This window comes from Musa acuminata, chromosome BXJ3-5 (assembly GCF_036884655.1).
Source record: "Musa acuminata AAA Group cultivar baxijiao chromosome BXJ3-5, Cavendish_Baxijiao_AAA, whole genome shotgun sequence".
NCBI lineage: Eukaryota > Viridiplantae > Streptophyta > Magnoliopsida > Zingiberales > Musaceae > Musa > Musa acuminata.
In genome coordinates, this window is record NC_088353.1 from 1727440 (window position 1) to 1869681 (window position 142242).

At 37.6% G+C, this 142242-nt stretch overlaps 12 protein-coding genes, 1 long non-coding RNA gene, 2 other non-coding genes and 2 pseudogenes across 26 annotated transcripts; 7 read left to right on the plus strand and 10 right to left on the minus strand.

Moving 5' to 3' along the window:
• Window positions 1-5891: 5891 nt before the first annotated feature.
• TRNAI-AAU (transfer RNA isoleucine (anticodon AAU)) lies at window positions 5892-5965 on the plus strand. Its single transcript has one exon. It is a non-coding gene; the product is annotated as a tRNA-Ile (tRNA).
• A 2497-nt stretch (window positions 5966-8462) lies between these two features.
• LOC135638549 (calcium-dependent protein kinase 10-like) lies at window positions 8463-19098 on the plus strand (annotated as a pseudogene).
• Window positions 11581-11654, plus strand: TRNAI-AAU (transfer RNA isoleucine (anticodon AAU)). The gene has a single exon. It is a non-coding gene; the product is annotated as a tRNA-Ile (tRNA).
• Window positions 19099-20882: 1784 nt separating the features above from the next.
• On the minus strand, window positions 20883-23233 carry LOC135638943 (fasciclin-like arabinogalactan protein 16). The gene is made up of 2 exons (XM_065152551.1): window positions 21696-23233; window positions 20883-21221 (listed from the first exon to the last, which is right to left on the minus strand). Exons 1-2 carry the CDS (start codon window positions 23083-23085, stop codon window positions 21148-21150), a joined length of 1464 nt encoding a protein of 487 aa, XP_065008623.1. The 5' UTR covers window positions 23086-23233; the 3' UTR covers window positions 20883-21147.
• A 3681-nt stretch (window positions 23234-26914) lies between these two features.
• Window positions 26915-29277, minus strand: LOC103983518 (uncharacterized). The gene is made up of 2 exons (XM_065152706.1): window positions 28869-29277; window positions 26915-27668 (listed from the first exon to the last, which is right to left on the minus strand). Exons 1-2 carry the CDS (start codon window positions 29235-29237, stop codon window positions 27198-27200), a joined length of 840 nt encoding a protein of 279 aa, XP_065008778.1. The 5' UTR covers window positions 29238-29277; the 3' UTR covers window positions 26915-27197.
• A 1730-nt stretch (window positions 29278-31007) lies between these two features.
• Window positions 31008-35805, minus strand: LOC103983517 (probable E3 ubiquitin-protein ligase BAH1-like 1). Of its 4 annotated transcripts, none has more exons than XM_065151613.1 (7): window positions 35709-35805; window positions 35031-35296; window positions 34136-34380; window positions 33781-34029; window positions 33024-33161; window positions 31385-31443; window positions 31008-31312 (listed from the first exon to the last, which is right to left on the minus strand). In XM_065151613.1, the coding sequence occupies exons 2-7, from the start codon at window positions 35239-35241 to the stop codon at window positions 31207-31209; spliced, it is 1008 nt and encodes a 335-aa protein (XP_065007685.1). In that variant the 5' UTR covers window positions 35242-35296; window positions 35709-35805; the 3' UTR covers window positions 31008-31206. The 4 variants fall into 4 exon arrangements, with proteins under 4 accessions (XP_065007685.1, XP_018681460.2, XP_018681456.2 ...); XM_018825915.2 differs by lacking the exon at window positions 35709-35805 and adding an exon at window positions 35566-35702 and having other exon boundaries at window positions 31385-31439; XM_018825911.2 differs by lacking the exon at window positions 35709-35805 and adding an exon at window positions 35566-35702.
• A 1172-nt stretch (window positions 35806-36977) lies between these two features.
• On the plus strand, window positions 36978-47635 carry LOC135637870 (probable glutamate carboxypeptidase VP8). 2 transcript variants are annotated; one of them, XM_065150721.1, is made up of 10 exons: window positions 36979-38116; window positions 39279-39521; window positions 40095-40247; window positions 40630-40698; window positions 40797-40887; window positions 41192-41275; window positions 42556-42644; window positions 44678-44797; window positions 45439-45573; window positions 47203-47635. In XM_065150721.1, exons 1-10 carry the CDS (start codon window positions 37130-37132, stop codon window positions 47383-47385), a joined length of 2154 nt encoding a protein of 717 aa, XP_065006793.1. In that variant the 5' UTR covers window positions 36979-37129; the 3' UTR covers window positions 47386-47635. The 2 variants fall into 2 exon arrangements, with proteins under 2 accessions (XP_065006794.1, XP_065006793.1); XM_065150722.1 differs by lacking the exon at window positions 41192-41275 and having other exon boundaries at window positions 36978-38116; window positions 47203-47626.
• A 370-nt stretch (window positions 47636-48005) lies between these two features.
• Window positions 48006-54346, plus strand: LOC135637816 (uncharacterized). The gene is made up of 9 exons (XM_065150628.1): window positions 48006-48161; window positions 48236-48436; window positions 48512-48659; window positions 52029-52099; window positions 52378-52426; window positions 52521-52591; window positions 52751-52857; window positions 53498-53603; window positions 54183-54346. Exons 1-9 carry the CDS (start codon window positions 48050-48052, stop codon window positions 54287-54289), a joined length of 972 nt encoding a protein of 323 aa, XP_065006700.1. The 5' UTR covers window positions 48006-48049; the 3' UTR covers window positions 54290-54346.
• A 512-nt stretch (window positions 54347-54858) lies between these two features.
• LOC135638563 (ubiquitin C-terminal hydrolase 13-like) lies at window positions 54859-72984 on the minus strand. Of its 2 annotated transcripts, none has more exons than XM_065151726.1 (32): window positions 72782-72984; window positions 72442-72505; window positions 72108-72255; window positions 71829-71986; window positions 70312-70577; window positions 70021-70239; window positions 69828-69936; window positions 69623-69738; window positions 68223-68321; window positions 66940-67049; window positions 65471-65545; window positions 65104-65182; window positions 64865-65011; window positions 64707-64787; window positions 64503-64622; window positions 63247-63369; window positions 61927-62004; window positions 61667-61755; window positions 61316-61424; window positions 60511-60579; window positions 60321-60431; window positions 58940-58995; window positions 58665-58842; window positions 58462-58563; window positions 58319-58390; window positions 58055-58120; window positions 57550-57615; window positions 57258-57344; window positions 56596-56712; window positions 55882-55956; window positions 55714-55800; window positions 54859-55525 (listed from the first exon to the last, which is right to left on the minus strand). In XM_065151726.1, the coding sequence occupies exons 1-32, from the start codon at window positions 72809-72811 to the stop codon at window positions 55484-55486; spliced, it is 3348 nt and encodes a 1115-aa protein (XP_065007798.1). In that variant the 5' UTR covers window positions 72812-72984; the 3' UTR covers window positions 54859-55483. The 2 variants fall into 2 exon arrangements, with proteins under 2 accessions (XP_065007798.1, XP_065007799.1); XM_065151727.1 differs by having other exon boundaries at window positions 55338-55525; window positions 72442-72502; window positions 72782-72957.
• Window positions 72985-74205: 1221 nt separating this feature from the next.
• Window positions 74206-75048, minus strand: LOC135638164 (mavicyanin-like). Its single transcript, XM_065151143.1, has 2 exons — window positions 74832-75048; window positions 74206-74674 (listed from the first exon to the last, which is right to left on the minus strand). The coding sequence occupies exons 1-2, from the start codon at window positions 75001-75003 to the stop codon at window positions 74343-74345; spliced, it is 504 nt and encodes a 167-aa protein (XP_065007215.1). The 5' UTR covers window positions 75004-75048; the 3' UTR covers window positions 74206-74342.
• A 1590-nt stretch (window positions 75049-76638) lies between these two features.
• On the minus strand, window positions 76639-77551 carry LOC135639122 (uclacyanin-3-like). The gene is made up of 2 exons (XM_065152898.1): window positions 77377-77551; window positions 76639-77270 (listed from the first exon to the last, which is right to left on the minus strand). Exons 1-2 carry the CDS (start codon window positions 77549-77551, stop codon window positions 76639-76641), a joined length of 807 nt encoding a protein of 268 aa, XP_065008970.1.
• Window positions 77552-81495: 3944 nt separating this feature from the next.
• On the minus strand, window positions 81496-88335 carry LOC135638615 (5-methyltetrahydropteroyltriglutamate--homocysteine methyltransferase 1-like). Its single transcript, XM_065151817.1, has 14 exons — window positions 88179-88335; window positions 86408-86761; window positions 86230-86317; window positions 85455-85582; window positions 85172-85363; window positions 84887-85089; window positions 84645-84808; window positions 84075-84155; window positions 83831-83997; window positions 83638-83743; window positions 83139-83389; window positions 82968-83040; window positions 82231-82359; window positions 81496-82121 (listed from the first exon to the last, which is right to left on the minus strand). Exons 2-14 carry the CDS (start codon window positions 86755-86757, stop codon window positions 81753-81755), a joined length of 2301 nt encoding a protein of 766 aa, XP_065007889.1. The 5' UTR covers window positions 86758-86761; window positions 88179-88335; the 3' UTR covers window positions 81496-81752.
• Window positions 88336-91500: 3165 nt separating this feature from the next.
• LOC103983509 (uncharacterized) lies at window positions 91501-101047 on the minus strand (annotated as a pseudogene).
• Window positions 100863-106769, plus strand: LOC103983508 (probable inactive leucine-rich repeat receptor-like protein kinase At3g03770). Its single transcript, XM_009400719.3, has 9 exons — window positions 100863-101358; window positions 101462-102864; window positions 103142-103275; window positions 103790-104030; window positions 104140-104342; window positions 104419-104465; window positions 105207-105318; window positions 105493-105790; window positions 106456-106769. The coding sequence occupies exons 2-8, from the start codon at window positions 101529-101531 to the stop codon at window positions 105769-105771; spliced, it is 2352 nt and encodes a 783-aa protein (XP_009398994.2). The 5' UTR covers window positions 100863-101358; window positions 101462-101528; the 3' UTR covers window positions 105772-105790; window positions 106456-106769.
• Window positions 106770-111289: 4520 nt separating this feature from the next.
• On the minus strand, window positions 111290-112478 carry LOC135638190 (uncharacterized). The gene is made up of 3 exons (XR_010496552.1): window positions 112407-112478; window positions 112257-112331; window positions 111290-111500 (listed from the first exon to the last, which is right to left on the minus strand). It is a non-coding gene; the product is annotated as an uncharacterized LOC135638190 (long non-coding RNA).
• A 4508-nt stretch (window positions 112479-116986) lies between these two features.
• On the plus strand, window positions 116987-117547 carry LOC135639124 (uncharacterized). The gene has a single exon (XM_065152899.1). The coding sequence runs from the start codon at window positions 116987-116989 to the stop codon at window positions 117545-117547; it is 561 nt and encodes a 186-aa protein (XP_065008971.1).
• Window positions 117548-119089: 1542 nt separating this feature from the next.
• Window positions 119090-131629, minus strand: LOC103983730 (replication factor C subunit 5). 7 transcript variants are annotated; one of them, XM_065151203.1, is made up of 12 exons: window positions 131344-131629; window positions 131123-131233; window positions 130977-131009; window positions 130496-130664; window positions 128702-128883; window positions 126592-126728; window positions 126326-126424; window positions 124270-124339; window positions 124120-124194; window positions 121602-121647; window positions 119772-119872; window positions 119090-119673 (listed from the first exon to the last, which is right to left on the minus strand). In XM_065151203.1, the coding sequence occupies exons 2-11, from the start codon at window positions 131162-131164 to the stop codon at window positions 119826-119828; spliced, it is 900 nt and encodes a 299-aa protein (XP_065007275.1). In that variant the 5' UTR covers window positions 131165-131233; window positions 131344-131629; the 3' UTR covers window positions 119090-119673; window positions 119772-119825. The 7 variants fall into 7 exon arrangements, with proteins under 7 accessions (XP_065007275.1, XP_065007274.1, XP_065007273.1 ...); XM_065151202.1 differs by having other exon boundaries at window positions 119090-119683; XM_065151201.1 differs by having other exon boundaries at window positions 119772-119884.
• Window positions 131630-142242: the final 10613 nt, after the last annotated feature.

Genomic DNA, 142242 nt, shown 5'->3' on the forward strand with positions numbered 1-142242 from the left:
TATCATAAAGTTAAAGAAGAGGCAATGTGGCAACTCCTTGTTAGATATTGATCTCTCATGAGCAAGTTGTCATTCAGAAACAGGTTATCAGGAGGAGGTGAATAAAAGATCTGAATCCTTATCAGGTTCAATGAGCTGAAGCAAACCATGAAAACCACCTGATTTTGAAATGAAATCAACAAGTCCTCTCAATTGGACCTTTTATCAGGATTTTTACTGTCAGATCATTATTTGCAGTTCTCCTCGTTGCTCAAAATTATGCATTTGGTCTGCAGTTTTATGTCTGCTACATGTACTTTTTTGGGAGAGATAAAATTATTGTATGCACTTGACATCAGATTTTTTTTTTCTTATAATCATGAGAGAAAAGAGAAATCTTTGTTCCATAAAAACATTTATTTAATATGACAATATCAGTTGATTTGATGCTGTTTGAATTTGGAAGACTATAAGTCGGTGTTTGCTGTGCAACAAAGTATATTTAATCAACTCAATGTATTTAGAAAAGTACCAACCCCACTAACTCATCCCGCCACCTAAGCAAAAGTATGGAAGCTCTCACTAACTCCCTATAGCCGACTAACAGGAGATCGGCCCATGATCCCTGCCTACTTCGACTTCCCAAAGAGACTATGCAAGAATTACTCATCGCTGACACCACGACTGAAGAAAAGGCCACTCCCTCGTATTAATGGTCGGTGACATAGTTCGCCTCCCCCACAACCCTCTTTCAAATTATTGAAAGAGAGACCACTCCCTATCTGACTCAAAGCAGCAAAAAAATCGAACAGGAAATGCCATCCCAATGACCCAATGTTGACGCTGACTTTGGGATGACGTGATAGCAAGCCAATAAGTCACCTCCAATAATAGCACCTAACGAGCAGGGTACGAGGGACGGTTATCAATCCCTATCCTCGCCGCCAGGAGCCTAGGTATAAAAACTAGGTCCCATGCCAAACAGGGGCAAACGAGTGAACACCACACTCTCCTAAATATAACTAACTCACTTCTTTCTCATGCCTCTAACTTAATTGTCGGAGAGGTCATGTCGGGACCTCCCCTTGGCGTTGACGTATCGTGCAGGATCACTTGCGCATATGAGGAGGCGTTGCGAGATGACTCCCCTGTAGGAAAAGTAGTCAGTCTTCCCATATCAGTTCGCTCACTCCACGGACAGGAAGCTCTCTATGCTCATGCCTCAGGCTAGCTCTCCATAGTAATTCTCTGTCATACGCCAACTCTCCACAATAGTTCTCTCCGTTAACTCTCCGGGAAGGACCCGCACTTTCGACGTTGAACCAAGCCAAACCGACTCATCAATCAATCAACGGTCTCAGTGTAATAATGACCGGTAACAAAACTTCCAATTAGTTTTGCTGTGGAACATTGAGCTTGGCAACAATAATATAGCACAAATCTACTGCTTGTCTAACTTCATTCATTCTACAAATAACAACACTTAAAACTTGTTTTGTGATGCAACATTGATCTCAGAAATCAGCAGTAGTAGCTCAACTTGGCTGAGATATATCATTATAGAACATTTTCTTTGCCTAATTTCCCTAATTCAAGTTAAACAAGGAGAAACATAATCCATACAACAACAAAAGGAAAGGCAATTGTCCAGAGAACCAAACAACAAGATTGTGTGTGTGTGTCTGATGCTTTGTGTGAAATGTCTGAGTTGACCAAGGTCTTGATGGCATAGGTTTGGCCAGTGATCTCAGCCCCCCACAGATGTGAAACAACACACCAACAATTGGCAAAGGATCTGTGAGCCACTCCAAGGCCAAGATCAAGAGGACCAGAGAAAGGTCTCCCAATTGCAGATATCACTACTTAGTCTTATCTCCTGATTTAGTCACTTATTTTGAGTGGGGTGGCAGTTTCCTATTGTTAGTGACAATGATGTGCCAAGTTATCAAAAAAGAAACCTTTTGACTATTTTTCTTGGTCCAAATCTTCAGCAACATGATGAGATATCCATGAATCATCAAAGCACAAACTATACTTTCCATGCTACCTAGTTGTGAGGACAACTCAACTAGAGAATGCTAGAACAACTGTCAAAATCTTTAGCACTATGATGTGATCATCCAGTAAGTCAACTGGCATCCAACTTTTTTTATGAGTAATAAAACAGTAAACATTGTGTTAGAATAGGAACAGATAAGATCATCTAATTGCACTTTCAATAATGCAGAGTCTCCAGAGCATCCATAATCACAACTTCAATTGATATTTGAGAATATTTATATATACAATTTTAATCCGAAAGCAAAGAGACTATTTCTGTGACTCGATCGATTAGTTCACAAAAAAGTAATCTTATTATGGTGTCAAGGTCGATCTCATCACCTGTAATGCTTAAACTCTATTTTTCGAGTTCTTTAATTTCTTTACTTTTGCAGGGATATATTGAAGAAGATGATAAATACAAAAAATTAGATTTAAGATAAATGAAATTTCTGTTTTCCAAGAACCAAAGGACAGAACAAAGGTGAAGGACAGCCACTAAAACAGAGGGCAAGTGGGCAGTCCAAAGATACAAACAGAGAGGCAATGAGAGACCCACTTGAAGCAGCCTCAAGGCAGAAGCAAGTGGTGAGGGCAGCAGCCATGACCCCCACAAGAGAACACAACCCTTGGCCCACAAGATTCAGAATGTGAAGAACATGGAAAGGAGCAACAAGGGAATTGAAGTTGGACAAATTGAGATGCCTTCCTCCATGGGAGACACACAGAACAGTGTTAGCCTTGGACTGGGGTCCCAAGTTGCCAGTAGTTCTATATCTCTGTCCTCATGTCTGAATTCATTAATAAGATAAAGCCAGCTATCAAATGCATGGCTTTGACCTATCAAAAGAACTTGACTGTTCATAAACTTGGTAAGTGGATGAGTCATCATTTGTAATAAATGCATAGTTGCTACAGCCTTTTATAAAAGCTTCATCATCAAGCATGAATTTTTAATGAAGAAGCATTTCTTGCATCTAAAACAGGAGATTGGAAAAACTTTGAATTAGATAGTCAATTCAGCATGCACTTAGTAGAGCTTGTTCTGTGCCAATCATGAGCTTTTAGAAGTGAAGTGCAACATTTTAGATCCAATTTACACTCAAGATGAAACCAAGTGAGTATGAACAAGTAAAAAATCTGCTGCTCTTGATTTCCATCCAAACTATTAGCCAAACACCTAAAAGAATAATCCTTTCTCCAGTTTAACCTTCTTTAGGCTTAATATATAATTATAATCAAAAGAATGTTCCATCTCCACTCCTTTATGCTCTTTTCTTATTAAGGAATATCATATTAATAAGGACAATTTGGTTGCGGAACAAGTCATCCATTCTTATTCTGTTCATCAGTTCAAGAAAAGAAGTCTCTTGCGTTGCAGGTTGATTCCTGGTAATCCCTGGCCTGCATTTATTGGATGTGGATATCACCTTCTCATAGGAACAGCACCTGCATTTGTGAGCAATCGAACAACGCCATAGCACAATCCATAAAGAGATGATCACCACTACTTTCGGTGGACTTGTGGCCATGTTGTCATCTAAAGCTTGGAGCAGAGCTGAGAGCCTGTCAGTCGGGGTGAGGAGGACAAGCAGACCTAATGGGAGCAATGATGGCTCCAGTTGGATTACCTCCTCTGAGTGAGAGACATGATGACAGAGGCAGAAGGTTCGAGGAACACCTCCACAACACACACAGTTCCTCCTCTTTGACTCCGTAAAGTCCAAAGGGCAAGTGAGTTGTGACACTCGCGTGGCTGCAGCATCCAAGTGACACTGGTGAGGGATGTGGCTTAATTGGATTCAGTAACGTGCCCACGACTGGATCCGTTAAATATCGGATCCAGAGAGGGGCCGCAGTCCACACACCCGCAACATGTGCGCTCGACATCCGACCCGTTATCACAAACGTTGGATTCGGATCCGCACTCGCATCTTACGGTTCTCAGTCGATTTCGGCTCGGATCCGAGTACATAAGCCACGTTTCACTTGGTGGCGACGAGCAGAAAGACGAGGCGGGAACGGGAGCGGGAGCGAGAGCGGGAAAGGGAACGAGCTCTGCTTTCCTTCGCTGCTTCTGCGATCTAGCAAAACCCTACTCCCAGATCGGCGCAAAGAACCCTAGGGGATCGTGTCGGGGTCCGGGAGGTAACGTTTCTCTTCTTTCATGCTCTGTTTTCTTTAGCACTATAGTCTGTACAATTTAGATTTGGGGCTGCCCGTTTCTTGCGCCAGACGCTTTACTTTCGTTCGTGGTGCCGCTCAGTTTGCCTGTTTCTTGTTCTGATATTGTTGCCTAGGGATTCTGCTTTCGATATCTGTGCTGATGTTTCATTGTTGAATTTCTATTAAATTTTCCTGTCTTGTTATATCTGATGTTTCGATCGAATCAGAAATATATGACATGCAAGAGATTTGGATGTATAACCACGAGTTAATCAAGTTCTGGTGTATCAAGTATCGCTGATTAATCTGCAAGTCGAGACTAAATTTATACATTTCTCGGCATAAGATGTGGCACTTCATTTATATGATTGTGGTGTGGTAAGTTCAGTGACATTAATGAAGATAATTGATTTTAGACATGGAGAATAGCCGTCATTTAACTGATATCAAGTTGAGTGGTCTCGATCACATCATAGGCTTTGCTGGAGGAAAGTGACGAAGAAAGAATTTTTATTTTTACTTACAAAAGTTCTTGAGAAAAGGTCTTTGAATTTTTTTTTTTCTTTGAATACTTTGCGTGTGATACTTCGTCCACATAATTTGCCATATTAGTCGAACATGGCTACATGAGTTTAATGTGATCTACCTAATTTTTATTGATTTTTCTCAACTGCCACATTGACAAAGTGATCTACAAAAGACCACTGTTCTTATATAACTTGAAACTTAGCTGTGAAATCAAATGAATACTTAAAGTACAATGTCATTCTTGGAAGCTTGAATGCACGTCATACAAACTGTCTGCAGTGGTGTCATCAGGTCTTGATAATGTAAGGGAAATTAGCAACTTTTTGAACAAGTAGAGTGTGCTTTTGCAATGCCTTGTTTGCATTCTGTGTTTTTTACAATGCTTGTTTGTGTAAAGTTTCATTGTCGTGTACTATGTTGCATCAATTAATCTAAGGTTAGGTATGTAAATCTGATATACTTGTAAAATGGGGCATGCTTTTACCCATGACATGTCTCCTTGATGGTTGAATTCTGCTCTCTCTTACAGCAAGCACATCATTTCTAGGCACTAGACCTCAACGTTGTATATGATGTTATAGTTAAAAAATAGTTGAATTGTATACAGTTAAGAACCAATTACTGGACCAGATTATTAGTAAACAAAAACAATCTTATTAGGTCACCCGATAAATTAAAATTTTGAGTTCTGTAGGCTTTCTGTCCTCGCTGCAAGGTTGTGCAGTTTCTACGCCAGCCTATTGACACTTGAAGCTGGCAAGTTTACATAATTGATCAGGTAATGATGGCAGTTGGGGTTTTAAGTTCACCAGCAAACAGTTTTCAACTTACCTGTTAAGGCAGAAGCCTGAATAGTTGCTTGCTACATTATGTGTTTCTGTGATTCTTAAATCACCAGGCAGCCATGTGTTTGCCTATCTGACTCTGATATCCTTAGTTTTAGCTTTAGAAAGCTTTTTTGGATAGCTTCCCTCCCTCTTTCCCTTCCCCTATGCATAATGAGACTTGCTAAAATTAGGAACCAAATCTGAGATTATCCTTGCTGTAGAAAGACTGCAGTAGCAGCAGTTTAACGTGCATAGTGCATTTTGGAGATTTATTTATCTGTGACCCATGGAATCTGTCAGTTTGATGGTTTCTTGCTTCTAATGTTTTTTTAGAGCAAAACAATCACAGTTGGCCTATTAGCTCAGTTGGTTAGAGCGTCGTGCTAATAACGCGAAGGTCGCAGGTTCGAGACCTGCATGGGCCAAAGTTACAATTTTTAGAAATTTAATTTAATTTTTTGCATCAAAACAGGTTCCGAGGAGGTGAATAAAAGATCCGTATCCTTATTTTGAAGTGGAATTAACAAGTCCTCATACTTTTAGCTAGATTTTTATCGTCATATCATTATTTGCAATTCTCCTCGTTAGTTAAAATTATGTTTTTGGCCAGCAGTTTTATCTGTGCTATATGTACTTCTTTTGAGGGAGACATAATTCTTGTATGCACTTGATATCATATTTTTCCTTTTGACCATGAGAAAACAGAGAAATCTTAGCTCCTTCATGATAAAAATATTTATTTAACTAAAAAAAATTAGCTGATTTGATGCTATTTGAATCTGGAAGACTATAATCATAACATATGATCAATGGGCATCTGTTAGGCAGCAAAGTATATTTAATCAATTCAAAGTATTCTACAAGAAGGAGCACCTCCAATTAGATTTGCTGTGGAACATTGAGCTTAGCAACATTAATATAGTGCAAATCTACTGCATTATCTTTGTCTAACTTCGATCATTCTCTTCCAACTTGTTCTGTTATGTAACATTGAGCTCAGAAATCTGTAATTGTAGCTCAACTTTGATAAGATATAACAGTGTAGATCTTTTTTTTTTTTCCTAATTTCACTACATGTATTTGTTTCACATAATGAATCCAGGTTAAACAAGGAGAAACATAGTTTATACACAACAATAGAAAAGGCAATTGTCCAGAGAACCAAACAGAACAAGATTGTATGTGTGTGCCTAATGGTTTGTCTGAAATCTCTGACTTGTCCATGGTCTTAATGGCATAGGTATGGTCAGTGATCTCAGCACCCCATAGATGTGACACAATACACCAGCAAATGACAATGGATCTGTGAGCCACTCCGAGGCCAAGATCAAGAGGAATAAGGGAATTGAAGTTCTACAAATTGAGATGCTTTCTTCCATGGGACACACAGAACAGTGTGAGCCTTGGCTTAGGGTTCCAAGTTGCCAGTAGTTCTATATCTCTGTCCTCATGGCTGAATTCTTTAATAGGATAAAGCCAACTATCAAATGCATGGCTTTGACCTGCCTGTTGCAACAATTATGCAAAAGAACTTGACTGTTCATAATTGGATGTCATCATTTTTAATTAATGCAAAGTTACTACGGCCTTTTATAAAAATTTTTACGGAAGCTTCAACATCAAGCATGAATTTTTAATGGAGTTCTACGAAGTATTTCCTGCATCTAAATACTTTGAATTAGATGGTCTATTCAGCATGCACTTTGAGCTTGTTTTGTGCCAGTCATGAGCTTTTAGAAGTGGAACATTTCAGACCCAATTTACACTCAAGATGGAACAAAGTGTGTATGAACATGCAAAAATGTGTTGTTCTTGATTTCCATCCAAACTGTTAGCCAAACACCTAAAAGAATAATCCTTTCTCCAGTTTGTTAAAAGAAACAAAAATTAAAGATCCATATCCTTAACATGTCCAAATAGGATAACCTTCTTTAGACTTAATATATGATTCTAATCAAAAGAATATCTACATTTGTGATCAACCGAACAATGCCATGGCACAATCCATAAAGAGATGACCGCCACTACTTCCGGTGGACTTGTGGCCGTGCGGTCATCTAAAGCCTGGAGAAGAGCTGCGTGCCTCTTAGTTGGGCTGAGGACGACAAGGAGACCTAATTGGGAGAAATGATGGCTCCATTTGTATACCTCCACTGAGTGAGAGCCATCATGACAGAGAGGGCGAAGATAGATTTTAGGTCGACACACACAGTTCCTCCTTTTGACTCAGTAAAGTCCCAAGGGCAGGTGAGTTGTGACACTTGACAGGGCTGCAGCTTCCAACTGATACTGGTGAGGGATGTGGCTTAATTGTCTGGTTTCTGCTCCCAACTTGGTACTGTGTATTTGGATTGCTTGCTTTGACATTGTAGAACATAGGCCTAGCAGCCATATTATAAATTCATTGATAAGCAAGCGTCTTGATCGAATGATCAGAAATCCTAAATGAAATCTCTAAAACCATAAATCCTTAAGAAAAGACCCAACATATTCATAAGCTTTAATGGTGAAGGGATGAAGCAAATGAAGAATGAAAACTCACAAGTCATAGATGTTATTTTAGTTGATGAAAGTTAAGCTATAATACTAATATTAAGCACTTACATTAGAAACTAGGGATCTAAAACTAAATAGGCTCAAGACTGAAAAGCTTAGGTTTTGTTTAGACAATTTAAACTGAATATAATAAACAGAGTTCTATGTTGTAATTTTCCGACGTTGGATCAGTAAAGTGCCCATTACTGGATCCCTTAAATATCGGGTCGAAGAGGGGCCACGATCCGTACACCCGCAACGCGTACGCTCGACATCCGACCCGTTATCACAGTCGTTGGATTCGGATCCTCCGGTGCTCAATCGAATTCGTCTCGGGTCCCCGGGTACATAAACCACGTATCACTTGGTGGATGCCGCTCGAGGCAAGCAGAACACGCCGCGGGAGCGGGAGCGGGAGCGGGAAGGAGCTCTCCTTTTCCCTTCGCTACTTCGGCGATCTAATAAAACCCTAAACCTAGATCGGCGATAAGAACCCTAGGGGATTGTGTGGGGATTCGGAAGGTAACACGCGTCTCTTCTTTCATTCTCTCTTTTCTTTAGCTCTATTGTCTGTACAATTTAGATTGGGGGTTGCTCTGTTGTCTTTTCTTTAGCTCTATTCTGCTTATGATATCTATGCTAATGTTTCATTCTTGAATTTCTATTATATTTTCCTGTCTTGTTATAGCTGATGTTTCGATTGAGTCAGAAATATGTGACATGCAAGAGATTCGGATGTAGTCCCATGAGTTAATCAATTTCTGGTGTATCGAGTATTGCTGGTTAATCTCTAAGTCGAGATTAAATTGCGTCATTTCTCGGCATAAGATCTGGCACTTCATTTATATGATTGTGGCATGGTCAGTTCAGTGACATTGATGACGATAATTGATTTTAGACATAGAAAATCAACGTCGTTCGACTGATATCAAGTTGAGTGGTCTCAATCACATCATAGGCTTTGCTGGAGGAATGTGAAGAAGAAAGAATGGGAGAGGAAGATGATTCATTGAGAAGAAAACAAAAAAAATTGAATATGGAACTAGAAGCAATAAGAATTTGCTTATAGTTGACTAACTCGAATAAAATAATTAGTAGATTTATTCCATCCAACCCAAAATGGAAATTGGCTAGGTTATGAACTGATAATCATGGAATTGACTTGATCATCAGATTTTAAGTTCATTCCACACCGGATCAAACTGGTATAGGGTTATGTACATTCTTATTAAATCCATTTTCTGGTTACTGGTTAGCCTGGAGATCTAATGGTCCATGACAGCCAGTGGGGATGATTGTAGGCACATACACAACTCTGTAGATGGGATAACCAGAATATCTCAACAATTTAAGTAATATTTTTGCACTGTAAGTTATCAGTTCTCCCTCCTTATGTTATCTTCCTCTCTTTTTTACCTTTTCCACCATTCTCATTCTTTATATTCTTGTATTAAACAAAAGATTATGACATGGTTTTCTGCTGTTATTGGAAGTAATGTGGTGGATGAATTATGGAAATTAATTGAAAGAGAGATATGGATTGAGAATACTAAAACGAAAAGACAGTATTTATACTCAAAGGAATGAGTTTTTATAGCACCGATGGAATACATCACTTTTACCTTCTTTTATCATTTTAATATGCTCTGTATTCTTTTACTTTCTCTTCCTTTTATCTACTTCCACTCTTTGCTTGTGCTTACACTTAACACACTGAGAGACCTATATTTATATTCCCAGGTTTAATACTTCATCAACCATGGGTATGATAAGCATAGTGATATCGGACTAAGGTATCCCATTTGTTTCATTGGTGCTTATGGGCCTTCATGTTCAAACACGAGGGACTCTTTACTCCAAGTTTTGTTGTCTAGATGCATATGTATAATGAAAAGTTTTTATCTCCTAGACAGTATTTTTAAACAAGTTACTCTAAGATCAGATATTAATCTTCCATCAGCCTCTAATGGAAGATCTGAGCTGTCTGTGATACCTCATAAATAATGAAAACCACACCTAATTCATTTTATTTGTGCTTGCATGATTCACAAATAAAGGTAATTTGATGCTTTATCTTATCTTTGTCTTGTTATACAAAACCAAAGTGATCCACCATTGCATTATGTTTCGTGTGATATCTTGTTCCAGTTGATGGATTTAGTTAGGTTTGCTTTACCCATGTATAACTTACAAAGCTTCTTGAGAAAGGTCTTTGAATTTTTATTTTTATTTCAATGCATTGAATTTGATGCTTTGTCCACATAATTTGCCATATTAGCCGAACATGGCTACATGAGTTTAATGTATTGATTTTTTCTCAACTGCCACATTTACAAAGTGATCTACAAAAGACAACTGTTCTTATATAACTTGAAACTTAGCTGTGAAATCTAATGAATACTTAAATTACAATGTTATTCTTGGAAGCTTGAATGCACATGATACAAACTGTCTACAGTGGTGTCATCATGTCTTGAAAATACGAGGGTAATTAGCAACTTTATGAACAAGTGGAGTGTGCTTTTACAATGCCTTGTTTGCATGGACTAGTCCAAGAGTCCTGAATCAGTGTGGCTGTGCCACATTCTGTTTTTATTTACAATGCTTGTTTGCATAAAGTTTCATTGTCGTGTACTATGTGGCATCAATTAAAATCAAAGGTTTGGTATGTAAATCTGATATACTATAAGGGGGTATGTGTTTTACCCATGACATCTCTCCTTGATGGTTGAATTCTTCTTTCTCTCTTAGATGAAGCACATCATTTCTGTGCTCTGGACCTCAACATTGTACATGATGTTATAGTTAAAAACAGTTAATTGTATATAGGTAAGAGCCAATTACTGGACCAGATTATCAGCAAACAAAAACAATCCTATTAGGTCAGCCGATAAATCAAAATTTTGTGTTCCGTAGGCTTTCTGTTCTCACTGCAAGGTTGTGCAAGTTATGTACAGTTTCTATGCCAGCCTATGACACTTGAAGTTGTGTTAGTTTGCATAACTGATCAGGTAATGATGGTAGTTGGGGATTTGAGTCCACCAGCAAACAGTTTTCAACTCACCTGTTAATGCAGGAGCCTGAATAGGTGATGTTGTTGCTTGCTACATTATGTGTTTCTGTGATTCTTAAATCACCAGGCAACCATATGTGTGCCTATCTGACTCTGATATCCTTAGTTGTAGCTTTAGAAAGCTTTTTGCTTAGCTTCCCTCCCTCTTTCCCTTCCTCTATCCATAATAAGATTTGCTAAAATTATCAACCAAATCTGAGACTATCCTTGCTAGAAAGACTGCAGTAGCAGCAGTTTAACATGCATGGTGCATTTTGGAGATTTGTTTCTCTTTGACTTATGTCTTCCCATAATCACCCATGCAATGAGTTATTTAGTCGTGACATTGTGTTTTCTTTAAGTTTTTTTCAGTGGCCTCCATGTTAATAAATGAAAGGGAAAGTTCATGGTGTCTTGCTTCTAATGAGTTTTGAGATCAAAATAATTATAATTGGCCTATTAGCTCAGTTGATTAGAGTGTCGTGCTAATAACGCGAAGGTCGCAGGTTCGAGACCTGCATGGGCCATAAATATTATTTTTAAATTAAAATTTGATTGTTAGATTTATTCAATAAAAAATGTGAGGTGATGAATTTTTGTCAAGCTACATCTATCAAGGTCTTATGAGAGATTAATGGAATATCTTGAACATATTTAGACATGAATTATGTAGGTTTAGTGGTCATAGTTGTTATTTTGATTAATGAAAGTTATATTTTAAGCTAAATAGAATTAAGAATGAATATAAGGTATAGTTATGATGGAATAATAAGTTTGTTATTCAATGAAAAGCAGAGATTTTAGAAGATAATGCAACTTTTCATGGAGATGGATTATGGTGACTTAATGGCCATGTTAAAAAAATATTAAACTTAAAATATATAATTAATGTTTTTTCATCAAAGACTTTTTTCTCCAAAGCCTAGGGTTAATTATATCAAATATAAGGTGTAGTCAAGTTATTTTTTTTGTGTGTACCATTTATATTTATGTGAAAATGAGAGATTAATGAAGGCATCATGTGAGAATGAGAGACTAATGATGACATTATGAAATATGTATTATGTTGACTTAAGGCTCATAAATATTATTTTGATTAAATGAAAAATAGTTAAGACTAATTCTACGTCGGATTTGTTGGGACGAGCATCAAATAATTTTTGCTGTAGATATTATTTTGATTAGTGAAAGTTAAGAATTTAAGCTAAATACATTTAAGATCAAATGTAAGTTACACATAAGATGGATCGGTGAGTTCCTTATTCAATGAAAACAAGAAATTACTGAAGACATATAGCAAATTTTTTTTGGGAGATGTATTATGGTGACTTAATCACATGGGTATTATCTTGATTAATGAAGGTTTAGTTATGAATACTTCTAAACTGGATTTATGGGGACAAGCATTAGAAACTTACTATTTAGATAAACTAAGATCAAGATCAAAAGCATAAAATACAATTTTAAAGATTCTAAGAGAAGAATTAAGGTATAGATAAGATCAATAAAAAGTTAGAACCATGCGTATCTATTAGTACCTTCGTATGTTCTTTATGTTGTTTTGAATAAAGAAGCCTCCTTCCAGGCAAAAGATCAGCTGCAGTTTCAAGGATAAGGCTTTGCCATTCCATTTTCAATTTGGTTCTGCTGTTTCAACAAATTTTCGTACACATCAAGTATCGTCTTTGTCTTCTCAATATTTGGCATATTTACCATCTTAAAAAAATTTATAGTGGTTCTAATGGCAGTATTATAAATAGTTGTGGTATTTAACATTTATTTGTGTTCTTCTTTTGTAGAGTTCTCATGTCCAAATAATACTAAGTAGAATACAATCGAGAGTATATTGTCACGGACTTAACTGAAATTGCTCAAGTCATGAGGCATCCTTGCAGCAAAGTCATAGACTTAGTTGGAGTTGTCTAAGTCGTGAAGCACCATTGTGCCAACTTCTCGGACTCAATATCATGAGCTTAGTTGAAATTGCCTAAGTCGTGAGGCATCATTGCGATAAAGTCACGGAATTAGCTAAAGTTGCCTAAGTCGTGAAGCACTCATGCGCCAATTTCTCAGACTTAGTTAGGATTACCTAAGTCATGAAGCGCTCTTGCGATATGCGTCCGTAAAGGGTTAGCCTATTTGCAACCTCACTTAGGTCCCGTAGGACCTGTAAAAAGAGCAAATTGATTAGTTTGAAAGCGAGTGGTGGATAAGTCTCGACGTCTCGCGAAGAGAGTAGCTTTACAAGCAATTCAGCAAACACTTTGTGTACAAGAGAGAAAAAAGAGAAAGGAGAAAACAAATACTTTAGAAGACAAAACGAACAGTTGCAAGTCCATAAATGATTGCTCATCGGGTGTTGGGCGTTGATCGGTTTACACAAGTTCGCACGTTAAGTTGACGGGAATTTGCCATTGTGCCTGACATTCGATGAGCAGTCATTTGTGGACTTGCGACTGTTTGTTTTGCCTTGTAAAGTCTTTGTTTTCTCCTTCCTCTCTTTTCTTTCTTGCACACAAAATATTTGCTGAATTGCTTGTAAAGTTGTCCTCTTTGCAAGACGATAGGACTTGTTCGTCGCTTGCTTTCGAACTAATCAAATTGCTCTTTTTACAGGTCCTACGGGACCCGAGTGAGGTTGCAAATAGGCTGACCTTTTACGGACGCATATCGCAAGAGCACTTCATGACTTAAGCAATCTCAGCTAAGTCTGAAAAGTTAGCGCAAGGGTGCTTCACGACTTAGGCAACTTCAGCGAAGTCCCTGACTTTGCCGCAATGGTGCCTCACGATTTAGGCAATTTCAGTTAAGTTCGTGATAATATGATAAAAGTTTTTGGTGGAAATTGCTTATTTATTCTTGCAAGAAGTAGAGCCTTAAGCTTTGGAGTATCAACTTGGTGACAATGCCTATAAACTCCACACTACTACTGCTACTACCATTAACCAATGGCTTGGCCTCGATTTGCAAGAGCATTTTATTAGGCACATTGAATGAATCATGTCATTGGTGTTGAGGCAGAAAGTAACGTGTATCCGTTGAGCTCGCAACCAATAAAATTGATGTTAAAGAAGGATAAGTTGGATGGCCATGCTAGTGTAGCTTGTCTATGGTTAGTGATGGCTCGTTCTCAAATAATTCAACATAGCCGGGCGTTAGGAGAGGTATGCTGTTATGCCTTGTATTATCTCTCTCTCATGGCTTTTCTTTTGTTAGGTTTGAAGTTAATTTCATGGACCCCTCAAATCACTGATATGTGGGATTCAATTAAATTTTGTCTCCATGCTCTCTCTCTCTCTCTCTCTCTCTCTCTCTCTCTCTCTCTCTCTCTTTGTGTTTGTGTGTGTGCTTGTTTTGTTAGGTTTGGAGTTAATTTCATAGACCCCTCAAATCACTGACTAGGACTTGTGTGATTTAATTAGTCCTAGCCTGCACAAGTCCATTGATTCTTCCCAATCTGAATTTTTATTTATTCTTATCACACATACGAAACATTAAAAAATACATTGGTATTTTACAGAGATTCAGTCCTTATTTTATAAGGTTTTTTTCATCCAAAAGATTTTCCAAATATAAGTTCCTTGTTGGATAAATAAGCTTGCAGGTTTAAAATAAACAACTTATTTCCTTATTAGAATTCCAGATTTGACTTCCTCAAGAGACGTTCTATAAGGATCGATGGCATATATGGATAATGTTGCATCTGAGTGTTGATGGATTATTTTCCTTATCAATGAAGATACAGTTGGTTCAATCATGGTTTACTACTTACTCTTCTATATGCTTCTTAACTTGTAGGTATAAGTAGTCTCTGCGATACAAAAGCAGCTTTCAATCAACTAGTCATGTTGGGAATTGTATCTAGTAAATCCTAGTCTTAGTCTAACCGGTGTTGTTCTTTGATTAGTAGCTCTTTGATCATCATGTAACATGTCATTTGCTAATGCCATCTTGTAGAACTCTTTTTTTTTCTTTTTTTGTTTGGTCAAATGGCATCATTGAAATAGCAAGGATTTGTATGATAAAAGATGAAAAAAGACATAAGATAATAATCCCACTTATAGATTGTTCATACAAAAGAGAGGGTTCTAAATTGAGCTTGTTTTACTTGCCACATCAAAAAGATCAAATTAACTATAGTAGTAAACCCTATGATATTTTCGTCTGCAAAGTCAACGACGCGAGGAGAAACGGAATTAAATATTTTACTTTTACAAGTATAAAGATCCCAATATAATTTTTAGAAGTATAAGGGATTAGGATGCTAACGATAACTAATTATAGGGGACAATATGTAATTAGCCCTCTAATTCCACTCTATCCTCCCATAATTCAAAAATTAAGGAGGTAATTAATTAGTTAATTATATGGATTAATTATGTTATTGCAGAGAGGCTTAACTATCCCCGAACGTGGTTTCGAATGGTTTTGGAAGAGGAGAGTAGCGACTCTGGTTGACATTGTTATGCCCTCCTCCTCTCGCTTCCTTCTGCCGCATCACATTGTGCTTCCGTCATTCAATGGGGGTCATGCATTGTGATCTCAAGCCTGAAATTTTTCTTTTTGTCAACCAAATGAAGGATGCTCCTCTTAAGACTATTGACTTTGGATTGTCAATTTTCTTCTGACCAGGTACTCTTCTTCTTTGAGACTTGGTGCTGTTAAATTTAGATAGGAAGAACAAGGTGCATCCATTTTTGTGTATATTCTTGCTCTTGAAGCATCTGGTAGTTTGTTTGGCGACTCACTCGAGAGAACATTTTAATCCAAAGAGCACTAACTCCAGAGAACAAGTATTGTGTTGCATATGATCTGAAAGCAACTTTCAGCATCATAACTGAACTCTTTCATTTTGTAGGAAACATTTCTATGATGGTGATCCAGTAGAATTGCTGCAACTTCATCATTCTATCTCATGGCGGATAGTTCCACTGATTGATTGCTGGAGCCTTTATTTCAGCTTGATGCACACAGTTTTACAGTATCTTTGTATGTCTACACAGTTGGTTCTCTTGGATTGTGTGAAATGCTTACATATGGCTTGTCTCAGAGAAAGTATGATATAGATTCATTTAAGAAAATCACATTCTTGGTCTGCTATAGTTTCATAGCTGCATCAGTTGTGTACTAATTTTTTAAAAATGAATTTTTTTCTGGTTTATTAATCAGCACATTCTCTTTATCAGGAGAAATATTCACTGATGTGGTTGGTAGTCCTTACTATGTCACACCAGAAGTCCTGAAAAAATGATATGGTCCAGAGGCAGATGTCTGGAGTGCTGGAATGATCATTTATATTCTTCTTAGTGGCGTCCCTTCATTTTGGGCTGTTGAGAAATTTGTCCTTCGCTTGTATCTGCTTAGAGTTTGCTTAGACAGTTCATTGATATGCATCACCAGATTTATTTTTATGTTTGTACATATAAACTGATTTAGTGCTTCATAGGTTACTATTTATCTATGATCTTCTCAACTAACATGTGCTGTAATTTACATCACACCCAGAAACCGAGCAAGGTATATTTGAAGAGGTTTTACACGGCAAACTTGACTTTCAGTCAGATCCATGGCCCAGCATCTCGGATAGTGCCAAAGATCTTGTAAGAAAAATACTTGTTAGGGAGCCCAAGAAGCGGTTGACTTCTCCTGATGTTTTGTGTAAGTTATACTTTAATCTAGATGTCTTCGCTGTTGTAAGAAACTACTTGAAATCATGACTTTTATCAGTGTGATTGATTTTTTATTGCATAATCATACTTCAAGATAACATTGGATCATGAGAACACATTCATAAGACAAAATTTTAGATGTAACTTAGATAGTCAAATTATCTCAACATCACTATCCCATTACATGCAGAAGTCAGAAGCTCTCTCGGATTTGTCAGGTAATTTGCCTATCATGAATTTCATGGCTTCTGAGGGAATTATGATGGTAGAGTTCTATGGTGAACTGAGCTTTCTCAAGTTACTGTTGGCTTCCTCCCAGGTCATCCTTGGGTTCAGATTGATGGAGTGGCTCCTGACAAGCCTCTGGATTCTGCAGTTCTATATCGCCCGAAACAAGTTCTGCAATGAACAAACTAAAAAATATGGCTATCAGAGTAAATTTCAGAAGTCGAATAATTTTGGAAATAAGGTGGGTTATGCTACTGCTTTGGATGCTATGCCATGAATGATTCTGGAAAGTTCAACCAAACAAAGCTGTGAACTAGATTTTTTTTCTTTTTTTTATCAGTGTTGGCTGTGACTGTTACGCTCATGTTTACAATCATTGCAAAGAAAGTTGATGTTGCAATATTGTTTTCTTACTCATGTTTTTCATCTATTCAAGTTTATTTTTACTTCCTATAATTTTCAAAGACTAATAATTTGGGGTTAACCCACAAGTTAGCTCTGTGGTAATCATGCTCTTATGGAAATTTGACAACCCATATTGGTGATCTTGAGATCTGCAACCTTCTCTTATAGGAGACAATGACCACTCATAACTCATGCAGGCTTATTTGTTCAGGGGTTTTATAGTTAGAAGGAATCCAGATTGTAGAACCTTTAATGCAATTTCCTCTTTAATTTTATTTTTGTGTAGTTACTATACCATTGACCCTTGTAGCATGTCTTTTCATTTTCCTTTTTTGTTGTGGGTCTACTCATTTTCTTGTTTTCTGCCTTCAATTTGTAGATCTTTCTGGTTTTTTGTTTCTTTCCATTGGAATGACATGGATGTTTTATGGTCTACACAGTATTGTATACCTTGTAACCTCCTATTCCTTTTATTTTCTCCAAATATTATTTTATAGGTTATCGCTGAACACCTTTCTGAGGATGAAATTGCTGACCTTAAGGAGATGTTTAAGATGATAGATGCAGACAACAGTGGGCAGATAACATTTGGAGAACTCAAGGTTGGATTGGAAAGGGTTGGTGCTACTCTCAAGGAGTCAGAAATTTTATGCACTTATGCAGGCAGTAGGTATTCAAACAACATCTGAGAGCTGGATAATGTGTATCTAACAATTGAAATGTCTTATAGTAGTATGCCCCCATAAAAAAATTTAATATCATCTTTGAATAATACAACCACCTTTCTGTTATGTGATGTTTAAAAATTCATCCACCAAACTATAAAACATTGGTTAGACGGTCACTTCCTTTTCTCAAGAAAATTAATAGTTTCTCTTTCAAATTTTGGTGAAAGAATCCATTATCTTAATGTTTTTTTTTTAATCTCTTTTCTTGTTCCTCTCTTTGCTGCAAAATGGCAAAATTTTAGGCAGGTGTTGATAACAGCGGGACCATTGATTATGGCGAGTTTATTGCTGCCACTTTACATCTGAACAAGATAAAGAGGGAGGATCATTTATTTGCAGCCTTCTCATACCTTGACAAAGATGGGAGTGGTTACATAACTCAAGATGAATTGCAACAGGCTTGTGAAGAGTTTGGTGTCAAAGATGTGAAGCTGGAGGATATGATCAGAGAAGTAGATCAAGATAATGAAGTATTTATATTTTTTACATCATACTTCCAAAGCTATATTAGGAGATGCAATCTGCTCATCTTTTCAATCTTTTTTATTTTTTGGCAGGATGGACGCATAGATTAGAATGATTTTATCGCTATGATGCATAAAGGAAACACTGGATTCAGCAAGAAATGAATGCAAACTAATTTCAGTATTGGTTTTAGGGAGGTTTTGAAGCTCGGTTAAGGAGGTTAGTTCCGAGGTTCAAATTCTTTTTTTTTTGTAATTATTACTTGTAGAGTTGTCTTAGGACCTGATAATTGGGAACTGAGTCTCTATTCTATGTTGTATTCTATTCATAAGCCTGCAGTAGTTTTGAAACCCATTACAAGTTTTAGAGAGCTTTGGTGCCCTTAAAATTGCAAAAATATGAACAAATTCACCTGATGTACAGATTTGTTTTTGAGATTTGATTCAATAACTACATGTTGAAGCATGGTTGTTTTTTGTGCTGAACAGAATATGTTCTTATCATATGTTTCTCAGGATAATTCCTTGTTTGCTTTTGTTGATTGTCTCATCTTTGTTATCATGGAGTTTGAGTTTAAATCAAACTGACTGATAAAATTTAAGCTTATTAGGCTGTGGATCAAATCTGATATATATATATATATATATATATATATATATATATATATATATATATATATATATATATATATATATCGTTATTTCAATTCTTACAAAACTCGTACAAATATATGTTGTAACCAATGTCTGCCATACCAATCCATACCGTCCGGTACGGGTGGTACACCCAAAAAAAGCTCGTATCGGACGATACGGGTAATATCGGGCGGTAACGGTCGAAATTTCGACTGTTACCACTCGGTACCATTCGGTAGTGGTCGATTTCGATCGTTACTGTCCGGTACCACTCGATAACGGTCGAAATCGACCGTTACCACACTGTAGCAGTGCTACAGTGCTCCAACGGTCAATTTGACCGTTGGAGCCATTTCTCCTCCTATTTAAACTAATCTTCTCTCCCCTATTTCATTATACTCTCTTAAACTCTCTCTCAAATATATGACTCAGGAGCTACCTCTAACAAATATGATTTATGACGATCAATCTACGATCAGCACCACATTGATGCATCAATGGCATACGGTGTATCAATACACTATGTCATGGGATCAATTTCATGATTAGGTCCACAAACATATCATATTGATATGTATCGGATCGAGGCCCGTCGTTCGTTTTGGTGGTAGAATTAACAATCAAGTATATCTAGATATATGATTATTTAATTCATTTGAATTTTAGAGTTTATATTGTAACAAAATAGTCTAACAATTCAACTGATTTTTATGTAGATATTTCAATCTATAACGAGCTGAAATACGAACCTCGAACAAGACTACCTCAAAGCTCGAAAAAGATATGTTATGTTATTTTTACCTAATTTACATTGATTTTGCTAAACTTATACTATTACTATATTTATTTGTAACTTGAAAACTCTATCCTAACTTTTTTTTATCTTTCAGGTATTTTCGGAAAGATAAATCGGTGAAATCAGGTGTACGGCTTGATACGCCGTGCCGTACGACTTGGTACGTCGTGCCGTATCGTACCGTACCGAGCCAGCATCGAAACGTCGGTACGGTACGACGAACCTTGGTTGTAACATAATTTTTAATTGAAAAAAGCATTTATCTTTTATTGGTTCCGCATAATCGAAGTCAAAAAAACATATGGATCAAATCTCCACAAACATATATTAATCAAAACCATTACATCTCATGTGAGATTAATCGGAGGACTGCTGGTTTGACTTCACCTCACCTACATAGAAAACAATTAAAATGCTGTCTGCAGAAGTGATCCAATTAGAAACATTGATTTTAGAGTACAGCAAGACAACAGCCACGCTCAAAAGAGCCAAATTTATAGTCCATGATGTGCCTATGTTAATAATAGCTATGATCAAAACCAATAGATACATAATACAGTAAACTCCTCTTCCACAAGTTCTCTTTCTTTGCTAACCTTCCATTTAGGTTTCTATCTCAAAAGCAATCAATCAAAGATAGTAGGAAGAAAGATGCATACAAATATATCAGTGTCATGGAAATAGGATAGAAGCTAATGCTGTAAGCCATGATCCACACAATAACCACTCATCCTTGAACAATATACATTATATATATATATATATATATATATATATATATATATATAGAGAGAGAGAGAGAGAGAGAGAGAGAGAGAGCACAGAAAAGTCTTCGAAGACATTATTGCAAATTGACTTTGTATCCAAACAAATTATGGATGATACTGACAACAACAACAACATACAACAAAAGAAAAGAAAAGGTTTCCTATACATGTTCTTACACTAGTATCAACATTACACCAACTCAATTCATCCCCTCCCCTCCTACCATCATCATCATTATTCTTACCCAGAGAAAAAGGAGGGCAGGTGGTAACATTTGGTTTCTTATCTTGTCTTTGTCTGATTTCCCTTTCTCTCTCTCAGTCTCTCTATTGGCAGGTGGCAAAGCGATTGCGTTGACCCAACACCCCAAGCAAACTGCACCCAACTTCTAACAATTTCCCTGCATACAATCAACACAGAATCATGTCAATGGTAATAGCACACCAAGGTATATGAATAATCAATTGTTCCTACCAACACAGTTAGGCCATGTTGTCATTTTCTTTAGAGACGTTAAGAGGTCAACTTCAAACACAAATTTGATCCCAAAAGAATAAAGAGAAAACATTTTATGGTCACAAATCCACCCATTCGCATTAAAATAAATATAGCATGCATATATGTATTAACATCAATCAATAAAGAAGAAGAGAAGATATGTAAGAAACATGAAGTTGTCCACCATCACGGAGGCGTGAACTCCACCGACAGTGCCTAACTCTAATTACCACATTATATATATTTATATATATGAAGAATAATTAAGCTTCTAATCAACAGTAATAGTAGTAGTAATAGTAATAATAACAGTAATGACACAAGAAAAAGTTGATGTTTTGGAGAACAAAAAGAATAAAAGAGGAATAATTGTTACCTCTCCTGAGCTTGGCTTTGAGCTTGGCCTTCCCCTTGACCTGGGCGATCTCGGCCTTGCGGGCGGCGGGAGAGAGGGGTGAGGCCGGCGGCACCTCCTCGTCTGGAGGGAAGAGCACGGCGTCTATACCCTGGACGGAGATGCGGCCATCGGTGTAGATGTCGGGGTCGAATAGGTAGGCGGAGCCCTCGGCGGCGCCGAACTTGACGGAGCCGTCAGCCTCACGCGCCATCACCTTGTGTGGCACCCGCAGCGTGTCATAGCGCACCTTCCCGAACCGCCGCACCGCGTTGTACATGCTCTCCTCCGTCTGGTATTCCGGGATCAGGTGGTAGTACATGATGGCCTCCGGCGCCCCCGGCTCGCTCAGCTGGTCCGCCGTCAGTCGCGCCATGGCGTCGTCGTTAGGCGCCAGGACGGTCAGCACGTAGCCCTCGGACACTAGCCGCCCCATTTCCGTTGCCATGGACGTCAGGTTCACCAGTATGTCCGCAAACTCGTTGTAGCCGCCGTAGAGGAGCAGGGTCTGGATGAAGTCCTTCACCTGGCTCTCCCCGTCGAACCAGTGCTTGCCGTGGCCCGGGCCGGGGGCGGGGGCGGGCGCCAGGGACGGGCCGGGAGCCATGGCGTCGTAGATCGGGAGCACGGGAGGGGCGCCGGGCGGGACGGGCGGCGCCGGCTTCTTGAGGCGGTGGGTGCGGGGATCCACCTCCGGCGCGCCGGTGGGGAGCACGGCGGAGATGGCCGCGAGGCTTCGCCGGCGGTTGAAGTCCTCCTGCACGCATCGAGGCACGAGCAGGCGCTCGATGCCGTGGATCACACCGTCCGGACGCACCACCGCGTCCGGGTACAACACAGCCGCGTGGCCGACCTTCTTCTCACCTCCGGCGGTCGATCCATTGGAGGAGGAGGAGAGGTGGAGGTGGTCGCCGGCGAGTGTAGGGTGGCGAGACTGGGGCCACGCATCAGAAGGGATCCGGGCCGGGACGACGTGGTAGAGAAGGAGCGTCTGGAGTGAGCGCAGGTTGCGGGGCTCGAGGAGGAAGCGCTTGAACTCGGGGTCGAGGTCGCGCTCCAGCGCCTCGTTACGGGGGGCAAAGATGGTGAGGTTGTGCCGGCCAACGGCGGCCTCCAGGGAGGGGAGCAGCAGGGCCTTCTCCACCAGCTCCGCCAGCTCCGTGTAGTGCGAGTCGAGGAGGGCGACGAGCACCGAGTTGGAGTTGATCTGCCCGCCGGAGGACGCGGTGGCCAATGTGGCCACAGAGGCGTCGGATTCTATCAATGCCTTGGAGGATGGCGACGACGACGAGGCAGAGACGACGCCGGCGGCAAGGAGGAGGAGGAGGAGGAGGAGTACCGCAGTAGCGCCGCCGAGGGAGGGACGATCCATGGCGACGCCGGTAAGGGAGGAAACCGCGGCGAGTCTCTTCGTATGGCCTTCCGTCCTCCTTTGCTTCCTGTGTTTGGTGGAGAAAGGAGAGAAGAGAGGAGGGGGGAGGGATGAAGGGGGCTTCTGAGGGAGTGGGGGAGAAGGAGAGCACCGAAGGCAAAGTAGACGCCCTACGACAGGCTGGTGATGGCGGGACCCGCCGGGTTGGGTGAGTTCCCGTGATCTTTAACCCAACCGCGGTAACTCTAGCGCTTACGAAAAGTCACTAATACCCTCACAACGATGGCCCTTTTCCGGTACGTACGATGGACTAAGTGGTAAATTGGTCCCACGCTGCGCAGGTGCAGTAGACGTCCTTTTACAGGAAGATGAGCTGTCGGCGTTGCTTCTGACCTCAACGACGTCGTAACTCCACCGGCTCGCTTCCTTTGTTTGGTTGTTAAGTTATGCGATTTGTGTCATTAGAGTAGCATTCTTTCACTTTAATTACACATATATATAATGTACTAATGACTAATTATCAACATTAATTTGTCTGCGTTGGGTTTAAACATCTAATTCAGATCGTTTATTCTCAACTAATGTCTGCTAATTTTTCTTGTTTTAAGTGGGAAGAGCAGCTTACAAATAGTGCCGTAAATAAAAATGCGTATGAACACGAGGGCTGGTGGGACGGCGACGTATGGCCTGCCGAGATGGCTGGTCGCAGTCGGATGCCTACGACAGGGTGCGTGGGGTCTACCCGGGAAGCACCAGGTGGGCTTCGTGGGTGGGTGTAAGTAGTCGGTCAGCTTTCTTTTCTCCTTCACCCTTAATTCTCATTCTCATTAAATGCGTCACCAGTCTCTGCTACCCGTCTCGTGATTCGATGTGAAAGAGGGACCCACATGTCTCTGGCATCGTTTCTCCAATAAAGGACAGGTGAACGAGGAGGGTATTCGTTCTGTGGTTTGTTAGGTAACGACGGAGGCGAAACGGGGGTGTGTCGGTGTCGGTGGCTCTCCGCGCTGAGCTTAGTATTAAATAGGAGGAAGACAAGATATAAAGAGAGGGGAGATATGGCATGTCTTATTACATACACCACTGTTGGGGGTTCCACCTGTTTGCTACCTTTTGGACGTGGGTTGCAGTCTTGGTCTTGCGAGTAATTATCGATTGGAATCATGGAATGATGATTCCTCGGGTTTATGATTGATGAGAATGCGATCGCTCTGGAACACCATCGCACTAAAAACTTGATTCATTGTAGAAATGCTCATCCAATTTTGTCATAGAACAACATCTTCACAGTGGAAGCACATTCACGTACCATGTATCATCAATAGTCCAGCAAACTATCAATGATGGACCGCATGTTTCCACTAGGATGCTGTGGCCGATGGCCGACGGCCGGTGGGAGTTATTGTGGTCTTTAAGATTAGTGCTGTGAACGCTGTGTGCTTTTATTGTGATGTGATCTTTGTGGTTCTAATTAGGTGCCCATTTCTCTGTGCCCGATTCAGCCTCCTCGGTAACGCACCTGCCTCTCGACAGCCGTGGGACGAAAGGGGCCCCACCTTCAGTACAATCTTTGCAGTAGAAAGAAACGGTGGTCGCTCTTGTCGGTGGCTCCGGCTTCGAATGATGCGGTAAGGCCAGCGACAACGTTCTATATATATATGTATATATATACTTTATGTACTTGTATAAATTAATTATTAGTAAAAACTCTAGTCAAGATTAATATACTTTCAAACATTAAAGTTTTTTTGATAGTTCATATTTTTTATATATTTTATTTAACTCACACAAATTAGATTTTCTGTTGATGTTAACAAAAAATATACTAAAAATTTTCAAACGAGTATTCATAAAGCATAAGATAACGATCATTGAAACGCGTGATAATAGAGAGTGCGTGATGGGAGAGCATCGAAGGTGACAAAGTGGATAGTATAAGGATCGCACGGGTTGTAAGAAAGAAAAAAAAAAGATAATATGGGCATTAATAGGACTACAAATATATAAAATATTTTTTTATTTTTTTTTAAGATTCATGAATAGTAAAAAAAAGAGCTCTAAATAGCCAGCTTCTTTTATTTTCTTTTTTTCTCATAAAAATTTTCTTATTTTCTAAAAGATAAAATTACCTATAGCCTTCACCTCACCACTTCGCTTATTGTCTGTCCATTATTATCTTCATGCTCTCATTCAATACTATCATGACACCCTCATCTATCATTTTTGGTGCACCCTCATCCATTGTTATCATCATACGTTTATCTGTCGTCTTCACCCTCACTCTCATTTTGCCCATGGCCTCGCCTCAGTCTCGTTTGTCTATCATCATACCATCTTTGAGGAGGGTGTTCTGGGTCATCTCTTATGTCTCTTTTATTCCATGTCTCTCATGCTAAACGGGCATCCCCTTATGCTTCCATCCCTCGCCACTACTCAATCAAAAGAGTAGAGCATCTCGGGAAGGAAGCACAAGCAATGTCTGACATGATAGGCCATGCAATAGAAGAAGGAAGCAATATCATAATCGGTGCCTTCTCCTTTGTTAAGGTTGTCGACAAGAACGATAGAGCAAAGGTAGGACATAGTGATAGATGAGAGAGAGTGTGTGTAATTGACCGATGAGGGTGATGGGGCAGAGATAACCACGTGGAGGTGATGGACGATGGGTGACGACATTGAATGGTGATGAGGGATGGAGGCAAACATGATAGGATGGAGGTAACGACCAATGAGATGAACATCATCTTTTAGAAAATATAGATTTCTAAATGGGAATAAAAGAAAAAGGAATAGGGGTTGTAGGGTTTAGGGTTTGCCCATATGGACAAGAGTCTAAGGCAAGTGATTATATGTTATTCCCTTCCCCTCCCTTATCGCCCACATGGACTAAAGGCCAAGGGGAGACCATCGGAGGTGGTTAAAGACTACCTCAACGTAGAAATATTTCATGAAATATTTTATCAATTTATAATCAAATATAAAAGCTCATCTCAAATATATCTTTTTTGACCACTCACATCTATACTCATACATCTCGGGTTATTAACTTGGGTATTAGAGACACTAAAAATCTTTTTCAAACCTTAGTCCATTGAGAGCTTGATGTTTCTACTTCGATAACACCTCGAATAATTTCATGTATACAATTTCAGACTATGTCAAACTGACCAAGATATCAATGACTTCTGTCTCATCAAATATAAAAGCTCGTCTCAAATATGTCTTTTTTTGACCACTCACAGTACTCGTACATCTCAAATATGTCTTTTTTAACTTCTCTCCCAACGTTAGTCTTCACGCAAGTGACACATGAAATTGACGTTTCCATCTTGATGACACCTCGAATAATTCCATGTATACGATTTCAAACTATATCAAGCTGACCAAGATATCAATGATTTCTCTCTCGTCAGAAGTAGTTTAGAAAAAAAAATTAAAGTTTTCTTTTTTTAAGGAATTTGCATTAGGCGTTTACGTGTGATATCCATCACCGCCGATATTTTGGATTTCGATCGGCCAACAATTATGCGACGATTTTGCCTCCGGTTCTCGCGGGACCCACGTTGTTCCCAAAACTTCCAATCTTTTCCGCGCTTCTCCCTTCCCCCGCTTTCTCAAAACCTCACCGCCTCTCTCCCTCTCGATCTCTGTTGCGGGTTTCGTCACATCGTCGGCTGGATCTTTACCTCAGGTATTGGCCATGCGATTTCCCTGTTTTCTTTTTCTTGTCATCAATAGTTTAGACTTTAGAGACTCATCATCTGTCTCTTTGATGCCGATCCAATAATTAGGGTTCTTAGGTTTCTTCAAAGTGATTTGATATTAGATGTACATAAATTTCTTTCTTCGTTATCATGATCTTTTCTCGTCAACTCACAGTAACATTACATGATTTGCCATGCTCAAGATTTCCTCGAACGTCCTGTCTGCAATGGAACACTAAAGAGTCTCTGGTTTGCACCGTAGACAACCATAAATTCCAACCTTTTGTAGGATCGAATCACAAGATGAAGCTCGCATTCAAGATGAAGCCACCAGTACGCTAGTTCGAATTCAACACTGCATCTCATTGAATTTGATCGAGCGAGCCCGAGAACCGCAACGATGCCTCACTAGTAAATGTAGGGAATCAATGCCTTGACTTCTTTAGGGAAATCCTGGAATTTGGAGAGGTACCATCTCCTGGTGGCGTAACTCCTACCCATCAAGTAGAACACTGTGCCCGTCGTGAAGGAGAAGGCATACACCGTTTGGGAGATGAGCGAAACTCCGATGAAACCAATTATCTCGAAAAGATAATGCGGGCAGATCACCAGTCGGAAAAGACCTCCCTTTGGGATTTTGTATCGTTTGTCACCCTTCTCCCTGAGTTTTGATAGGAGGTAGTGGTGGTAGAAGTTGCCTACGATTCCTACCAGGAAAAGGACCACCCCGGCATATTTCAGATCCACCGCTGGTTCCGGCACGCCCTGGGTAAGGTATTGAGCGTAGATCATGCACACCGTGTTCAGAAAGTAACTCAAGGAGATCGGAATAGTTGAGTCGAGCATCATATTCCCGCTGTATTGGTGAATGAACAAAACCTGGAGAAAGAGAAGCAGATAGAACACAATCGATTAATTTTCCGTATCCAAGAGACTGGTATTATTAGTGAAGCATGGCATAGCTCTTTGTAAGGAAGTGAAAAGATACTAATACGAGATGTAAGATTCAGATATATGAGGCCAAAGCAATCAAGCTAAATCATCTCAGAAATCTCACTCTAGAATTAAGTTTGACTTATACCGATAAGCAAGTATTAGGCTTGACACTGTGATTTAGCTATTGCATTTATTTTTCTGATCGCTGGTCATATGTATAGAACTAACTTCGGAAACGTCCATGAATGATAAATCATAAATCGAACTGCCGAATTGGGTGCTATCATAGTATCAGCTAAGTTCACGGGCCGGAGATAAGCGGACTCGAACCGCTGACATTCGCCACATCTAAATTTCACCCTTTTAGATATTTTTTCAGACCCATTGTCGATACTAAGTAGCAGTCACAAATTTGTATTCATTTTTCATGATATTATGGTCTAACAATATGCTAAACCTGCTATAGAAAGCTCATCATCGTGACTGATTATTCACTAAGTTTATCTTATCATCATCGTGACTGACTTGAGTGTCAAAGGGATCAGGTCAAGTCAGGAGACTCATTTGGACTCGATCTTCATGCAGATTGACCTACGGAGCCCAATAAGTTATTTCATACTTTGCGCTTTATCACCAAGTCGCAAAGGAGCGAATTTTACGATTGTTCTTCTTAAGATTTATTTAATTGGATAATCGTTGGTCCTTAGGAAAGGACTTGTTTTAACGTCCTGTGTCTCATGAGCAAGTTAATTTAGACTTTGACTTGTAAAAAAAACAAAATTGTATGATGCAAGTTCAATTGAAGAATAGGTGTTACATAAATATTTATAATTAATGTCATCCTAAGATTTAATTGGGTGACAAGGTCAATTACATTAATGGCTTGTGCACTTTCCTATGCCTTTCTTCTTCGTATCCTCAAATTTAATGCACACGAAGATTGATTTTGATTAACACAATTATCTCCTAACGAAGAAAAGAAATAGAAATATATTCGAAATGGTAATACAACTTGAGATCCAATCCTCTTATGATGATATGTCGCGCTGATTACTGTGTAGCGATTCAAAGCTTCGATCTTCTAATCTGCCTATGATTTACGTAAGATCTGAAACAATCGATGAGGGACGAGATGGTGCAGACCTCGAAGTCTCTCTTGAAGAAATGGAGCAGCAAGGCTAGGCCGAGCAGCAGGCTCCTCTCGCCGGCCAGCACGCCGAAGGAGGCGGCCGCCGACGCGAGCGCGGGCGTGTAGAGGAGCAGCATCCCCGCGCGGCTGGAGATGCAGGCCCGCCGGGCGTCGTCGGATGGCCGGCCGGTGTTCCAGAACTTGGAGTACTGGAGGTGCCTGCCCCGGACCTCGGAGAGGCCGGAGTAGGCGAGGGAGGCGCAGCTGATCACGGACATGGCCGCGACGAACGCCGACGGTGGCGGCGGGTAGAAGATGCTCAACCAGCTCGACATCTTCGAGCGATCGAGCGAGAGGATAAAGATGAGGCTGTCCAAGTACATACGTATACTGAACCATACAGGGGAATGAAATGACGTCAGTTTTGGCAGGCTAACTCACCCGGGGATCCAATCTCACCTCAACGGTAACCGAGGCGGAAAGGCCCACGTATCTATCTCCCGTGCCCTGTGGCTGAGAAGTGGGGAACCGATCGTTGAGTATCAACCCTCGATGACGAATCTATCTCCCTTCCTTTTTATTGGCGAGCGTTGATTTCTGACAATGAATCGGAAGCATTAATCCCTAATAAAAAAATACATCTCTCCCTTTCGACGTTGGTAATTATTATTATTATTTTTCAGGTATACGTCAAATGATACTCGTACGATCATCCTCCGCTAATAAGGAAAGAAATCAATTGATTATATGGAAATGAGCTTTTGAAGGATCACATATTAAGGGAGAAGCCATTAATCTTTTACCATTAATTGTCCAAGTATAAAAAGACTACCTCTAAACATGAAAAGGGAAAAGGAAAAAATTCTTATTACTATTGGTTTTTTCATCGGAGGGGTTTGAGTCGAGAACTCTCTCGATCTCAACCTCTTGTGCAAGAACCTTAGTGAAGCAAAGACGCTTCTCGGTTTGAGAACTCTCTTGATGTCGACCTCTTATGCAGGAACCTCAGTGAAGCAAAGATGTTTCTCGGTTCGACTCTAGAATCCTGTAATAATTATGTTTTAGCATCTTTCTATAGCGAGAGATCCTTTCGTTTGATTTAAAGGGAAAGGGTAAGAGAGGAAGGATCTATTCGATAGTAGCAATTACAATTCAAGTCTTATATTTCAAGTGAGTTCTAGGAACGAGGATCCGATTTGACACACGTGGAATGAAAGACCATGTTTTTGAATTTTTTAAAAGCATCGAAAGAATTGGATTCTGTTGTTCAAGGAAATCTAACTACCTCAACCTAGTGCAAAATCCACCTCGAGCAAATAAATAGCACTTCGGAATCGTGTCAACCGGTTCTCCTAATCAATATATGAGAGTATCATATCGATTTCTAGGATGAGCTTGTGCTTTTAGGATTAGGATGAGACCAAGTCATGTCAAACTCTCTAATCAACAATATCATGATTGTTATGTGAAATCCTATGGGCCTTCATGATCAAAATGGAACAATCTATGAAAGATATGCTAAAAAAACCTTATGAGATAGATATACTGATTAAAGCTTTGATATCTTTGGCAATACATATGAAATATGTATTGAGTACCTAATAAATATTTTAAATATTGATAATCGTATGTTATCTCATAATAGCATTCAGTATGTGTGATATTATTCAAAATCATAAGATTATCAATATAATTTTATAAAAAATCAAAATGATTTATATGCTATATACAATAAACTTTTTATTTATTTTTAAAAATTAATCTATATTTATTTGTATGATTATATTTATTTATTTATTATATATTTGAGCTATACAAATTTTTTAAGATTATATTTATTATTTTATTTATTTTAAAATATTTATTTGTAAATACATATTAAAAATATTAAAAGAAAAAAATTACTATATAATATTCAATAAAAATTTAAAATATAATTTTACATATAATTTTCATCTATTGCTTATCGAGCACTCAAAGTATTACATATTTACTTAAATTATTTTTCTAAATATATATTAAAAATATAATATAATTTTAAATGCAGCTTAAACGCATCCAAAAAGTTTAAAGTTTCTGTTGTTGGATCCAAACTAACACTAGCATATATTTGGTCGACAATTATTTGCCTCTACGAGGCTCAACAGCACAAATTGCATACAGAAACAAATAAAAGCCTTACCAGTATGGTTTAAACATCTAATCCAAATCACACCCAACTTAATTGTTTAAAAGGCCCCACGTTCTTCTGACCACCCATATGGTTGAAGCAGCATCAACAAAAATGACAGTCTAATCCCAATCAATGGATGGCGCATATCTCCATCCGAACCAACCGTAGAACTCCACAAATCAAATACCTATCGCAGTGATAGTCTGTGATTCCCAGTACTCCTTCGCTTGTTTCACCATCTCCGCACGCTCGCGGCGCATCCTCTCCTTCCAGTACTCCTTGCGTCTACAAGGTTAGTCAAAACAAATTAGAAATGAGTTATTTTTGGTGCCGGTGTTCCGCGAAAGTGATGAGTACCTGTTCTTCAGTAGGAGGTCCAGTTCAGCCATGTGCACCGCATCCTTGTACACGCCTACCTGCATTGATCGTGTAAGTATCGGAAACAATAAGCTTAATTGCTAATGATGTTTTGATTTCCACAACAGAAATGTCATGCCCAGTTACTGCAAAAATGTACAGAAAATGACGGAGATCCACACTACTTCTTAGTCATAGCAAACTCAAATGGATGAATTGCCAAACTCACAAGTTTCTACAAGAAACTCCATGACAACCTAAAGGCATCAGGTTCTACATTCGCGACATAAATGGATGATTGGACAAATGTTGTATCCAAAATGCTCTAGACCTCATCACTAATATTTTTAAAATGAATAAACTTGTCCCCTAATGGATCCTCCTAGCTTATTGCAAAGAAAATTGAACAGAAGAAGACAACTGGAGAAAAATATGACATCCATTCTACCTAATTCTAAATCGAAGTCATTAAAAAGGTTTGAGTTCTCTGAGACTAGAATATAGGTGGATTTTAGAACCAACATTAAGCATCATCACGACTCTAATTGTCACGGTCTGAGCCTGATGGGCTAATTGGTCTATCAATTTTTTTTAGTCTAAACCACTGATCAAAATGCTTAAAAACTAAATTTAATAATAATACAATAATCAGACCCTTATAAGTCAATCTTAATCTTATCCACTTCCAATGTGGGACTAATCGGGGTGTTACAATAACCCTCACCCAAGGGCTTAATTTCCTCGTCAAGACCCAACATAACCTAGATCAAACCCTAGTATGATGCATATGAGTCATAACCCAGTGGTAGCTTCACGCCATGATGAGTTTCTTGACTTCATCCACGAGTAGCTATTTCCTATTTAGCCTCTTACCATGTCCCAATACTAGGTCAGCTCTGATATCATTTGTCACGACCCGAGCCTGATGGGCGAATTGGCCTATCAAAGTCGGTGAATTCAAATCACTAACCAAAATGCTTATGTTGAAATTGATAATTGTACACCCATAAGACCTTTATAAATCAATCTTAGTTTTATCCACTCCCAATATGAGACTAATCGGGGTGTTACACTAATGATAATAACAAGAATAAATGTATTCTACACTTAGTAGCCATGCACTAACCAAAGAAGATATTCTAATTACTTTAATACTGTGTTATATTTCCCTTTTAATCAGATGTTAACATAGCAATTTGTGTAAGCAACAACACTCATTTTTTTGCACAACATTAGACAGCTTCAGGAAAATATTTTCTGCTAGAATGTCATGTAGCATCCATTTATTTCATATAATTTATTAATGTTCCTATCAAGTAGATCTATAAAAAATGAAAACAGACCTTTTACGTGATATGGTTAACAAACAAATGAATTTTCTTCCAATCTCAGCGATTATACAGATATAGATTTCCACAACTTTATTAAATTTAAACCACCAAAAAGAATGTAAAGCAGTGCAAAACAAATATAGTCTGAATGAGCAAATTGAAACTATATTCAAATGAATTAATTCTTGAACTTCAGAGGTTCTCATGCACAATGAGAAAAGCATAATAACCACAAACATATTATAATTAAGAACAAACGCAAACTGTAACAACCAACTGAAAAACGAAATGTAAAATAGTTCACATACTGATCTACAAACAGGGCATTTGACTCCTTGAGGTGCTTCCTTGAGGCCTTGGAAGAGTAGCACAGAAGCAGCTGAACAAGCACAGCTTTTACAGAAAAGATGGCCACAACCTAAAGCATACGGATTGAAGACTGTATCCTGAGAAAACCAGAGAATATATTAGGACAAGTTTAGCCATGAAGGACCGATAATTCAAATTTATGATAAATTAAAAATGAATCAATAATCATAGTGCAACCTTTTAGTCATAAGATATGTTTTCAATAAATTTATCGAGGTCATAGAAGGAGATCAAAGAATAAAATAAAAAGTAATTGGTGAATCCAAAGTCAGAAACAGGGCAAAAAAAAAAAAAAGAAACCAATTAATGTATTGCAAGAGAACAAGGTAACCGTATTTGCAATGAACTACGAAAGACACATTCCACATGTTTAACAGAAATCCAGATCAAAAACTCTGGTTCAAATTGATACATAAAAGACAGTGCAACCTTTGTCATATAGATTTGCACTTCTCGTTTTGTTCAGAGTTAGCATTAACTTGCAAATTAAGATTTACACCTAACAAATTGTATAAAAGAACATCACAGACTCCAATCAATCTTTCTTCACAAGAAGGAAGAAAAATATACAAGAAACACTGGAAAGATGACTAAGTCAGGATCTCCATGCTGTGTTGAAAAGTTGATGATGTCATACTCTCCATATGGAAAAGAAACTTATCAACATTTCCCGAATACGTGAAAGAAAAGTCTTACCAAGCAAATAGCACAGACCAGGCTGTATTCATACTTCATCGAATCTGAAAGAGTCATGGTCATTACAGGCTGCATATCACTTAGATCACAAGAAAATTTGTGGAAAAACTCGCCAGGTTCTCCAAAGTCAGAGCCACTGAAATTTAGATAAAAGGCACCCAGCTCTATCAGCCATGGTGACTGCAAAAGCTCTATATGTTCGGCTCGCATTTTAGTCTTAAATTTTCTACCGTCGGCAGAGCCATGAATCTGAAGGACACAATACATATGTTGTAAAATACAAGAAACTCACTTGCATTATAGTTGAAACACTGAAGCTACAAACCAAGCCAAGTGGTTTCTGAAAGCAACTTACTTTGTCATATTTCTTAAGTATTTTGTTTATGGCAATAGCATTCATTGTGACATAATCAAGTAACATTCTTCCTTCTTGTATCATAACTTGTTGATCATCCATAAAACAGTGCCGCAAACGCCACATGTACCTATACAATCCAGAAGAAACATGAAGATTAAGGAGGCGCCTCACTCTCGAGCTAAAGCAACCTGCTATATCTGAAGCCTCTTTTGTGAGTTCAGTAAAGAACATCTGATCACACACTGCAGAAGAAGAAACAATTCAGAATTAGTATATGTCAGAATGATCATTTAATTGACTTCTGATAAAACAATCATATAATATTTGTGCCTGCACCTTATAGATGTAGGGAATTTTCATATCGACACCAATTCTAATATAAGCACTAAGTTTTAGCATCTGTCATTACAAAGAACACACAATAATTTTTTTTAATACCAAGAAGAATTTGACAACTAGCAGGGTTGCCTCATGAATAGAACTTCTACAGCAAAGAAATCATCCTTTAAATACATTACCGAGGTTCATCACCGGATCAACCATAAATGTTACCAACAGCATGTGAGAAAAGAAACTCACATGTTGTTCATCACAACAGAGAAAAGAAACAAGACATTGAAGCTCATTTCGACGATTAGACTCCCAATCAAAATTATTAAGAGTAATTCTTTGCAGAAAAAGATTTGTCCTACTCACTCTGCAATCTAAGAAATATGAAATGTGCAACTCAGCATAAGTGTATTCCAATGCTTAAAACATTCATTTCACTTTTAGTATTTACGTGCAGAGTTTCCCTGAGTTTTACCGCAATTAGCAATTTATATAGCGACCAAGATCCAAGACAAGTTACGTGAGGTACCAAACAACAACTAAGTGGGGAAACGAAGCATACATGCACAAGAATTGCATCGGCAGAACTCCGACATCTCTTTACCCTCCTCGCGCCGGTCATTTCCGCCGTCATCACTCTCGCTCAAAGCCCGGCAAACCCGGCAGCTCTTCAAGAACTTCTTGAGACGCTTATACTCGACATGCGAGCACTTGTTCAGAAACGCCTCTTGTTCTCCGTGGAGGTATTCCGTGAATGTTTGCCCAAACTTCATCTCGGATTTGAAGTGGGATAAGCGGGTGCATAAGAAACCCAGCCGGAATATAGCCCTGATCAATACGAACGAGGTCATTGCGCATTCCAAGAGACGATCAAGAAACGCCACGAGAAATCCATCGAGATTAATGGCAGAAAGAAAACGGAGGCGGAAAAGGTTGACAGAACAAGAATCACGAAACGTAAACAAAATCGGCGAAAATAACAATCGAGGTCGAATCTTTCTTGCACCGCTGCTGCTACATCGGTTGATTCCTCGTCCAGCGAATCCCAGAATCAAAGCTTGGTAGCCTCAAACGAGGAGCACGATGCCGGAACTCACCCTCTCGATCCGGAGAGCAAAGAGAAGTCCGTACCCTGGTGGTCACAGGATCGTCTCCTGAGCGTATCTTTTTATTACCACCAGGAAGAAGAACGGAGGGGCGAAAAGGAGAAGAACAAATCGAGCGAACAATCCGGTACGACCTGCGGGTCACAGATAAGATTGAGGAGGCTGGCGATCTTCGGAGCTCGACGAGGCATCAACGACCCCGAAACTTTCCCGGGGTTACGTGTTGATATCTTCCGTTCTACTTGAGCGGCGCCCTCTGCGTTCGATCTCGGAATCCGAAACAACTCCTACCCGCGGCATAATTGGACAAGTCATCCGGACCCACATAGTTAACCCAGTGAGAAGCCGGTGGGTACACGCCCCAGGCGGGGAACACAAAACGTCCCCTCGTGCTGGACAGCGTAGAGACCCTGCGTCGAGGGTACATGCAAATGACCGTTCCGACGAGGCGTGTCACCCTTACCTTTCTTGTGGTTGGATTCTAAAAGTGGGACCCAGATTTACATCCAATAAAAACGAAGGTACGGCGAGATAGCTTGTATATAATATTACCATTGGCGAGTAGGAAATCCCAAGTCAACGGTAATCCCCAATGGAATGGAAGCTGCTGGTCACGAAGAACTATAAATCAAATTAAGCAAAGTGGAAGGAACAAGATTCATTCTTATCTCACTTGATGGTCATGATGGCACTTCCACTATCTTTTTTAAAGAGTCACCTTGACGGCAATGATTTCAAGATAATACAGTGGTGGATCGACATATGTTCACTACGCGGCAAAAGTTATTATGCCTTTCTATTTTCTGAACATATTCTTGACATTTGTAAGTAATAACGAGAAATATCACATTCATAAAATTCTAAATACAGTTCTAATCGAATTTCGATTCGCTAATCATGTAGCATTTATTTATTGTTACTGAGGTTTTAAATTTCTTTTATGAATTATCTGTCCTTGAGTGTTAAATGAAATTTCTTATCATATATGTTTGATAATCATATAGTATCATCCGTATCGATCGATATATATATTTTATTATTATCAGATAAATAAAATCAGAATAAAGTTTTAAATTTTTTTTATGAATTATAAAAAGTTATTATTATTTTTAATATAGTAAACATATTTCTTGGTGTAAGGAGTCTCCCTCTTCTCCATATCTTATGGATGGGACGGACTGATGTGAAGTTGACTGGGCTTTGCACTATCAAATGAGGGATAACCGCAACTATTATTTATATATATATATATATATTTATAATTTCTGTCTCTATTATTTATTGCGTCCGAAAGGTGCGAAGTGAGCAACTTACGGCACGACTTAAGCAGCAACCAGGGAACTCGTCCTGGGAAAAAGCACCGTCGCCAGACCACCACAAGCCGCAGGCGTATTATTCCTATTCCTACCACCTGGCAAAGGGAACATGTTCCCGTACACCTCCCTTCGTCGCTCCCTCGTCGCTCCCTCTCCGACTCCCCACCAACTATGCTCACTGAATATAAAGATACTTAAAGCGACACCCAACTGCCTCCGCCTCCCGTCTCTTCCCCGAAATGCCTCCGCCGCTCCCCCCCAAACCCCTCCAGCCCAACCGCGCCTCCCTCTCTTTCCTTTTCCTCTTCCTTCTCTCCCTCGTCGTGTACGTCTCCCTTTCCCCGTCACGGAAAACCCCCTCCCCTTCCTCTTCTTCTTCTTCTTCTCGCAATGCCCCCGCCGATTCGTTTAGCGCCCCCCACCGCCTCTTCCTCTCGCTCCACCCCGGCGCCAATGCCACCATCGCCGCCCACCTCCGCGCCCTCACCCTCCGCCCTCACCTCGCCGGCACCCCCGCCGCTGCCCGGACCGCCTCCTACGTCATCTCCCACCTCCGCGCCGCCGGCCTCCGGGTAGCCTTGGCCGACTACTACCCGCTCCTCTCATACCCCGCCTCCGCTTCCCTCGCCCTCCTCCGACCCGACGGAGCCCTCGTGAAGCCTCTTCCCCTCGCCGAGCCCGCCGACCTCGAGGCTGCCGCCGTCCCGCCGTACCACGCCTACTCCCCCTCTGGCTCCGCCGTGGCCCCCCCGGTCTACGTCAATTACGGCCGGGAGGACGACTACAGCGCGCTCGACCGGCTCGGCGTGGACGTCAGGGGCTGCGTCGCGGTCGTGCGGCGCGGCGGAGGGTACCGGGGGGCGGTGGTTGCGAGGGCCGCGGCTAGGGGCGTGGCGGCGGTGCTGATGTTTAAGGCGGCCGACCACGGTGGAGTGGAGAGGGGGACCGTGTTGCTCGGTGGGGTTGGTGATCCGTTGACACCCGGGTGGGCGGCCCCCAACACGGCGGCCGCGGACGGAGGCGGCGAGAGGCTCGCCGCCGATGACGAGGAGGTGAGGCGGAGGTTCCCCAAGATTCCGTCTCTGCCAGTGGCCGAGGTGGTGGCGATGGAGATTTTGAGGACGCTCGGTGGGCCTCCGATGCCGCGCGGGTGGGGAGAAGGGTTGCCTTCGGCGGCGAAGAGCGGGGTTGGACCGGGTCCCACGTTGGTCAACTTCACCTATCAGGTAATCTCACCAGTTGGTGGCCTCGATCTGCTGCCGTTTGGACGGCTGCAGACGGTGTGTCCTTTTTCTATATGAATTGCAGCCGTCAGTTCCGTTTGGAGTAAGTATGTTCCTTGGCTGAATTCTTGAACTGACCATGTCCTTTTTATACCCATGAATCGCTTTTAGTCTTTGGCTGATGTATGTGGTCCAATGCCATGAGGAACTTAATGGCTAATGGTTCCTAAAAGGTGTTGGTTGTAGTAATTCTGTAGTGCATCAGGTCCACGATCGAAAAAAACTGACTCTGTATTGAGTACTAGGCTTGTCGCTGTCACAAATACATGAATCGGTATGATGTTGCCATCATCTCACTTCTTTGTTTCATTGCAGCTGATCGTTTGATCCCTTTTGTTGTGGTCCTGAAAACCTTTGATAAAGATGTCCAAATGAAGCACTGATAAGATCAGCATCTGAATTTTCTTCTTTTCAGTTGACGTGCTAGTTTTTGGATAGAACATGTGTATCATGACAAAAAATCTGTCGGTTGTTTGGCACGATAAATTTATGTGTACAGCACTAATAGCAGAAAACTTCAAATCATTTGATGTATTGGAACTTTGGCTTACTTGAGCACTTAAATATCCTAACCATTATGACATGCTACAATCCAAAGGGATGCTTTCAAACAATCAAATGTCTTGTTTGATGTATCTTCACGTGTAAGTTTTATGATCATGTTTTTGCTGGTTGTAGGATCAGCCTAAGCACGCAAGCGCTCATATGCATGACTCTGTTAATCGTTTTTGTCGTCTATAACATATTATTGGCACTACATTCTTATGGGTCTGTCATACTTTAAACCACTTGCCTGATGGGATTTCTCTACAACTTGACTTGCACGTGCCATGTGCCTCAAAAATTTGCAACAACTCCACATTCTTCCATGATTTCTTGTTTGTAGTAATGTTCTCTTCAGAAGTTCATTTTCTCCGATCTGGATGGTTTTCCATCCTGGATATTTTATATAAGCATACCTTACATTAGGTTAAGGTTTTCTTTGTTACGGGATTCCCATCCTGTTTTTTCCTATGCATTCAAGTATGAAAGTGATCCTTTGTTCTCATTTGTATTCAATTTGGACTAGCTTTTAATTTCTTTTCCATTTATGACCTTCTTTAAGGAAGATAGAAAGTTGGCAAAGATTCAAAATGTTTTCGGCATAATAAGGGGAAGCGAGGAGCCAGATCGTTACATTATCCTTGGCAACCATCGAGATGCATGGACATTTGGTGCTGTGGACCCCAACAGTGGAACAGCTGCGCTTCTTGATGTTGCCCGCCGTTATGGGAGTTTGTTGCGCTCGGGCTGGAGGCCTCGAAGGACAATAATCCTATGTAGCTGGGATGCAGAGGAGTTTGGCATGGTGAGTTAATCATTGGACTTTGGATCCGTTGGGCTTTCTTACTTGTCACTAAAATTTCTAATTATATTTGAATAGAGAAAGGGCATGTTTTATGCTTTGTTAATATTTCTCAGCTTAAATGATGGATCAATCTAAATGATACTATTTCAGTGAAAAAAGCTTGTCGCTACCTTGTGATATTCTCTTATTGCGTGGTTGAATGCTTTATATTTGACAATTATTTAGCCATATCTTCCCACAATGAGATCTGAACGCCACTTATCCCATCTTATATGCAGTTACATGATAGATCATGCGTATGGAGCTCAAATATTTTTGTAGGTATATGCTCAAAAAGATGCAGTGACTGCTACTACACATACGTGCATATTGTGTTTCTTAAGCATGCAACCCTATATACAACTGAAAGCATTCGTCCGTTATGTACTGAACATCTCTTCGTGCATGCATATTGTTGAGATGTTTGAGTTGGTTTGAGGCACTAGATCAAATTTGTTATCTAAAAGGATTTAGTTGTAGTACTTCGCATTTATTTAAAAGTTTTTCATCTAAATCAGAGGACTTACTTTTCAGATTGGATCTACTGAATGGGTTGAGCAGAACCTTGGAAGGTTGTCATCAAAAGCCGTGGTATACTTGAATGTTGATTGTGCAGTTCAAGGTGATGGCTTTTTTGCTAGTGCAACCCCCCAGTTGGACAAGCTTATAGTTGAAGTTACAAAGCAGGTGACAATAGGCAATACTACTGCAAATTAGTTATGTTCTTCTCTCCTATGATACTTGAAGAAGTTTTCTTTTAATCAAGCAATTTTTTCCTGCTTACTTTTATACAAATAGAAAAAAAAAACTGTTTAGTTTTAGATAAATCAGTTCATAGCAATCTTTTTCTACCAAGCTAGTAATTCATTTCTTCAATTGGTTAGTGTGACCAGTAAAATTCTTTGCAGAAAACCACTGCTTTGTTAATGAGAATCTTTTCTCCATTAGAAAGAGCAGGATCAGTTACTAACAGTGATTGCTGATTGCTGCTGGACAATTTATCTACCATTCATGTAAGATTTCTCTATGTCTACTGTTGATACACGATCTTGTCATCTTGATGTTTCAGATCCAGGACCCGGATTTTGAAGCGAGGACAGTTTATGAATCTTGGATAGTAAACAATGGGGGTATCAGTGTAAGGTGTTTATATGTAGTACCGCTGTTATTTAATCTTCTATCAGTGATTCAGCTTTACGGGAATTTGAGCATGCCGGTTATGGTTTTTTACTGCAGAAGATTGAAAGACTGTCTAGAGCTGATTCAGATTTTTCTGCATTTTTGCACCTTGCTGGAGTTCCTTCTGTAGATTTCTACTATGGAGATGGTATGTTTCTTTTGTCTTCTACTATGGAGATGGTATGCATCTAATAGATTTCTACTGTTAGATGGAGTGTCAGCTGTTTCAATGTTTTGCCTTCTGAGATTGACATCAACTTTTCTCCGTCACTTGTTGTTGATTGAGGGTGTATCATACCTATTCCAAGAGGACCTACACTGTTCAAAATGCATAAACTTGTTTGTGATATATGATAGTTGTCTTCACTTCAATCACCTCATGTGGAAAGATAACATACATTCCTAGTCTTTGTTTGTGCCATCAGATGGGTAATTTTATATTCTGCTTTCAGTATTCCCCGGCTACCATACTGTTTTTGACTCCTACAAATGGATGGTCGAACATGGAGATCCATCATTTCATCGTCATGTGGCTAGTAAGTGTTTCCATTTTCCTAGATGCATTTGATATAAAATACTTTCCTGCATGCGGAGTTTAGTAGTGAGCTAGGAACCAGTGATTTCAATAGGCGCTCGGGCGCTCGCCTAGGCGCTCAGGCGAGGCGAGGCCCGAGCGCCTCGCTTCACTTCCAGGCGGCACACTTCAAAGAGACGCCGCTTGGGCGCTCGCTCGAGCCCAGGCGCCGGGTGCTTCGGGCAAGTGCCTGGGTTAAACTAGGCGACCGAACCAACGTTTTAGGTTTGGTTCGATCTCCGATGCTTTAGTTGGTTCAATCGAACCAACTAAAGTACTGATATCAGCTGCCGCTGCCCAACCCTAACCCTGCTCGCGTTCACGCTACCGCTGCTCGTTGCCGCTGTCGCCGCTCCCGCTGCCGCCGTTGTCGTCGCTCACCGCTCCCGCTGTCGTTGTCGCCGCTCTCGCTGTCACTGCTCACTTTTACCGCTGTCGCTACACCCTCGGTCTTCCCTTGCACTTCTCTTTCAAAAGTATACTGTTAACAGTATACTAGTAACAGTAATATATTTGTATTTATTAGATTAATAATATATTATTTTGATTTTAATACTGTTAAATAATTATATTTATTAATTATATTATATATTTTAATATTTTAGCGCCTCGTTTCGCTCGGGCAAGTGCCTAGCACCTCGGGCGTTTTTGAACCTTGACGCCTTTTGGCGCCTAGCACTTTTTAAATCACTGCTAGGAACCTAATTTCAGAATATCTAGCTTTTAGTTTATATGGGATAACAAGAATATTATAATCTGGAGGATCAATAGTTTGGAGTTTTTCTACCTTCATATTTCAGTAGCCTTGTCACTTGGGAATGAATAACATATCATCTGAGAATGAGATTGAAGAGAAACCTCCGAGATGGATCGCAAACATTATCTCTGGCACTTGCATGTGAAACTTAATGTTGCAAATACAGATTGTTATAGCCACATGACAAATTCTATGATTAGTTCTAATTAATTTACAACATTTTGGATTTCACTATGTTTTCCATGGCCTAATGCTATCTGGCTTCTATTCTTTCATGACTATAAGAATTAGCTGATACCTCATTTGGTCTGAAAAACACAATATCATAGGCCTGATTTTATATAGCTTCAATTATTTACTACAGGTCTATCCTTGACTACTTCATTTACTTTGAATAGAAGTTAGAATTATGTTTTCAGCTGATTCATTGCTAGTTTTATGCACAACTATTTGAGTTTTCTGAGTTTGTCGTACATGCTCCTCAGTTGCAGAAATTTGGGGACTCTTAGGTCTTCGCCTAGCAGATGATCTGGTCCTACCCTTTGACTATCCTTCTTACTCTGCTCAGTTACATGTAAGTACTTGTTTTCTGAGGTCTGAATGTTTTCTTTGCATATTGAAAATTTTAAAAATTACATTTGAATTTAGATAGGTTCAAAATTCTTTATTTCAAATTTTCATAACAATTATTTGCAGCTGAATATTATAGACAAATAATGCTTAAAGTCTGGTTAAATGTCTCTGTTTATGTTTGTCTTTTGTTGCACCGGTGGAAGAACCAGGTATGTAAATACATCCAGACATATTGTTCATGTCCTTCTTACCAAGACAGCAATATTTGTCTAAAGCAAGGAGCGAGCTTTCATTTCTGTTTCTTTGTTTGTTTCAGTACTACAATGACTAAAGAAGCTTTTCTACTACCACTAGAAGTTCTGTTTTATTGTTTGTTTAGAATCAAGGGTAAATTTATTGGTAGCCTTATTTGAGGTAGAAAAAAATACGGATGTTTAAATGTCATCATTTTTTGTACTCCTAAGTAGATTCTCCATCTTGTCAGGTTCACTTTGATAAAGAATCTACTAAGGAGAATTAGTGCAATTCATCCAACTAGATGAACTAGAACGACTAATCTAAAATAAAACCAATATTATTGCCATTCTCAAAGGACTACTCCCATGCTTTGAATTGTTCACTGAAATAGACTTTTATTGGAAGTATGACACTAAATCAGATATAGGTATAGTAAGATCACAACTCATGTGAAGAGAAAAATAGTTGATTTTGTTGCAGTCCACCATGTGCCTTCATTTTGTTGCTTATGTGTTTGACTTCAAACCAAAGTGCCGGTTGCTTTTGATCAAAAGGCTATCATTCGCCATTATTCTTCATAAGGAATATGTGCTGAGGAATAAGGGCAGGTTCAGGGAATAATACACACTTCTTTTCTTTCTTCTGGGTAGGAGGACAGGTCTAATAGGATTTGAAGTAGGTTTAAGCCAGGAAAGTTGCTTCTCATGACTGTGATGATTTTTTTGGACTTCGGGTAATTGAACTTATAAGAATAGTAAGCATTCACAATTGCTACTACCTTTTAGTTCCGCGAAACAACTGCTCTAAATAAAGGCTGTGCCCTTTTCTATTGGAAGTGAGAGGAAGTTTGAGTTGGCTCATATAGGCTATATGAGTCTACTAGCATTAGCTTGAGGCTAACTATGAGCTAGTGATTCAACTGTCAAGTTAATGTGTTAGTTTTTCGTTGGTCAACTTGTGATAACTGATATTATATCAAATGACTCTATTGCCATGAACTTGAACTTAGTGTTTTGGTTCTGTGATTCAGTTTGTTAAATTATCTGTTAGTTTTTCCGTTGAGTTGGGTTTTGACAATCATTCTAAGATTGACCCTATATTGAACATGATGCGATGGTCCACCTGTGAATGAGGCTAGAGGTACATCATATACTAGGATTGATTCTGATCTGTGAGTTGGGTTTTGACGAGGATGTTAAGTCTTAAACGGGGAAACTCATGATGCCCCAGGTAAATTACATACTGGAAGTGGAAATTGACTTACAAGGATTGATGAGTCTATCATTATTACTTTTGGCTTAAACATTTTGAGCCACATTATTGCTTAAATTGTAAGTTCACGTATTGGATTGGGATTTGGAAAAAATGGTCTTTCTACCTACAAAGCTAAGCCTGCATATTACTAACCCAACCTAGATTTGTGAACTATGCCCACCGGCTGCCTTTTTTGTCTTGACCTTTTTTTCATTTACTTTATCAAGCTCCTTCACCTTTTTGGGTAATTAATATTAATTTCTAACTCTTCCTTTCTCCATATAGGGAAATTTATACATATTAACTTTTATCTGTAGTACTTGGCTACTTGCCTTATATAAGTTGTTCTTATATACATTAAATGAACATAAACCATAACATTCATAGAAGATTGATAAATGTGAATAGATTTATGATAGCTGAGTACTTCAATGCTGTCAAGCATAAATTAGAAAAAGCAGTTTTTCAAGATAAGGAAGTTTTTTTCTGCTTTTCTGGACCTGTTGCATAACAGAGAGATTTGACTTTAGTCTTATCTTGTAGGAGCATGCAACTGCATTGAGTGCCTTGCTGGATGGTGGGGGATCTGTGCAAGTACAACCCATAAATTCATCTATTGACGAGCTCACTGTTGCGATTAGAGAAGCTGTAGAAGAAAGCAAGGTCAGGCTTGAAACTGGCCCAAACCTTGCAGCAAGTTTCATTATTATTCTTTTAGATTTTTGTTTATAAAAAGTGGATTTGTGCTGAGACATATGAGCAATAGCAGAATATATACTGAGATATGCTTTTTTTTTTTTTTTTTATAAAGAAACGAATAAGCATTATTGTTTGATTCCAGCTCCTGAAGAGCCTCCCCACTGCTAAGTAGCTTATGCTAGTTATTTGAGAAAATCCATCCAACTAGGGAACTTTAACAGGATGGTTACTCTTTCCAGCAACACCATGTACCTTGCTTGTTATGTAATGTTGTGTCATCCATGATGATGTTGCCTCTCTAGTTTCATAGCTTACCTATAGTAGTTGTTGACAGGTTGCATGAATCTAGCTGCACGTTTGCTCCCTTGTTATTTGTCTTATCTGTGTCTGAAGGAAAGAAATATCTCGTTGGTTTACCCCTTTTGTTGTAGTTCTTTGTTAAGATTTCTGTAGCCATTTCCTATGATGTGTTTGTGTTCTTTTCTTGCTAAAGTAACTTTTGTATAAACGAAGGCTGGTTCGTAATACTATCAGTAGATAACTAGAATTCTTGTAGAAGCTTTAAGATTGTTGATCTACTCTTTGTGCAATTGAATAAATGACAGAAACTGCAAGAGGTAGACACCACAGAGGATTTTGCTGCTTTAAGGAGACGTGCTTTCAATGATCGCCTAATGCTTGCTGAAAGAGGCTTCCTGGAAGCAGAGGGCCTCAAAGGAAGACCGTGCTTTAGGCATCTGGTAAGCCTAATATGAACCATGCAAGTGCTAGAATATGCCAGTAGTGGGTTCTATTTCTAGATTCTGCAACTAATGCTTTAAATCTTGGAAACATGAGTTGCTCAGATATCTAAAGATCCTAGTGAATTGATTATGTCAATGTACTAACTACTAACACATTGGTCAATGCAACTTAACGATCAGTAGTAATTAGCAGCTAAAATATATTATGATTAGAATTTAAAAGAGAGTAAATAATTAGGTACTTCACTGGATAAGAATAACACAAACATAACTGCCACTGCTTTGTGTACAAATAAATTAAGGCAAAAATGTAGTTAAAACTTGTAAATCAAGACAAGTTGCATAAATTGTGTTTACCTTATATTTGTGAACTAGCAAACTGTCATTGGAAAGAAGGAAGAACATTGAACAAATGTGTTTAACGTTCTTGTTTCATGAGGTGTGTGATAGGTGAACTAGGTGAACCATAAATTTATGTGCTCATAGTTGATTGTAAACTTTGTTGATGTGAATTAGAATGGAGGCCTTTGATCAGACAATTGTAAAATTTGAATGTATAAGATGTAGAAAATTGCAGGATATCTTCTGATGAATGCCAATTTGGATCAATCATCCATGTGAAATATGCCCATTTTGGTCAAGAATCCATGCAGAATGTCTATATGTTTTTCAGAGCAGGTCTTAGATAACTCAAATTCCACCTCGAAATTTCTTTTTGGTTTGTTAGTCTCCATGTTTTTGACCATGACATTTTATTTTCATTTATGGTGCTAGTCAAGTCTTTGGTCACTTCTGATAAATCAGTAGCAACTTGCTAGTTGTTTGTAGTGATCTTGTTGTTTGCTACCCTATTATAATAGACGAACATAGCTATTAGCCTTTGAACCTTGGGGCAATAGTCAATTATATCCTTCTGACTTGTCATCTGACTTTCTAAAGTTCCATTACATTTCACTCAAATAATATCATTAGAAAGGTTATCTGATGTGCTCCCTATAGAGAATGGTTCAAAATTAAATTTTAGGGGAAACCAGACTGAGTTGCCAATCAGTATATGAGCATGTTGAGCATCCTTTCCCATGAAATTTATACCAAGTTGCCAAGTCACTTCTTATTGTATAGTCAGATTAGCTTTCTGTCCAGGTTTATGGGCAGAATCTAATAGTAAGACTTGATCGAAATATTAATCTTGTCCAAGGAATTAAATTGGCCAAAATTGAAGTTTAGGGATCCACTAATTTTGTCCCGAAGTTCAAAGACGTGTGATTTTACTCGAGTTTCACAAATTGCCAAATGTCTTGAAAACATACTTGAGGATTCTTTACCATGGATGCTATTTAAATCTATATAAATAAGAATATATCTGAGAATAAAAATATCATCATTCTATAGTGCATATGGATTATATTGCTTTCAGAATCTACTTCATGGATTTCATTGTTTTTATGAAGTGCAATACATCGACCTGATCACCAAGTATGCAAACCAAGTATGCTTGTTAGGAAGTAGATGATATCATTTATTATCAGGTTTCTGCTCCGTTGATTCACAAAAATTTCAGGACTAGCCTATTGATTGTAATTTATGGATTTAGGAACTTATTAACTTGATAAGTGTGGTGGGCAGTTATACTCGCCGCCTGAGGATACGGAGAGCAAGCTCTCGTTCTTTCCGGGAATAGCTGATGCTATTTCTCAAGCCAGAAAACATGCGGGAGAAGAAGAGCAATTGGGAATTCAACATGAAATCTGGAGAGTTGCCAGAGCTATTCAAAGGGCTGCTGCTGCTCTTCGAGGAGAACTCATCTGAGTGCAAAGTCAGTGATACATGTGGCAGTAGTTTTAAGCTTCCTCTAGTTGAACTAAAAATGCCGTCAAAATGTATATTTATATTGGGTGACAATATCGGGTGATGCAATATCTGTTTCTGCTTTTATGGAAATTAATTTCCAGTCAATACTTCGACAGCCCGTGTCAAGAACAGAATTCTTGTGAATTATTTTTGTGCTTGTCTCAACTTTCAAATAAAAAAGAGGTGGCAAGAATCGAATCCTTTTTTTATTGCCTACTGCATTATTTATTCGCATGAATGCTAGAAGTAATTCCCCAAATTCTATTTGTCATTCTCTGTCAACTTTTTGCTATTGATCTCTTATTTAGTTTTATTATAAAAATTATTTTTATGGATTATGTATAAAACTACTATTATAAAATTAGTTTTGTGAGAAACCGTTGTCATATCTCCAATTAAAGTTTGTGAAACGGCTGTGTTGTGTGTTTTTGTTTTCGTTGTTACTGTGTCGGGTTGCTGCCGAAAACACGATGCCATCAACAGAGGCTAAAAGATGTTCTGGACACGTGGAAGCCGCTCGCGGAAGTATTTGAAACCGAGAATTGGCGCTCCTCCCCATTACTTTCCCCTTCCCGAGCGCGAGCGCGAGCGACCGCTCGAAGAAGGAAACGAAGGTCAGCAAATGGAGACCGCCATCTCCGCCTTCTGCCAAGCCCTCGCCGCCTTCTGCCACCACGTCGACACCGCCTCCAAATCCCTCTCCGACTCCATCCAAAGGCGACCGATTCCCCTCGGTGACGAACTCTTCCCACTTCTCTCTTGGATTTGCTCCCAAGAAACCCTATTCTGATCGCTACTCCTCCTCCAGATTCGGCGGCCTCCGCTTTCTTACAGTCCCTCGACCGCCGGATCTCCTGCGCCGGCGCCGACCTCGAACTCCTCGAGTCCATGGCCTTCGGGACCGTCTCCTTCGAGGAGCTCCTAGGCCACTGCAACGAGGTCTTCAAGAACCATCAGAGTTGCATCGCGGATCTCGAAGATCGGATGCAGAGCTTCGGCTACGTCCCCGGTGAGGCACCCCCCCTGGAGAAACCCTAATCTCCCTGTTGTCTTGATTTGTCTAGCGATTTGTATTCTTGCGCAGGGGTGGAGTTGGACGATGAGGTTGATGAGGAGATTGGGGACGATCCAAAATTCGCGAGTCCGGTCAATGGTCATCTTAAACTTCCTGTCGATTTTGGTTCGGTTTCTGTTGCCCGGTCAAGCAGGAAGAGGCTAGAGGAGGATTCTTTGTATCCTTTCCCCACGTTTGTTATTTGTGACCTATGTTAATTGTTTTGGTTCCATGTTCGTTTTTATCAAGATTCTTGAATTCTATCTGCTTTATGGCACCGTCGAATCTTGATCTGTTTGGTAATTGAGAAGTAAACCAGAGGGAACTGATCTAATATTTCTTTAAGATTATATAAACAAATGTGCTGGTAAAACTTTACCAGGACAATCTAGGTGTCATTTACCAGCTTGGTAAGATTTGATTATGTGAAGACATAAAAGCAATTTAGTAAACTATAAATAAAATGTCATGAAAAGATTTAGAATATCTACCTATTAAAGATAAATTATGATAAAAAAGCAAAGGACGTTTGCAGTCAGTAGCGTTGGAAATTTGTGTTAAACTTCCTAGTTATATCTGGATATCGCTTTACAACTAGAATCAATGTAATTGGATGCATGTTTTGGGCTACCATGCATTGATCTAAAATAAATTTTTTTTCTGTGTTTTAAGTTCATTGATATGGAGGTCAGAAGGTTTGCAAGCAGCTGCAAATGGAAAAAAATATTAGAGCTAATCTCAGAAAAAAAAATGATGGCAGCTGCTGCATATTATTTATGGTTGGAGAGAAACTATAGAATACTTATGGCTTTGTGCATTGACCCTTACAGAGCCCCACATAGGTGGGAGCGTTGTGCACTAATTGACTTATGGCTTCCTAGCAACAAAGTGTGTATTATTCAGTCTCAATATTTTAATCTTTGATTTGTGTAGTTCTCGATGCTACTAGACTACATGTTTCGTTGAAGAAGGTTATTTTCAGTTGCCACCGGTGGCTTGCAGTTTTTAAGAGATTTATGAGGAAGTATTGAGTAGAATCTGTAGTCTTTGGTGTTGTAGTTTATTTGGCTATGGAAATGATTAATGCAGGGGAATGCAATCTCAGCCAGAGAAGGTTTTGCTGTTAAGTTGATGAATAAAATATGTTGTTGGCATGGAACAATAGATTTAGGTTACTGAAGATACGTTGGTTGCAATAGCTCTGTCGTCAAGGGCGTAGAGTTGGGTTTGCAGTTTAGTTTAGAATGTTAGTTTCCTGAGAGTGTTATTTATATACCTACAGTCAAGAGAGATGCTTTTAATTAATTGGGATGATAATTTAATTTACCTTCCATAGAAAAAAAACGCATAATTATCTGTTTGCATTCTTATACAAGGATAGGTTTGATGGAACATCCATTGAAAATTTTGATTTTATTATTTAATGTCAATTGACATATCAATTTAATCTTTCTCTCCATATTTAAATGCATGAAAGTTTATTTTATTGTTAAAATGAATCATATAGATTACTGATGATCCTTACCTGCAAAATAGGGTTGCATGTGCTTACTTCCCTACCCAAATAATTGAGTGAGGTACTAATATCCTTACCTGCGAAATAGGGTCTATAGTGAGTAATCACTTAGTAAGTATAAGTTTTTGTAGCTTTATTCAGGTGAGCATGCATCATGTCATGTATACAACATTTCAAAATCATTGGCATAAGACATTTAATGATATACCTTATATCCTATGACTTATTTAGAAAGCATAACTTTACAACATGTAATATGCAAAATAAAGCATTAAAATTCTACGTCGAAATAATTCGAAATGCTTATATGCACATGTAGGAAGCATAATAAATTCAAGGACTTTTATGCCTCGTATCATAACATATACGTGGACTCCTACATCGCACTTTATCATGATATATATGTACACTCACACATCACATATCATAATATATACGTGCACTCACATACCGCATGTCAAAGAAAACATGTGTACTCTAACATTGCATGACATTATATATATATGCATATAATATATTTTCATCACAAGTCATATATTTTTATGTTTACAAAATATATAAATTCACATTTAGCTTATGTCTAGCTTATATGATAATCATATCATTAAAAATATTTTTTTTCAAAATATATTATGAATACAATAATTTATACGACCATTATTTTGTAGTGAATTAAACTTATATTTACCTGATTGAACTCAAAAATGAAGATGCCAATGAAAGACCACATTCTAAACTTATAAACCTTATATCTTAATGCATATAGGTGGTATTCACTCAATTCTATATCTTACACAACTCTAAGAGAACTTTTTAAAATATGTTAATAGGACATAGCCTAATCATATCCTTAAGGGGGTCAATTTAGCTCGAATAAAACTCTTTTGAAAATAGGAGATTCTAAGTATCTCATATTAGGACAATTACAACTCTATACATCGATCTCAAATTAAGGTCATACCAGAGACCTTAGAACTATAAGAGAATTATACAAAACACATCCAAAAATCAATATTAATTTGAAATCTAGGTTACTTAAAAGCAACTGAAAAGATTAGCCTATAATTTGTAAACTAAAACCCCAAAAACAGTAAGTGAAGAATTGAGTTTTTCTTACCTCAATCTTCCTCAGAGTTGGGGTTTTCTAGTCTCCATGAGAAAAGCTAAGAAAATGATTAAAGAATGAGAAAAATGATTGTGGGATATCATATTAGTAAAAATGGATGAGGCCAAAATAAGGTAGAGATGTTTAAGAGGTTACCTTGAGGTCTAGGATTCAATCTCATAATGCCTCATTTAAAGTTTTTCTTTTCTTTTCTTTTTTTACTAATACAATTCTAATGTTGCAACAACTTTAATTTAGTTGAATTTGGTTTGACAAAGATGATATTTTTTGTCTAAGCTTATTTTTCAATCTCACTTATGTATCTCAACATTTAATATAACATTCATTTTTTATTTGTATTTCTATTTAATTTTTCATTACTCTATCCATGCCTAAGTAGCTTATGATCCTCAACATACATAATGTTTAAAACTCAAACTTCCTTCCGTTAATCATGGTCAAACTTATCCAAGCCTTAAAATTCAACTGTCACTTCTAATCACTATATGCATATTTATCACCAGAACTTAACCTCATATTCAGGTCTGTTGGCATACTTTTGCTTGTTACGTTATGTTTAACGTAAACAACAATGCTTATGCATGCTTAGCTAACATTTTGTAGAACACTGAGAATGATATTTTTAGAAGGCACATACTTCAATCTTAAAAGCTAAAAACATGAGCATATCATTTATCATAATTATGAATCATAGACATCATAAATCATATCACTAAGTGAGAGTAACATATACATATTATATGTGTTTCTATTGACATGCTAGTTATAGTTTAAAGTGTGTGAAACTTGGGCACTATATAAATTGTTCAATTTCATGAATGTATTTGAAATATTCTCTTTTTGTATATGATGAGTCTTTTCTCCTATAAGCGTGGCATTGTCTTGTTTTTCTTGACATTTATAAGATTTGAGGATTCAATCTCCTTACAAAACCTCGGTCTTTCAGATGCTTGCTTAGCCACTTTAGCCTCAGAAGGTTAGAAGATATTTCTGTCATTGGTATTGGGAAATATGCAATAAATTTCAGATTAGCATTACTCTCCATTGCCTACATATCTTAATGATAAGATGCATAGAATCCAATGTTCTATGTGGTAAGCTGTTTGAAAATCTTAATTTTTTAACTTTGTTTTATATGGTTGAAAGAAGGGATTCCTGGTGGTTTTACTTTTGAATATAGTGTTATATGTAACTTCAGTTTTTTTGTCCATGCACTTCACTATAAGAAGCTACATCTGCATTCGATTTTAACAGGTGATGGTTGTCTTTCTATCACTGAAAATTTTTCAGGAGGAACAATGAGGTTAAGTTGAAAACAATTTTTAAGTTATCAAGTTATTTATCTATTTTTGTTTTTGATTTGGTTCTTCTCCTTGACTGTTGATGATTTGGTGCAGTTCTTATGATGGAATAATGTCTGGAAAGGTAATTGCAGCTGGATTTCAAGAACCTGATTTAAATGCTTCAGGTACCAGATTAAAATTTTCTTTCCCAATTATTATTTAATTGTTTTATATAATAGCATCAAATGAAAAAAGTAGCATCAAAAGTTTTGTATTTGCTTTATATTAGCTCTTCATTTATACTTACATTATTACTCTTATCCTATGCTTTGCTATTTTAACAGATGCATTCAGTGATGAATCTTCAGTAGCTAGAAATGCTGGCAAAAAGGTAACGAAGGATGACTATGATGGCCTTCCTGCCTTTATGAAAAGTCTGGTATCATGGGAGGTACGGGTTCTATTTTGCATCTGCAATGAGATCATGGAAATTTCTTACTAATGGATAAACCTTTCCTGAAATAATCAGAAACAATTGTTATAAACTGTGGTAGTTACTGCATTTGACGCACTTCTTGGATACTCCGGCAACAAAACAAGGTTTTACATAATTAATAACTGCAATGACTGTTGGTTTTGGGGTCGAAGGTTATTGAGAGAGAGATAACGTTCCAAGAAGGAAGGGGAGTGAAAACTAGGGCTTGAATTGTTTCCTTTTTGAGATTCTTGTTTTCTCTTATTGTTTGGTTGGAAATGATGGTATCTCAGAAAATGAAACTGGTGTGTAATGAATAAGAACATTAAGTGAAACTATCTTCTTCGGTGGGACTAACAGTATTGGGCAAGCCTGCTCAAAACCTCCACTTAAATATTGGAAATCTTTCTCTACATTCAGTATCCTCACCATGGATACAAAATAGACTTTTTATGATGAGCCAAGTTTTTACCATCTTTTCAGTGCAAAACAGATGGGTAGTAATGGAACTGTAATTTTAATTTTTTGCAATATGCATGTCCAATTTACTTCATCCAATTCTGCAGTATGAGGTTGAAGACAAATCCTATTTTCTCTTGCCATTGTCAATTTGTAGGAGTTACAGGAAGCTATTGTCAAGATAAACTCTTTCCTCTCCGGAAGGGACAGGAAGAAGCAAAGTCATGCATTCAACCAAGACGATCTAGAAATAATGGGGCTTGGTAGGTATCAAGGTTTTGTTCTTCTGTTCCTCGTTTCTCTGTTTTCCCATCTCTTAAATCGATTGTGGGAGCCCTGCATATGCATTTAGGCATTTGACTGCATCATGGTTTTTGTACTCCATTACACTGCTTTGCTGGTTTCTCATGCGCACGGTTATAGATTTCTTGACCTCATTGTGAGATTAGAAGCCATGGCTGTTAGTTGGTACAAGCTAAAATCTGCGGAGGAAGGGAGGGAAAAACCACATATGACGAAAAGATTGAATTAAATGTAATAACAGAAAGAACTCCCCTAGCGAGCTGTTTCGTTTTCTATTAGGCTAAGTCATTTTTTTATTTTTCTTATTTCTCGAGAGTCAATGAGTCACAACAAGAGAAGTTAGAAGTTTTGTGGTGGTAAAACTAAATCTTGAGGGGGGGGGGGGATTGGAATGTATTTGATTTCTGGTCTGGTAGTTGCCTTTCTTTTTCTTTTAATCAAACTCATCGAATGAGATATTGTTCCTTTAGGCCAAACTCTTCATCCGAAGGAAATTGGGGTTGGTGTTGGTCTGAACTGATGACTTGGTTGTGGTGCAGGGCGGAAAGGACGATCATACTTGTTGCTACTCCTTAGGATGAATCAGCTAGTTGCGGAGACAATTGAGGGATCCATATATTATAGAGTGCCTGCTGGCTGCTGCTAGTAGGTTTGTTATACATGTTGTTAATGTCGATGAGGGACAAAATTTGTCGAAGCATTACTTCCGTTGTTTGCTGAAGTTTTCGCTTGCAGTGGATTACGTCTTGCTCTTTGTTTGGGTTCCACGTGAGCTGTGGACAATTGATTTGGTCTCATTGGGGAACGAGAAGTGCGGCCCGGCCCAGTCCAGCCCTCTATGCTGTTCGCCCGGATCATCGGTCTGCAGGCTTGCGATCAACGTGACGATTTTTCGATTTATTTATTTTATTTATAAAAATAATTTTAACATTTTAATTGATGATGATAGATAATGAGGCAGTTGTCGAGTGATATTATTTTGCATTTACATAGACTTTGATATAGATTTTAAATGACTCTTTTATCACTTAACTAATGTGTTAGTATAGATATAAGGATAATTAACTTGAAAAGTTTATATATATATATATATATATCGTGTTCGCTTGTCGATTTTAGAGATTCTTCTACCAATCGGTCACGAACAATAGGCTCAGCGTACGTAGACAATAAAGGTAAGCAGTACATACACAGAAGCAACTTTGGGGTCGAGCCTTAAGGAAGCAAGCACAAGGCAATGTGTAACCCAATAGAACATACATGAAGAGGAGTCTCCAGCACAAGTCAATTCTTTTACAGGGTCTTAGTAGAGAGTCATCGAGGAAACCCAGGGTACACCAAATAATCCCATTTTACAACCCCACATTCTTTCAAAGACCAAGATGATGAATAAGAAAACTATGGAAATATAACAAGGATGGGGACGAAGAACCCCAAAGGAAGTCAAAGACACCAGCTATACCCTATATGTGCCTCCCCCTCCGATCCAAAATCTTTATGTACTAAAATTACACTGGATCCAAGGGCAGGAAACCCTAACTGACATGGGCTTGACCAGAAAAAAGAAAAAGAAAAAAAGCCACAAGGAAAATTTTATAACGAGGCTGAGACAGATGTTAAAAAGAAAGAACTCATGATCAAGCATTCTCCCGAGTCCTCCCCAGCTAACACTGACACACATTACACCACAACAAATTTTGGTGGCGAATCTCCCAAAAGTCCCCACCTCACTAATGCTGCAATCTTATTGTTCAAAATTCTACACTTTGGTTCTCTCCTATCCATGTGGACCTGAGGTGACAGCATTGGATGATGCCATGGGAGGAGATCCGGCCACTTTTCAATTGTAGATTTTCACGGGCTTCTCAAACGTGTGACGGTTCTGCAGGAAACAAACAACTGTGTTTAAAACAAATGACCATGCGGAGGCAGGTATAATTTGCGACAATGTGTTGGAACATCTACAAGTGGCTGAAGGGATTGATTGATGGCAAAGACACTATCCTCCAAGCTGAATAGCTGGATCCACCCACAATCCCAACAGGTCCTGCGGACTAATAGCCATTTTACCTGATTAGCAGTGTAAGCCCTTTTTGGAGCAGTGTCAGAGTGCTCTAACCCAAGGTACTGCTCCCAGGCTCCATAAATATCTCTTCTCTGCAACAAATGAATCAAGTCAAGAAAGTGACGCTGGAAAGTTGGAAAAGAAAAAGAAAAGAGGCACCTAAATAAACCCACCTGAAATCTGTTAGATACTATATCTGAATCCTGGAGGTATTCAGGGCGTCCAAGTGATATGAAAGCAAGTTTCCACTGATTGAACATAAGCAATTGTATCAGATTTCATGATAAATTGGTGGCAAAATGCAAATGAGCAAATTATGCAAGCAATCATTGCAAACGAAGTAATTTTGGAGGGTCTATCTCTCAGTATTATCATACTGCTGTATGGCACATATTCATCATCTGAGGGACAATGGCACCACTTACTTGACCTGAATACAGGTTTTCAAAGCTCAGAATATTAACAATCATGTAGCAAATGATGCCGCAACAATTTGATTAGTCTGACAAAAGCTCAGCAAATGACTTATCCCTAATATGATACCACAACAATTTGAATAATCTGATGCCAAAACAATTTGGACTCCCATTGTGGCGAAGAACTGGAAATCAACAGTGTTCCATCTTCACCGAACGGGCATATACAACAAGCATTGTGACAATATATTTTCTAGAAGATTGCAAGAATACATACTACACAGTTCAGAATGAGGCCAATTCATTGATAATAGTTAATACTCCTTAACAAAGATAAAAGATGGTAATAGAGTAAAAACAGATATACAATGCTGAGCTTATTTCATGAAACAGGAAATGGAAGTGGCAGAATACAGACAGAGACAAAATATGATATGAATGAGCACTTGATCAAAATAAAGGAAGAAATACCTTTGAGAATTCCTCATCTGGAACTTGCAGTTTCTTTTGAATGCGTATTTTGACATCAGCTAAAGTCTCACCTTCTCGAATAACCAAGAAGAAAGGTTCACCAAAATTCTGAACTTGCTGCAAAAAAACATAAAATAATGACATGGAATTCGCAGGAAAACTGTTGTTCAGCTGAAACTGGCTTAAATTGCTGATTGCTTACACCCAGATAACAGGAAAGAAAAATGAATCGTAAAAATATATGTCAAATAACAAGCATGGCTAAGCAAATGGAAAATTACTGTATCTGGATGGAAAAAACTAATGCCAAAGATGACATTTTTAAAAAATGATGTAGGTGTAATAGGACACCAGCAACACAAAAGTAAAGCAAGAAAATGACAAACTGTAGTCAAGAAAATGACACGAAGGCATAAGATATGTAACCGCACGTGCCCTAGCACATGACAAGCATGGACAGTCGTGATGCAACGTTGCATTGGCTTGGCACAAGGGTCTAGTTATAGGTCATATTTTCAAGAAAATAATTATGATAAATACAATAAAAAAAATTTGTTGACCGGAACACAAAGCACACCACCTAACATTATTACAAAAGATACCATTTTTTTCAATTTTGTGAAGTAGCAAAATGTCTTGATTCAAGCCCAAGAAATATTTACCATTTGGTTCTGATTAGGATCTCTTGTGAAGTGGTAAACATGAATCAAGCGATCATGAGGACCAAGGTTTTTCTCCTCTTCTGGAATCTGCAATGGCGTACAAATAATTTCTTAGAAACAAGATCTCCTATATCTCCAACATATAATGCAAAATTATTTAAGTTTGGCCTCAGTAGAATATGTTTGCTGATAACATCAAACTCAATGGTCTATATTAACACAACAACAAGAAAAACAATTTCAACGAAAAATGTAGGACATGAAAGCACCCCAAGAAAAAGTGGTGACTCACCTCCTCTGCACGCAAAGTCCAATACTGATCATTAATATTTTCTATCTTTTCACCAGGTGGAAAGATCTGCATTAATCACAAGAATTAAACTACCACGAAGAGAAGTCATTAGGCGACCAAAATGGTCTCAATTTGAAAGACTGAAGCCTTAGAAGGTTCTGCCTAAAGGGTATATATCTAAATTTATGTTGTTTTAACTTTAAAACAACTGTCAATGACTAGTGCATGCTAGTCAAAGACATTCACACTTAAGCACAACCCTTGTATCAAGTCATATATTAACTGCTCATGTACAAGTGTTTCCTCCAATAGACAAGCCTGAAATTAGGCACATTTGAGTTTAATCTCGATCAGCAAGGACTGTAGCCAAGTGGTGCTCAGGGTTGATTATTCAAGGATTTATGGATGTTCGTTACATAAAGCAACCTAGATACTGGGAATCCAGATTTAAATATTCAAGATATATTAGTAGTTTTGCTTAGATATAAATGACCAGAAATGGTACCTTATAGATCTTGTGATAGAAGACCTCAAGCAACCTGAGTTCTGCATCAGGATGAGAGAGCTCAACCTAATTAAAAGAAAAATAACATTAGACAATATATGCCATGAGAAGGGGCACCAAGTAAAAACAATAAGCAAATGGAGATCGATGAATGTCTCACTCTTCTATCACAAATGAATATCTGGCAAGAATGTGAATAAGTATGTCCTCACCTCCCTAAATAGTTAAAAGTATAACAAATTGGATAAAAAGACATAAAATTACCTTTGTCTTTAAATCATTGATTACATCAGCAACAGTACTATTTTTCGGAAGCCTGATGCTATGGACTGCCACCTGATACAAAAAAGTTGTAGGATGAAAATAGAGCAAATATTGATCACAAGAAAAGAAAAGATTTGACTAACCTCATCCTTTGTGGCATGGTGGAATGCAACTTTAAGAGTTTTCAGACCTTGCAATTCAGGCAGAGGAATATCCAATACCTCATAGTACAATATATCAGAAGTCTGCTCCAACCAACACCATAAAAAGTTTGTTAGTTTTTAAGACAGTTTTCTCTTAGTAAAAAATTGGTTCTGGTAATAAATTATTTGCTTAGTTGAACAACCTGGTTATAGTGGACAAGCATTTCTGAGAGATGCTCTAGACCTCGGAACTTAATGGGTTGAGGTTTAGGCTGCTGCGAATAACAATTGTGAGATGTAAGACGAATTTTTGATGGATCATCCAGACCAAGTTGACGAGCAACTCTTTCAACAACATCATCGTAGGTAGAAAGTTTTGACCTTAAAATGTGAAAAAGAATAATATATCAGAAGAAAGGCCAGAAAATAGAATTTATCCCAGAGACTTAAAGGAGTGATGATGTTTTCAAACACTTACAATTCTAAAGAAAAATCATCCTCCTTTGGCTTCTCCAATGATCGAAAGTGAACAACCTATGACATCACATAGTGCAATGCTTTAGTACCAACCCTTCAAAAACACAAGCTAGCTCAGGCTAGAACAGAACTCCAATGGGAACTAATTCAGGTTATAAAATCAAATCACAGAATGGGATAATTGGATATGCATCCAACATGCTGAGTATTGCAACAGATCCATGTGTGTGTGTGTGACAATGCCACGGTATCATTAAAAAGATATCCATATACTACTGCATAGATAGAATTGAACCGTCAAGAAGAAAAAACAAAAGAAGTGCACCAATAGTTTTTCAATCAGTGTCAGAATAAAAAAAAATCTCAAATGATCAAATAAGCTGAACTATTTGTGGGTCTTCATGCAATTAATCTAGTGCTGCCTCTACAATCAGGTGCTTGTGCTATTATACATTGTTATAAACACAAGGTTCTATCCAACATAAAATAACCATACACAGAGTTCAAATTTAAAATTAAAAAAAAACCAAAATCTAATAACTTTGACAAATCTTCTTTCCATCCACAAAATTAATTTAAACAAGAAGCCATATCACTCAACAAGAAAACATGGTCCACATCCATATGCTGCTCTCTCATCTTTTGAAAAGATTGAAACTCAAGTAGTTTAACTTGATTAGATTCTTCCCTCTCAACGTTTTAAGTTGAAAAAGAGAAATACATTTCGACAAACATTGCTGCACCTCTTTATAGAAATAAAAGGAGGTTTACTATTATCTGGTAGTAGTGAATAACATGAGGTTGCATTTCAATTTTGAAGAAAATTCTTCCAATAAAAAAAATTACCTTTGTAAAACATTTATTTTTCCTTTGGAGAAGAATGCGAGACAAGAATACAAGGTTGCACCTCAGAGTCCCATCAAATCAGAAAAAAAATCTAGACAGTGCTTTTACTCCTGCTATTTGTCGACCTACTTTCTTTTCCAATTTGATCTCCCTTTACATTAGTTGGAAAAAGTTTTGCAAATATATATAACCAAGAAAATTTAACATAAACACACTGCACCTGATAAAAGAAAAGCATACTCCCAGAAACTTGCACAGATTTCCTAAATCAATTAAATTTGTGAATAAGCTTACTTAAACTATCTATGCTAGAGATAGTGCTGTAAAGAAATCGCCGAAGACAGAAACTACAAAATTGCTAGGATTGCCATTCATACAAGACCAGAATAGGCAGACAGATTTCCTAAATCAATTAAATTTGTGAATAAGCTTACTTAAACTATCTATGCTAGAGATAGTGCTGTAAAGAAATCGCCGAAGACAGAAACTACAAAATTGCTAGGATTGCCATTCATACAAGACCAGAATAGGCAGACCTGGCGATTACGAACGTACTCCAAGAAAGAAGGAACATCAGGATATCGATATTGGTCACCATTTTGTAATGCGGAAGCTCTTTGATAGCAAATGATATCTCCATCTTCAAGCTGCAACCAGAGTTCCAGATAAACCAAAAACTGGAACAGAACAAGAAATTCCATAGCAAAAAATCAAAGGATTACAGACCTGGCTAGATCGGAAAGAGATCCGTTTGTCGATGTGTTCGCACATTACATTTGGTTCAAACTTTATTTCCTAAATATTGGAGCAAAAGTGAGATTAAAGACCTTCCTTGGACTATAATAACAGTCGTATCCAAACTATTGCTATATCTTATTTGAGTGTGTTCTTTGTTCAGTTTGAAGTAATATAAAGATAATGATAGGATATCTGTATCAAAGTCTAACACATAAAAGAAAAGGTACTTTCATGTTTAGGTACATTACAATTCTAAGTCAATTATAAACTTAAATCTTAGTTATTAATTCATATCATATGTTCAATATATTAATGAGTAGTTTCCTTGTATGAGATGAATATATGCCATAATTTTATATTAAAATTCTATATGCAGACTAAACAAAGAAATTCCCTTAAGAATGAGATACCCATCTTGTATTATCATCGGATTTTTCACATGAAAGTCACTGAAATGCATGGCACACCATACAATGATAAGTTGAACACTTGTGAGAGGTTTTTCCACTTTGTTGTTTCCTTTATCCAAATATAATTATTGCAAGCATTTCCACATTTTTTATAACAGATATGGTAAATGCTAATACCAGCTTATTACATGGATAGGACTTTTAAGACTTTACAAACCTCCAACTTAATATTGGCATCGCAGAAAAATAATCAATGTATGCATGATTATTCATGTATCTGGTGTTATACTTGTTCCATTTACATTCCAAAAATTAAAGGACAAATTACTTAAACACATAAAGAATTGATGGAAACTATTAAATACAATGAATAAATAACTAACCTCATAAAGTTCAATTTCTTCATTTGGAGAAAATCCAGCCATTTCATTCAATTTTAGAAGTATTTCAGTTGGTTTTCCTAAAGCCTTCACAAATAGCCTTCCTACAAATCTACATCCAACCACAAAAGAAAATAAAATATATGAGATTATAATGAAGCAAGATATATGAGAACAAGCCTTCGCCACACAAGTCATGTAATAGCCTCCTTGTTTGCAAGGAAAAACAGTATACATCAACACCCCACATGTACCACCGTTCTGGGAACCTCATGTACCAAGCCACACCTTTTGGATTGCAATTGAGTAAATTTGTAGTGAAGCAAAAAATAGCAGATAAAAAAATAGAAGTACCTCAGATCTTCTTTTTCAGGGTCATAGAGCTTGAAAAATAGTAGTATATCCTCCTTGGTTTTTTGTGGTGGAGGAAGAGGATGAAGATCCTATGTTGTCACAAATTAATATTTGGAAAATTGCATCAGACAATATGATAAATGGTTGGAGCCTTTATTGGAATCTTTTTATATTTATATATACAACGAAGTATGAGTGCAGAATGCTTTAAAGAGACCCAAACATATGTAGACTGCACAAATTTCTCAAAAGTATATTACCGGTCCAAGCTCTATTTCCAAAAGTAGCTTCAGTTCAGCATTATGTGCCTTATTTGATACCTCCCTAAGCTGTCCAACCTGCACATGTATGCAAGCATAAGACATGCAGCTTTTTTCTTGACCAAATGGAACTCAAAAAATAGCTTTTCTATACAAGTAGGACACATAGTTACACTCCATCTAGAAAAGACAGCGGATAATGGATATTAATTTAGATACATGAAGACAACCATTCTGTACTCAGTAGGAAATACAAAAAGGCAACCACAGACATCAAATAAAAATGAAATGAATAAATATTAAAAATTTAAATGTGAGGCTTCACCAATTCCATCACATAACATGGAATTCACAAGCTGGAATGAGAAAAACTGTGTAAAACAAAAATTTTAGTATAAACTTTCATCTCATTATAAGTCTGAAGTCTTCTGAAACAAGACTGAACCAATTTGTAATTCTTGCCTCCAAAACTACCAAATTATGATAAGTAATGATGCTAAGGATAAGAACAATAACTTATGATTCCAGAAGAATCACAAAGACAGCCCACAAGTACAAAAAGACAATAGGACTTAATAATGAACCTAGTTATACTTGCAATAAAGAACAGACATTACTAATTGTCAATGCCAATGGATAAGTTTCATGAAGGTTTGGACTTTGGAGTTTGTACAACCATTTGGCCAGTGAGTAGTAGGTCAGGACCCAAATCTCTTGGTCCTAAAAGGCAAATGATCACCACACTTTATTAAGAAAAAAAAGCTACTTTAGGTGGACTGAATCACCCTTGAAATTTTCAGTGGTGATGTGGTCAGCCACAGACCTGGTGCATAGGACCCATGCATGTGTGCCCCAATACAGCCAATTTATCGCCCACATTGCCCCTGAAAAATTAAAGGGTTAAGTTGACTATTCTAAATACCAGTATTCACTATTCAGTATTCACTTTATTAATTTTTTAAAGTTTGAAAAACAGCAACCAAAGAATTCATCATGAAATGAGCAGATTTCAGTTATCCCAGTTCTCACACCACATCTAAATACAAACAGCTCTAATAATTGCATCTTTTCATGTTCATGTGGGGACATTGTACCCAGGTTGGCATAAGTGCAGCATCTTGATGACAAATAGATATGCCATTCAAATTTTGGATAAAAAAAGTTTCTGTTTTTGGAATTAGCATGTATTGCTAAAGGCAGATCGATATTAGAAAACCAAACAGAAAAGGAGAAAGAATGCAGAGGATGAATAAGTTTAAGATCCACAAAATTGACAAAAAAGGAAAACAACATATCGATGTTGCATAAATAAATACTCACGGATTGTACTTCCTCCTGAGGTGTTAAAGGTCGATTGGGACGGTATGTATGGTTTTGCCTCTTAGCCCACAGCCAAAAGCGCTGAAACTGCACTGGGATCCCAAATTCTTTGGCCACCTCCTCCTGCCAAGTACATTTTTATGGGACCAATGATGTCACCAAGAAAATTTCCAAAAGGGCAACAGAAGCAGCATTATGACTAAAGACTAACAGCAAAATCTTCAATGACATATGGAGATTATCTTATGTATCACAGATCTTGAGGTTCAATTTACTTCAATAATGACCGGTTTGTGAATGGTAGAAAGGATACCAAGATTATCTTGAGTATCACAGACCCTGAGGCTCAATATATATATATATATATATATATATATATATATATATATATATATATATATATATATATATATCAATATTGAGGGGTTTGCACAAGGTATAAAGAAAACCAGCCTTCTAAGAGAAGTAGCTGGGACAGCTAGATGATTGTATCTTGTCATTTTACTTCACAATACAAGCAAAAAAGACCACAATGGATATCAGGACTCAGGACATAACTATGCACATAAAATTGAGTATTCCTACGTTAGCTTTTCTGACTTTTGACTGAATTCTTCTTCTGACATCTTTGTTTGAAGCAAACATGCACAATCAAGCATGTAAAAGAAAAGCCAAAAATCCACAGGCCCAGAAGGATGGAGTGCAAAAAGATGATGAAATCAGAATGGCCTCAATGAAATGTACCCCATATCATCCATTAAGATGATGTACTGAATACTGAAGATAGCATACTACCTCCCAGAGACACAGAGCAATGGATTGAAAATTCTGAATGCCAAATAACTACAACTCAAATTTGCACCTCTTGTCTCCTTGCAGATTAATGGAATCAGTTCTCAGTTTCATATGTTATATTCCCTGACCTTTATGTCCTTTCAAACAACAATATATTTTATATATACATCTTTTATTCCACAACTTCCTATGGTTCTGGACTGTTATTGACCAAACTAGCTGAAAAGTGCATCAGAAACTTCTAAACACAATGACCTTCAAGTTCCTGTGTCTAATGAACATATCCATGACAATATATAATTTACACAAAAAGGTTTATAAAATCAAAATGCAACTTAACAAATAAGATAAAAAATTTCTTCAGGGATCAGAAGGATCCAACAGATGTTTACACATACATAAACATCCTGATGAATTTATTAGCAATTTGCATTTCATTCAACTAACTTAATCACTTCTACCTTAAAATGGCTGAATGGCAGTTGTTTCTGGATACGAAAGCTCCGAACTTTGTCATGGTCTACAAGATCAAAAAATATTTCCCTTCCAATCTGTTCTGCCAAATCCTCATTCCGAGCTACCTGCACAGGTCAAAAGATTTATTTCATTAAACTGAAGGAGAGGGAATAAAAATTATTTCAGAACACAGGAACCCTATGGTAGACCTTTATGATGGTATAAAGGTGAGCCTCAGCTTTCTCCTTCTTTTTGTGCTCCTTCTCTTCTTGTTCTTTCTTCAATCTTACCTGTAGAAAGATATTAAATTGTGAATATCTCAAATACAACCAACAAATAACCAATGAATTTTCAAATACTATCTTACTCTAAGGTGCTCTGCGATGTCTTTCTCATCCACGTTACACATTATTTTCTCCTTGTCACTCTCGCGAATATATACGAGCATGTAAGCATTTGAATATTTTGTAAATTTAAATGGAGGATTATTGAAGCCAGGATTTGTCTGAGGTAACTGTTGACAGAAGTGGTGAAAATTAAAAGTAGAATATAAATGGAACTAAGGAAGACATTAGCATCAAAGAAGACCATGGTTACTGTTCAAACCTCTTCTTCACCACCATACTGCTCCTCCAATGCCCTTTTTGCATCTTCCTTTGTTACTCGCTCATCATCAAACTTAAACCTGAAAATAAATTATTCTTAACCATCATGTTTATAAAAAATATTTGCTACCATGTAGTAAGCAGTTAAAAGATGGGCAAGAACACTGAAAATCACTGGTAAACATCAGACAATGAGCAAAATACAACTCTTGTTCAATTTACAGCAAAAGGAACAGCAGTTGCCACTGATCACAGTCCAAAATTTATTTGGTAAGGTGTGGCTGCTTAATGGTTCTTTTAAAAGTTTTTACACCACATGCACATAATAGTAGTGCCCTTCTGGGAAAGGGTATGTGAAGGCTAAATACCATTGATCTGATAGAGTTGGTCGGATGAAAGCATAATAATGTCCCCCGTGAACTCCACCACTGTGAACAAGAACACTGCAAAAAGGAAAAAACAACAAATCAATAGATCATGTTATAATAACCAAATTCTGCAGATCATAAAACATTTTGGCATGAATGACTAGGCAACATAATATACCTTACTGTTGCTAATAACTAGTTATTCATATTAGACACTTGAGTATTGACTACTGTAATTAATTAACAATCAACTAGGTGTAGGCAGTAGATACTGACAAGGCATGAAGATCTGTTGATAATATGTTTTCAACTGCATATAAAACTTTTTGAGTGTCATACTATAAAATAATGATACTGGCAAAATAATCTTATAAGATAGACCCATATATTCAATAAAAAATATCACTCTGAACAAATGAAAAAAAATTAAAAAAAATGATCCTGGCTTGAACTACAAATGTTTCTTGCTTTTATTTCCACATGCATTTTGAGACAGTTGTTATTTGTCAACAAGTGGAATTTGGCGAAAACCAAGATGTTAAGTAGACATCTTTCTGCAGTTCAAAAGTATCAGTGTGATTTAAATATATCAGTCATGTCATCTTGAAAATAGCATAAAAGACTGGTGGGTCTCTGCTGGATGTACCTACCTCGAGCAGTCGAGCAATAGAGGTCATCACCAAAAAGCTTTAATCTACTGACCATTTTGTACATAGTGATCATCTTAAAAGATATACTCCACTGACTATTTTGTATTACATATCTCAACTGCTGAAATGACTCCGAAAAACTAAGGACCAATCTAGCTACAATATAAGGTATTTAAGGACCTCACCTGAAAAATCATAATTAAAGTGATATTCCAGGAGGTGGCGTACCAATGCTATTGTATTTTCTTCAAAATAAAACCAAATCTTACTAGATGAGGATACAGGTGTCATGTCCTTTGTGCAATGTTTAGAGACCAGAAGAAGACCAGTAGGGAGTGTTTGATCAGGAGATTGAAGGAATGAAGACAACAACTGCAGGAATAAACCTCAAGTTCTACAATACCTCCAATGCCTCTTTTATTGATGAAAATTTTATAAAGCCAGGTATTGTTAGATGCTTACAAAATCAGGAAGAAAAAAATATTAATAGTGAATACAAACAGTTTTGTAGTCAATCAGAAGCATAGACCATCTAGAAAGAACTATGCCAAACAAAACTAAGAACAAGTATAACAAAGATACAAGTCCAGATTTCATGCAAATGATGCACATGTAGAAGTGAATTAATGTTCCACAGAACCAAGTGTACCAGGAAAATAATATGATGGCCAGCAGCTAATTTTTTCCTCTGCTTCAAAACACCAAGCAAAAAATAAAAAAACAGAGAAAGAGAGCAAAAGCATAGAAGCTTGTTTAATGCACATAAATAAACCCTAGTGTATTAAATGGATACATGGCCATAAAGAAAAAGATGGTTACCTGTGAAGGGTATAGAGGTTACGAACCCTCCTGTCTGCTTCTGGAGAAAGATATTTACCATTATCTCTATCAAGGTCCAACTGAAGTGGGAACTCGTAACGGTCATTTATCTGCATTCCAAAAATAATTGGTCATAGATATGAAAAAAACCATTCAAGCTCCAAGAATGATAATAGAGAAAATATATAACAGTTGTTTAGAAGCAAAAAAAAAGAAGCTCAAAGTCATTTCTTATAATTGTTTAGAAGGTATGGCAAATACAGTTATTTGTGAATACACTGTAAATACATCTTTTAACAATATAAAATACTTATGATATTAAGTACATAAAAGTGGAGAGCAGTGAAAAGAGATAAATGATATCCAAGGCAGACAAGACCTTTAATCAATGTTCATCAAGGTCAGTATGGCTAGTGCAATTTATAAATTTAAGCAAGCTTCCATCTATAAACTCTATGGAGAGGCCCATGAAATCATCTCCCCTTCAAAGAGTTAACTCAGTTGAAAGTCCTTAAGTAGCTCTAATTCTTCCAAAACAACATAACCACATGAAGCAAGCCCATATAACCATCCCACTCAGAAATTCCTTAAACATTAGAAATGGTCTGTCCAGAGTAAATCATATTTATATCCTGCCTGAAACTGCAAACATTACTATGATATGTATTCAGCATAGAGAAAATTTCCTGGTGCTTAAAGATTGCAATGTATCAGAAAGAAGCAACAAAGGATGAAAGAATGTGGTTAAAGATTGCAATGTATCAGAAAGAAACAACAAGTGGTCAAAGAATGTGGTTCATCTGTCAGTAAGAGCAACCAAGGAACAAATATCAGAAGCTCTTGTTGCCCACTCACGATAATTACCAGCAACTAATTTTGTGATTCAGCAATGCACAATCGTAACTGCCGATTCTCCTTGTCTTCTATGTTTCATCAGGTATCTAGTGATTTTGATAAGGTTGAAAATGATAATATGATGTGACCTCTTAGACATACATTTCATTCAAAAGACACAACAGAGCATCACGAAAACCACAGCAATGAAAGGGTCAACGGCTCATATTTAGTGTCCTAAAGAAAGTCATATTAAAGGTAGGTAGCATATGAACTAGCAAGACGCCAATCCTTCCTCCCTGTAAGACTAAATCTCTTTAAACAATCTCTTCGATAAACAATGATGTAAAAGTCAAAATCATAATGCCTCCAAGAAAAAAATAACATTGTATCACGCATTTAGTGGCTGCTCTGTATATGTTCATCTACAGTTTTGCCAAATCACTAACCTTCACCATTGTATCACGCATGAAATCATATTCAAAGCGCTTTAGCTGAAGTTGCAGAACAGGGGGGAAGTCAATGAATAGAACACCTTTCTTAGCATCCTGAGAGAATCACAATCATAGAGTCATAAAAAGAAAATTCTCATTCAAAACTGAAATTCAGAAGAATAAATTGAAATTTTTTCTTTTCAAGTAGAAGACCACATTTTAGAGGGCAAGCCTTAGCATCATATTTAAGCCCCGGTATCATGTTTAACTCACTCTTTTGTGATTTAAGTTAGTAGCGTCTGGGTGACATATATATAGGTAAGACCATGTGCATCGATCATTCCTAGACTGGTATCTCTATGGCAATGGCTCAATTTTCTTTTTTTTAATATGAAAAAGTCAATACAAGCTTGAATTTCTGAGAATAGCAGATAACACATTTTTTCCTCAATTTTTTCTCTTGATCTGAATTTCTGAGAATATCAGATAATGTGTCCATTCCTCATTTTTCTTGATCCTTCGAGAAGGCCTTTAAATAACATATTTAAAAAATATCAACCACTAATTGCTAAAAGAAAATGTTTCAAATATGTATACTGCCACAAGTGATGTGGATGAGCACTGAAGCTAGTATTGTGCATCATTATATGAAAATGAAGTGAGTCGCACGCAGGAAGGGTATATTATGCATTTCAATAGGTATTATCATTCATGGTTACTGGACAATGTTCCATGAAGTTTAAATCAAACTATAACTATTATCGTGGTCAAAACTATATAAGCAAGAAGTATAAAAAACATCAAAGTGTGAGCTAATGCAAATAAAATTGAATGGAATTTACTTGATAGTAAAATAATGGAAAAAATAGGACTGACTATGGATTCAAGCCACAGCACACGATGTCATAAAATCAGTATGATTTTCCCGATCTAAATCAAACAGGTTTTACATGAAGAAGATTTTGTTCTAACATGTTCTATTTGATACTGTTAGGAGAAGAGACTCAGTATTGTTAAAGGAGGGGAAGCAGAACCAAGGGGGCTAAGTAAATCAATGGATAGTCTTGATAGCATTCAACATATCAGTCAAAGTAAACAACTTATTCTAAATGATACCCTAGAAAAAAATTCCTAGTTGTAATCATATTGGTAGTTATATTTTCATTAATGTTGATTATTTATTTGGAACCATGGATATTTGGAGTTTGATCTAATGATGACACTTTTTTAAGTTAGAACACCAACACCTCAAACCACTATACAAGGTGAAGACACAAAAAGATTGTCCAAAAACTACTAAAAGAAAACTTTTATACATAGAGAGAAAGTAAGCTTTAAAGATCTGGTACTTCCACTGACGCTATAAATGCTGGTTTATGAGTTCATATGAAGATTAGCATATTGGTTCAATGTACCTGTAAGCCATAATTTTCTGCATGATATTTATTATCACCCTCCAGCCGCTCGACTTCAACATACTTATCAAATGAAGCATAAACATCCCGGCAGCCCTTTACATCAAGCTGCAGATCTATAAAAAATACAACTTTGATATAATAAAAAAAAATAATGGAAGAAAAAGTCTACTCAAATACTTGCACACTCATGGCAGCTACAGACCATAGAACGATTCCTTTCTGGTGGATTTGTAGTCTACATTTATGCATTCAATATAATTCATGTGATGTCCTTCAAACAGATGCTGGATTGTGCCCTCAACAACAGTACCCTGGGACAAATATTGGAAATGCAACAGTTTGATTAATAATATGAGCGGATATCGATGTAACACCTTTTAGCAGAATTTTCTAACCTTCATCTTGTCTTCCAATTTTTCACAAAGAACCCTGTTGAGCTCCTGGACATCATGTTGCATGAAAGAATCATATGTATCCCAACCAAAAGATTTTGTCAACTCTTTTGTGGCAACACTGTTATCACTGTACTGAAGTTTATAAAACAGGCTCTGCAAAGCCAGGGGGATGCTTCCAGATGGCATATCATTCTCTGTCGTCGGCATGTGATAAACAGCCTGAAATATGACCAAGTAATGATTCATTGAACAAATTGATGATACAAAAATTAAATAAGCAGTCAGTTCTACCTTTCTAAAATATGGAATATGATAGAGAGTCTGAAGAAGAGAATTCATGTAACAAGTAGCCCCTTGATTTTTAAGACCAACATAACCCGTTTCCTTTTTCGAGTCATAACTCCAGTAGTCTACCATCTTACGGACGGTAACTTCAGCTTCAATTACACATGTATCGTTGACAAGATATCCTCTACTTGGATCATAGAGTTCACTCAGAGACATAAATGAAGTGAACCCCCAATCACTTTCTCGTGAATTAAATTGGTGTTGAGTCTCTGCAAAGAAAAAGGATCAAGGTCAACAATAGTGCCAACAGTACCAACAATTATCATACATATATTTTTAACAAAAAAAAAAGAGATAAAAATCCGCTTAAATTTTTTTTTTTTTTTATGCAAAATCCTGATAAAACATGTTATCAGAAAATTGACAATCCATGTCAAGTGATTGTGAGAACCAGCAGTTCCAACAAACAATGGTGATCGTTCCATGGTCTAGAAAAGCATTGATCACGCTAGTTGGGAATACAGAAGGAGAGAAAGCCTGTGATGATATCAAAATATCCAGGTATGTGCAACATCCACATTTCAGAAAAATCAAATGGAAGTTTCCTCAAACTGCTGATAGAAATAGCTTAACTCATAAAGATGTCCAAACTACTGATAATTATCAGCCTTCTGGAAAATTTTTAGACCATCCTCAACTCAAATATTCCTTGAGGATTTCGTTTGTTTGATCCAATGGATGTCAACATTTGGGTTCTTAAAATGTCATCTAAACATATTTTTTTCTTCCAAAAGACATTCAGCCACTCTGTATAGCGTTTTAGCTAATTTTGAGAAGTCATTTGCAATGATATTTTGAGTGGTGGAACTGCCATGTAGGTAACATTTCCACGAACACAATGTGTTACTAGTAATGTTTTTCATGGTCGGTGATGGTTGCACTCATGCGGCCAAAGAATGCAAAAGGTTTACTTGATATTATGTGAAGCAAGATAGATAATGAGAATGTTTCCGAAGTATAGATGTGGAAGTGGAATAATCTGGAAACAAATTGTATAGAGAGCTCATTTGTAAATTGACATAGAAAATGTATTAACACAATAGAAAAAGAAAATATATATTGGCCTGGTGCCTAGTTAATAGTACAGATAAGTAACAATCGTGTTACACAGGCTCACCCATCACACACACAAGATGATCCAGAGGCCTGTGTGTCTGCAGGTTTAACACCTACCGAACTCCTTGATATTAAAATATTTTTCATTTAAGAAGCGGATCTTAAAACTTCTTATCAGACTAAATTCCAATGTTTTACATTCTCATAATGTTACAACATAGGAATCATATTGTCCTTTTACATATTCTTCCCCTATGTGTCCGCATATCTCCATTTTGTTTCATTGCTGAATTTGTACTTGGTTATACTCCATAACAGATTTCCATGAATGTCACCATGCAACACTAGAACTATATGCTGTAAGAAAATGATAAAAGAATGTATTGACAGAAGAAGTGAGATACCTTTTCTTACAGTGTACTTTCCGTGGATTTGGTTAACAACAGCAAGTGAGAACTGTGCATATCTACTCCAACCATATGGCAAGGTTGCTGAATCAGCAACATCCAGGTATATAGACAAATGGTCAACATTATTTCCCTTGGGAAAAATTAGCACACGCCTGTAACCATGAAAGCCAACATTAGCACTTGAATCTCTTCTAATTCCATGCCCTAACAAATTGAGATGAATCATGTCCGTAGAAAATGGAGAATGAAGAGGCACTAAAGATATCAGCTCACCACTTGTACGCTCCGACATAGAAAATGTCGGAGTAGAGCTTCTTGACGTTCAACCTGGAGAAGGTCTCTATCGTCCATCTAAATTTGAACGAAGGAGGATCCTCCACCTGCTGATTCTCTGGTGCGGACGCTGTCTCGGTTGGTATAACTAGCACGAACGTAAAGCAGAAGAACATATCATAATCAAAACCCTAAACCATCACTGATCAAGAAGCGATGAGAAGCATAACGAAAAGCAATTCCAGCTGACGGGGACAAATCACGAGATTCCGGAAGCAAGGATTAGACTGTTTGATCAATCAGGAGACACAATGACGATATCAAGAGCAGTTACCTTCCATCGGCTGGGGTCCCTCGGTGAATTCCTGGTGCGGGACCAGCATCTCTTCGTCCTCCTGCTGCAAAAACGAGGCACAACAATCAGCGCTCAGATCCAGCAAAAACCACACTGCTGCGATCAGAAAGAACACCCTAGGATCCAGGTTGAGGGTCAATGGATGTCCCAATTAGGCCCGATTCGTGGGGGACCGCACACACTCCAAACCCTAAGACCGACGTGAATCGCACTGGAACGAGCAAGACTAAGGCGCGAGGGCAAAGCACCTCCTCCATCCAACGAATCAAGAACTGCGGCGGTGAACGGCGAGGAGAGGTTGGGATTGGGAGACGCGTACCTCGAGAGGGGGCGGAGTCATCATAGTCATGGGTGGGTGGTCGCGGCGGCGACAGCGGCAGCGGGAGAGGATCCGATCCGCGGCGGAGGATGATAGCCGGTGGAGGACGGGAATTAGGGGAGGGAAGGCGGAAGCGACCTTTTACGGGATCGAGCGAGGAGACCGAAACGGGAATTGGGTACAGACGACGGCCGCGGGTTTGATTTCTTGTGGTTGTATAGGGTACCAAGGGAACTCACCGGGGGCCCGCGTTACGTGCAGCGAATGCGGGCCTCGGTGCGATCGTGTGTGGCGACGGCTCATGTGCCTCGCGCACGGGAACTCGTAGAGCTTTCGCGTCGCAGGCGCCCCATCCCCACGAGTTTCTCCTCTCTCACCAATGAGACAGGGGACCCGCTCGTGCTGTGGGCCCCTTGTGATTCAGGAGAAGGTCGGCAGGCGGAAGCTTGAGACGACGTGCGTTTGGATTCCCTGGGAATGTGTGTCTCTCTCGGAATCGGGTCGGACTCACTTGGGAACCGCATCTAAGTCCGACGGGTCCATAACGGATTCGGGTTGGTCCTGATGCTGTTTATACCATAATGTATGTACATCAAAGAATTATCATCATGAATTCGAAATTATTGTGATCCGTTTGCTAAATTAACTGTCATTACTCTCAAATGCACAATTACAGAAATCCATTGCTAAGAATAATTTAATTATACCTCCCGGACACCAACAGTCATAATTACTTGTGCGACGAGAACGACTCCGAGTCTCCAAGTAAAAGTCCGACACGCCATCGACAGCCAAGCCGGTCAAGCCATGTTATTTTTATTGACTGATGTTGCTTGATGCTTTGCTAGTCATACCTTTAGTTCTCGTTCGGATTGAACAAAACGAACAATATAATCATCATCGTCATCGTCATCGTCATCGTCGTCGACGTGGTCGCATCAGAGACAAGCGCACGCTTTTGTGAGGGACATATCTATATCTAATCAATTTTTACCATTTTCATCTCACGATGACAAATTGCGATGGGCCACAAGAACTAACATTTATGTCAAAGTCAATATCGTCACCGCGTGAGAGGGTTGCGTACCCATCTGCCTTACATGTCGTATACGCGTATGTATCATCGAAAGGTTTATGAACTACTATTGTTTTGGCTGAGTGTGGTATGATTTGTTTTAGGAATATTAAAGCCGTAAAGATATCACTTTTGGAATATATGTGGTGGACGTATGTTAATCGGATCAAAGGTGTTCATGAACTACTACTATTGTTTCGGCTAAGTATGGTATGACTTGTTTCTGGAATATGAAAGCCGTGAAGAGATCACTTTTGCCAAACTTGCCACGATTGGTTTTCGAGAAGACGAAAGAGCTAAGGATAATATGATCTTTAAGATGATATCGATAACACGAGCACAAAAGCTCTTCTCTTAATTGAAACGTCGACGTTTTATTCCAGAATCGAATGCCTCAACTTAATCCCCACCGCAAGAGAAGCAGAAATGCACCATACGAAGGCAAACACGCACCGTAGTGCAGCACACTGAAAGCGAATAAGGTCTTCAACGGGCAAAGATCATCGCCGTGGTCACTGCCACCGCCGCTACCATGATCTGGTACGCGTACGAAGCGACTACGTTCCGCGAGATCGACGACGAGGAAGGAGGCGAAGCAGGGCTCACGGACCCCGACATAACGTTGACGACAAGCTTCTGGCCCCTGCTGCAGTGATCTCCGAACCCACAGATATACCATCTCTTTCCCGGGGCGTCGAGAGGCACCACATCACCGCCACTGGTAAATGTGTTGATCGTCGCTGCTGATGCGTTGCATGCCTTGAAGTCTGCTCCTCCCACTTGCATGACATTGTGAATCCCTTGTTTGTAGTTGAACACTGCAAAAGCACTCACTCGTCATTGTCTACTACGTGTTCGATGAATTTGCAATCGTGCGTTGGATACGAACTCCAAAGTGAAACACACATCACATCAAGCAGCAAGAAAACTCGAGCAAGGCACCGCTCAGTCCGCAAAGAAAGCGTAATTGCTCACCGAGGTTGTCGCCGACCATGAACATCTTGCCGTCGGTCCAGGCGGTGGAGTTGAACTCCGGGCTCCAGCCACTGGCGTCGCCGACAGTATAGTTTGCCGCCATAGAAGATTGAGGCATGGCGGCAGCGGCGACGATGACAAGAACTGCAAGAAGCATCAGGCGGGAAGCCATTGGGGGATACGGCTCGATTGCTGTAAGCTTCTCAAAGCTTGATGTGGTCTGGTGTTTGGGTGAAGAGGAAAGGCAGGCTGAGGCAGGTATATATAGCGCATCGGCTTGGACATTGTCTACGCCCATGGTTCAAAAAATACATGGGTCAGCAGGCGGAGGTCGGCAATGGAATGTTGCCAGCTACTTTAGGCTTTGTGTTAGCTGTTTCCTGCAGCATGCAACAAGAGATATAAGCCAGACAAAGAGAAGGAAGAGGACAAGGAGAACACCAGCTGGCTGCATGGCCGGACCTCTCCTCCGGCGACATTGCCGATGGAGCTCTAATACTTAATATGGTATATTCCTCTCTTTTCCGTAAGAGTATAATCAAATGGTATAAGAAAAATGTTCATATCTCACATAAATGTTCAAACTAAACTTTACTAATTATTAAGGAAAAATACACAATTGTTCACATCATCGCGAACCAAAAATATGAAGTTTCGAATGTCAACCTTCCATCTAAAAATTACATGATTTGATTGTACTTGGCGAATCAATTAGCTACACTATTTTGCTTCCTAAAAATATGAAAAAAATTATGTTTAATAAAACAAGAAGTCAATCCTTTAATCTTCGCGACTAAAGTAGTCCTAATCAATTCGACTCAAACTCATCTAATTTAAAATATTAACATAATTTCAGAACTATAAGAATATTCGAATTTATTGGATGTGGAGATGTGAGTTTAATCTAATAGAAATATTGTAAATAATGGTGGTGATGATGATAATAATAGCAAAAAAAAAATGAAAGAGTGATCAAAATGGTAATAAATAAATAAATAAATATATATATATATATATACAAATTTTCTAAAAAATATACAAAATAAAAAAAATTGGATAACCGGTTTTGAAAGAGAATATATTTTTTTAGTATTAGTCAATAATTCTCTCTTATAATTCGTTCAATTTTCGAGCTATTTTAACAACAAGAATGAGGTCATTAGTTTAGAGGGTTCCACAGGCTTGTATTCTTTTATACTTGCTTTACCATTGGGTTTCCCCTCCTATAAAATCGTCATGGCTATAAGACTTTTCTCAAAACTTACGATGACCTTAAACTTAATTTTAGATAAATAAATATGATAAATATTATCTAATCGATTAGGATTATACATATAGCCTTTAATTAATTATATCATAATTTAAAGAGTTAAATTCCGCATATTCAAATCTAAAGCTCATGCAAGCATGAAGCTAATTAGATATAAAAATTAACTCAACATACCATTTAAGTCAAGTCCATCGAAGCGATTATTACATGACGTTCATAGGTAAGTTTGAACTTGAAATGTATTATTTCTCGTATAATAATTCACTAACTCATCGACTATATTGATATCTCTTTCATGTATAAACTCGTATTTTGATGTTGCTACTATATATAGATGTGCAAACAGAAGAGCTTTAGGAGTCATTAAGCACGGATAAATTACTTGTCCAGTGACAAAGATGATGAAAGGAACATCTTATTTGGGAACAGATGTTGCGTCAACTTAATCCCCTACTATGAGACAAGCATAAACATTACATGGTGGAACAAACACATCAATCCGGAAACAATGCAGCCTACTGGAACTTGATCCATTGTTCATGCCGCAATGGCCATCGCCACCGCCACCGTCGCCGCCATCAGGATCTGGTATGCCTGTGCCGTGATTCTGTCCGACGCGCGAGACGTGGAGGGAGATGGAGCAGGACTGACAGGTGGCGGAGGAGGTGGTGTAGCAGGAGTGGAGGGTGATGGTGGTGGCGAGGTAGGAGGTGAAGCAGGAGCGACGGGTGTTGGTGGTGTGGGAGGTGAGGTAGGAGGAGAAGCAGGACTGAGGGGTGGTGGAGGTGGTGTACCAGGAGCGGAGGGCGATGGTGGTGGTGAGGTAGGAGGTGAAGCAGGAACGAAGGGTGGTGTGGGAGGTGAGGTAGGAGGAGAAGCAGGACTGAGGGGTGGTGGAGAAGGAGGTGGTGAAGCAGGACCAGAGGGTGGTGAGGCAGGAGGCGAAGCAGGGCTGATGGCTGCTGGAAGAATGTTGACGACGAGCTTCTGGCCCCTGATGCAGTGATCACCAAACCCACACATGTACCATCTCCTTCCAGGAGTGTCCAAAGCCACCAAATCATTGCCGCTGGTGAAGGTGTTGATTGCTACTGCTGATGTATTGCATGCCTTGAAGTCTGGTCCCCCGACCTGCATGACATTGTGAGCCCCTTGCATGTACTTGAACACTGCACCAAAGCACTCACTTGTCATTGCCTGCTATGTGTTTGATCCATTTACATATGCTCTACAAGTATCTGTTTTATGCAGTTCTCAACATCTGATATGGCTTACCGAGGTTGTCGCCAACCCTGAACTCCTTGCCTTGGGTCCATGACGAGTAGTTGAAGTTCGGGAGCCAACCGGAGTCGTCGCCGACAGTAAAGTCTGCAGCTATGGCAGACCGTGGCACAGCGACGGCGGCGGCGAGGATGACAAGGACTGCAAGCAGCATATGGTGGGAAGCCATTGGAGCCAAACTCGACTGCTCGAAGCTCCTCAAAGCTAGCCTTGAGTTTGGATGCAGAGGAAACGCAGGCTGAGGCAGGCATATATAGATATGCATGACACCTTGGCTTGAACTATGTCTAAGGTCATCGGGAGCAGCAGGCGGAGGGCGGCAATGCAGCGCAGCCAGCTAGCTTAGACCTCGAGTAAGCTGTTGCCTGCAGCATGCAACAAGCGATACAAAGAGGACGAAGAAAACGAAGAGGACAGAGACAGTGACATTGGCACTCTTCTCACAATGGATGTTGATAGTAATATAGAGATTTGAGACTATGACGCAATATTGTCATTCTGCTCACAACGCAGAAGAGAAGAACTATAGTTTCACAAATCAATTTTCACTCAAATACAAATTTTAAATCATCATAGTCAAATATTTTAATCATAATCAAACTTAAATTTAATTTTATAAGCTCTAGCAACATTGAGTTAACATCGAAGCCTCATTTCGGTTTGGGGCTTCCATGCTAAAACATTAAGATATTTAATTTTCTTATATTATTTTCCATTATTTTTCTTATTTTTAGGAAAATAAGACTATATGCATTTTATCTCTATTGGCCTCTGTAGCTCCTCGGCGACTAAAAACAGAGGCTGTAGGTGAGGGCAACCCATGGTTGACGTCGAGGGGAGGCTGTGAGCAACGATGATGAATCTAATGGAGATAGAAGTAAAATGATCTTTTCATGTGACCAGGGATATTCTATGAATTTTTTCTGAAGTTGGGACAGCTTTTTTGATAAATTTACCAATATATATGCATATATATACATATATACTTTTATTTTGCATAATAAAATTGATGCAACAAAGGAAAGGAAGAGAAGGCATCCATGGTGCATTGCACCACAAAGTTATATGCTATCTCCTTTTTTTTCCTCCAAAAGATTGTAATCATGGCTCTGCTCATCGATGAACACAAAAAGGAATACAATCGTGAAGGTCGATTAGTCCCTTTTCTGTATTGTTTTAGAGATTTTAGTATACATAGTTAATCAATAAACATATTGATGATGTTGACTAATCCATCGCAATGCCTTGGAACTCACGTTCAAATCCCCCCCCCAAGCTAAGAAAGAATATTCGGAAGACAAAGATTCGCTCTTCTTCTTTATTGAAAGCTTTGACCAGTGTAGCAACGTCCATTTTAATATGTATCTTTCAGATCATGTATTTACCATCTCCTTCAAGCATATGCTTACAGCCAGCCAAAATGCATCTACCCTAATTTACGATATCCATCTTTCCATGACACATTTCGAGTCATGTATTTTTCCTGCTTAACGAATGCATTCATCACATTTTCCTCAATCTTGTACTTTACTAGATAGATGTGCAGTGAGTACAGTTACTCTACGCTCTCAATGGGAAGAAAGATGAGCCCAACGTGAGACAAGCATACGACACACAACACATCAATCTTGCAACAGTGCAGCGTAGTGGAAGGTAGCCGATGAAGCATTCATGCCGCAGCGACCATGGCCGCCGCCGCCGCCGCCGCCGCCATCAGGGCGTGGTATGTTCGTGCTGCGATCATGTTCGGCGAGCGGGCTGATGAAGGAGGTGGTGAAGAAGGAGCGAGTGGTGGCGGTGGAGGTTGTGAGGAAGGAGGTGAAGCAGGACTCATGGCTGCTGGTAGAACGTCGACGGCAAGCTTCTGGCCCCGGCTGCAGTGATCTCCAACCCCACAGATATACCATCTCTTTCCTGGGGCGTCGAGAGCCACCATGTCATTGCCGGTGGCAAAAAACAATGGCTGCCGCACTTGCACTGCATGCCTCGAATTCTACTCCCCACACTTGCATCACGTTGTGAGCCCCTGCTTTGTTCTTGAACACTGCGCATACATTCATCACTCTAGTTTGATGTTTGAAATTTAAAGAGAAAACCTAAATTATGATTGTTTAATTCTTCAACCATTCTAATATATTTTTCCAAGATTCTTTTTTTGTTGCTTGCTTGAGATATGTTTCTTTCTTCTTTATATTTGTTTTGCTCTTCTTGTTCAATCATTGAAAGAGACTTACCACTACTCAATCCTCAATCTGCCACACTGTTTTGAGTGCTAGAGTTTAATATAAGTTGGACCCTTTTTTAATAGTTTAAGATATTTGTCATGAAACTTTTATCTCCATTTTTCCCCAATGGATGTGAGAGTTTGGCATGGATTGCAATTTTTTCTAATAACTTAAGCTTATCAGATTATTGATCATAAAATTAAAATTATTAAAAATTAATTAATAATGATTGTAAGTCAAACTAGTTAAAATTAAGTTTGATATCAATTCAATTCAAAATTGTAAGTTAATAGATTATATAATAGACTGAAGAATATGTCATCGGACTCTCACGATATTTATTAATACGAGTCTCTTCTTCCGATCTTACTTTTTTTTTTTTTAATCTTTCCTTTATATAATTATTTCTATCATTCTCCTTTGATTCGATTGTCTTTCCCTCGTACGTCCGTAAGGATAGGTATAATTAATTTTATTCGTAACTATGTATTCGATTATCTTTCCCTCGTTCGTAAAGGATAGGTATAGTTAATTTTATCTGGAACCATAGCTTGGTCGATGGTATAACTAACTTTGTTCGTATCGAAACTTCGAGTCTTTACGAAGTTCATGAGTGTGAGTTAAACTAGTCAAGATTAACATATATCGAGTCAGACATCAATTCAATAAAAAAAATTAAGTTATTAAATTATTGATTGGACTCGAATATATATTATCCAACTATCTCGATATTTATCAGTATGATATTATTTTTTTAGTCCTCTTTTTTCAACCATTCTAACAAAAAAATCTTTATCAATCATTTTACATAACTTATCGAGGTTGTCGCCAACCTTGAACTGCTTGCCCTGAGCCCAGGATGTGTAATTGAAATATGGGAGCCAACCCTTCTCATCGCCTACAACGATATCTGCTGCCATGGCAGACTGTAGCGCAGCTGCGGCGAAGGAGAGAACTACGAACATGGTCTGCAGGGAAGCCATTGGAGCTCAAGCTGACTGCTATAAGCTTCTCAGAGCTCGACGTGCTAAGTGAGGCACATATAAGTACACTACGTCTTGGCATGGACATCATTATCTTCCGCCATTGTTGGTGGAGTCAGCTTGCGGGCGGAGGTCGGCATGCGTTGCGCCGTGTTCCAGCCTCGTGTTAGCTGTTGCCACAACGTGCAATAAGAGAGAAACAAAAGAGCCCCGGCTTCCTACCTTCTTCTTCTTGTGCTACGATAATGCCGATGGAACTCATCGAATCAAAATTTCTTGTAACACTCTTTTATTTGTCTTATATTGGGTATTAGGGAATGAGCATAACAAGTCAGATGTTTAAGTTTCTCTTATTTGATGAAATTACACAAAACACTTTCATTAATGGAAACATAATCGTTTAGAAAAGAAGTGAAAAGAAGAAAATGGTAATTAAGCACAAAATGTGTTGTCCACATAAAAGAAGTATAATGTGAAAACGAACAATGAAACTATAGATAATTTGAGAGTCCAAAACACTTGTGGTTGTCCACAAATAATTCATTAGGTCTATTTGAAGAACTCCACATTGAGAGCTGCTCATTTTGCTTGGAAGCATAAATAGGGAAGACTCTGTTTTTATTTCCTTTTTGGTATTGCATCTCAGATACAAATCATGGATTCCACTATGCATTTTTATTTTCTAGCAAATCGTTTCAATATCTTAATTTTTTGGAATCACACACATACAATTTAAATAAGACATAACTCAAAGCTCCTGCATAATCCTGGACTGATTTGCTACATGATGAACAGAGAGTTCACATGTCAATCGGAATTGGATCCCAGTGATCAATGTCACTGATCCAAAATCTAATGAGTTCAGGCTGATGATAGGAAAAGAAACAGTCGATTGGGGCCTCAAGTTTAGAATCAAAAGCAAGAATCACACTGACATCTCATTTGTATTTCTTTTGGTTCTCAAGAGCAAGGAAGTCTACACGATACCCACCTCAAAAAACCAGAGATAGAAACAGAGGTAAAGATTCCAATAACACAGACCTAATTTGCCAACTATTGGCATAGCAATGACAGACAGACTGACATTATTGATAACATTCAGAGAATTTTTATCTTTGACTAAGAATCACTAGAGATGCGACGGTAGGGTGGTAGTCGAGCCTCACTTGGTGCTGGCCAATTGGGTGCGGAGGAGCTTCGCTGCGGAAACCATGTTGGTCAGAGCAGGCTTAACTTCACCATACTTGCGAGTCTTGAGCCCACAGTCTGGGTTAACCCAGAGAATGTTAGTCTCAAGAACGGCAAGCATTTTGTTGATGCGGTCGGCAATCTCCTCTGTGGATGGTATCCTCGGAGAGTGGATGTCGTACACGCCTGGGCCAATACCAGCACCATACTTCACTCCCTCACGGAACACAGAGAGGAGCTTCTCGTCAGAACGGGAGTTCTCAATTGTGATCACGTCGGCATCCATGTCGATGATGGAATGGATGATATCATTGAAGTTAGAGTAGCACATGTGGGTGTGAATCTGTATGAGACAACTCATCAGACAAAGATAATCTAATCAACGAGTACAAGATCTCTAAGATTCAGATAGATATCAAGGCTACGGAAGCATTGGAAGATGACAAGGGAACCTGAGTAGTGTCCTGGACGCCACAGTTTGTGATCCTGAAGGAATGAACAGCCCAGTCCAAATAGAAAGCTTGCTCGGACTTGCGAAGAGGAAGGCCTTCTCGGAGAGCTGCTTCATCTATTTGGATAACCTGAACATTAAACATGAAAGAACCTCAATTAAATTGCACATAAAAATGACAATTTTTCCTCTTAATTTGGTTGTTCTTTTTTTTGTTCTTCTTTCTATAGGGAAATTATCTTTTGGAAGTTTCAATCTGAGAAAAAGAAATAACAATATTTTTCACTTTTGTGGATTCACAAGTGCCACACTGGATGTAGTCATGTGACATTGTCAATGATCACTGAATTTAAAATAGAACATGCAAATTTCAGTTTACAGGGTGCCATATAAACAGTACCATCAATGTTTCACATTTGTACTTGATGTTTGTGCACACATGTATCCATTTACATAAATGGTATATATGTATAGGCAAGAAGGGCCAGGGAATCTTAATAACTTATGTAAAGGAAATGTTTACACAGCTCACCCTTCATATTGGATGGCTATGAAAAAGTTACCAGATTGTTTCAGCATACAGATGAATCTGAACAGACAATATTTTGTATTGCTCTATCCAGACAAATTCAGGATTTAGACCAGCAAGAGCTAAAGGTTACCTTGTTTATTTTTGTTTCACCAACTCGTTCAAAACTTCAAATGGTTTAATAGAAGTTTTTCAAGAGATAGACTTACCTGAATACCAGCAGCTTCCAAATCCTCAACTTCTTTCTTGATAGCAAGAGCAATCTGATAGCAAGTCTCAAACCTGGAGGTAAGAACATAAAATATTATGCAAACTTTAATGAAAAGAAAGTAACTTCTACAGAATTTAATTTTTATGAGCACATTAGCAACAAGGCTCACCTTGGTTGGTCATTTCTAACAAATGACCAATTGAGAATTGTGACTGGGCCCGTCAACATTCCCTTCATTGGGCGAGCAGTCATGCTCTGAGCCATTTTAGACCAGAAAACAGTCATTGCGTTGGGACGGCTAACATCACCGTAAATAATGGGAGGCTTAACACATCGAGATCCATAAGATTGCACCCAACCATTGACTGTGAATGCAAAGCCTGATAGCTGTTCCCCAAAGTACTCAACCATGTCGTTTCTCTGTGGAAAACAAAATTCAAATTTAAGCTTAGCATTGAATTACTTGATCATATATATATATATATATATATATATATATATATATATATATATATATATATATATATATATATATACTAAAAACAGATGCCAATAAAAGTTTGTGTTGGACACCATGCAGTAAATTTTAGTCTAACACATGCCTACCTGCTACATTTAATTCCAAATGTTCCCAAAACGAAACCATATAACATATTCAACATGCTTACCTCTGGCTCTCCATGGACCAGGACGTCAATATCAAGTTCTTCTTGGAGCTTAACAACTTTGCTGATTTCCTCTTTGATGGCCTTCACATATTCCTCCTCAGAGATTCTGCAAATATACATGGCGATAAATATAAGAACTGGAGATGGAGTTGAATAATGCAAAACAAAAGGCATGTTGCTAGGAAGCACCCACTTATTTGCCTTGTATTCGCGTCGGACTCTCCGAAGATCCATTGTTTGAGGGAATGAACCAATTGTGGTTGTAGGAAGAATTGGAAGGTTCAGCTTCTTCTGTTGTGCATCTAGCCTAGCACTAACATTGGTAACTCGACGATGGTCAGAGCCCTTCAAAGCAGCAGCCTGCAATGCAATACCATTGTTGAATTCTTAAACCTTTCAGAGAAACCAGAAATGAGCAACAAATTTTAGATACCTACCGCCTTTTGGACTTCTTCATTGGTCACCCTAGGAGATGACTTTCTTGAAGACTGAGCAGCTGCATTAGCTGAGAAGAAAGCCTGTGCACATAAACCAACAGTCATAATCAGACCTTAATGGTTCTGGCAATTGGGTAATCAATAAGATAGCTGCATATTAGAGTTTGCAAACGGGTGATGTGCATCACACTTCCATGCTCTGGAGTTTTATATTTCTTGAGACTAAATGGCTTCAACATGCAGAAAAAGTTCACTAATATCTTGCTAACAACCAAAGTTGCATAAAACAAAAACCTTAATAAGAAAGTTGTTTAAAATAAGGTAATTCAAGGATTTCCATGTTAATTTGCACACATCATGTCAATCAATGCTGAAGGTGATATGGCTAGACCAACCTTCTTTTTTATTGTGCCAATTCTTGTGCCGACTGCTAAAGCACGAAACCATAACATGCCAAATAGATACTAGAGCAGAATCATAAGGATACTTGTAATGGGACTATAAACCAAATCAATTTCCTCTGTCTTAGAAGGAAGACAAGAAAATGACATCATAGGTAGTGATGAGTACCTCATCCTTCTGACCAGCCAATGCTTTAGCCAATGCATTTACTTCAACCACTTTTTGTGCAGCAAAAGCAAGCCATGACTTAATCTCAGAATCCAGCTTTGTCTCATTAACAAGGTCAACAGCAGTGTGCATGAGTGAGCATGAAGTTGAGACGACAAGCTTGTCTACGGACACAACAAATACCATCAGCAGTATATTGAAAGGAATCTAGCTGGAAAGAGAAGAAAGGTAAAGCAATGAACCTTTGCCCACAATGGCCTCAAGAGCCTGGAGAGTACTGAGAGAGGATGCAAGATCATTCGCCCAAATGTTCCTTCCATCCACGACTCCAGCAAAAAGATACTTACCAGCTGGAAAGCCTGCACTCTTGACCAAGTCAAGTGTCTTGGTTCCACGAATGAGATCAAGCCCAACACCTGAGATACCCTTCAAAGCAGTGATGGTCCTGTAAAATGCTTAAGAAAAATGAGCTCTTCGAAGAATAAAGATGTAATGTGGAACAACAGTCAGAATAATCACAAACTTACTTGTATGCTTCTGCAGGAACATCAGCGAAGTAAGTTTCAATAAGCACATTCAAGCCAGATAATGATGATTCTAGTTCCGTGTAGGCCTTTGTGAATGCCTCCAATTGGTGAGACTCAAGATCCATGACAAGGGTTGGCTCATCAAACTGGATCCATGAAGCACCAGCTGCTTTTAGCTCAGCAGTAACTTCCCTGTGTATGGTGATACCATAAGTACAGAAAGTATAAAGGAGGAAAAGGAAAATAAAAGAAAATGGACCAGAAGCTTATTTAGGATCCTTACTTGTAAATGGGCAGAATATTTCCGAGAAGTGAAAGAGGAGAAAATGATTTCTCAACACCTTTAGCAGGTTTTGAGAGCAACAAGTAGGTCACAGGACCAATGAGTACCGGAACAGTCTCAATTCCGAGCTGTGTGATTGGAAGAAAGAAAACAAAACTTGATTACTGGATACATTTCACAAAATATATAATACAGTTGGAGAGGTTGAAATGAAGAATCATGAAGCTACAATATATCCTGTTCCAAACCATTGTAATGTCAAGAGCTAAAAGGCACCGACAGATGTGAAACCATTTCCACCTTGATAATCAGACTAGAAATGTACATGAAAAGGCTTAAATCCTCTACACAATTGGAGTCATTTATTTCAATAATCTAGTTCAACCACATGGGAATAGGGTTCACTAGAGTTCACATTAGTAACACAAGTAGTGTGCATTGACTCAAACAGTTAAGCACTTAGTAGGCATCAAAACAGGGCACCATCAAGTTTATACATATTCCTTCATGAAATGAAAACTGATATTATGACTAAAGCAATACAGAAATGTCAGAAATCTCACATACTCCAAGTTCTACTAGCTAAAACATTAGACACCTCAAATCAGAGAGAAAAAGAAATTTCAAGTTTAAGATCACATAAAAAACGAGGTGGCAAATGGCAAGAATGAAGACATGGAAAACATGATGTCTAAAAGATAGTGCCAAAATAGATAAAACTTTCAAACATGATCAAGGAAACTTATAGAATAATGATGTGGAGTGAGGTGCTTACCGCCTTTGCCTCCTTGTATTCAGACACCGCCTTGTGAGAAGAGTAGGTGAACTTTGTGTTTGGGCCCAACTCCGGGACAATGAAATGACTAGACAAATAGAATACGTCAACATGTCAGTAATGGTACATGAACGAAAAAGAAATCAAATTAGATGATAGGAAGCTTAAGATGGCTTACTAGTTGGTGTCGAACCACTTGGTCATTTCCATAGCAGGCACAGAGGCATTTCCCCTAGCCATGGAGAAATAAATATCAAATCCAATCTCTGCACCAGTATAGTTGTACCTCTCAGGAACGGCACCAAGCATTGCTGTGGTATCAAGCACTTGATCATAGTAAGAAAAAGTATTGCTAGGAATGTATTTGATCCCAGCATCAGCCATTTGCTTCCAGATGGAACATCTGAGATCAGTTGCAACTTTCTGCAAATCATCGGCACTGCTCTTCCCATCCCAAAAAGACTCCAATGCAAATTTGAGCTCTCGCTTGGGCCCCATGCGAGGATATCCAACAATGTGTGATGCCATCTTTCTAGAAATGCCAAGAGAAGAAAACATAATAAGTTCTTGAGAATCAAAATATCAAACCTTGGTACAGATAACCATAACAGAACAGAAAAACACATGGATGGATAATATAAGATTAACCAGAAAAAAACATGGTAAGGTTTCCTAACCAAATAAACTATATATTTGTAAACTCTCCATCTCGTCAAGTTGCATCTTATTATCCATCTATTACAGATAGGTAAACCAAACTGTAAACACTTCTAATCAAACCAACTTTCCCATAACGGCTTAGATAAGAGAACTTGTTATGTATCTTTCTGTGCAGAAAACAAGTGATAAACACGAAGCAAAGTACCTTTTTTTATCATAAAACTATGAAAGCAACTACTGAGAATTGGAACTAAATTTTTTTTCCAGAAAAAAGAGTAAACAGGGGCAATTTCTACTTTCTCTGATGCTAAGACCATGGCATGCTAGGGTGTGTAGACTATACAAAGTTGTCTATCAGTGTCATGCAACAATTAATCGGTCACTCCCGATTAAACCATATGCCATCACTTCCAATGCAGAAAATGGTAAAGTAATGTATCACCAGTTCATTGCATTGTATAAAATATTCATAAGAAAGATCATTTGCAATCACAATGAAAAGACAAGGATAAATTGCAAACTAGTGATAGAAATAGGATCAGAAGAGGAGTTGGTGCTAAGAATCAAACCCAACCAAGAGAGACGGAAATGTAAATCTCTCACACAAACAACAAAGCTTCACAAAACAATAAAATGTAAATCTCTCACGAAAGATCAATCAAATGTTGAAAACGATGACCCATGATATAGATCTACATGCCAAAGTAGCAACGCAACCAGTTCTACAGGAAATCACCATGTCATGTAATGATACCACGTCATTAAGATAGAAAGGTTCGATCTTTCACACCAGATACACCAGATCTAATTCGTATTAATCATCAGAAACCCAGGAAAAGAAGCGGATTCAACATGTCACACACACAAACAGTAAAACCGAAAGCATTTCCAATCAAAGGTAACCAGATCTACAAGAAACCATGCGCGCGGAACCAGATCCAAAAGCAAACCCAGCCCAATGACCAACACCCAGAACCAAATAAAACAGATCCGAAGCACACCCACAACCCAGAACAAAATTTCAAGAGGAGAAGCCAACTTGGGAGCAAGAAATAGCGAAGATTCAGCAAATGACGAGATAAACCACAAGCTCAAGCAGCAGAGAAGCAGACCAACCGGAAGAGCCTCGAAAATAGGAAACAAAAGCAGTTCTAGATCCAATCTGTCCAAAAAAAAGGCTTCTCTTTGGGCAGATAAAAAGGGGAAAAGAAGCGCGAAAGGAGGAACGTGGACAAGACTGAAGCGTCGAAGTAGTGGCGAAGAGAGACTTGAGGGAGAGGAGAGCTCACCGTCGCGGGCGGAGTAGGAAGCGGTCCCCAAGAAGAGCGCTAGAGAGAGAGGACGAGAGAGCAGTGCGAGCGTCAAAGGAGATCTCGGAGGCTACTTATAGGAAGGAGCAGAAGATGCAGATCTGCATCTCTCTCTCTCTCTCTCACACACACACACACACACACCCACCCCAATAAAAAAAAAAAAAAAAAAACACAACACTTGAAATTTAAAATTAAATATTAATTTAAAATCTAATTTATAAATTTTAAATATATTCACTAATTTAGCTATTAAAATCTTAAAAATTTAGTATGATTGTCACATGAATAGTAGTTGTTTGGTTTATGTGCTCCACACATTTGTGAGACATCAAGTGAATATTTTCTTATGATTAGAAATACAATTTTGACCATTGATAACAAAATATTAACCGTTGATAGCAAATCTCTAATATCCAATCCATCTTAATTTTAATTTATTTATTTTTATGAAATGTTCTTGTGTAGTTGTAGTTCTAATGTGTGTGTTTGTGTGATTAAGGTGAAGAAATGTTTTATGATTAATAATAAAGTTGACTTTTTTTCTTTTTTTTTCTTTTCTTTTTCCCATCTTCAAGGGATGGTAGGTGACCGTGGTTGGTGAGATAGTGCCACTTGGAATCCATGGGATTGGATGCGAAGGTTAACGTCTAGGTGGTGTTCAAATAGAACACGAAACATAACTTAATTGGAACCAAATCAACATTTAATTCTAAAAATATAAATAATTTTAATTTGCGAGGATTCGTTTTTGAGTTTTGCAAACCGATTTGAATAAAATCAAATAAATTTTAATTTAAAGAACATCAACTCAATCCACGAGTCTTAAAAATTATAAAATTTCTTTCCAAACTTTGAATGCATTATTCTTTTTTTTTTTGTCACTATAGTTCTTTCTCTCTTGGTCTTATTTTCTCGTCTTATGTATGAACATTATTTTGCTGTCATCCTTCTTCATTAATAATCTTTTTGTCAGTTTATATGATTTTTTTTGTTTATTTGTATGTATCACTGCATTTCATCATCATCAAAAAAAAAGAAAAGAAAAGGATGTGAAGTAGTTATTCTTTTAAAATATCTTTCAATAAAAAATACTTACATATAGATCTAATTATTTAAAATATTTAGAATGATATTTATGATATAAATTTTTTGGAATTGTATATCCAATCGAATCAAAATTCTGGTTTGATTGAATTACATTAAATTGAATTGGTTCATCCAACCAAATAAATAAATAAATAAATATATATATATATATATATATATTATTTTTAAATTTTAAATTAATTAATTAAATCAGATTAATCGATTTTGAGCTGATTCGATTAGGTAAGTCAAACAGTTTCCTTATGTATATTACATGAATTGAATCGAACCATTTTTATAGTTCGATTCAATTCAACTCTTAATAGTTCGACCACTTTCTAACACCCCTACTAATTGGATAACGTGTCCACGATGGATTTGTCAAACAAGCAACAAGAACAACAGATGAACACCCCTACTAATTGGGTAGCGTGTCCACATTGGTTTTGTCAAACAAGCAACAAGAACAACATATGACTTTTAATATATAATTTACAGGTACTAATTACCTCTCATTAGAAAGATTTCATATGAATTTTGTGACATCTTTTTAACACAATTATTTTTTATAAAATTATTGTTGTAGGATGATGAAGACATATTTAGTCTCATGTTGAGTAAAGAATTTAAAAGCTAAAATCTGTTCTTTTCCCAAACACATCTTGGATGCCCCATGATGATGGATGACGTACAACAGATTATTCCAAAGGTTATATAAGAAATCCTTCATGTTAGTCAATTTTTTCTTTTGATTCTTACCTTTAAATATAAAAGTAAAAGTGTCTTGTTCAACAAATAATGGATATATAAATATTTTACTGATAGAGGACTAGAAAGATGGAAAGAGACTCGTAATAATTAAAAGATAAAGGATGACGAAAGATCATGGAATTCTTGGGCAGACAGAAAATTGTGGTCAGTTGTGGAATCAGGTAGATCCCTTGAAATGATCGATCTCTTAATGTTCAAACTCTGAATCGATACTTGTGCACATTAAAGATACTACACTTATATCCCCTTTGAATCAGTACTATACTTCAGGTTTTGCAAACGACCAGTCACAAGAATTGAAGATAAGTGGTTAGTCGTGGTTTTTATTAGTTATCGTGGTCAAGACGGAATACATTAAAAGTCAATATCAGCGACTGGCAAGCAAAAGACTTGAATGTGTTCCCAATCTTTTTTTTTAGATTATTCTCCTTCCAACAACTCTGATCTTTGTAACTGCATGCATATGTTGCAGCAAACAAAAAAAACAGAACCTTTAGCTTCCTCATATTCTTAACACTCTTTAAGGCCTAAATTCTCTTCATACAATCAGTTTCCAAGAGGCAGACGTCTAAAGTTCTTGGTCTTGTTGTGAAGTGACAAGGGCAGGCCAGACGATCTAAATAATGCAGTTTTCAGTAAATCATATTTGAACTATGAGGCATAAGCATGATCATGGACACAGACAATATATATACACTTGAGATATAAAAAGAACTTGTAAATTTTGGACAATCTATGACTATCATGCAGTCTTGTATATGACACACATCATCTATTTTCGTGAGTAGAACCATTCAAAAGACGTTGGAAGTCGTAGATACATACATACATACATGTTGACAAGGAGATTTTTAATCACATGCTTCATCAACAAAAATACTTGGAGATGATTCTGTCCTAAATATGTTTTGAAGTCCAGTGTACCAGAAATGATACAAAAGTCCTAAGCAAGGATTGAAGTTTTGTGTATACCACCCAACGTCCAGGCGGACAATACCAGTCAATAGAGGATCCAGAATGCCTTGTATCAAGCAGGTACACAACAAAAATGTTATATTCTGGGTTAGACACTGCTCTGCTGGTCACAAAGTCAATTATTGGTTTGCAGTTGATCCTTACTTGAAACCTGAGACATCAATGAACCATCCTTTCCTTCTTTATTCATATTATTATTTTCCCTCTTTTTTCATATTTTCTTATATTCCACACTGTGACATCAATGAGATTGAAATTATTGGTGCTACTTATATTCCACAACGTGACAACATTTAAAAGTGACATTACAGTATAAAATAATATAAATCCGACATTAAAATGATGCTTTAGAAAAAAAAAAAAAGGCCAATTACAAATCACCCCCTGTAGTAAGACCTTTTTAACATTCCAATCCCTAGATTTAAACAATTTGCATTGACATTCCTATGATTATGAAAGTGAAACATTTAATCTCATTTATCCTAACATCATTAATTTTATCGACGGAAGATACAACACGTATAAAATTATTGTTTTTACCAATGACAAAATGATCATTTCAAGTGGCTGAAAACACGAGGCTATTGGCTTGGGCAACGTATAGAATCGATGCTGCCACTTGTAAAGGACCGTGAGACTGAGCACTACATCCTCTCGGCAACGGAGGCTAAGGGCGAGGAGTGGGTGGAGGTGTTGTGCTCTTTTGTAGCCAAAGAAGGGGAGGCTTTGGGCGAGCTCGTCCCTCGCGACTGTGATGTTGACTCCTACTTGCCATTGGTGAGAAAAGCCGTAGTGGAGTGGGTCGCGTGCACCGCGACTCCCTATACCTTCTCCGCTCTGACGATGATGCTCGTCGTTGATGGGCTGCTCCGGCTCGGGGATGACAAGCCGTGGATGGGCCGATTTGTGACCATGGCGTGCCTTTCATTGGTGGAAAAGGTGGAGGAGACACGATCCTTTCCAACGAAGGTGGAGGCTTCCGAGCGGAGGCCAAGTTGCTCGCCAATAGTCGCCTATCCAGTAGCTACTTTCCTTGCGAAGCCATTTCTACTATTACCTCCACCTCTAGGAAAGCAGGCAAGGAGGTCATGGACAAGGCGACGAGGTCGTCTTTGAGGATTGACAATGGCAAGCCCGTCGACGAGCCACGACCGCGAGGTAAGTTAAGATGGGGAAGCACTCGAGTCTTATCCACACTATGGTCGTGGACAAGGCAACGAGGCACGACCCATCAATCATGAGGGACGAGCCCGCCCAAAGCCTCCCCTTATTTTAACGCAAGAAAGCATAGCACTTTCGCCCACTCCTCGTCCTCAACCTTTGTTGCCAAGAGGACATAGCGCTCGATCTTACTATTCGCTGCAAGTGGTTACATCGACTCTATTTGTTACATAAGCCAATGGTCTTAATCTTTCACCCACCTGAAATGATCATTTTGTCATTAACAAAATAAATAATTCTACACATGATGTCACTTGTTGTATCTTCGGTCGGTAAAACCGATAATGTTAAATTAAATGATGCTAAATGTTTTACTTTCATAAATATAGAGATGTCAATGAAAATTTTTTAAGCATAGGGACCAGGATGCTAAAGAAGTCTAACAATAAAAGATAATATGTAATTAGCCCTAGAAAAAAAGGATACCAATAGTTTGTTAATCCATCTTTTCAATCAACAGTGAAGTGTTAACACTTAACAATTATAATATCACAACAAAATCCTATCTATTTACCTTAATTTCTTCCTTTAACCGATTAATGTTTTGGAAATTCAGTATTCAATAATCATGATCTACAATCATATTAAATTCTGAATATCTCTCAAAAAAATCTTTAATGATGCAACTGTATCCAGATTAACAGAATAAAAAATAACCCACCTCTAAATATGTGCTTAGTTTACACTTGCAAATAGAATAGAAAGCTTATCCAAACTATTTTAATTTAATTAGGAACACAACCTGAATTAATGTTTCCATGGTTTAGTACATATTTTAACAAGATCTCAGGTTATATAAGAAAACCTAACATCGACAAGGAAAATCAAATCCACAAAAAATAACAAAAATAAAAAATTATAATAGCTAAATAAATAATCCAATTGATATCTAAACAAATTTTATTAGTCACAGGATGGAAGACACTATAAAAGATTGTCCAATGTATAATAACTAATCTCAAATGAATTTCTTTTACATAAAAAAACAAGGATGTGTAAATCTTGATGGTATTCCAATTAGAATGATAACACTCAAATAAGCAATCAGACATATAAGAAAAAAATGTAATACTCATCAATATCCAAAATGATGCAAGGGGTCAACCTATCGACATACCAAGTCTAATCACCAAAAGTGGTCACTGCCGGACAACACCACCATGAACAGCATCATTGAAATTCCTCTCATCGTTGGAACTTGGAACCACAAAAAACCGAACTCTCGATGTAAACAAAACAACAAAGATCATTGATGTAACATAAATTTTCAAAACAACCATGCTGATCCAATGATGTGTGCAAACTGAATACCTAATCAACTTCTTTATCATACGATCTAATGTTTTTAATTTCGTACCGTACCAGTGTATCGAGCTTTGCTCCATACAGTACGATATGATGTTTTACTCAGTATATGTATTTTTATATACATATGTTTATATACATATGTTTGAGTAATAATTATTATAAAAATTGTTTATAAAAATAACCCCTTTCCATCTCAAGAGACGGAAAGGGTGTGATGGCGGAGTGGGTGAGGATGTGATGCGTCATCTCCATCCCCAGCTCGAACTCATCCCTCGTGAGGCACTCCGCAATGCTCCCACGGTAGCCAGATCCGACGGGGATCCAGCCCAGGGCAAGCTCATCTCCCGCTCCCCTGCTGCCCTCAGCGATGATACAACACTCCGACACAAGTATTAAAATTTGTTTGACTACCAATTGGACTAACAATTTGTTCAATCATTATATTTTTTATTTCTGTTGTTTGGGTTTGATAATCTCTATTGATGTTCGGCCTTCCTATAACATGAGATCATATGAGTTGTATGTCAAGTCTCTTCAATTACTGAGGCCAGAGTAAGATGTTAAAGCTTCAGGTATTTGATGTGCATGTAAGCTAAACAAGAAGGCTATCATGTAGTGTTTGTTTAGCCAAGTCTATGTTTCGTATCTAAACTATGAAACAAAATATATACATAAGAGTTTGACATATAATATATGCTAGGAGAATACATGCGTCAATAATAAGTCCTAGGTACATACATATTGACAAGGAACTTATTAAATCGACATAAACAATCAGAGAGAATCTGTGTCTTATGTTCTAAAGTACAAGAGACGATACCACAGTGCTACACAGGTTAAAAATTTTGTTGCCTACCACCCATTGCAGGTAGAACATACCAGTCAATAGAGAACATGATCCAGGCCGCCTTGTACCAAGCACGTAAACAATAAAATGTTAATTTCCAGGTTTCCTCTGTAAACTCTGGGTCTCTTGGACCCCTTAAAAAGTAAAATCCAATTCATTTCAACTGATTTAGACACAGCTGGCCAAAAAGCCAGTTGAGAGTAATTTTTCAGCTTGCAATTGACCCATTCTCAAAGTCAACAAATGTGGATGCATTTGACTTCATTCTTTTCCTTTTCTTCATGTCATTCTTATCCCTCCTCATTCCTTTTTCATCCTCTTCAGTACCAACCAATGTACTGCCTGGTATGATGAGTACATATTGGTCCCATAGTGCCTTATAGTCTATGGCACTGATTGAAATTTTTAGTCCTATATAGATACCAAATGGTGACAACATTTGAAGTTTCAATTCAGTGTAAAAAATATATATAAACCCCATCAAAAAATAGAGCCATAGAAAAAGGATAGTAAAGCATGTTATTCTATTGTCAAAACCAACTTCGAAGTGTGAACATTTAACAACAATAATATTAAAACAAAATCCTATCTATTTTCTTCAATTTCCTTCTTTAGAGTTTAGACAATAATGGTTTTGAAAATTCTATATTCAATAAACAAGATCTACAATCACATTCAAGTTATGCAGATCTCTCAGAGTAAACATTTACTAGAATCAAGATTATAAGACGTAAAGGTTTAATAATGAATTGCAACTATCAACAAATTTCCATCTGACCTAAATAAATGCAACCACACACAAATCCAGGTTAAAAAGTATAATTTAACACTCCATCCAATTTACCTAACTCTAACACATAATAATTTGCTCAATTTTCCTCTTAAGAACAAGTCAAATTTGTAGATTCAGAAAGCATTATTACATAAATCACATTATGGTTAAAGACTAAATCATACACTTCATTTACCACAGTTGTAAATGCCTAACACAATATGTGGCATTGACAAATTCCCTGCCATACCATCCACATGCATTTTGATTCACTTTTGGTTGCTTGCTGGAAACTGCACGATTTCTTTAGCACAGTTTGGTAACTACAACCACTACAGTGCCATGTAACCTTCCATCCATGTCATGTTCTTAATGAAAAAGATGCAGCTTTCACTGCTTTTGCCTTAAAAAAAGTCATATAACCTTAAAGATAAACTTGGAGGATTGGAGACTGCTATGTTATTACTGTTTGTGCTTTCATGATTAGCATCTCCCAAAGTTGCAACATTATAGCAACTTTGTTAGGTTGGATCAAACCCAACCAGACAACTATATCCCATCCCAGGCCTAACCCACCCAATCAAAAGATCTGTAACCAATTCCCAAGCCTAACAAAGACCTATCAGGTCAGATCTGGTTGCTGCAGTTCATTAGATAAATGAAAACATCAGATGCTTTATTCCACAGCTATGTATAATGACCAAAGCATCTTAAATCTATAAGGCAGGAAGGAAATAACTAATAACATAGAAATAACCACAATACAAACAAGATAGTGCAAGAGAATATATGGAACACTTTATCTAAACAATGCAAAGCTTTTCTATACCCAAACAACAAAGGAAAATTCTACTACATAGAACCACTTAATAAATTTTCACATGATTAGTTTTGTAAATATTAAATGTTTATAGCTCATAGCTTTTACCTTCAGAACTTCACATCACTAATGTTCCGCCAACAAAAACATACATTGAAAATCAACCAACAAAATGAGAAAAATCATTGAACAGTTTATGAACATTGCTTCCATCTTTTCTTCATCTTGTTTACTAATAAAAACATATAGAAGGCAACCATATTTTTTGCTATAAAAAAAGAGGGCATCAATATGATAAATATGTATTGCATATCTATTATAAGTTTTGTTTAAGGAGAAAATATACTTCCATCTAAATAACACTCTTGCATACATTGATAAACCATACCAAATGTTTGAGGTACTGCAGTTACCAGCATAACAGCTGTGCATCTAATTGTTATATCTGTCCTAAATCAGTCTTTATTAAGAGGTAATAAGAAGCAGAATATGCCTGAGAAGAAGGATTGTGTATGTCCTACATTATATTGAAAGCATTTTAAAAAGTCACTTATTTATCATTAATCATTGAAATATGTAAAAAGTCACTTATTTATGCTTTTACTCATTTAAAAAATAGTAATAAGAGAAATTTTGATGTCTATTTCTTATAACAACTAATTCTTCGCCCAAAGAAATAGGTAACACCTAGCAATTTGTAACAACATGTCAAGGCATTCAGTGTTGGATCAAAATCGAAGTACCAAAATAACATACCAAATAACCACTGCTGGCTCTAGCCCAGCTGTTGATTTGGTGGAGGCGGAGACGGCATTCCAAGCCTCGGACTGGTCCACCTGGTTGCGGCGGAATCCCTGGCCTTGTCGGCACCGAAGCAGGCATCCCAGGCCACATAACCGGCGGAGGGACCCCTCATCATCTGCGACGGCGTCCCAGATGGCGGCGGAGGTGGAGCCCCGGGCCCTGTAGCAAACTGCACCGACACGGTTGTGGGTGGGCTTTGGTCGACCAGCATGGGCTGACCTGGGAACCCCGGCATCTGACCCAGCGCCGGCGGGCGGACGACCTGGGGGTAAAAGACCGGCGGCACCGTCGGGCAAGAGATCTGCGGCTGCATCATCCCAGGGGCGTGGCCACCGACGCCGCAGACGGCCCCGGCGAGACCAGGCTGAGCCTGTACGAGGGGGGCGGTGGGGATGCCGCAGCCGGCAGCGCATCGGACGCTAGCACCAGCGAGAGCTGCGGCTTCGTGGGACTTCGCGCGGGACTCGTCGGGGGGCGGGGGGCCCTCGACGGTCATGGAGACGACCTCCTCTCCGCGGAGACGGGCAAGGCAAGGGTGCGCCGGTCCTCCCACTCCTCACCGGCCCCAGGCTTCTTATTGCCGCTGCCCCCTCCCTCGCCCGCCAGCTTGCGGAACTCCTCGCAGTCGCCGAGGACGAGGTTCATGTGGCAGTGGAAGGCCATGAACTTGCCGACGAGCCAGCGGCCGCCCTCGATCGTGACGAGCGTGCGATAGTTTATATACCGCAGCATCTTGGAGCCCTTCGACATCGGAATAGCTGCCTCTCTCTCACTCACTTTCTTCCCCTCACCAAGGTGTCTAGGGTTAGGGTTTTGGGGACGCCAAAACCGATCCCGGTGCGGGCTGAGAGGAGAGCCAAACGAGAGTTTCCGATGCCCTGCCGCTATGATAGAGGTAGCTTAAGCGTCGACGGTGGCTATCCTCCACGTGCAATTCACGTGGCATAGGTTGGCCAGGCTCGACGCGTGGATTTCAAAACTTAAATTAATTAAAATTAAAAGATATATGATGACGTGGCACTATTGACGGAAAGAAAAGAGTAAGATATAATTGTTTACTTATTTATTACATGTTCTTACCAAAACTAATAAATAAGAATATTGGATTAATATTAGAGAAATATCACAGAAAATAATATTATAAAGAAATATCACAGAAAATAACTGCTCCAGATGGACTCCATTACGAATTATTCGGATAATAATAATAGGTTTTTCTACAAGAAAATACTCTAACTCATAATGAGAATTTAATCGTCACATGATCACTGCAAAATGATGGAATGAGTGCGTCGATGTCGTATGCATTGAAAGATAGTTACGTAGAATTATAATATATATATTCAAAGCATGCAGGCTTTAATTGTGACGTATCTTCTAACTCTACAACTGCATCATTTTCCTGATTTTTCCTGATCAGATCAAGAAAGAGATGTTTTGAAGGCTTCCCAAAAATGTGGCACCTTTTCAATTTCGAGAAATTCTATATTATTTTTAAGAGATGTTCCGCCATCAACGATTTCAGTTCCTTAATTTTAGGAACGATTTCGATCCAAATCGTCCATATAATTTAATTAAAATTTACAATTTAAAAAAATTATAATTATTTTAAAATCATGAACCATTTGTCTCAATTCCCAAAAATCCTGAATGGAACGTCAATTTCTAGTTCCAATTTGATTTGGAATCAATAAATCCCAAGCCATTTTGGTTCCTGTTTCAGCTACATATGGTTCCAGTTCAAATCAAAATATAACCTCGTATATTATAATATTATAATAAAAATTTATGATATATAATTTTATCGGGTGATTTTCTAGGAAAATATATTCTTTTTGAATTTTCTTGGATAATACTCCTTTTCAAAATTTTCAAATAATTCTTATTTTTAATATTCCAAAAGTGTTCCTTCATTTTTCCTACCCAGATCGAAAATTTTTTCTGCCAGCTATTTATAGTATTTTGCGGGTTAATTTTTATCCACAAAATATCATATAGTATGATAAAAATACTATATATTATTCTAAAAAAATGTATAGTGTTTTATTTTAAAAATATCATACAGTATTTTTGAAATAAAAATATTATATAGTATTTTTGTGAATAAAAAATAACCCACAAGATATTATAATCGGTTGACGGAAAACCATTTTGGATTTGGATAAAAAAACACTGTCAAAACCCTTTGAGGGGTATTTTTAAGATTTTTAAAATAAAAATGATGACTTGATAAAAAAAAAAAAAGAGTATCATCCCCAAAAAAAATCTAAAAAAATATTTTAGATATCCATTTTAATCTTTGCTTATTAGTCATCCATAATTATGACATAACAATAAGTGCTATATATCTATATATATATTTGTGATAGCATTCACTAACTTTTATTATATGAATCACATGAAGTATCGAACTTAATTGGAAATATCAGTTATGGGATGATATGAGCCAAGAAGATCTATATGATATTGAACATGCCCAAATAACTATGGATATTGAACGTTACTGACAAACAATAGCAAAAACACACCACCAATAAGTGAATATATAAATATATATTCCATGCACATATCCTCTTAAAGTCCAAACATGAATTCGATAAACTATGTAACATGGATTCATAGTTTATCGAATTCATGTCCCACCATCTAACCACTGAGAACTCACAAACACCAGTCAAATTTGGCCTTTGGCGTGGAGTGAATTATTTTCCACTGTGAACCATCTCCTCCTCATCCTCACCAACCTCACTTGTAATATACTCTTTGGAAAAGGTAGTGACCACATGACAAGCAGCAGAAAACATCGGAATAGATTCAAAGAAAAGTTGCTGTGTTTTTTATTCCTGCAGTCATCACACGGAGAAGGTTTTCTATTCTCTTTCTTAAAGAAATATATGTACATAATATGTATTATTTTTTATTATTTAGTTTCTCATTCCCTTTTTTAAAGGATAAATGGCTTTTTCACTCATAAATAGTACGTAGAAAAGTAAATATTGAAAGTTAGGATTATATGTATATATATATATATATATACTAAATATAATCTCTCGATTATATTATATTATACTAAATATTATCGATCATACTCTTATTTTTCATAACTCCTTAATTATTGATCATAAGTATAGTATCACTAAGAATATTTTTCAAGTTATATCATCTTCTAATTTGTAACCTAATGTCTTAAACTCTAAAAATATTTAATTAATTTAATATATAAATTTAATTTTTACTTTTTTTATTGGATTTTCAGATCATCCTATTTGATGATTTTTTTAATTATTTTATATCATCGATGATAAAAGATGCTTTGATGATTAAGATTCTTTAATTTTTTAAATAAAATTATATCAAAAAAAAAAGGTGGACTTTATCAACTAGTTCCGATGTTATAATTACTAGGGTCCCACATGGCCCCTAATTAAATAAAAAGAGAAATGATGTCAATTTTAGACAATGTTTTTGGGTATTGTAATCCTTATTGTCCGACCACTTCAGCTAATGGTGGACCATCACCCAACCAGTGGTCAGTGATCACATCATTCCCAATCAGACGGTTCAAAACCTTCAACCAGTGCGTGAATGGATGCGCGCAACGAGTGTTGATGGAGCCTCCTGTTTCTATTTCGATAAGCTCATTGGGTGCCGACGTGGGTCCCACTCGTCAAGATAAGTTCGCCGAGTCTAACACAGAAGGTACCAAATTCGGATGCGCATTTGGATCGGGTTCAGCTCATAGGTGAATCCGATCCGATAACGATCCGGTAGGCCGAATTACTATTATTACCGAGGGTTAATTTCGGCAAATGGAAAGAAAAGATGGCGCGAACAGCAACGACGGCCGAAGCCGACCGACAACGAGACCGACACGAGAGAGAGAGGCCAAAGTCCGACCGACAACGAGACCGACACGAGAGAGAGAGGCCAAAGTGCGATCCAAAGAGCGAAGCACTAACATTTTGATCTCTTTTCTTTTCGGAACCCTGAAGAGAGTGAGAAGAGAGCAAAGAGGAGGAGGTGGGGAGGGGAATAAAGGCGGAGGAGGGGCGGAATGCTGCCTCTTTTGCTTTAATGGCAGTGGTGCAAACCCTAAAGGAGAGATAAGTCGCTTCCATTGGTGACGGGAGTATCTCGCCCGTGTGGGGAAAAGGGAACGGGGTTTTTGTCGCCACCTGCCTTGCTCTTCCGTCCGTTGCCATCTCGGCGTCCCGATCTATTTTGGCATTTTCCCTGCCCATTCTACCCGTGATGGAGAGAGACGCTGGGGAGACACAGGAATGCGTCCTGTTCCCCCGTGTCGGCATTTTGGATTTGGATTTCGATCTCAGGGGCCGGTGAAGGTCGACAAGATTTGGACTGAGAAGTTGCAACTTTCTTAATTGAATGAATGGAAAATAGAGCGATCTTTCTTACATTTTAGGTTCGCTGTTGGCATCGCTTCTCCGTCTACGGTGGCACTCGAAGGTTGCGATTTTGATTCATTCGGCTTTGGCTTCCCATCGGAATATTAGTATGTTGGCTTGAAGTTTAGTGAGTTCGTCGGAGAAAGGTACGCACCATTTCTTTGTCCATATGATGCGTAGAACAAATTCTAACATAAATCAGTGTCAAAATCTGGACTCCTATTGTTCACATATGTTCTTTGGTTACAGAAAAGAAGGATCTTGTCGCGAGTGCTAAAGAAGAACATTGTGCTTTGGATGCTATTCGGTGCTAGCAATGGTTCCTAGAAGCTATATTACCTGTCTGCTCACTGTATTTGTGGTTTTGGTCCTTTTACCGCACACACACCAGCTGCAATCCTCCCAAGCTTGGTCGTTGCTGAGAATCCAGCGGCTTCTCAATTATCCACCTGTTCTGAGTAGCTGGAATACCAGCACGGACTTCTGCAATGCTGATCCAAATCCATACCTGACAGTTGTTTGCTACGAAGAGAGCATAACCCAGTTGCACATAAGTGGAAGTGATAGTTCTCTGCCTCTGCCACTGAGTTTCTCGATCGATTCTTTCTTCACTACTCTCACTCGGCTCCCAAACTTGAAGGTCCTCTCTTTGACTTCGCTAGGCCTTTGGGGTCCCCTTCCTCCAAAGATTTCTCGCTTGTCTTCTCTAGAGATCGTCAATATGAGCTCAAATTACTTGTATGGAGCCATTCCTCGGCAAGTTTCCAGTTTGAGACATCTCCAAACTCTTATACTTGAACACAACATGTTCACTGGCCAAGTTCCTGATGTTTTGAGTGAACTTTCTCTTTTGGCTGTGTTGAACTTACAGAACAATACTTTAAGTGGGCCTTTGCCACAATCGATTAGTGGTCTGCAGTCACTTAGGGTGCTTGTTCTCTCCTCAAATAGTTTGTCTGCGGATTTACCTGATCTTAGTGGTTTGACTAACCTTCAAGTGCTTGATCTAGAGAACAACTACTTCGGACCTCAATTTCCAATATTACAGAGGAAGGTGGTGACTGTTGTGTTGAGAAAAAATAGGTTCGGTGGTGGCTTGCCAGCTGATCTAAGCTCCTATTATTTGCTCGAACGGTTGGATGTCTCTTTCAATAAATTCGTTGGGCCTTTTCTGCCATCGCTGTTGTCTCTTCCTTCTATTCGATATCTGAATATTGCTGGAAACAGATTCACTGGAATGCTTTTTCAAAACACGACATGCAATGATGATCTTAAGTTTGCAGATTTGTCTTCAAATCTTTTGTCTGGAAACTTGCCAACATGTCTGCTTTCAAACACTAAGGACAAGGTGGTTTTGTACTCATCAAATTGTTTAGGGATCAAGGATCATGGTCAGCATCCAACCTCATTTTGCCAGACTCAAGCTTTGGCTGTGGGAATATTGCCTCACCAAGAAAAGAGAGCATCAGGTGGCAAAGCAGTTATCGCAATTGGTGTAGCGGTAGGGATTGTTGGAAGCATTTCGATAGTTGGTTTTGCGGTTTTCTTTGCTATTAGAAGAGGAATTATCAAGAGGCTAATGAAGCAACCTCCAAGAAGAATAGTAGAGCATGCTTCAAGTGGCTACCCTTTCAAGTTGCTGGCTGACGCAAGTATATCCTCTCTCTTATAATGTGGTTTGAACATATTTTTGGTAACTTAATGTGTTATATCGCTCAACACCTTTTCAGTGTGCATGAAACCCTAGTCCTATGTTTGCTTATACTAAAAAAGAAAGTTAGCCTGGAAATAATAACTCACGCTTTTGAAATTACTTGTTTTAAGTATTTAGTGTTATTTCATGCAACCCACTGGTATGGCTTTTACCTCAATTTCACCCATTTTTATTTTCTACATTGTTGATTTTGTACTTTGCTCTTAATCTCAAAGGGTACATATCTCAAACAATGAAGTTGGGAGCACTTGGCATTCCATCTTATAGATCATTTTCAGTGGAGGAGCTGGAAGCTGCTACAAATAACTTCGAACTGTCAAGCTTCATGGGAGAAGGCTCTCATGGTCAGGTGTGCCATTACCGTTACTTTAACTCATCCATGTTTACCTTAGAAGTACTGCAAATAGTTGCTTGTCAATATGCCCTTTGACTATTCTTGCTTGGTAATTCTTTCTGTGCTCTTTTTATGTGCTTTAGTGAGACAATTAAAATGCAAACTTCTGCTTGAGAAATTTATGCTGTTGTTTCATTTGAGCAATGTGTTTGATGAGTCCCTCAGTTGATTTTACAAACCTGAGATCGTATTGAAGTTATGCTTTCTAATAAAGTCATGCTGCATAATGTTCAAGATACATTTATCTGGTCTGGCAGTTTTTTTTAAACTAATATAATCATTGGCAACCATTAAAAATTGAAAATAAATTCAACAAATTATATGGATGCTGAATTCCGGTGTTTCTTCTATTTGTAGTAAAATTATGATATAACGTTCATGTTCATTTAATTTGTTTTCAGGGGCTTGGTTGCAAACTTGCCTGAGTTATCTTGCATCTTGTTTGATAACTCTTCTTTTGTGACATCAGATATACAGAGGAAGACTCAAAGATGGTTCCTGGGTGGCAATAAGATGCTTAAAGCTGAAAAAGGGACAAACTTCCCAGAACTTCAATCGGCATATTGAATTAATATCCAAGCTTAGGCATCGCCATTTGGTCAGTGCCCTTGGCCACTGCTTTGAGTATAACCTGGATGATTCCAGTGTCAGCAGATTATTTCTCATTTTCGAATATGTGTCAAATGGAACATTAAGAAGCAATATATCAGGTGAGGATCTTAGTCCTATAAGGTCATCAACATCTGATTTTTATGTTATTATACATTCTTGTTTTCTGAACAAAACCTAAATCCATTTCAAATTCTACAAAATTTTCAGAGGGAGGTCAGAGGCTTACATGGATACAGAGGCTATCAGCTGCCATTGGTGTAGTAAAGGGTATTCAGTTTTTGCATGGGGGTATCATGCCTGGCTTGTTTTCAAATGATCTAAAAGTCACAAATATATTTTTAGATCAGAATCTTGTTGCAAAAATCAGTAGCTACAACCTTCCAGTACTAGCAGAGAATATGATAACTATGGTAAAAATAAAGATTTTGCATCCTTCTAGACTCTGTTGATTAATCAATTTGATATTCATCCTCTCTGCCTTTATAGGTATCTGCAGGAGGTTCATCGAGTGGATCAAATGAACCTGGTGGAAGGTATGCAGAACATCATCTAACATCTTAAATGCTTAGTTAATAAGATGAAACTTAGGATTCTCAACTGAACAGATGAACAATACAGAGAATCAGGGTCCTAAACTCTTCACATTTGCAATCGTGCTACAAATTCTTAGTTAGGCATTTTTTTGCTGCACACAATTGAAAATTCAGAAGTGTCTTTGTAACTGATTTATTTTCCACTTTAAAATTATGAAAAATATTATTTGCAACGGGATTTAAATATTTGTAGTTTGGTGCATATCTACCTTCAACCCATTTATGAGCAGAGCTGATTATACTTCTTCATCCAGCCTGATATGGACGACAAATAAAAGCTGCATCTAGAGACACTATATAGACATCAAGAAGAACTTATACTTTTCATTCATTTGTTAGTTTTCTCCATACCATTATTTTTTAGAACATAATTTCTCATAGTAGTAGAATGAATCAGTTGCATAACCTAGTCAAACACGCATTAGTAGAATCAGTACTATGTTCATTATATTTGGATCAGCAGCATGAAATTAAGGCTGTCATATGCATTGTATTTCTGTATTCTTGAATGGAATTTACTTCATTGTTTAGGAATCATCAATCCAATGTTCTTGTGTCCAACGGCATTAATGTATTTTATATTACATAAAATATAGTATATGCATTTTACATCTCTGAGTTATAGTTTTACAACTTTGAGTTATTTTTAAGTATTCTTTTGTGACTTGTGGCCTTTTTCAGGCTCAAACATTTGGATAAGATTGACATCTATGATTTTGGTATCATCTTACTGGAAATTGTATCCGGCAGGCCAATCACATTAACAAGTGAAGTCCACATAATGAAAGATGAGGTGTGAACCATTATTGTCAAAGAATGTTTACAATATTTCCATTTTTTATAATATTATTTGTAATTTTCCATTAAAATTAAAAAAAATGGTAATGCATGTGGAATTGTGAAGCAATTTTTTTGGAATTAATAAGTTTGCATGCTCGAAGTTTCACCTTCACTTTTATTATTATAGTTACAAGAAAGTATTCTAGCTGATGGAGCTGCTCGGAGGAGCCTCGTGGATCATTTTATAAGAAGGCAAAGCTGTGATGAATCACTGAAGACCGTCATGGAGATCTGCCTGCGATGTCTTTCAGAGGAACCAACTCAGAGACCCTCAGTCGAAGATGTGCTTTGGAACTTGCATTTTGCTGTTCAAGTCCAAGAATCTTGGAGGTGGGACTCTCAAAGTAGTGAAGATTCACCTCTTTCACCTCGTCAGCCTCCCCGATCGCCAGTCTCACTCAATTAGCTACTATCGTGGCATAATAGTAAGTGAAAATCACAAAACAAACTTAATGACTGTCTGATTCATTTAGTCATTTTAATTAATGCCCATCATGGGAGTCGATCACTCTTGTACGTATGTAACATTGAACAGGACTTTTTAAGACTAACATGTCTGTGTTCCCTCTTTTGTGAGCACTGCAGTATGGAAGCCTTATTCTGTGTTTTAAGTTATACCTAATCAATACATGACCCCATAACTTCTTTTCCTTTTTGCAACTAAAATATGACCAAATAAAGTTGGAAATTTCCTTAAAACTTACTATTTCATAAAATTATTGCTTGAGACTCTACAAGGTCACGCAAGGTGATTAATAAACCATTTGCTTTGTGGTCCATTATGAAATTCTACCTGATTTCATGATTTAAACTGCATGAAATGAGATAATAATTTCCTTCCAAGATTGACACTTTAAAAGTTCTGATTGAAGTTTCTCTTGCCAATTTGGTTGGTTCTTTGCACATAGAGGCCTTCCTTCAGATTGCTTGTGAATTGTACCATACTCAGTTGGCTGAAAAAGGAAAAAGAAAACAAGATGATTTTTCTAGGGATCTAAATACTGGTATTTTGTATTATACTGTTGCTCATGTGTCTCTTGCACAATTTACTGTGAGTACTGATTTGGTAAAAATTGGTTTCTTTGTGCAGGTTGGCTGCTATAGTTAAGACGTCTCTGTCTGGGTCTTCTATAGTTAAGAGCTGCATGCTGCAATTTACCAGGAAAGGGTCAAGGATTAACGTCCACAAATTTACCCATCGTGACAGACTGACCTGTGCTGCTAAGAAATCTGCCTATTAATCATCATTAGAAAGAACTTCAATGTTTTCACTGTCAACCAAAAGTTTCCAATTTGTTTGCGTCCGAAAAGAGAAGAAAGAACCCCACAAGATGGATGTACAAAATGCACTTCAGTATCATGTTTGTCATGCATTACATTTGTTGCTGTATGAAAGTTGTGTCCCTTCGAGTTCGTACCACGCGCGTGCGTCACGTCGACCCCGAGGTGCCTCGCGTTTCTTTCTGTCTGTCTGTCTCATCCAATATGAATGATCCCACCAAGTATGGCTATCCATACCCAGCTCAGGGGAGGCCCTGCAATCTTACTCTTCTACCTTTTATTCTCCTTCTGCTGTCCTTTCATGCCCTCCTTATATGTTCTTCGACTAGTTCAGTTGCTGACGTCTAATTTTGTTTGGTTTCGCTGCTCTGGTGGGTGGTGCCGCAAGGCTACTACCGCCCGGCTGTGGTGGCGCCTCCTCAGTACGTCGCTCCTCCCGCGAAGTGAGCCCAGTTTCCTTGATGCATGGTGTGTCCTCGTATTCATCCACTCATATGCGTCCATGTCTAGTATTGAACAGTACGTTATTTTGACTCTCTGCAGTCTTGCTGCTCTCTGCTGTTGCTGCCTGATAGACTTGTCTTCGATCATCTTCCCACACGATTACAAGTCTGTGGCCTTAAGACTTGTCTCTACTGCTCTCTGCTGTTGCTGCCTGATAGACGTCGCCTTTTCCTTTCTCCCAAATAGATAATTTTCATCATCCAAGTCGAAAAGAAGTAGGCTTATTATTATTATTATAAAAAAATAATTATTTTGACTTTAAATGTTCAAGCAAGGAGTATGAAAATGCTGCCAACACTCAATTGAGTGGTGGCACACTCCTTAAAAAAAAATTATAATATGCTTTTCAGGAAAACGAAAGGAAAATTTTAAGCAAGTAAATAAATAAACTCATCTATGTAACCTGTACAATTTAGAGTCCAAAGAATGATTCCTCATAAATTATGCATTACATGTTTCTTCTAGCCAAGCTACAGCTCTGGCTTTTAGAGGAAGTGTTATACTACCATTCATATCATGCAATTAAGCCTTGACAGAGACATATGTACAGAAAGAAATACTCAGTCTCCTTCAATCTTTATGTTGTCTCCAAGCTTTTAGAGTAAGTACTAAGTATTCAGTTCTGCTAGTTTTGTTTGACTTGAGATTTCCAAGATCCAAGCAAAGAGCATCATTAAATGGCACAATGAATGAGATGGTTATGCTCATATGCGACACAACACTCTAATCACTTACAATCCATGCCAACATCAAGAATTTAGAGTCCAAATAGCAGCTCTCTTGGAATCCTGGTCAACAAGAGTGATATCTTAGATTAGCTTTGGTGAGACCTAAAAGGCCAAAATTATATCAGATGTTTATCCATCTCAAAGTAATGAATAAAAATCGTCTGATCATGCAGAATGTAATCCCAATCTATAAATAATTAAATCAAAACTATTTGAGATATAAAAGGAAAATCAAACTAAATAGAATTATTAAGTTTATTAAGACTCAGAAACTAGACCATTTGAGATATGGCTTGAAAGAGTCTTTCTCTTCCAAGTCATACACCCTTTGTCTCTGATAAGCTGACTCATTGATACCAAAATGCAACTCAAACATGAAGAAAAACTAAACTGGATCCGGAGATACATATTAATTAAAATTTATTGTGCCAATGACCTCTTAAATATTTTTGGGCTTCACAGATTACCTCTTTTGACGCTAAAACCTGCTAGCGGCAGCTTCGAAGTTGATGTGGATGTTGCTATTTATTTTGTCTGCAGAGAATAGAATTGAGATCAATCCTTTTTGTCAATATTGTTGTCAAAACACATCTGTTCGAGATCATAATTGATATCAAAATATGCTCTGTTGGTCTTAGTTCAATTGCTCTAATTATTAAGCTCCAAACCAAACTATAACTCATTGGCACTGCTCTTGAAAACCTTGAAGTTAAAGGAGAAAGGCAAAGTTATCACTGCAAGTTGAGAATTTCTTTCACATTTGTTAAAAATCATGCTAAAAATATGAAGTATTGAGTTTCCATCACATTTGCTGATTTTCTTCTTTCATGCATAAAATTTTGTGATTGGAAGATATTTCTTGCAGAACTAATAGTTTTCTTCATTATCTCATCATAAATGAGATTTCAAATTTACTGAAAGTATCTAAATCCCATAGTGTGAAACACAGCATCCTAACATTAGCAGCAATATTGCAAGTGTCCTAATATATTAGGATTACAACTATACATGAAAATCCTAATCAATTATCCTGTTTAAATTAGAAATGTAGCTATTTAAGAAACTAACAATATACGGGAACACAACTTTATACGATTGAAACTTCCATATTCTACAAATTCAATTTTCATATATATACAAAAATTAATTCTCTAATAACTACATAAAAATGAAAAAAAAAAAATTTCTCTAATTAATTGCTTTGCTTCATTTTATTGGTTCTTGTATTCTGTCAATTATCAAGCACTCACAATTTTGGATTTGGAGATATAATGACATATCATCAACCCATAAGTGCTTCTTTTAAGACATAAGTGGTTTTTCTATTTTTCCATCTTATTTTTTTTAGTGATACATTGATGTAAACAATTGACTGTTAAGTGGAAGGTTCTTCTCATTGGTTCCTTTTACTTTAGGGGGACCAAGTATATTTCTGTTTTTTTTTCCAAAATTATTTCATCATCTTTGATAAGAAAATATCTTTCTTGATGGTGGATGGCCATAATTCTACAAATTTGGATCTCACACTAAGACTTTTTAAACTAAATATGAAAGTTTCCTGTTTCCCTAAATAGAACAACACTAATATCAAGTAAGTTTGTAACAAATAGTTCTGGGAAGCATGTTTTTTATCCAAAACATAAAATAGTCAATAAGTTTTGTTTGTATTTTTTCCAAAAAAAGGTTTTAGGCTGAATAAGTTAGGAAAAACATAAATACTCAAAAGTATTTTATCAAGGAATCATATTTTTCTAACTTAAATATTTTTTTCTAAGACATTCGGGATCTGCTCAATTTCTCTACTTTTTTTTATAATGATTCTAAAATGTTTTAGGTAGAATAAAAATATCCATATACTTCTTTGACTCAAGTAAACTAAAACTAATCATATTCGGAAGCCATTAACTTGGATTTTCTAGATGAATATTAATGATACTGATATAATGGAGGATCTTATTATATAAAAGGTCATATATATTATATTAAAATTTATAATAATAATTATGTTATTTTTCAAACTTTGGAAGAATATATATGCGGTATCCTTTTCTAAATCAAGTAAGTCATCTATTTTGAGTCAGCACCAAAAGAAAAAACAAGCATCTTGGAAAGGATGAGCATGTAGTTGGTGTGCATATCAATGAATTCCTGGAACATGCTTTTGCTTTCAGTATATATATAGTTGTATCTCTACATACTTATATATTTATCAAGACATTTATTTATTCTTTTGGTTCGACTGCAATAAGAATCCTCTGTGAATACATGGTCACTCCAAATTAGTGCCAGCAAACAGGATTTCCTTTAAGCTGTTTTTGTTTCTAATCATCTATAAGAAACTCTTTTTGGACCTTGTTGATGAGAAACTCTCTCAAACTCCATTGCAACACACATACATCTCCTACTAATATCCATTCAGAAAACTCAAGTTAATTGTTTCCAATCAGAGTTACTATAAATGAGATGGTTATGCTCATATATACAAAAATTAATTCTCTAATAACTACATAAAAATGAAAAAAAAATCTCTAATTAATTGCTTTGCTTCAGTTTATTGGTTCTTGTATTCTGTCAATTATCAAGCACTCACAATTTTGGATTTGGAGATATAATGACATATCATCAACCCATAAGTGCTTCTTTTAAGACATAAGTGGTTTTTCTATTTTTCCATCTTATTTTTTTTAGTGATACATTGATGTAAACAATTGACTGTTAAGTGGAAGGTTCTTCTCATTGGTGCCTTTTACTTTAGGGGGACCAAGTATATTTCTGTTTTTTTTTCAAAATTATTTCATCATCTTTGATAAGAAAATCTCTTTCTTGATGGTGGATGGCCATAATTCTACAAATTTGGGTGGCTCACCCTCCCAATTAGTGACGATAATGAGGGTCGGGAAGCAAGCAAAGGATAGTAGATGAGGCACCCACGCGTGTGGCAAAGACGCGACCGGGGTTCGTGTTGATCACTTATTTGATTGTATGTAGATTATGAATCTCCGGTATACACATATACCTTAAAGGAAAACTCCCTCATAGACAAACATATAAATACATTTCAGGATTTTGAATCAACTTCAACAGAACTACCATTCACAATTTGAAGCAGCTCAGAACCTTACAGCATGACAAACAAGCAGCATCACATCTCAATCGTAGCACTAATTCTGTTACCTTTCATATTCGTGAAGACAAACCTATGAGAATCAGTGAGGACATCATTATCTGGAGACAGTCTTCTTTTTAGTTAATTGCAGCATCACATGCAATGTTCCAAAGAAAGCAAATTAAGCAAATATTTATCAGATTCTAGCGATGATACTATCATAATAATTGTTAATTCCATATAACTGTCCATGTAGAGACTTATGCTACAGTAGTCGATGATCAACAAGCCAGACTGAAGGGGAAGACATTTTATAGCTCGACCAGATATATCATCCACACCATGGTGAGGAGAACTGAACCATAAAGCTACAACTTACATAATTCATTCGATAAATAAAATTATAAATGTTTCACACAAAAACTTCTGATTCCTCGAGATATTGACACCTTAAATGAGGCTTCAAGAGCTTCTTTATAATTTTCTTCATTTATATTACGCATATGAGCTTAAGCCCTGTATTAAAAAAAAGATAATCAAAAAGCAAAAATCTAATAATTAAAGATATGAACAGGCTACGGGTGTTCAAATCGAATAAAAAAAAAAAAGAATCGAAAATGAACATATTCAAAACCGATTGAAAGTTTCTGTAAACACCCAGCCTTCTTAAAGCTTCTTTCTCCTAATAAATAATACAAGTTTCCAGCCACAGACCTTGCCTTCAAGGATTGTGCCTCTTCCTCTACTTGAATTGCCAAAATCAACATAGATGGCTAGAGTTGCCCAAGTCTGACCAAGTTCAGCCAAGCCATGACGTGGCGGAATCATACACCGCATTGTAGATACTAAAACTCAGACTTGATCAGTACATCCCCCCATTTCTAAGAGACTCAAATAGACACCCCTCACCATCTTCTACAATTTCTTTAATCCCATTTGTAGTCAGTGTTACTTACAAATGTTGTTTAAAATCTTCAATAATTAGAACAAATGTCTTCTTTCATCTCTCTTAACTCATTTCGTCTTTGTTGGACCTCCATTATTCTGACCACCAATTGTCATCATGGCTTTCTATTGCTCTGACCTGAACCACCCCAACCCAAGGCCACCTGACCTAGACAGGGTTGGTCAATGAACCAAGGGAAATTTACTCAGAGTTACACGTGAACTGAACAACTAAATGATAATAATAATCGAGGATAAAAAGCTCTGTAGCAGAGAAATGTGCAAATAACAGGAATGTAATAGTTCATGTTACTACAATACACTTACATAATATGCAGCCCAATGACAAACTTCATGCTTAAATTCTGAGTCCAATTTCTTCAATAATTCTGACAGCAACTTCTGCAAAAGAACAAGCAAGATAATTACATTAGAAAGTTTAATCCCATAGAACAAAGATAACGTAGCATCTTTCACCTTCAAAATGATTTCAGGAGGGATACAGTTAACGAGAAGCTCATATATTTTTCCACGCACTGAAAATAACCTGCAAATATATAAAGAGAAAAAAAAAATAATAAACGGAGGATTGTCACTGTCATAGGGTGAAGAAGTATAAGCTACTGGATAGTAGTGATAGAACAATGACAACTATGCATAAAAAGAGTTCACAGAAGTGATCATATGATTGAAATTGCATAGAAACAAGGGAATCCAACCCAGCAATATCACTAACTGGTAGTTACTTGAAAATAGGCTAAATCTATCAGAATACATCCAGCCTTCAAAGAGAAAATAGATCATGATGGTTGTTGTAGGATTCATAGAACAGCTTCAAGGCTTGACTAAGTCTTTCCAGTGATTTCTTTGAACATTGGTCAAGATGGAAAATATTTCTTGACTCCTTTATATAATTACGTAATGTTATTCTGAGTCTTGTACTACTGCTATGGCAATATAAGGGACACAAGCCCAATACTTTTCCCACAGCGACTTATGGCAGTAAAAACGACTCCAACCAAACAAGGCATCTGTAAGTTCTAAGACTAATTTCAAAACTGGCCTTCAACCTATCATAAAAAACCTTCTAAATACATGCTGAATACTGGTCCAAGCAAAGTTAGACGAGTGGATTTTATTCTAAACTACAGCTAGTTGGCGGGCAGCAAAATAAACCCTGTTGGATGCACTTTGACTTGTGAACCAGGATAGATGAATGGAATTGATAAGTATTAACTAGAAAATAATTGTCACTAGAGGCACGATAGTAACTGCATAGACACAAGCTCCGACTTCAAAAGGTTGAGAAGAACTTGTGCACTATCACAGTTCAGAAGTATTTGCCAAAGAGCAATGGAAAAAAATGAAATATGGAAGATTTTAGCATGGCATAGGTTTATTAACATGATTTCCTTAATTTTTAACGATAAATTGGCAAAAAAGGAAAGTTGATTTCAGATTGAATCTATATGATAAGAAACTTTAAACAACTGTAATGAAAATATGTGAGACTATGTTATAAAATTAGGTCCAACAGATTGCATAGCAACATCTTGAAACAGAAATGCAGATGTAAGAAGTCATGCAAGCACACTTTCTAATACAACAGGGTGAACAAAGCAGCCCGATACTATTATAATGTATCAGATCAGTGTGGTATGAGTACATTTGGCAATCTACCAATCTGTACGATGCAGCTTCATTGAAAAAAATTAAAAAAAATGAATACCAATCACCAAGCTATATCATCTGATTATGGTCCCTAGTTGGACTAGTAGATACTGGTCACCACACATTGATCCAATTGGTATTCAGAACCTGAAGAGACTTTAGGCCTTGAGGAAGCATTCTGATAATTATTGAAACAAATAACATACAAATTTGTTCAGCCGTAATAATTTAATATTTTTTTCATGTATTCAAGTGAGCTAAGTAATCTATGTAATTTATCTATTTTCTCCTTGTTGTTCCTTGTTCAAAAGTGTAATTATTTGTATATTACTATTACATAATTGCTCTTTTTAGCATTAGTTGGTTTGAAGCATGGTTTGCAATATCGTACTATACCGCTCGGTATCTGATAGAGGACCGATACAGGCGATACATCGGTACACCTTAGTGTACCATATGTTGGTACGCTCAATACAATTCGGTACATACTATACCGACCGACAACTGATCAGTAACATCGATACGGTACGATATTCAGAACCTTGGTTTGAAGGGAAAATTTTGATAGGCTAGCATAATCATGTCATGGAGATATATTTGCATAAATAATATTATGATGAGAAATGAGCCAAATTTCTAGGGCTAGAACAAAAAAGTTCTTGTTGTCTTCATCCTATTAATTTCAGTAGGCACTGAATTATATCATTCATAAAGTAGAGAACCAATGAAGTATATTTCTGCACAAAAAATGGAAAGAGGAGTCTATAACGAGATGCTAATGAGAAGAACAAATAAAAAGCTAAGCTTCCCGTTCACAAAATGTAGAGAACCAATGAAGAAAAAAAACAGACCTTTTAGGTCTCTGTTCCTTCATTATATCAGATGCTATTTCAGAACCATATTGTTCCCAATCCAAGGGTGGCAATGCCTGGTTTATGGTGAATGGATACCTATAGCAGAAACATGCAATTCTAAAATTAGTCAACTGAAGGCAATAGGATGCAAGTGTTGTATAAATCCTATAATCAACTAAGACGAGCATAGGTATTCAGTAGACAGATATCTGATGTATAACTTGCATAGAATTATTGTACGGACTACATGCTAAAGAGCTTACTGCTGCACTCGACAGGTCTCAAAAGACAATATTGCTCTTCTTAAATTACGGTTTGATTGAGCTGCTATACGTGCTGTGAATCCAGGTGGAAGTTGCAGGTTTTCCTTCTTGCCAATGAACTCCAATACTTTGATAATCTAATTGAATATAACATGCAAGATTTTTAAATTATGGAAGACTGGAAATTGACCAATAAAATCTAGGACCCAAGACTAACAAACATAAGCATGCTGGGCACTAACCGATAAAAGACATACATGTAAGTGAAGTTTATAACAAAATACGATAAATTTACCATGATATATTCAAGATGCAATTTCAAGTATCTATACGTCTGAAAGCATCTGCCTAGAAACACAAGCAATCTGACATCCAAAGAACTGTATATCTTAGTTAAAATACAACTGCACCAGGATATCATATCATGATATTATTTGATCCATCGATCCAATTATATGAAACTGATAAAAAATTTTAGCCATGTCAAACTCATTTACTTGTAGAATAACATGGCATTTAATAATTGAAAAAAATGGACTACCACTCAATTATTGAATGGGTATTCAGTGACACTACTTGGCTGAAAAAAGAAAATTAGTGATGATCATGAGCCAACATTTGACATAAGCAAATGACAGTTTAATCCAATGTAATCATGTCAAACAATAATTTATTATCTAACTGCTGCTTACATAGCTTCCATCTGAAGGAAATCTAGGTCAACAAGTTATTATAAATGTAGCATGATAATTTCTGTTTGATGACTTTTGCCATAGGAATTTATCATACGAAAATACATTTCTACTAATTGCATGAAGTACCTAAATGATTATGTAATCATAATGATAAAAGCACCTAGATATACGCACAGCCTAAGAACTAAGTCACTTCCTGAAATTGAGGGGCTGCTACTTCCTACAAGTGAATCTCCACATCAGTCCATGCTTAGGCTAGTCCATTTAGAGAAATGCATGATAAAAGCCAATTTGAATGTAATATTTATAATAATTCAAAAACATCAAGAAGTAGATATTCTTCTTTCAAATCCTGAAACAATAGTCGTACTCTCAGTGTGCTAGTGTTTGTGAACTTGTCCCATTTATCCCAATCTACATCTCACCTCTCCCCAACGCCACAAAACACCCCACAGAAAGCCCATAAAAGATGTTCAAGGAATTAAGGGGTCGATCAAGGTAGAAAAAATTAAAAATAATAATAATAATAATAATACTGTTGTTTCTTCTTTCCTACACCATCTCCACCAAATTCTACTATAGTTTCAAATTTAGTCTGTCAAATGCACCACTACATGCCTCATCTATCAGTCTTTATGAACTTGTTGCACTCGAAGCCTATTTTCCTTTGGGCATGTTAGACTCCAACAAGAAAGTGTAATCTATCTGCAATATATATATATATATATATTGCAGCACCTAATTGTCGATATGACAAGAAAATTTTTGTGAGGAAGGAATCAAAATCTTATTACAAAGAAATTAGTAAAAGTTACTTTCTTTTTCTTTTCAAATCAAAAAACTTGTATGATGTCAAATCAAACAAAATAGTATATGTGGTAAAAAGAAAAAATAGGTAATCTATCCCCTTCTTCTCACTGCCATGGCCTACTGCTAGTTTAGTGCAGGAAATACAGGACATTGCTGATACAAAGAAGAGAAAGAGAAACCTTCCATGAGACTTGAGAAATTAATCAAGATATAGAGTGCATTAACCACCATAGGTTGACAGTAATGCAGAACACCAAAAATAATAGGATTCCTGATTCCTATTATTCAATAAGATCCTCAAAATTAATCAATAAGATCCTCCCCTTCTTCTCACTGGCATGGTTGTTTGAGCATACAAGGAAGATACAAAAAAATTAGAAGCATACAAGTGGGACCTTCTTGCAACACTTAAAATTCTACAGGAAGATAGAAAAAAAAGTCAGATAGCACTGAAATCATAAATGAATTAAACGCTTCACTTTTACTATACATTTGACAAAATGTATAGTAAAACATAAACAGGAAGAAGTTGAAAGTAGATAGAACGACAATTTGACAAAATTTCTGTAATATTTTGGTTTTTCCAAAATATTTATATGTATAATTGATAGAGATAAGATGAAATTATCTGTATATAGATAGAGAGATTGAAAAAAGACCAAACAATTTTACTTCCAACTTCACGCAATCGTCAGAGCTTTGGGAAGGTAACTTCTACATATACAGAGATCGAAGGGAAAGTAAAATGACAAAGTATTATTGCCATGGAGTTCTTCGAGGGCGCGATGACAGTCCGGCTGCAGAGCTGCCACGGGACGTACCTGGTGGTAGATGAGCATTGGCATCGCGTGATGCTGCGGTCAGACCGCTTCTGTGACGGTGCCCGGTGGACCGTCGTGATCGTCACCGATGCTAGCGGCCAGCGGCGGCTCCGACTCAGGAGCTTCTACGGCCGCTACCTCGCTCCTCACCCCACGGATGACAGCATATTCTTTGGCAGGAAGGTGATGCTGGATGACTTGGGCCCCGGCGTCAACTGGGAGCCGCTCCGCGAGAACTCCGACGTCCGGCTCAGGTGCGTCTTCAATCAGTTCCTCCGGGCCGACTCTGTCAACTTGACGTGGCGCGAACCGGTGACGGTCGACTACCGGTCGATCCTCGGTATACGACGTCGCTTTCTGTGGCGCGTCGAAGCCATCGGGGTGGCCCCTGTTCCTCTTCCACAGTCGTGGCGGCCACCGACGCAGCTGCCTCCTCCTCCTCCTCCTCCTGCTGCTGCTGCATGTAGCATCGCAGTGCTGAAGAGGAGGGAGGAGACAGAGTAGACAGTTGGCGTGTGAGTTTGACTGGGTGATGTTAATAATTTGAAGTGTCAGTGTTGAAAATAGGAAAAACTTTGCTTGTGTGATGTTAAAAATTTTAAGAGTTTGAAAAATCCTTGGGTGTTTGTATTGACTCGTTTTAATAAATTGGGTGATGTTCAAAATTTGAAGAGTTTGTGTTAAAAATTGAAATATCTTTTAGGTGTTTGTATGGACTCCTTTTATATTAAGTATACTCTCTGTATTCTCCTGAATTCAATTTGTATGGACTCCTTTTATATTAAGTGTATTAGTCGTAGAACTTCTATCGACTTGATTAAATTGATGTGTACAATTTACAAGAGAGTATTTTCGGGTGCACTGGCATTCTCGAGTGATTGGCAGCAATTGCTCGCAATCGAAGTTTAAGTTAATGCAATTTATATAGTCATGTGATCGATTGGTGTTTAAGATTCTGCTGAACAAAATTTTACTATTTGTTCGCTATGCACACCAAGAAACAAGAACAACATAAATCCCAATCCCAATGCTTTCAACAATAAGCATCTTATTACTACTGAAACGCTCAAACTTAAATCAGAACCATCGATTCTAAAATTATTCTTTGTCGATTTTATTTCGATTATGCTTTAAGCGTATGCACTTTAAAGTCTACCATTTTACCGCAGCTTCCTTCAAGCCCACAAGTTGGAGGCCCAATTCTGTCTCCGATGGGCTGGAGGCATTGCTTTTAATAGTTTGTTATTACTACTCGTATGGTGGGTGCACTTAATAGTTGTTAGAAATGATTCGGAAGAAACGCTCAAACTTAAATCAGAACCAACGATTCTAAAATTGTTCTTTATCGATTTGATTTCGATTATTCTTTAAGCGTATGTACAAGTCTACCATGTTACCGAAGCTTCCTTCAAGCCCACAAGTTGGAGATTCGAGGTCAATTGGGCCCATGGGCTAGTGGCCCATTATTTAATTTTTGCCAACCTAAATATAAAAGGCTTTTTTATATATATATAATTGGATTTAATTTTTGTGTCCTCTAGAATTTTATTTAATTTTTTGAGTCACATGAATTTTTTTTTTTTTTTTTATTCTTGGACAAAAAGTGAGCAATTTAGGTAAAACATGATGTTACAAAAAGTATCACGTTGCTTAAAATGGCCAACTCGCTGTTGATATTTAATAATGTATGACCATATCTTCTCTAGAATAAAAAAGTCAATGACTCAGCACTGGACGCCATCATGTCCGTAGTTTGACATGTTTCATAGTATTTCTCATGTCTCCACACTTTTGTGCATGTGATCAGGAAGTGTTTCGATAGTGGATTAAAGGATGATCACCATTACTTGTCTATTATAGACAAAATAAATTTTGTTCAAGTAGGGACTCATTTTGGAATGGAATGGAATGGAAGGTTACCAGATACACCGTGAACTAGCAGCAGCAATAGTGGCAAAGTAGAAGGGACCATTTTCTTTATAGCATTATTTATACATCTATAAAAAAAGACCTCTTTAACACCTTATCCATCTGCAAAGAAAGACATAAAACCAACTTTGCACTATACATATAACTTGTTTAAGGCAAAACATAGTAAGACCCAATGTCCACGAAATTCATGAGGAGAAGGTCAAGGTTCACAATTCAAACGTCAGCACATCTACTTCTTAAAGTTGCTCAATGTAGTCAACAATGTTTAGATGCTTGAACGTTTCTGTAAACACCCAGCCTTCTTAAAGCTTCTTTCTCCTAATAAATAATACAAGTTTCCAGCCACAGACCTTGCCTTCAAGGATTGTGCCTCTTCCTCTACTTGAATTGCCAAAATCAACATAGATGGCTAGAGTTGCCCAAGTCTGACCAAGTTCAGCCAAGCCATGACGTGGCGGAATCATACACCGCATTGTAGATACTAAAACTCAGACTTGATCAGTACATCCCCCCATTTCTAAGAGACTCAAATAGATACCCCTCACTATCTTCTACAATTTCTTTAAAATCCCATTTGTAGTCAGTGTTACTTACAAATGTTGTTTAAAATCTTCAATAATTAGAACAAATGTCTTCTTTCATCTCTCTTAACTCATTTCGTCTTCTTTCATCTCTCTTAATTAGAACAAATGCTCCATCTGCACAAGGCTGCGAGGTCAGAGAAAATAAATAAAAACCAAAAATAATCTCACTAATCATTAGCACGAAGATACACCCAGTGGTAAAATCGTGTTACCTTTGACAATTTTTAGGTTTGGATATTTGGAGGGTCCATTCCCCTCGGGTTTGTTTAACCAAATGTTGCAATAACGAAAACCTTGTAGATACTCATGAACTCTGCAACAAATGCTGGTGAAAATAGCATATCGTAGCATAAAAACAAGCAATGATCACTTCTAATAGGGTATCTCAAAGTAAAGAACGTAACTGCAACCTTGCCATGATTTTACACGATCAAAACAAGTTACACATCAGATATATTTAGCCACCAACATTTAAAAATCATGGTGTTGTGGTTTGTTCAATGGCAGATTGCAGATTTACAAGAAAAGATCATCTCATTCACCAATACACTACTCAGCAGCAAAGCTACATTAAGTCAACTAAAGAGGTAGATAAAATGTCTGTCATTCAGAACACCATTGACAAGACACTTGAAAGCAATAGAGTAACTGATTTGGTGTTGAGGGGTAGTTCCTGGGTTGAACAACTTCAAGAACCATGAAACGATGCTACTCAAACATCTGAATTCACATGTTCCTATAGATGGCAAAGATTATTCTCAAATAATATATCTATAACAGTACTGCACAGCTTACAAATGTCATTCCTACACTACTTAGCCTTTGGTCATCAAAAGAATTGTATCCTTCACCTTTTCATGCCATATGTTTTCTTAAACATTACATGCATGCCTACTTAACCTTTGATATATCCCTCACCTTTATAAGGCATAATTTCTTTTAAAACATACCATACAATTCTAGTTGTTTGATGTAATACATCTTTTGAGGTCGTTCCATTTCTTGACCTAAAATAATGCTAAAAAGGAGCCAACTTTGGCTAACTAAAAGTTGGCTCTACAAACCCTGCATGACTACTGAGCATAACTGTTAGATGAATGAGCAACATCTCTCAATATGTTTGTAAAACAACTAAGAGAAGAACATATTCCAACTTCAGATAGCTGTTTCCATGGTTATGTTCGGCAAGGGTGAATCTTCCAACTGATACGAGTTTTTGTTTTCATGTTTTATTGTTTTTATCTGCTGGGTCAAAGGAAAGAAAAGGATAGAGGCGAGCAAATATCACCTGGAATTCACAAATACATGCCTCTTGTGGAAAGAGGACTTGTGGACTTATGTTCAGTAAAATGTGATGGCGTGATTGAGGATGATTATTATGGTTCAGAGTATTGATTCAAGTTTTTTTTTGAGCTGGCATGCTACCATGCAGCATGATCTTTCTAAATTTGGTTTGACTATCTTGCTATCATGCACAACCTCCTTCAAGCAGCTCACCAGACCACCAAATTCTGAATTCTCCAGATAACGATAATAATGTAGCTTATTGAACACAGAAAAAAATCTTAAAATACATGAGTTTGTTCCTAATTTTAATCTTAGATGCAAAATAGCAATGAGAAACAGAAGCACTGTTGAAATGCATGAAGTCACTGTATGTTCTAAGTAACAGAATACAATGATTACTTTTCCTATTAAAAAAAAAAGATCAGTAGATCTTTTTGAATAATTTTATGACATGCATTTGTTAGATTTAATATGTAACTAGATTTTACAAAACAAACCAGGTATTGGAAAAGAATATTGTATCCTCAATTGTAGGATGCATAGCAGCAATGCACCAAAAGAGGAACAGTTGCTTAGCACCCGTGTCTACCGGAAGAAAGCATAAAAAATATTTTTGAACCCAAAATTGAATGTTTCAGATGCAAATAATTATTGCACGTAGGGAAGAAATAGGTACCTTCTACATTATTGCAGAACAAAAACATAAAGCACCTTCAATATGGAGTAGTTATTACATAAAAGGAAGATAAAAGTACCTTCAATATGAAAGATGACCTTTTGTCCAAAACGCATCCTGTGCTCCTGCATGAAATTTATACTTAGGTTGACAAAAAATTAAATAAAAATCTAGGCATCCCTACAAGAAGACACAAAAGAAAGATGTGGGATGTCTTATGTGAAGAAGGAATTGAAGCTGAATAGTTTCGTGGAAGAAACTTTTGTTGAAGAGTGGAATACACATTTCATGATTGATCATGTGACTCGTCCGTTTCCATTCTATCCTCTAATACAGTGAATTTAAAGAATAAATTAGCAAAGTGTTGCTCAAACGCTACAATTTACCATCACTTACTATGAACATGCCTTGTCATCATCAATGTAGAATTAGTCTACTCTGAATGAGGCCTAACAAGTTCTCACTGAGACTGGTATGATTATTAAGGTGCAAACCTGATTTAGTCCCATTATGACTATGTTTTCACTCAAAGAATGCATGCCATTACCAAATCCAACAGATTGACCCTTTTTGACGAACATTATGATACTTTATAAGCATCCATTTAATTGTCGAAGTTCAAAAAATTTTAATTTGTTCTTTTTTTGTGCATAAAATTTAGAAGGCATCATCCCCAATCTAGAGGACACAGGTCAAATTCCTGGCTAACACCACCCCAAGGATTTGGACATTGAAATCTATTTATTAAAGCAACACACGCAGAGACTTAATGAACTGCTAAAGCCAATGCAAACTGAAAGCTCGGCTTGGGTCCAGAACAGGTGTCATCACCTGGTAACCCTCTAAAACCTTGTGGTAACCTCAGTTTAGTCTTCTCTCTTTTTATTTAGGGTTAAATCAACCTCCCATCCGTGGTGCCTGCCCATTGCTTGTGATGCCTACCGCTACTGGCCCGCCTAATAACCCTCCACCTCCTTCGTTCCTCCTCCCTTTTGGTATCGTGGTGCATACCAACAGAGTGTGCTTTGGTTCAGTGGTACTAGTCCAGCAAACAATCGATTCAGATAGGGTACCCAGTATTTAAAACCACCATGAAAAGTGAGTAATTTAGGTAAAACATGATGGTACAAAAAGTATCATGTTGCTTCAAATGGCCAACTGGCTGCTGATATTTAATAATTTAGGACTATATCTTCTCTAGAATAAAAAAGTCAATGACTCAGCACTGGACGCCATCATGTCCGTAGTTTGACATGTTTCATAGTATTTCTCATGTCTCCACACTTTTGTGCATGTGATCAGGAAGAGTTTTGATAGTGGATTAAAGGATGATCACCATTACTTGTCTATTATAGACAAAATAAATTTTGTTCAAGGAGGGACTCATTTTGGAATGGAATGGAAGGTTACCAGATGCACCGTGAACTAGCAGCAGCAATAGTGGCAAAGTAGAAGGGACCATTTTCTTTATAGCATTATTTATACATCTATAAAAAAAGACCTCTTTAACACCTTATACATCTGCAAAGAAAGACATAAAACCAACTTTGCACTATACATATATCTTGTTTAAAGCAAAACATAGTAAGACCCAATGTCCACGAAATTCATGAGGAGAAGGTCAAGGTTCACAATTCAAACGTCAGCACATCTACTTCTTAAAGCTGCTCAATGTAGTCAACAATGTTTAGATGCTTGAACGTTTCTGTAAACACCCAGCCTTCTTAAAGCTTCTTTCTCCTATAAATAATACAAGTTTCCAGCAACAGACCTTGCCTTCAAGGATTGTGCCTCTTCCTCTACTTGAATTGCCAAAATAACATAGATGGCTAGAGTTGCCCAAGTCTGACCAAGTTAAGCCAAGCCATGACGTGGCGGAATCATACACCGCATTGTAGATACTAAAACTCAGACTTGATCAGTACATCCCCATTTCTAAGAGACTCAAATAGATACCCCTCACTATCTTCTACAATTTCTTTAATCCCATTTGTAGTGAGTGTTACCTACAAATGTTGTTTAAAATCTTCAATAATTAGAACAAATGTCTTCTTTCATCTCTTTTAACTCATTTCGTCTTCTTTCATCTCTCTTAATTAGAACAAATGATCCATCTGCACAAGGCTGCGAGGACAGAGAAAATAAATAAAAACGAAAAAATAATCTCACTAATCATTAGCACGAAGATACACCCAGTGGTAAAATCATGTTACATCCCGATTTCTAAGAGACTCAAATAGAAATGGGGATGTACTGATCATTTGTAGTGAGTGTTACTTACAAATGTTGTTTAAAATCTTCAATAATTAGAACAAATATCTTCTTTCATCTCTCTTAACTCATTTCGTCTTTGTTGGACCTCCATTATTCTGACCACCAATTGTCATCATGGCTTTCTATTGTTCTGACCTGAACCACCCCAACCCAAGGCCACCTGACCTAGACAGGGTTGGTCAATGAACCAAGGGAAATTTACTCAGAGTTACACGTGAACTGAACAACTAAATGATAATAATAATCGAGGATAAAAAGCTCTGTAGCAGAGAAATGTGCAAATAACAGGAATGTAATAGTTCATGTTACTACAATACACTTACATAATATGCAGCCCAATGACAAACTTCATGCTTAAATTCTGAGTCCAATTTCTTCAATAATTCTGACAGCAACTTCTGCGAAAGAAGAAGCAAGATAATTACATTAGAAAGTTTAATCCCAAAGAACAAAGATAATGTAGTATCTTTCACCTTTAAAATGATTTCAGGAGGGATACAGTTAACGAGAAGCTCATATATTTTTCCACGCACTGAAAATAACCTGCAAATATATAAAGAGAAAAAAATAAATAAACGGAGGATTGTCACTGTCATAGGGTGAAGAAGTATAAGCTACTGGATGGTAGTGATAGAACAATGACAACTATGCATAAAAAGAGTTCACAGAAGTGATCATATGATTGAAATTGCATAGAAACAAGGGAATCCAACCCAGCAATATCACTAACTGGTAGTTACTTGAAAATAGGCTAAATCTATCAGAATACATCCAGCCTTCAAAGAGAAAATAGATCATGATGGTTGTTGTAGGATTCATAGAACAGCTTCAAGGCTTGACTAAGTCTTTCCAGTGATTTCTTTGAACATTGGTCAAGATGGAAAAAATTTCTCGACTCCTTTATATAATTACGTAATGTTATTATGAGTCTTGTACTACTGCTATGGCAATATAAGGGACACAAGCCCAATACTTTTCCCACAGCGACTTATGGCAGTAAAAACGACTCCAACCAAACAGGGCATCTGTAAGTTCTAAGACTAATTTCAAAACTGGCCTTCAACCTATCATAAAAAACCTTCTAAATACATGCTGAATACTGGTCCAAGCAAAGTTAGACGAGTGGATTTTATTCTAAACTACAGCTAGTTGGCGGGCAGCAAAATAAACCCTGTTGGATGCACTTTGACTTGTGAACCAGGATAGATGAATGGAATTGATAAGTATTAACTAGAAAATAATTGTCACTAGAGGCACGATAGTAACTGCATAGACACAAGCTCCGACTTCAAAAGGTTGAGAAGAACTTGTGCACTATCACAGTTCAGAAGTATTTGCCAAAGAGCAATGGAAAAAAATGAAATATGGAAGTTTTTAGCATGGCATAGGTTTATTAACATGATTTCCTTAATTTTTAAGGATAAATTGGCAAAAAAGGAAAGTTGATTTCAGATTGAATCTATATGATAAGAAACTTTAAACAACTGTAATGAAAATATGTGAGACTATGTTATAAAATTAGGTCCAACAGATTGCATAGCAACATCTTGAAACAGAAATGCAGATGTAAGAAATCATGCAAGCTCACTTTCTAATACAACAGGGTGAACAAAGCAGCCCGATACTATTATAATGTATCAGATCAGTGTGGTATGAGTACATTTGGCAATCTACCAATCTGTACGATCCAGCTTCATTGAAAAAAATTAAAAAAAATGAATACCAATCACCAAGCTATATCATCTGATTATGGTCCCTAGTTGGACTAGTAGATACTGGTCACCACACATTGATCCAATTAGTATTAAGAACCTGAGGAGACTTTAGGCCTTGAGAAAGCATTCTGATAATTATTGAAACAAATAACATACAAATTTGTTCAGCCATAATAATTTAATACTTTTTTCATGTTTTCAAGTGAGCTAAGTAATCTATGTAATTTATCTATTTTCTCCTTGTTGTTCCTTGTTCAAAAGTGTAATTATTTGTATATTACTACTACATAATTGCTCATTTTAGCATTAGTTGGTTTGAAGCTTGGTTTGCAATATCGTACTATACCGCTCGGTACGAGTGGTACATACCGATCTGATAGAGGACCAATAGAGGCGGGTACATCGGAACACCTTAGTATACCATATGTTGGTACGCTCAATACAGCTCGGTACATACTATACCGACAACTGATCGATACATCGATACGGTACGATATTCAGAACCTTGGTTTGAAGGGAAAAAATTGATAGGCTAGCATAATCATGTCATGGAGATATATTTGCATACATAATATTCTGATGAGCAATGAGCCAAATTTCTAGGGCTAGAACAAAATAGTACTTGTTGTATTCATCCTATTAATTTCAGTAGGCACCGAATTATATCATTCATAAAGTAGAGAACCAATGAAGTATATTTCTGCACAAAAAATGGAAAGAGGAGTCTATAACGAGATGCTAATGAGAAGAACAAATAAAAAGCTAAGTTTCCCGTTCACAAAATGTAGAGAACCAATGAAGAAAAAAAACAGACCTTTTAGGACTCTGTTCCTTCATTATATCAGATGCTATTTCAGAAACATATTGTTCCCAATCCAAGGGTGGCAATGCCTGGTTTATGGTGAATGGATACCTATAGCAGAAACATGCAATTCTAAAATTAGTCAACTGAAGGCAATAGGATGCAAGTGTTGTATAAATCCTATAATCAACTAAGACGAGCATAGGTATTCAGTAGACAGATATCTGATGTATAACTTGCATGGAATTATTGTATGGATTACATGCTAAAGAGCTTACTGCTGCACTCGACAGGTCTCAAAAGACAATATTGCTCTTCTTAAATTACGGTTTGATTGAGCTGCTATACGTGCTGTGAATCCAGGTGGAAGTTGCAGGTTTTCCTTCTTGCCAATGAACTCCAATACTTTGATAATCTAATTGAATATAACATGCAAGATTTTTAAATTATGGAAGACTGGAAATTGACCAATAAAATATAGGACCCAAGACTAACAAACATAAGCATGCTGGGCACTAACCGATAAAAGACATACATGTAAGTGAAGTTTATAACAAAATACGATAAATTTACCATGATATATTCAAGATGCAATTTCAAGTATCTATACGTCTGAAAGCATCTGCCTAGAAACACAAGCAATCTGACATCCAAAGAACTGTATATCTTAGTTAAAATACAACTGCACCAGGATATCATATCATGATATTATTTGATCCATCGATCCAATTATATGAAACTGATAAAAAATTTTAGCCATGTCAAACTCATTTACTTGTAGAATAACATGGCATTTAATAATTGAAAAAAATGGACTACCACTCAATTATTGAATGGGTATTCAGTGACACTACTTGGCTGAAAAAAGAAAATTAGTGATGATCATGAGCCAACATTTGACATAAGCAAATGACAGTTTAATCCAATGTAATCATGTCAAACAATAATTTATTATCTAACTGCTGCTTACATAGCTTCCATCTGAAGGAAATCTAGGTCAACAAGTTATTATAAATGTAGCATGATAATTTCTGTTTGATGACTTTTGCCATAGGAATTTATCATACGAAAATACATTTCTACTAATTGCATGAAGTACCTAAATGATTATGTAATCATAATGATAAAAGCACCTAGATATACGCACAGCCTAAGAACTAAGTCACTTCCTGAAATTGAGGGGCTGCTACTTCCTACAAGTGAATCTCCACATCAGTCCATGCTTAGGCTAGTCCATTTAGAGAAATGCATGATAAAAGCCAATTTGAATGTAATATTTATAATAATTCAAAAACATCAAGAAGTAGATATTCTTCTTTCAAATCCTGAAACAATAGTCGTACTCTCAGTGTGCTAGTGTTTGTGAACTTGTCCCATTTATCCCAATCTACATCTCACCTCTCCCCAACGCCACAAAACACCCCACAGAAAGCCCATAAAAGATGTTCAAGGAATTAAGGGGTCGATCAAAGTAGAAAAAAAAATAATAATAATAATAATAATACTGTTGTTTCTTCTTTCCTACACCATCTCCACCAGATTCTACCATAGTTTCAAATTTAGTCTATCAAATGCACCACTACATGCCTCATCTATCAGTCTTTATGAACTTGTTACACTCGAAGCCTATTTTCCTTTGGGCATGTTAGACTCCACAAGAAAGTTCGACAAGACAAACGATTCAACTTGGAATCGCATATCCAAGTAGGCAGCATCTGTATCTTTTGAAGATATTGATAAGTCAGCCATCTAACTAAATTAAATACAACTACCAATTATCTGAAAAATAATCCTCACAAAAAAACATTTGATCCAAATTTCACATGACAACGGCAACCTTGTTTAAGTCCAAATTAACTAACCAAATATGTTACTCACTGATCGCATATGAATGAAAAAATACACCAGAACTAAATGTTAGAAGTTAGTTCACAGTTATTGAATGTAAAATATATAGATGAACATAAAAACTAACTCATAAATAACCATTTATGAAGTTGCCATCACACTACAGACAAAAAGAGCTATACAAATAAGACAAAAAAACATTAAGTGGCTACATCAAATTGTCAACTGAACTATCCATGCACAGAGCATTTGACCTTGTTCCATGTGGATTTTATTACAGAATTATGTTTTGCAAGAACTGGAGATTGCTTTTCACTCTGCAAACCCGGGTTTGTGCATTTCATTGTGACAATGTTTAGTATAAAGATCTCTTATTTATTTTGTTTCATAAAGCCAGCTCTCGAAGAATACAAAAGACATTAGCATAGAAAGTTATGTATTCCTAACCACAGAGCTAGAGAAACAGACTAAATAAACACATCCACAGAGATCTAAGATCCAATGAGATGCAGTTATGTTCATCCCAATCCAGGTACCAACCTGCTCTTCAGTAGGTGCATTCACTCGAATGTTCAGACAGCGAGACCTGACAGCCTCCGTTACTTTTGATGAGCTGTTGCAGCACAAGATTAGCCTGCATGATGCACTATACTTTTCCATTGTTCTACGGAGAGAATGTTGACCTTCTCTTGACAGCTTGTCAACTTCATTCAGCACCAATACTGCCAGTTAGGAAACCGTATCAATACCTTGATCAGTAGACTTATTCCAGAAATTCTAAGAAAAAGTTTACCAAACTTAAGATGGCTCATAAGGGGTAGAGATATTAATAGGCATAGATATTAGTGCAGGCCTATCGCAAGGAATGAATTTGCAACAAATTCCATTAACTTGGTATAGGTGCATGTCCTGCTTCTTACCAAGCTGAGGCCCGTTGTGACAAGAACAGTTGAATCAGAAGCTGATACAAGACAATAATACCTGACCAATAGGGATGCACCATAATAGTTGATCTCATCAGGTAAAATCAATTGAGGTCAAATTAGGTTTTATCTCAGGCTTCTGAGTTGAATAAAGTTAACTAACCCCAAAGATAAAGTCAGTTTGGACCACAGATTTCATTCAGGGATTCTTTCAACCACAAATTTCCATTCTGAAAGAGAGTGAGTTAACCACGTGATTCACAGTAGTTAACCTCAGGAGATTCCAAAAGAATACTTTACCCTTACCCAGCAATAAGTCAAGGAATTTAATGGTCATTTTTTTCTCATCAAGTTTTGGCTGTTTTACACATATCTGTATATAAGCCTAAAATTTCTAGCTTATGGTACGACTAAAGTAAACCATATGACCCGACAAGATGATTTTATATCAACAACTTGTGTAACAGCCCTTAACTATAGCATTTTGAACTTGATGTTCAGTAGTTTTCCATGATGTAGGACTTTTTACATGTTCCAATGATAACAGGAGCCACAGACTTTAGATTTGCAGACATAGATTGTTTGAGTGCCGTTAATAATGCCAACTTGATTTATCAAGTGACAAAGACAGTTTCATCCTAAAGGAATTAAGATAGCATGATCATTAGATAGAACAGTATATATTCTTCTATTCCTTTATGCATATACCTGAATTACCAGCCTACCAGCACCATGCAGTTAAAAGTTACGAACTATCTATTAAAGAAGCATTGAACCATACAAAGGATCTTCAACATTTTCAAAGTAAATTAACATTAAGTGAAAATATTATCATCCCACCATGGGCATAAACTGTGTAAACATATTTTGGAATATGCCTAGCGTTGGTTGTGAGACTCTTGTGGCAACTAAAATTGAAAAGGCCATAACATCACAATCTACTGTGCATAGGAGGATGCGGAGCATCTTCCAAGTGAAGTACTTGATGTTTCAAATCGACTTTCAAAGGTTCCGTTTCAACTTTATGCAGGAAAACGAGGTAGCTCGTTAAGAAAATCCATGTTTAGAAAGTGACCACATCCTCAAAAAGAACACAATGCAAAATCTTGGTCTATGGCAGGCCACATGAAATAATCATAGGTGTCATTATTACAATCTACATATTAGTACACTGAACTCAGAACCATTGGTTAGTGATTATGACGTTGTGCATTTTACATTATATGCTCAAGTTAATTGCATCAGTCCCTAGTTATAACCTTACATGCCCAGTATAACAGAAATAGCATAAAGTGAAACTCATTATAGCTTAGATAAATATGGTTTCTGAAATGCAAAGGCCATCTGGGAATCTCCCAACATTAGATAAAACAAAAGGAAAACAAACCCCATGTAACTAAAGGGTAATTACCTTTGAACCCTTTTTTGCCTTTAGTATCCACAGGTCTGTTTCTTGCCATTTCCTTGATAATCTCCTGAACAATATACCTATCCTGGAAACCTGCATCGCTGGGATTCATCTCAACATGATGTGTGCTCGATAACATCGTCAACACCAGCTCTATCATTCGTGTACCAGCCTGCACAGAAAATCGACTTAGTGAAAGATCCCATCAGCCTCAGTGAGTGCCTCATAATAGGAAGGGACTCCAAATTTTCTATGTTTGTGAAGAAAACCGGCAATCCCTAAAGTAAAGAAATAAACTGAATTTCTAAAGCAAGAAATCAAGACGGCAGCCAACTGTGGCAAAGAGGCCCAAGTCCTACTTTGGGGGGGGCAAAGTCTGCTACAGGAATTCTCACATCGCCCATGAAGTTTGTTCATCACTAAAGCCCGTATCATTGGAAGAATTAAGTAACCCAAGAAAAGGAGATCATGAGCTTCAACTTACATCGATCTTCCACATCTTGTTCTCCAATTTCACCTGCAATCGCCAACAGAAAGAAATGAGAAAAAGAAACACAACCAGATTAAAAACAAAGAAATAAGAACATCTAACCACAAGAGGAAGGAAAATAAACAGTGGTGTGAAGATACCTTTTCAGCCCCAGGGCCAAACATTTGCTTAAGAAGGGCCATGACTAGGGTTTTCTTGCCGGAACCAGTCGGCCCATAGACGAGGAGATGGGGGCAGTCATGCTCCGACACCTACCAACGGATCCACCACACAAAGATCACCTACATCCCGCAGGCACAACCAAAACAAGCAAGAAGGAAAGCAACCAAAACCCTAGACGAAGAGTTTTAGGAGATCTCACCAATTTCTTCAGGTTCTGGGCGATTTCCTCGTGGGCGATGATCTTGTCTAAAGCTCTCGGCCGGTACTTGTCGACCCACAGCCTCGTCGCCGGGAGCCGGAGGAGGAGGAGGAGGAATCGGAGGAGCGACTGGGGTACAGTGTAAGAGGAGTGGCGGGAAAAAAGGGGCCGGATCAGATTTTATATAGGCAGCGGAGACAGTAATGGGCCACCAGCCAACCCATGGGCCCAATTGACCCGAATTTCCACCAGCCTATGGGGAAGCTGCGGTAAATTGGTCCATACGCTAAAGAATAATCGAAATCAAATCGATAAAGAACAATTTTAGAATCGATGGTTCTGATTTAAGTTTGAGCGTTTCTTCCAAATCATTTCTAACAACTATTAAGTGCACCCACCATACGAGTAATAAGATGCTTCTTGTTGAAAGCATTGGGATCGTGATTTATGTTGTTCTTGTTTCTTGGTGCGCATAGAGAACAAATAGTAAATTTTTGTTCAGCAGAATCTTAAACACCGATCACATGACAACTAATTTTATGTAAATTGCATTTAACTTAAACTTCGGTTGCCAGCAATTGCTACAAATCACTCGAGAATGCCAAGCACTGTGCTGGGAAATAAGTGCCGGCCACCTTTTTCTTGCTTGTTCTATAGAACAATAGCTTCATGAAATAAACTATCCACCACCAAAAGTTTAATTGTTTATTGTTTCCGGTAAGCTGGAAAACCTTTCCCTATTGCCACTCGATCATAGCATATGGTAATTGGTGCAATCGAGTGATGCAGCTTCCTAAGTTGGAAGCTATAATTATTGCTAAACTGTTTATGACCCACTATAATTATTGCTAAACTCAAAGAAATTAAAAAAAGTGTTGCTATTGGGTACTCGTCCATGAGATGGAGTGATAATTGACGCCTAAGAAAAGTATATGGTTGCTTATGCTCTTTACCTCCTGATAGTAGACCTATCGTATTCAACTTTAAATTATTAAATTCATTAAATTCTCTATCCTCTTTGTCTTGTAAATTATTAAATTCTCTATCTCATTATCATCAGGGTCTACAATTATAGTGCTTCGAAGGATTACAAGATCTCACAATAACTCTACGAATTGTCATGATATGTCAATTCTTTCCTATTGATGATTGATGAAAGCCACTTTCTCGAATAAGGAATTGAACATGAAGGTCTGTGCACTTGCATCTACAGCACAAAAGTTAATAATAGAGAATTAGTCATCCATCATATGAGTTAATAATAGGTCTATCATTGGTTGGAAGCTGAATCGAGTGTAATTTGTTATCTAATAAGGAGCAAAAGGTAAGACGATTAATGTCGTCGTCATATCTCAATAGCAATCATTGGAGTTGGGGGGATGCTTGCGAAGGTTGATAGAATGTCATGCCTTACATATGTCATGAAAACGGATATAATAAAAAATATCGATGGTGAGTTGATCGATGATGAGTTCTAATGTATTAGCAGTGAGATTCGACCAATCGGCTCTCTCTTCTTCTTTCTCATTTTCTTTGATTTCAGCTTTTCTTTTACCTTTACCCTAGGATCATTTACCGCATAGAAAAAAAGAAGTCTAATATTTTTGGCCTCTCTCATTTTTTTGTAAATATCATTTTTTGTGTATATATATATATATATATATATATATATATATATATATATATATATATATATATATATATGAAAGTTATATTTTTAAAATCTGAAAATTGTATTAGTAGAATATGGAAGTTTCAATCGTATATAGTTGTGTTCCCATATATTGTTATTTTCTTAAATAACTACATTTCTAATTTAAACAGGATAGTTGATTAGGATTTTCATGTATAGTTGTAATCCTAATATATTAGGACACTTGCAATATTGCTGCTAATGTTAGGATGCTGTGTTTTACATTATGGGATTTAGATACTTTCAATAAATTTGAAATCTCATTTATGATGAGGTAACGAAGGAAACTATTAGTTCTGCAAGAAATATCTTCCGATCACAAAATTTCATGCATGAAAGAAGAAAATCAGCAACAAACGACAAATTCGATGGAAACTCAATACTTCATGATTTTTAACAAATGTGATAGAAATTCTCAACTTGCAGTGATAACTTTGCCTTTCTCCTTTAACTTCAAGGTTTTCAAGAGCAGTGCCAACGAGTTATTGTTTGGTTTGGAGCTTAATAATTAGAGCAATTGAACTAAGACCAACAAAGCATATTTTGATATCAATTATGATCTCGAACAGATGTGTTTTGACAACAATATTGACAAAAAGGACTGATCTCAATTCTATTCTCTGTAGACAAAATAAATAGCAACATCCACATCAACTTGTAAGCTGCCGCTAGCAGGTTTTAGCATCAAAATATTTAAGAGGTCATTGGCACAATTCATTTTAATTAATATGCATCTCCGGATCCAGTTTAGTTTTTCTTCATGTTTGAGTTACATTTGGTTATCAATGAGCCTACTTATCAGAGACAAGGGGTGTATGACTTGGAAGAGAAAGACTCTTTCGAAGCCACATCTCAAATGATCTAGTTCCTGAGTCCTAATAAACTTAATAATTCTGTTTAGTTTGATTTTTTTTTTATATCTCAAATGGTTTTGATTTAATTATTTATAGATTGGGATGACATTCAGTCTGATCAGACAATTTTTATGCATTTCTTTGAGATGGATAAATATCTGATATAATTTTGGCCTTTTAGGTCTCACCAAAGCTAATCTAAGATATCACTCTTGTTGACCAGGATTCCAAGAGAGCTGCTATTTGGACTCTAAATTCTTGATATTGGCATGGATTATACTGCTATTTGATGATGTTCTTTGCTTGGATCTTGGAGATCTCAAGTCAAACAAAACTAGCAGAACTGAATACTTGGTACTTACTCTAAAAGCTTGAAGACAACATAACGATTGAAGTAGACTGAGTTTTTCTTTCTGTACATAAGTCTCTGTCAAGGCTTAATTGCATGATATTAATGGTAGTATGACACTTCCTCTAAAAGCCAGAGCTGTAGCTTGGCTAGAAGAAAATGTAATGCATAATGTATGAGGGTTGATCTTATTTTGCTAGGAATCATTCTTTGGACTCTAAATTGTACAGGTTACATAGGTCAGTTTATTTATTTACTTGCTTAAAATTTTCCTTTCGTTTTCGTGAAAAGCACATTATAACTTGTTTTTAAGGAGTGCGCCACCACTCAATTGAATGTTGGCAGCATTTTCATAATCCTTGCTTGAACATTTAAAGTCAAAATAATTATTTATTTATAATAATGATAAGTCGGTTTTTTTCGATTTGGCTGATGAAAATTATCTCTTTGGTTGTGAATGCAAGATTATTATGAAATTTTTTTGCTCAAGGTGTGGAGATCAAGTGTCGACCCCCATTACTGTCTAATGTGTAGAGGTTGGAAGCCGCCAACCCCCACGTGATCGAATTGCGAATGTTCGACCTCGACATCCCTCGTTGCCCGAGGTGCGGAGGTTGAGATCCCAACCCCTTGTTACCCGAGGTGGGGAGGTCAGGCGCGCTGACCCCCACGCTATCCTTCGTGGGGAGGTCAGGTGGTACCTCGATCTCTTTTAGGCAACCCAAATTAAGTTGGTTGAGAACCCCTACTCTCTCTCAGAAAAATCGATCAAAGGAGCATAAAATTAACATGTCAAATAGGCCAAATATTGGTTTTCCAGACCCTCATCAATGAGCTCTCGAAGCATGGCTTCATAGGGGATAAATGATAGAGAAGATATCGATAACCAATCTTCATCCGACATATGGCTTCTACCTGACGTACAGACTATAAGGAGACCAAAGTTGTCCCCCACTGGTCTATCCATGTGGATATAGGTCTAAAGCAAACAGTTATAAGTTATATCGACCCCTATCGCCTATATAGGTAAAAGGTCGATTTAAGGTTGTTAGAGATGGTTAAAGGCCACCTACTTATAAAATATACAATATTAGAATTTTTTTTTTCATTTACTATCAAGTATAAAATCTTACTTTCAACAAGGTTACATGGATCACATTTCACCACTCATTATCATACCCACCTACATCAAGTTACTAACTTAGGCATCCAAGGGATCAGGTCGGGAAACTCCTCTCAACCTCATTCTTCATACAGGTGGCACTTCCATAGCTTGACGTTTTTATCTCGGAGGCATCTTAGCCACACCTTGAACATCCTTGTGCATGCAAGTCAGAATCATGTCGAGCTGACTAGAATATCAATGATATTTTCTTATAACAATATCAATACTAATGTTGAGATCATGATCGGATGCATATATCATAAAAGTGATGTATCTTCTTAAGTTGGAATATGATAATAGAACATGAGATCAAACAAAACTATTGATGTCCCACTATGATTGTTTCTGAAAGAAGAAGAAAAAAAACTAGTTACCTAGAGATATAGATTATGCTACAAGTTATTTACAAATATAAATATCCATTAAATACATCATAATATAGAGAATGTTATCTCAATGTATTAAAACAAAACTATTCAAGATATAAGAAGCAAACAAAACTAAATAGAAAAATAAGTTATTGAGATTCATGAAATACATCAAAAAAAGTTATAATCCACCATTTATAGTACTGGCATAATAAGACTTAGTTATTGTCTAAGGTGATAAAAAAAATACTAAAATAAGGATGGTACAAACCACATGGGTAAAATGTCAGTGCACATCTTTTCAAGTTCATCGTGTGGTATTGGCCTCAAAGAGGCGTTCTTTAAATCATATATTTCAATCCTACAATATACATTTTGTTCATCAGAACTCATCATATAAATGTGAGGTGTATAGATAGTGTCATATTTTTCACGAGGGTATTGGGTAACTGGCACTATGATGGAGCGAGAATTAATACCGAAGAAAAGTATGTGGTTGCCTATGCTCTTTACCTCCTCTAATGATGGCAGTAGACCTCTCATATTTAACTTTTGAATCTCTATCTTCTTTGTCACGAAAACCATTAAATTCTTTATTCCATAGTCATCAGGGACCCTAATCATAATGTTTTGAAGGATTAAAAGCTCTCCTGATAACTCCACGAATTCCCAAAATGGGTGGTCAATTATTTCCGATTGATGATCGGTGATAGCCACTTCCTCAAATAAGGAATTGAACATGAAGATCTGTCCTTTATCACTTACAGTAAAAAAGCTTCCCTTGAAATAAATAATATCGTAATATAAAGTTGTGCGTTCCACCAAGGTCCATTCATCGTCCTCACCTACACGGATATACAAAAGAAAATTGCCTGGGGTATAGAGAATGCAGATGATGCATTGCTGATCTTTTATTGAGGGGTTTGAAGACATTGCAAACTTTAACGCTGGTGGGCTAAGATACCTAAAATCACTTGGGAGCATTGGCAGATCGATATGAGCACTTGTGAGAGGATTTAGGATAGTAACGTGCACAGAAGTTTTGTGATGGAGAATTAGCCATCCATCATATGAGCCAATGATATCTCTATCATTTATTGGAAGTTGAATCGAGTGTAATTTGTTATCTGATAAGGAGCAGAAGGTGAGACGATTAATGTCGTCGTCATATCTCGAGAGCAACCATGGGAGTTGGGGAGGATGCTTGCAAAGGTTGATAGAATGCCATGCCTTGCAGACGCCACGAAAACGGATATAATCAAAAATATCGATGGTGAGTTGATCGATGATGAGTTCTAATGTATCGGTAGTGAGATTCGACCAATCAGCTCTCTCTTCTTCTTTCTCCTTTTCTTTGATTTCAGCTTTTCTTTTGCCTTTGCCTTTAAAGAGTTCTTCGTCCATGATGAAAGATGAAACTCTATCCTAAAACCTAATTCAAGGAGATATATAGGATCATTTACCACACAGAAGAAAGAAGTCTAATATTTTTGGCTTCTATCATTTTTTTGTAAATATCAATTTTTGTATATATATGAAAGTTATATTTTTAAAATCTGAAAATTATATTTGTAGAATATGGAAGTTTCAATCATATATAGTTGTGTTCCCATATATTGTTATTTTCTTAAATAGCTACATTTCTAATATAAACAGGATACTTGATTAGGATTTTCATTTATAGTTGTAATCCTAATATATTAGGACACTTGCAATATTGCTGCTAATGTTACGGTGCTGTGTTTTACATTATGGGATTTAGATATTTTCAATAAATTTGGAATCTCATTTATGATAAGGTAACGAAGGAAACTATTAGTTCTGCAAGAAATATCTTCCAATCACAAAATTTTATGCATGAAAGAAGAAAATCAGCAACAAACGACAAATGTGATGGAAACTTATAAACTTATTCCTTATAAATTTATCTTAATAAATCCTGCCCTATTAGGTACTAGATCTCTATCCAACTACCCAAGCTTTTTAGATTAGTGGATCTCTACCCAACAATCTCTCATTGGCTCTTATTGGATCTGATCCATAGGATCCAATAATTCGAGAGCTTATTGGATATCCAATAAGATAGGGGGCTCCGGTGAATATATCATATTTGAACCTCTATTCGTCACAACACCTACCATATGTGTATGACTCTTTAGGCCTAATATCGACCTGACCATTAGTCATATCTATCAGAACTCCTTCTAGCTCAGTGAATTATTATCAATTCATTAGACTCATCGATTGTGGACGTGCTAGGCCGCTACGCTGTAGTCCCTAGACAATATAGGAGAATCCAATCTATTGAACCTATCTGTCCTCAGTAATCGTATATCTATAGTCCCTCATCCATCTAATATCCTAGATACTGTATACTGGATATGGTGTTGTCTGGCTCATACGGTTTCTACCTGAGTCTCGCTTTAATCAGATTTTCCCGAAGAACTCTTTCTCTATCAATCCAAATGACCCTAACTAGGGATTTTCCCGAGCAAGAATATATAGGACATTCCTCTTAAGATACGGAGAGCGGATGATCCTCTATCGACACTCAATTGCCCTTGAAAGGTTGGTTGTCACTTCCGATGATCGGTTGTACTAGATTTGGAACTTTCAGACCTATAAGTTTGGTATCAAAGAGTGGAATACTCATACAGGATGATGAAATCGTTATTTGACATTGAAGTATCATTAATCATCAAGCATTCCGTGAGCAGATCAATTAGTGAACTTATTCTTTAATGAGCACATGCACAATATCCCTAGTGTCCCCACACGAGTAGCTACGAGACCAACCGCCTCCATTATATGGATGAGTATACAGTACACTAGTCTATCCGGTTATCTCGATGTCCCTCTCAAGTAACCTACGACCAGAATTATTTAGGGTATGTGTTTAATGGCAAATCGATCTCATTATCGTAATCTCATCTTAATCCGATTCACATTGCATAGATCCATGAATATCACAATATATGTAATGAGTAATATAAACTGAAAAAAATATCAAATAAATAATAAGAAAAAAAATATGTATCATGTCACATGTGACATCATTCACATGATTGGCTTGCAGGACACCAATGACTAACACCCAAAATACTACAGAATAATTAATTAAATAATTTAATTAATAAATTATTATTATTATCGACTAGTCCTACATAGTGATGTGTACGTGTGATGTGGACAGATGATAATGAACCGTGTGATATGTATATGCATGTGATGTGATTATTATTATTATCGTGGCCTACGAGCCTCTAATTTTTCTCGTTTATTATCGAGCCTGCGTGCTTGTGATTATATTATAATTGTACGAGGAGACACGGCGGGAGCATGAAGGTGACAATGGCACCCACAAGCCCGAGACAGATGATCGCGACGCATGGCGATGCATTGAGATGTCGACGGAACCGATAAAGACAAGATGGATGATCACATGGCATGAAGATACACCAATGCACACATAGATCATGATGTGAGTGATTGGGCCCATTGACTCGGGCTTAATCATATTAGGTTGTGGTCCACGATTATCTGGTGTGATTGCTCATGTGATATATGATTGATTATACACTTACTAGATATGTATATATATTTGCATATGATATAGATATATACTAAATATATATGCGTGCGACACATTATACCGGGAGACCGAATCAAAACTCTCTCTCTCGATAATATTAAGTCAATAAACGTGAGACGATTGATTGACCCACGTGACCTTCCATCGTTATAGGGAGAAATCGAGAGCAGTCATGGGTAGCCAGGAAACCTGGTCGCTTGCTTACCCCATGTGGCTAGGAATCCTGATCACCAAGGCCTCCTAGGCGACTAGAAAACCCTAGCTATCAGGGATGTTCTTTGTAGCTAGGAATCCTTGGCTATAGGTGTTTGGACCGAGTCAGCACTAAGAGGGGGGGTGAATTAGTGTAGTGGATAAAAACGTCAGTTTTGAAACTTTCTTTTCGATTAAAGCGGATTTTAGAAAGATAACTTAAAATTGAAAGCGTAGTAAAAGCAATAGGAAGGTAAGGTAGTTTGCTATAAAGATAAACAACAAAACAGAAATACAAACTGATTTATAGTGGTTCTGTCGTCATGACCTACATCTACTCCCGATTTCTCCTCACTCGAGGCCACCGGCTTCTACTACTGATCTTCCTTCAATGGGCGAAGATCAACTATCCTTTTACAACTCAATTCTCCTTTTGACAGGTTCAGGAGAGAACTTTTACAACCCCCTCACTCCTTTCTAAAACAAAACTAACACTTAGAGTTTAAGAGGAGTTCTCACATGATTACAATAGTGTTTTTGTTTCTTTTTGCTCTTAAATGTTGTGTAATCTGAGTAGGGATGAGAGGGGTATTTATAGGCTTCAAATGGATTTAAACTTGGAGCCTAAAAGTGTCTCATCCTTGATTTTCGGGGTACTGGTTGTACCACCGCCCAATCTGGCGGTATCATTGCTTGACAATGGGTGGTACCATTGCCTAGTCTGGCAGTACCATCGCCCAGTCTGACGATACCACCACCTGACAGTCTCAGAGACTAGGCACTGGTGGTACCACCGCCTAAACCACTTGGGAGGCTGAGCCTCAGGCGGTGCCACCACCTGGCATGGGTCCAAGTGGCCGAGTGGGTCTTCTATTCGGCCCAACTCAGCCCTTACTTAGGCCCAATAGGCCCCTAATTGAGTTGGCACAATTCCAACCCAAGTACACTTAAAACTTACTTTGATCTAGATAATTATTACAAAGCTTAGATCAAATGTTGTCTGGCATGTCATTAGTTCATCGACGCTTTGTCTGATTCTTCAGTATATCATCCGCTCTTACGGCCTATTGCCCAATCGGCTAGTTGACCTCCGCAACTCCGATTTCCTTAGTGCAATTTTTGCTCTTCTTGGCTCGATGCCCAAACCCATGGCTTGAAGCCTTCTACCGATACGTCGACCGATCCTCTAGCTCGACGTCCAATCTTCTAACATGTTCCACTCCGACCCAACATGATTTTTCCTTCTTTAATTGTCTCTTCCTGATCGAAGCTTCCTACGTCACTCAAAATGCAGATTATATCACAAACACATCAATTGATTTAATCATCAAAATATGAGATTCAATAATCTCTCCCTTTTTTATGATGATAACTAATTGATGATGAAGTTTAGACAAAACTCCTCCTATCAATATGTCAAATTTATAGAACCTTGAATTCAAAAAATTATAAGTATTTTACCTTTGCATGCATCATGAATATTGAAAGACCCAATTAATCATATCGTTGCATGCAACATAAACTCATGCATAATCAAAATCTCTAAGTACATCATCCCATGCATGATTGTCATTATGACTTCTCCCCCTTTGTCATCAATTAAATGAAGAAGTGCAACTATCAAGTTTTAGATATGCAAGCTAGAAAATTAGCAATATCATGATGTACAACTATCATGATATACAAGTTTAGTAATTCTTTGCTTCTTGAGATAGGCAAGATAACACTTTTACATCTCTTGAGATTGTAAGCTAGCAATTCTTGATGATGTTCAAGATAGCAAGTTTTTTCTTCTCTTTTGAGAAGTACAAGCTAGCAATCTTTGCATCATTTTAGAACATGCAAGCTAGTGAGTTCTTTCTCCCCCTTTGTCATTATCAAAAAAAGGAAAGAATACAATTTTATAATTTTTTTCCTTTACATCAATTTTCACATGAGGTATACAATTTATGAATATAATAGAGTATCATAAATAAATCATGGCATGAAAGATATAATATCAAAGATTATTTGAATACCTAATCAAAATAGCTAAATGTGAAGCCCAAAATATTTAAGAGGTCATTGGCATAATTTATTTTAATTAATATGCATCTCTAAATCCAGTTTAGTTTTCCTTCATGTTTGACATACCTTTTGGGATCAAGCAGCCTACTTATCCGAGATAAGGGGTGTATGACTTGGAAAAGAATGGCCCTTTCAAGCTATTACCATACACAGAGTGATAGGATCTCTTATTTGTTAGTCATAGGTGCCCAACAAGCCAATCACATGAGTGATGACACGTGTGACTTGACACAGAATCTTTTTGCTTATTATATTTTGACATTTATCACTTTATATTAACTATTGCATATATGCATGTATATATTGTGATGTCCTTAGATCTGTGCAATAGGAATCGGATCGTGATGAGATCACGATAATGAGATCGATTCACCTTTAAACACAGATCATAAATAATCTCGGTCATAGGTTACTCGAGATGGACATCGTGATGACCGAAAAGACTGGTTTGCTGTAGGTGCTATATACCCGTCCATATGATGGATGCAGCTGGTCTCATAGCTGCTCATGTGGGGACACTAGGGATACAGTACAGGTGCTCATTAGAGAATGAGTTCACTGATTTATCCACTTACGGAATGTTGGATGGTTGATGATGCCTTATTGTTAGACAGCAATT

Excerpts from the sequence above, each read along its gene's own strand:
- LOC135638615 (XM_065151817.1), bottom strand. The coding sequence starts at position 86,757 with ATGGCATCACACATTGTTGGATATCCTCGCATGGGGCCCAAGCGAGAG. Across the intron at positions 85,583-86,229 it reads AATACAAGGAGGCAAAGGCG|CTCGGAATTGAGACTGTTCC; the intron begins GTAAGCACCTCA and ends CCAATCACACAG. Across the intron at positions 85,364-85,454 it reads AATATTCTGCCCATTTACAA|GGAAGTTACTGCTGAGCTAA; the intron begins GTAAGGATCCTA and ends CACCATACACAG.
- LOC103983517 (XM_065151613.1), bottom strand. The coding sequence starts at position 35,241 with ATGAAGTTTGGGCAAACATTCACGGAATACCTCCACGGAGAACAAGAG. Across the intron at positions 34,381-35,030 it reads CCGATGCAATTCTTGTGCAT|TGTGTGATCAGATGTTCTTT; the intron begins GTATGCTTCGTT and ends CTTCTTCTGCAG. Across the intron at positions 34,030-34,135 it reads TACTTAAGAAATATGACAAA|ATTCATGGCTCTGCCGACGG; the intron begins GTAAGTTGCTTT and ends TGTGTCCTTCAG.
- LOC135637870 (XM_065150721.1), top strand. The coding sequence starts at position 37,130 with ATGCCTCCGCCGCTCCCCCCCAAACCCCTCCAGCCCAACCGCGCCTCC. Across the intron at positions 40,699-40,796 it reads TAAACAATGGGGGTATCAGT|AAGATTGAAAGACTGTCTAG; the intron begins GTAAGGTGTTTA and ends TTTTTACTGCAG. Across the intron at positions 41,276-42,555 it reads ATTTCATCGTCATGTGGCTA|TTGCAGAAATTTGGGGACTC; the intron begins GTAAGTGTTTCC and ends CATGCTCCTCAG.
- LOC103983508 (XM_009400719.3), top strand. The coding sequence starts at position 101,529 with ATGGTTCCTAGAAGCTATATTACCTGTCTGCTCACTGTATTTGTGGTT. Across the intron at positions 102,865-103,141 it reads CAAGTTGCTGGCTGACGCAA|GGTACATATCTCAAACAATG; the intron begins GTATATCCTCTC and ends TTAATCTCAAAG. Across the intron at positions 104,343-104,418 it reads CAGAGAATATGATAACTATG|GTATCTGCAGGAGGTTCATC; the intron begins GTAAAAATAAAG and ends CTGCCTTTATAG.
- LOC135638563 (XM_065151726.1), bottom strand. The coding sequence starts at position 72,811 with ATGACTATGATGACTCCGCCCCCTCTCGAG. Across the intron at positions 72,506-72,781 it reads TGACTCCGCCCCCTCTCGAG|CAGGAGGACGAAGAGATGCT; the intron begins GTACGCGTCTCC and ends TCGTTTTTGCAG. Across the intron at positions 70,240-70,311 it reads ATATTCCATATTTTAGAAAG|GCTGTTTATCACATGCCGAC; the intron begins GTAGAACTGACT and ends GTCATATTTCAG.
- LOC135639124 (XM_065152899.1), top strand. The coding sequence starts at position 116,987 with ATGGAGTTCTTCGAGGGCGCGATGACAGTCCGGCTGCAGAGCTGCCAC.
- LOC135638943 (XM_065152551.1), bottom strand. The coding sequence starts at position 23,085 with ATGGATCGTCCCTCCCTCGGCGGCGCTACTGCGGTACTCCTCCTCCTC. Across the intron at positions 21,222-21,695 it reads CAAAGCCAAGCTCAGGAGAG|GGAAATTGTTAGAAGTTGGG; the intron begins GTAACAATTATT and ends GATTGTATGCAG.
- LOC103983730 (XM_065151199.1), bottom strand. The coding sequence starts at position 131,164 with ATGGCCCTTCTTAAGCAAATGTTTGGCCCTGGGGCTGAAAAG. Across the intron at positions 124,340-126,325 it reads AAGGAACAGAGTCCTAAAAG|GTTATTTTCAGTGCGTGGAA; the intron begins GTCTGTTTTTTT and ends ATATATTTGCAG. Across the intron at positions 124,195-124,269 it reads CTCCTGAAATCATTTTAAAG|AAGTTGCTGTCAGAATTATT; the intron begins GTGAAAGATACT and ends CTTCTTTCGCAG.
- LOC103983518 (XM_065152706.1), bottom strand. The coding sequence starts at position 29,237 with ATGTACTTGGACAGCCTCATCTTTATCCTCTCGCTCGATCGCTCGAAG. Across the intron at positions 27,669-28,868 it reads TCTTCAAGAGAGACTTCGAG|GTTTTGTTCATTCACCAATA; the intron begins GTCTGCACCATC and ends CTCTTTCTCCAG.
- LOC135639122 (XM_065152898.1), bottom strand. The coding sequence starts at position 77,551 with ATGGCTTCCCACCATATGCTGCTTGCAGTCCTTGTCATCCTCGCCGCC. Across the intron at positions 77,271-77,376 it reads CAGGGTTGGCGACAACCTCG|TGTTCAAGTACATGCAAGGG; the intron begins GTAAGCCATATC and ends GCTTTGGTGCAG.
- LOC135638164 (XM_065151143.1), bottom strand. The coding sequence starts at position 75,003 with ATGGCTTCCCGCCTGATGCTTCTTGCAGTTCTTGTCATCGTCGCCGCT. Across the intron at positions 74,675-74,831 it reads CATGGTCGGCGACAACCTCG|TGTTCAACTACAAACAAGGG; the intron begins GTGAGCAATTAC and ends GTGCTTTTGCAG.
- LOC135637816 (XM_065150628.1), top strand. The coding sequence starts at position 48,050 with ATGGAGACCGCCATCTCCGCCTTCTGCCAAGCCCTCGCCGCCTTCTGC. Across the intron at positions 48,660-52,028 it reads AGGCTAGAGGAGGATTCTTT|ATTTGAGGATTCAATCTCCT; the intron begins GTATCCTTTCCC and ends GACATTTATAAG. Across the intron at positions 52,858-53,497 it reads AAAGTCTGGTATCATGGGAG|GAGTTACAGGAAGCTATTGT; the intron begins GTACGGGTTCTA and ends GTCAATTTGTAG.